General features: G+C 32.8%; 7 protein-coding genes across 8 annotated transcripts in view; 4 read left to right on the top strand and 3 right to left on the bottom strand.

The window, feature by feature from the left end:
• Positions 1–5,369, top strand: part of FAM21 (Family with sequence similarity 21) — a 6,624-nt gene extending 1,255 nt beyond the window's left edge. Inside the window, exons 4-5 of the mRNA XM_070638590.1 lie at positions 1–3,240; positions 4,060–5,369. The exon at positions 1–3,240 is cut by the window's left edge and continues 655 nt beyond it. Coding sequence (XP_070494691.1) covers positions 1–3,240; positions 4,060–4,193 — 3,374 coding nt within the window. The 3' untranslated portion in view covers positions 4,194–5,369. The remainder of the gene's footprint in view (positions 3,241–4,059) is intronic.
• A 40-nt stretch (positions 5,370–5,409) lies between these two features.
• On the bottom strand, positions 5,410–7,294 carry CREG (Cellular Repressor of E1A-stimulated Genes). Its single transcript, XM_070638554.1, has 3 exons — positions 7,180–7,294; positions 6,717–6,956; positions 5,410–6,110 (listed from the first exon to the last, which is right to left on the bottom strand). Exons 2-3 carry the CDS (start codon positions 6,877–6,879, stop codon positions 5,590–5,592), a joined length of 684 nt encoding a protein of 227 aa, XP_070494655.1. The 5' UTR covers positions 6,880–6,956; positions 7,180–7,294; the 3' UTR covers positions 5,410–5,589.
• Positions 7,295–8,386: 1,092 nt separating this feature from the next.
• Positions 8,387–24,757, bottom strand: LOC139089153 (uncharacterized). Of its 2 annotated transcripts, none has more exons than XM_070638598.1 (8): positions 24,632–24,757; positions 17,830–18,302; positions 17,514–17,661; positions 16,551–16,626; positions 16,271–16,415; positions 16,049–16,171; positions 12,649–12,834; positions 8,387–12,456 (listed from the first exon to the last, which is right to left on the bottom strand). In XM_070638598.1, exons 2-8 carry the CDS (start codon positions 17,957–17,959, stop codon positions 12,206–12,208), a joined length of 1,059 nt encoding a protein of 352 aa, XP_070494699.1. In that variant the 5' UTR covers positions 17,960–18,302; positions 24,632–24,757; the 3' UTR covers positions 8,387–12,205. The 2 variants fall into 2 exon arrangements, with proteins under 2 accessions (XP_070494699.1, XP_070494700.1); XM_070638599.1 differs by lacking the exon at positions 24,632–24,757 and adding an exon at positions 23,507–23,581.
• A 1,371-nt stretch (positions 24,758–26,128) lies between these two features.
• Positions 26,129–27,377, bottom strand: c12.1 (spliceosome-associated protein CWC15). The gene is made up of 2 exons (XM_070638552.1): positions 27,009–27,377; positions 26,129–26,738 (listed from the first exon to the last, which is right to left on the bottom strand). The coding sequence occupies exons 1-2, from the start codon at positions 27,137–27,139 to the stop codon at positions 26,204–26,206; spliced, it is 666 nt and encodes a 221-aa protein (XP_070494653.1). The 5' UTR covers positions 27,140–27,377; the 3' UTR covers positions 26,129–26,203.
• Positions 27,378–58,504: 31,127 nt separating this feature from the next.
• On the top strand, positions 58,505–129,794 carry LOC139089100 (transducin beta-like protein 2). The gene is made up of 4 exons (XM_070638534.1): positions 58,505–59,068; positions 127,445–127,858; positions 127,921–128,106; positions 128,918–129,794. Exons 1-4 carry the CDS (start codon positions 59,035–59,037, stop codon positions 129,319–129,321), a joined length of 1,038 nt encoding a protein of 345 aa, XP_070494635.1. The 5' UTR covers positions 58,505–59,034; the 3' UTR covers positions 129,322–129,794.
• On the top strand, positions 64,936–85,927 carry LOC139089099 (uncharacterized). The gene is made up of 3 exons (XM_070638533.1): positions 64,936–65,546; positions 79,056–79,313; positions 83,609–85,927. The coding sequence occupies exons 1-3, from the start codon at positions 65,444–65,446 to the stop codon at positions 85,150–85,152; spliced, it is 1,905 nt and encodes a 634-aa protein (XP_070494634.1). The 5' UTR covers positions 64,936–65,443; the 3' UTR covers positions 85,153–85,927.
• A 7,779-nt stretch (positions 129,795–137,573) lies between the features above and the next one.
• ppk22 (pickpocket 22) lies at positions 137,574–142,040 on the top strand. The gene is made up of 9 exons (XM_070638567.1): positions 137,574–137,737; positions 137,959–138,165; positions 138,237–138,414; positions 139,070–139,224; positions 139,784–139,895; positions 140,756–141,104; positions 141,178–141,349; positions 141,703–141,782; positions 141,859–142,040. The coding sequence occupies exons 1-9, from the start codon at positions 137,574–137,576 to the stop codon at positions 142,038–142,040; spliced, it is 1,599 nt and encodes a 532-aa protein (XP_070494668.1).
• Positions 142,041–144,179: the final 2,139 nt, after the last annotated feature.

Below are 144,179 nucleotides of genomic sequence, written 5' to 3'. Positions count from 1 at the left end.
TATTCAATGACAATGAATTTGATAGTTTTATTCAAAAAATGGAAAATAATCGACAGAAAGATCAGACTGAAACTCCAAAGAAAGAAGAGATTGTGAAAGACGAGAAGAAAGCTAACGTGCAACGCGATATGAAAAATATTGCAGCTGAGATTAAAAATGTACATTTAAGAAAAATTGAGAATGTAATTCGTGCAGATTCTACAGTTACTAAAACAGTTCATACTCCACAAGCAGATAAAAAAGTTGTTGAACTACAGAAAGTGGATAAAAAAGAAGTAATAAAGACTGAAGTGCGATCAGAGCAAAAAGCTCAAGATACAGTAAGTAAAAAAGTTGATCCAGTGATAAAATCAGAAAGTAAACCAACTCCAGTAGTGAAAGCTCGTCAAAAAATAACGAATCTATTTGATGACGATGATGACGAATCCGAAGACTTTTTCACAGAAATAATAAAGCAAAAATCGCAACAAAACGACTCGAAATTATCTCAAATGAAAAAAGAGGAACCAATCATGCATAAAAGTACGCCTGAAATTAAAAAGAATGTTAATCTATTTGATGATGAAGATGAAGATGAGTTTGAGAGTATTTTTAATAAAAAGCTGTCAATCAATGTGTCAACTCCAAGAGTTGATAAAACCGCATTAACTACCGGAATTGCTAAAGAATCTGAAAAGATTTCACATGACATGCAAAAAGGTTATCAAACTCATCCCTCAATATCGCAAAATGTAGAAAACACGAGCGAAAAAGCAGCTAGCAATGACAAACCGCATACGATTGATAAAATTATCGTAAATAAACGACACAAAAAATTATTCGATGATGACGAAGATGATGGAGATGAAAATGACAATGTAAATAATAATAATAGCTTATTTAAGTCAGAAAAGTTGACAAGCACTAAAATAGGTCAAGAATCGGAGAAAATAATTGTAAAAGAAAGAGAATCGGAACAAGCTATGGGTGGTTACTTATCAACAGTAAAGGAATACATATTTAATCAATTGGATGAAGCCGAGGAAGTCGTTGAGTCATCATCCTCAATTCCAGAAGACAATCTGTCAATTAATAAAAATGATTTATTGGAATCAAATAAATCAGACTTAATTATCGCTAATTGTCCTGATAATGATAATGATGCTGTTCCAGTGCCAAACATAGAAAGTGAAAGAGAAAATCAAAATACGGCAGTGAATAATCAGACGGGAAAAAATATTCAATATGAGACAAGGTCGGACGTTGATGTTTCCTTATCAAAGAAGTTTAATAACCCAGTTTTATTCTTGGACAATGAGCCACCAGATGACGATGATAATTGGGATACAGAGGATAATAATTTTGAAGAATCAGATGATAGAAAAGTGCTGAATCAAAATACATCTAATTATCTTGCTTTTAATGAAATTCCGCCCGATGACGATGATTATATTAATCAGCCAATTGAAAGCGTATCTCAGCTTGAAGATGATGATGATGATGACTTTTTGTCAGCAAAATCAGACATTACATCGCAAAAGACAATCAAAAAGGAATCATTGGATGACATATTCTCTCCTAAATCTCATAAGAAGGATTCTGGAGTTGAAACCTTACCAAAATTATCTCAACTGTTTCCTGATGACTCGAATGATGACTTTTTAGTTCCAAAATTTCCAGTGGATAGTTCTGAAATTAAGGAAAAAGCAAGTTCCTCAAAATTATTTGATGCTAAATCTGATGAGTCATCAGAATCTAATTCTGAAAAACCCAATTATAAATTGCCTGGTCAAAAGACAATAGCTGAATTACTGTCTAAGATAGATTCTAAACCAGCACCTTCGTCTAATGTAGAAGCAAATGCTTCCAAAGTCAAAACTAAAGACCAGCCAACTCCGATCGATCAAAATACTGATTCTGAAAAAATACTAAAATCTGAACCAATTGCTGCCAAAAATGAAGCTCAGTCAACTTTAGTTCCTCAAAATGAACAAAGTCCAGTCAAAAGCAATATTCAAAGTAAGCTGGACTTGTTTACAAAGCCACAAGAACAACCAACTGCTCAACAAGATTCACCACCACGAAAATTACCTGGAAAATTGAACAAGACATTAGCAATTAATGTGAATGCCTTAATGCCTGGAGCAAGAATACCAAGAAAGGCTAAGACAGAAGATAGTTTTGATTCCACACCGTCTGTAGACGATCAAGATTCATCGTCATCATCGACAGATAAATCAATAACTGAGAAATCGACTTCTGTTACTGAAAAGTCCACTTCCATTGCCGAAAAATCATCAATATCAGTAAAATCAACTGATTCTGGTCTACTTAACAATGACTTGACAAAATTAAGAGCTAAAATTCAAGTAAAACGCCGACCATCAACAAGACGAGGCAGACAAGCAATTTACGATCAGACGCTAAGTGCAAAGGCTGTTGCGGAATCAAATGAAAATAATGAAGAAATGACAGATGCTGATAATGCTGTGATGGAAGTCAAACAATCAGACATTATAGAACCAATTATTGCGCAATCGACTTCATTATCAGGTCAAAAATTCGACGATGAAATTACGAAAGCGGCTAAAGCTCAAAGTAATCCTATCGAAACGAGTTCTGGTGTTGAAACCGAGACAAAAGAGGCTAAAAATATTCAAGAACATAAAAAAGTCAATGTCAAATCAAATATTTTGGATTTCTTTGATGACGAGCCACCACCGCTTGATGATCATACTCGTGTTGAGCATGAGATTTTCAAGAAAACAGCAGTAACAAGTAAAAGTCGTATATTTTATGACGATGAAGACGAGACACGCAAAATGTTGGAAGAAGAAAAGAAAAAGTCATCAATTGAAAAGCCTTCATCATCGCTGTTTGCTGATAACGCCAAAAATAATCAAAAGTCAGCTGATGACTCGAAAAAGTCTCTTTTTGATGATGACTCAGACAATGATCTCTTTCCAGCATCAAAGCCTGTTACAGTAAAGCCAAAGAAAAAAATTGAGATTGAAAAGAAAAAGGAAGCACCAAAATCACTGTTTAATGATGACGATGATGATGACTTATTTGGTGCGGTTAAGAAGAAAGTTCCCGAAAAATCGACAAAACTTTTTGACGACGAGGATGACAATAAACTTAAAGGTTCTTTAATTTTCTCCAAATCAACAAGTAGCACTAAACCAAAGAAACAATCGATTTTTGGAGACGATGACGACGATGATGATGATGACTTGTTTGGTTCGAAGCCAAAAAGTGGTGGTAAGTTGATTAATTAGGTTATTTTTTTAGCATGAAGCAACATAAAGTTCGACGGAATGTTAAGCGTTTAGGGCAGTGTTGTCTAAACTTTTTTGTGGCATGGCACAATTTGGTGGTAAAATCGCACGCGGCGTGCGGTCTAGGGCGTTATTAAAAAAACTTTGGAGTCACATTTGTGTACCGCGGCACAAAGTTTAACCAACACTGCTTTAAAGCTTAAATTGTATGACATTATCTGAATTTTCTTACTATGGACGGTGCTAATCCTTTTCCATTGCGCTAATTTTCATGTACGTGTGAAAATTTGATCGCTAATTTAATGAAAGAAGCTTAAACAGCAATAATTGCCGGCTTGCTAATTACAAATCTTCAGGTTTCAATGATAACAAACTATTTATATTATTTCATTGTTCTGTCTGGAAGTTATGAACAAATCAAAACAAATCCAAATTGAAGATTAATTTTTATTTATTTCCAAAAGTTGACCATTATTATTAATAGGTTCAATGCTTCTCATTTGTATCATTAAATTAATCTGAAGAATTAAAACACGAGTATTGATTATTTATAGAACCTTATCTCTTTGCTTAGCAACCTTAAAATAGCTTTAATATTATTTCGCATTGCAAATTTCGGAACATTAAGAGATGAAAATATCAAAATTTATTATTAAACATCATTTTGCTGATGTTGAAGCTAAAGGAGGGTTTGAAATGTGTAATGAGATATTAAGAGGCTTGGAAAAGGCTTTGCTGTTCATAATATGATTGAACTGGATTTAAATTTCTGATCTTTTCTAATTCTCGTTTCTCTCATCAGCATCCACAACTGCCCCATCTGTAACCAAACCATCATCATCAACAACTGCATCAAAATCCACACCATCAACAATAGCAAAGAAAACAGCAAGTACAGTTGTTAATGATCCACTAAAAGATTTAATGGGAAATTAACAATCATCAATAAGATTTATTGGATGAATCAGCTTATCTATTAACTTTTTACGAGTGAAAAAATTGTGTTTTGTACCTTTATAATGAAGCGAATTTAGTGCTTTTAGAAGTGATTTAGTGGAGCATTGCCACTAGGAATTATTGAATATCAATTTTAATAGATATCAATTTGTTTTTTGATATACTTTATATGGGATGTCAACTTTAAGTAAGTTCTGGATATTATTTATTAGGAGGATGCAATCTGTTCATGCATGACGGGCAGACATTTGTATACCTCGCAAAATTGAGTTTCTATGGGGATTAATAGTCGCGGAGGTAAAGAAACTTCAACTTCTCCAAATTAACATAAATAAATCAAAATCTTAACTAGAGATTTCAATTTTATCAAAAATAGACGGCGGAATTTAGACTCGAATGGCAGACATATCAAATGCAGTCAGTTTGGGAACGATCTTGTAATTTTATTTGTATGTTGTGATATAGCAAAGATTAGACAGAATTGAATAATCATATTCATCAAGTTTTTGACATAGTTTGCCGATAGACTGCAGGCCGGCATTTTCTAATGTTCTAGATGCGCAGTTTTTTGCATCTATACAGGCCTGTGCATCTGTTTTTGGCAAACCCTAGAATTTGATCATTTTGATCTGTTCCAAATCCCACGGATTTCAAATTTTTCGAATATAGTCTGTGACTAGGTTCTGATTAATTGGAAATTGGCAAGCGGTAGCCAGCGATAGAGCCAGCTTCAAGAACCGACTGAGGGAGGCCATGGATCACACATGATCTGTACGGCCAGCGAAGTAAGTAAGTAAGTAAGGTTCTGATTATCCTAGACTTAGTTTGGACTTAGTTCTGATTATCAAGCTTTTTGGAAATCAATTTAGAAAGTGCAAATGAAGTTGATATTCCCAGAAACTAATGAATATGATGCTGATTTAGTAACGTACATTCCATAAATTAATTAATCAAATTTATTATTTACAATATAAATTTATATTATACCTTTTTTATTTTATGGTTATCAAAAAAATTTGAAGCTAAAATTTGTTGAGAAATTAATTTAATCAGCATGTCTCTTGAACCAATTTCTTATCAAATTTTAGATTCTAAAATAATATAGTGAGATTATCAATTAAAAGTGCCTAGCCCTGTAACGAAAAAAAAATTCTATTTATGATTATCAAAAGGATAAAAAAAAATGTTATCAATATTAATTTTCATTATTTGTTTATTATATGTTAAAAAAATGTTCATTTTATAAAGTGATACCATGATAATAAAAATTAGGAAAGCATATTGAGACATAATTATTTGTTACATGACATCTTATCACGTCTATATAAAATAATCTTTGATATTATTGTTCCCAAAATAGGTAAAAAGTAGCTACTTATTTGAACTTAAATTCGAATGTAGTTTTATGACTTCCTTCGCCGTCTAACTTGGTTCTGAAATAGTCTTCGGGTGTTACAAAATGAGGACCACCGTACCAATCAAGCACAACAATTTGTGAAATGTTCATTTTGCACAAGAAAAAGTCGTGCGTTTCAATCCAATGTGCTGATGCTGGATGATGACTTGTCATTGCTTTTGTTGCAAAATCAAATTCTGCTGTATCCTTCTGTACTCTAAGAGCCTCTCCTGACATCATAATACGAGCGCAAGTTGGTTCCATTGGATCAATATTCTTATTCGTACAATACAGTGACTGATCGAGTGAGAACAAAACTGTCATTTGGTTCTTTTTGGATAGATCTTGAGCGGTAAAGTCCAACATGACTAAATAGAAGTAAATCATGCCGGTACTTTTTGCACCTTTTTCAGAATCAGCCATAGCAATTACATTGACCATAGGAAATCCGTTGATTTGTGGTAAGGTTGAGATTGTTCCTGTTGCCATCCATTCGGAGTCTATAAAATATGGTTAAGGAAGTATTTAATATTATTTCTGGTATATACTTGTATTGCATATATAGTGACTAAAAATGATTCAGAGATTATAGTTTAATTTAAGACAGTGCTGGACAACCTATGTGCCGCGGCACACTAGTATGAAATTTTTCGAAATGTCATGAACCAAATCCCTAGGCTTAGTAACATAGTATGCCAAAAATAAAAGGTTGCCTTGCCTAAGGATGATCTAAGGATTTTAATACCGGACATTGAAAACCCTAGTTTAATCCAACTTTAATACAAATTTGGACTTTGAATTAAAAAAAAATATTATTACTAGTGATATGTATTAAAATTGTCTTAAATGAGATTCGAACTCTTGAATAATCCTTGACTTCAACGTCTGTCACAACTCATAATCTAAACCAGTAAATTTATGTGACTTAAATACAATTAAATTAAGCTAATCATAAACAAATCAACAGTCGTTTGTGAACTTTAGTTTATAAAGCTTACTGTATGTATAATCAGAACTTTAAAAGAAATCTATAATCACAAGTAAACCACAAAATAATTTATTCACCCTTACGACAATGAGTAACAAAAAGAAAAAAAAAAACTTACTGTGCACAAGCCATCTTGCCATTTTTGCATAGTCAGTATGCGGTGGTGGATCATTATTCACGTGACTAACTTCATTATCCTCTCCACTATAGAAGTTAACTATCAATGTCTTTGGTGCAATGAACGGTATTAATGCAACTAAAATTATAGCTTTCTTCCACATGATGAATGGCAAGTTTCTTTTTAATTAAAAATATTACAGTTCACTGTCTTATCTTCACTTATATAGCGTTGATGAAACTATGTGAGACATATATAAAAAAATTAAGAAATTGCAGCTATTATCCAGTAAAAATGTTTAGATTACGATAAACAATGTACACAAAAAAATCTGTGAATATAAATCTTGAAATAAAAGTCGAAATAATTCGGCGCAAATTGCTTTATTTTTGTATCTACCGAAGATTTATATCCACATTGTTTGTATGACAACAAATACCGAATTTATATTAATAATTCATACTTTAGTTTTAAAATAGAATACTTGAATATATTTATTGGAAAGAAAGTCTCGACACTTTGCCTTCTGGCATACGATTGCGACAAAAATGAAACAGAGAAAAGAATAAATGCAAGAGAGACACATGAAAAAAATAAGTCGAATCGGTAGAAACAGCTGATTTTTTTTTGTATTTTTTTATAAAAGAACGAAATACACACGAACATTAATTGACGATGCGATGAAACATCAGAACATTTATATTGTGTACATGCCTGGGTTAGAAGTTGATTCACAAACCGTTAGTCGGTTATAGAGAGAATCTTCTGATTGGAATCTCTTGATCTCATAGTTTGAAATGTTGAAATATTGATCTGATTTCTCATAAATGTAGATAATAGACATATTTAGAATATAATTTGATTTTAGCAAAATTTATCAATGGGATTTGTGTATCAACGATGCAAAAGTGTTTAGAATCTCAGAAGTTGCATTCGACAGATTTATTGAGATTTTGCGGCAATAGATCCTTGCATAACTTCCAAAAGGAAGTAATTAACTATTAAGACGGAATAACTCATTTTATACATATAATTAGCGTTGTATCTCATCAATTAATGTCCTCAATCTCGAGAAGTAATACATTTCAATACCGAGATTAGAATCTCATCTTATGATAAGGGATTAAGAACACAAAACTATTTTTCGAATCAATTAGGGATATTATTTCAATCTTCAACCAGTACAGCACAATATGTTTGCTAGGGCACTTATACGTCATCGGTTTAACGTGGTAAAATGCAAAGGTGTCTGGTAGTGTGAAGGCTGATTTCAACCTATTTTTGTGGCGAAAAACTAGGTATGCCGCGTATTATCGCTCAGGTAATTGGCATACAGTGATACTTATATCAATATTCCAATCTTAAAGCAATTTTGTAGCTCTTATTCAAATTTCTTCCACAACTCTTCATGCTCCTGATCCGTTCCTTAATCTATACTTGTCTAGAGACCCAATTTCATCTTAATCTCAAAGTGCAGTCAAAGTATCTAAACTTTCTAGTCATCTGCATTACCGATTACTTCAAAGAGGTTTTTAACAGATTCTTATAAGAATTCTATAAATGGTATTATAAATGATTCATTCCTTTCACGAGCCTTGCCCTTCTAATTCTATAAAAAGATAAAAAAAAAAGTAAATTTATAACAGAATTTTACATTTTTCACCCACTTTTATTCAAATATTTTCATTTTTTTTTTTCAATTTTTTATTACAAATTTTCTTTCTTTACTTAAAATCGCTTCATTCTGTCTTTTTATAGTTATAAATGAATTCATTTCTTACATGATAAATTTTGGTAAACAATAAACATAATAGATATAAAAATTATAATTTTTTTCTCTTTTTTTCACCAATTTTTCGCTAAAATAAAATTATTTAAATTTTTAATATAATGTAAAGCAGGTTCTGAAGTTGATTTTGAATGGATGATTCAAGTTCGAGGAAATGCGATTTAAATTTTTAATGATTTCATCACTCATGAGCTGTCTTCTAATGCATTACTAGCATGGATGTAAGCAGAATAATAATTGACAGTAAAAAATTACTGCATGCATTAATGTATGTTTCATTACTAATGTCTTACTCATCTGATGGAGAATTCATGTTCCAATTTAGAATATGTATTGGATTTAATAAGGTTGATGTGTGGGAATTAGAATAATACCTTTGTTTCTACTTTGCTGAATAGCATAAGTCAGTTTATGGATCTAAAATCCTGAACAAAGACTGCGCGACTGTGGCATAAATACCAAATCCAACACCAAGTCTGAATCCGACACCAAATTTAAATTCGGTATCAAATTCGAATCCGAATCCGGTATCAAGTCCGAATCCGACAAATAGTCTGAATCCGTCATCTAGTCCGAATTCGGAACCAATTCCGAATCTGACATCTAGTCCGAATTCGGCACCAAGTCTGCATCTGGCATCTTATCAGAATCCGGTATCAAATTCGAGTCTGGCATCTAGTCCAAAACGGCATTTAAACCGAATCTGGCACCAAGTCTGAATCCAGAATCCGGATTCGGCATCTGGTTCGATTCCGGAATCAAGTCCGAATTTGGAATTGAGTTCGAATCTGGCATCTAGACCAAATCCGACACCAAGTCTAAATCCGACTTCTTGTCCGAATCCGACAGATCAAGTCTGAATCTTGTATCTAATCCGAATCAGGCACCAAGTCCGGATCTGGCATCAAGTTCGAATTCGACATCTAGTCCGAATCAAGTACTAAATTAGAGCCAAGCAAGTCTATGTCAGTGCATTTTAATGTATATGTCATGTTTATATACTGACAAGAACATTAGCAATGCTAAAAGACGATTGTTCTGAATACTTTCATCTAGATTACATCCATTAACTCAAATAATTCATTCTTAATCAATTTCAGCTTCTGAATATAAATATTTCTTTTTTTTTGTGTGAGACCGCCAATAAGAATTGTCTCACAAAAAGGATGCTCAATTGAAAAATTGTCTTATCTATCCTCAATTTTTTTATTTTATTTTATCGCACGTTTCACGAATTTTTTTTATGAATAAATTTTTGCATTCACTAGACAATTGATATAATTTTTCACATTTCCATTTTCGTATATGATATTATTTTTTTTGTTATGATGGTTTGTATCTTTGATAAAAATCAGAATGTCGACGTCGATATTGTTATTTTTAACTATAGATATATTTTTATTTTTTTCTTAAATGCACTATTTTTTTTTTAATGAATTTGAGTATATGAAGGTTAAAAAGGTTAATGACTTCCGAGAGAAAAAAACTAAAATGAAATTTTTTTATTTGCGATGCTTTTTGAAAGAGCTTAATTTAGTTGCTATAAAAAAAATCTCATACTACGGACATGTCGAAAATTCCGTTAATTTTGTTGTTCATATTTTCAAAAACCGTTAAAAAATTTGAATTTTTAAATACCGTTAAACTATTTGAATTTTTAAAATACGTTACAAGCACACAAACTAAAGTTTAACAGATATTAAAAATTTAAATTTTTTAACGGTTTTTGAAAATTTGAATGACAAAATTAACGGAAATTTTGACGTGTCCATAGCATGATCCGTAGCACGAAAAAACTAATTTAAAGTCTTTCAACTTTGAAAGCTTTTTTTTTCTTATAAATTTTCATAGAATTGATGATGAATGTCATGTCGTCTTCGACAGTTGTTTTTAGTTTTAAAAAGTAATAATTTTTTTTTTCATTCAACAATTTGTTAAAATGTAAAAAGTACAAAGGTATGCAATTTTATGGTAATATCAGTGTTTTGGTCATTTTTTTTTTGTTTTTCTTCGGAAATTGAATTAGTAATGTGTTAAACGTCTCAACGATATTTTCGCTAATAATTTATTTAAAATTGATTATCAGGTTCTTGATAGTAAAAGTTTTTTTTTTCTTAAATTTCATTTGGTTTAAAGAAGAAAATGGCAAAAGTTGATCCAAATGTCCAATTTTATGAACCATTTATGGAGATTCGGAGTCAACTTTTAGCTTTGGAATGATTGAGAGTGAGTGTGTTTTGGTGAGCAGCTTGTGGAAGACGGTAATATGCATCCCAAATACTTATTCCCAATTCAAGATTCATGATTTTCGTTTTATACAGTTAAGTTAAAAAAAATATCATATATGACTCGTGGCTAACACGGATTTTTAATGGCAAAGTCGGCTCAAGTCGACTTGACTGTATATGAAATTCGAGTTGGCTTAAAGCTCTGATTTAATTAGGACAGCCCGAATGCTAAATAAAAAAGCACAAATGTCTGGACAAGAGTGCAAGTTTTGAACTTCAAACCTAGGTTGAAGGACTTTTCTCTTCATAGACTAAAGGATAACTGGCTTTTGAGTTACAACCAGGGTTACAGCACAGAAATCTGTTGACTAAAGATGGTATAGACTGGTTTTTCTGATTTGCTCTAACCTCAAAAAGCCTCTTTTAGCCTCTCGAGATTTGAAATTTCAGATATCAAAAAAATGTAAAATTTCACTTGTCAAATTCGAAAAATTTCAAAAAGTCGTTTATTTTAGGTTTTTTGTAACAAGTTAGCGGAAATCCTGAGATTTTTCATGACACGCCATTGTTCGCACAGGCTTCCAGCCACTTAACTACCTTAACAACTTGAAAATCTTCAATCTAAGTTGTATAATGGAGCGTAATAGAAATGTTTCTGGTTAATATAAGATGCGTTGGCCTAACAAATTATCATCCTTAAATGTAAGGACAGAGACTTAAATAAATGCTACAGATCAAGTACAGCATGCGAAGTGAGCAAGTAATAATCAAAAGCTGTCTTTTAACAATCTTCAATATTCGCAATAATTTTGATTAGAATATTTTTTATTATTAAACTTTTCCAAAAAAAGTCTAATATACAGCCTTAGCAAAAAAACATCATCAAAACGTTCTAAAATGTCAAAATAAAATTGTCCTTTAAGAAATATAAAAGATCATAAATTTCTCGTTTATTTTGGATGATATTTGCTAAAGTTACACATTGGATGATGTGTAAATGCCAAATAAATCAAACGTGGGCAGTATTTAAACTTTTCATATTTTTTTCCCAAGCTTCTTTCATCAGAAAGAAATGTTCTGTTGACTAGCTCATAAAGTATTCAAGTATAATCCAAAATCTCCCACAAGCTTCCAAAAAATGCAATCACTCCCAACACGTTTTTGTGTCAAGTCTCAAATTGATCTAAAAGATTTTTTTTATACCCTTTTTTTTAAAAAATAAATAAAAAATAAAAAAAAGTATATTTTATAAAACATTTGGATTATCATTACAGTACGGCTGAATATCATCATTTTTGCTAATCAAATAATTATTTTATATTTATATAATCTACAAAGAGAGTAAAAAGGAGACTGTTAAAGCCTAATTAAATATAACCTAAAAAATCTAACATTCTATCCATACCGAAAATGATAAAAAAAAAATTAAAAATATAGAACAGCTCATTATTTATATTCCTTTATTTGATGTCTTACACAAACCACTCATCTTTGGTTGCTGGATTATTTTGTGTTGATGATAAAAGATCTTGTCCCATAAGCGATTTAAGATTAACACTTGCACCATCAATTTGTGTCGTCTCAAAGCACATATTAAAATTTCTTGGTATTGTGTGACTTCCGTTCATTCCATTACCATTTTCACCGGGCAGTCGTGTTGTTTGATCACGTGGCAATGTCGAATGTTTTGAGCCATTTGTTGCATTGATGTTAGTTTGATAGACTATATAGTAATAATAGTCAGTTATTCAATCATTTTCAAGGCAAGCAGAGAGAGGGACGATAGCAACAAAAGAATGGGAAATTGACATGAAAAGGAAAAAGGAAGACATTCATTAAATTCCAATTATGTTAAAATGTCAATTCATAGAGAAAATTGTAGAAAAAAAAAATAAGAAATAGAAGAGAAACTCACGTGGAACTTGATTAAAGTTTCCGTTATTATTCTGAATATTTCCATTATTACCATTATTATTTGGATTACGACGACAAATACATATTGTGACTCCTACTAAGCATGCGAAAATTAAAAGCATGCTACACACTGATATCAGCACAATCCAGGTGAGACCAACACCAAATATTTGACCCTCTGCTGGATCTGTAAATAGATAAAAGAAGGGAAATTAGCATCATTTATGGTATTGTGTTGTTGTGACTGGATATATAATTTAGTTTATGGAATGTTCAGAAATTACGTAACACTTGGGGGTGAGTCCAAATTTTGGTTCGAGATTTTGTTACATGGTCTCCTAAAGATGATGACCGCGCAATATGTGCAGTTCAATGCTGCACCTAGCTTAACATCGTCATGCACCAACTTGGCACCAACCTCACTTTCTTGCGGTGGAGGCTGTCAATTCAAGCCGCATAATTGGTCAGAATCTAATGAAATTCTGGTTTTAATAAGGTGCGCTGGTCTAGCAAGCTGTCATCATTAACTACAACCTAGGAAGACCATGTATCACAATTGATATAGGCGACCAGTCAAGTAAGTAAGTCAGATATTGTTACAAAGCGTTACGATGCGTGAGAAAGGATGAGTTTAAATAGCGCTACGTAATTTCCGAACGATCCCTTATTATAAATAGTTGATGAATGGTTGTTCATCTTTAGAATGGAGCGAGGATCCAAAGAGATTTTGATTTAATTGAATGAGCTGATAAAGCAGTGGTGGACAATCTGTATACCGTGACAAACTTGTGTTTCGTGACGTGTCTGGTTTGGATAGTGGCTTATCACTAAGGTGTTCCGTACTATGCGTTTCCAAAATTCCGATCCGAGAAGATTTACAGGATAGAGAACATGATTTGCTAGTCCCGCCATCGAGAAAACATGGTTCCGTGCCACAAAAAGGTTCAGTACCGCTTCGATGAAAGATAATGAGAAACTGGTCCTTGAATTGATTCTATAGGATGGTCTTCTAAAAATAGATTACAGTTCCATCCTTCGTAGAATATAATTAATTTTGCTAGTAAGTTAGCAGAAGGGAACACACCCCTAGAAGTAGCATCTGCATGATAATTTTTCCTTCAACTAATTAGTTTTCCATCCTTCAACAAGTAATTTAAATTACTAATTTGCATTAAAAGCAAACACTTGATGAGTCATTCTCTCAAAAAAGCCAATATTTAATGAACTCCTTTGATGACAAGAGCAAATATCTTAATTTATTTACATGCTCCTTTTAAATTTTTGATAGCAATTTTGTCCATTACAGTTGCATCATCCAACCTCTCATGTAGTTTTACAACAATAATATTTCCAAAATAAATTTATTTACATGCTAACGAGATTGTCGAAACTCGTGTATTTTGGTAACAAATTGCGGTATGTTGTTAAGTAAATATGCAGCATCATTAGTATCCTTATAAATTTTCTTACCCATAGAGACCAATTTGTCTGATTTTTTTTTGTCTTTTATTTATTGAAATGAACAAATTTTTGACAAAGTCCCACGTGCAATTTTTTGTTATTTACCGTACATTAGTCTGGTGTATTGACCTTGATACCTAAAATCTAACTACTTGGTTGATAGTCAATGTACTGATAATGTAATTTAGCAGATGGGGTATAAGACATCTTTAGTTCAACACCAGCTTTCGCAAATTATTTGTGTGGATTGTTATGACAATGGATATCCATAAATTTTCTCTTATTTTTTTGTTCATTGCACCAATGAAGTGTTTTGACTCTGGGTGCCATGTACATTAGCAATATTTGGGTATTCAGATTTTTTACACATGATTTAGATTTAAATCTCAAAAAATAATCTGTAAAGTTGTATCAGTTCTTCTAGAATATATTTTAAAAGGATTTATCCGTTGCTAAGTTGTACATTGACTTGATTGTTTTGTAAAGTATTGAAGGTTGATGGTATCCAGGTGATGATGTTCTGGCATTTTCCAATTTGCAGTTCATATACAAAAAGGACTCTTTGAATCAAGAAATCTCTAATTGATTGTTTGTATCAGGATTGCTGTGAATTTAGTTTAATCATATTGCTGAGCATTTAGTGCTTTTCTATACAAAATTCGAGTTGACTTCGAGCTTCTAGCCAACTTTTTCATACAAAATTCGAGTTGACTTCGAGCTTCGAGTCAACATTTCCATCCAAAAACCGAGTCGAATTGAGCTTTGAGTCAGTCTTTCCATCCAAAATCCGAGTCGACTTCAAGCTTCGAGTCAACTTTTCCATACAAAATCCGAGTTAATTTCGAGCTTCGAATCGACTTTTCCATCCAAAATCCTTGTTTCCAAAGTTTCCTTCGAACTTTGGTACTTTCCAGATCATCTTATTACTTGCGCCCTTACCAATCATGTTTATTACTCTTGTCTATATCAGTATATTAGATATTTCACATATAAAGTCAAAATACTCCCTCTCCAAGTCTATAAAATGTCTTATCCAACGCAATTTTCTCCTTGAAAAGCAAACTTCTTTTACTTCAACTCTTGTCTCTGTCTTCGTTTCAATATTTGCTTATCAGATTGGATGTCAATGACTTTTTTTTTTGCTCCTTAGCTCTAAGTGATGATTTTTTAAGGCATTGAAGTTTTTTTTCTTTCTCTTTTCATCGGGATTCTCAATTTTTTTTGGAGTGGGGTTTTTCAACCTCCGTCACTCTCCGTTACTCTTTTATTTTGTGCACAGCTCGTGTCGTCTCAATTTCATCCTTACGTTTTTACACATTCATAGAAACGGTTCAATAATAAAGGTCGATACGTTTCGGGATGAATCATAAGCGATGGGATAAGCATGAAATTTGATAAATAAAGGTACAACTTCCGCTTATGAACCCTACTCAAATTATTTTGGATTCTCATAGTTACTCTTTCGTTGTGTATTTTGTTTGTCTTTTGGAAAATGCGAAGAGCAACATAAATTGTGATGGACAAAGAAGAAGTTAGTAGAAAATTGCTCATAGCTTGCTACTTTCTATCTCCAACAAACCATAATTAATTAAATTCCTTAGCAATTTGTCTTGAGTTTAAAGAAAATGCCAATCTATCTACCCGAACGACACAAATGATAGAATGGAGCTTATAGAGTTTCGTTAAGGCTCTTTATGTGCAGCCATATGGAAGGCATCTCCTTTTTGACAGACAAATAAAAGCTTCAAGAAGTGTTCTTCCAATTGGTGATAATAAAAGAGCTTAAGCAAAGCCTTGAAAGCTCCGTGACTGAGTCATCTTCACTTGCGTCGCTCGGGCTGACAACCACAACATTTTAAGATATTTCCACTTCTTACAACGACCTGTCATTCCAATCTTTTTTAAAAGAAAAAAATCAGAAATTAAAAGCACAATCTTACTTTGACAATTTGCTGCTGTGGACTCATCTGAAGCATCAGAACAGTGATTGACGCCATCACATAATAAATCAGGATGAATGCAAAATTCTTTCGCATGACATCTAAAGTCTCTACAAGCATGTTCTAGAAAAGAAAAAACGTGACAAATGAAGTAAAGAATTAATTAGTAAATAACAAACAATTCAAGTCAATAATTAATCAGGCACAGTGTCTTTAACTCACTTGGATCTTTTATGGCTGTAATCACAAGTTTGAATCCATTGGAATCAGTACCCCAATTGTCCGTAACATACTTAAGTGTGATATGATTTGTGTTTGTGAACAATACGCCCACCGATTGCTTTGTATTTCGACAAGAGATGTCAATCTACAACGAGTAGATAAATTGCATGATAAACATAGAAATAAAGACAAAAAAAAAATAAATGTATTTTTATTTTTTTGACACGACAACGTTTAGGAATGAGAGAAACAAAAAAGAAGTTAAAGTACAACAAAATACCTTGGCGTGTCCGGCAGCATGGCCGCCATCGTACACATAAAGATGATCATTACAGTCTAATGAAAGCGTGTCAAATCTACAATAATAATAATAATGGTTGAAAAAAAAATGAAAAGGAATCATTAGTTAGCTATTGAAGACAGGTAAATTATTCGTTTGGATGATAAGTAGGAAAGGAGCAATTTAAGTTCTGCAGTGGAAATTTTTTCCAAGGATAATTTAAAAGCCATACATTTTATATTCACTATAAATGATACAATAATGGTTACAGTGTATACAGCGCTACTTAATGCTTAAATGATCGAAATTGCTTCATTTTGAATCAACATTCGTGAAGCTTTCAGAAGATTGTATCATTTTATATATAATTTTATGGAAAACGTGGTTGTTTTGGATATACCTCAAGAATTTATCCTTAATATTCTCGATTGGAACACTAGTCGAGCATAAATCGAGTTTATAACTTGATATTAACCCAAAAAACAAGATCCAGCTCTGAATTTCAAAGAATCTTCCTCTATTTTGAATATAATAACTCTAAACTCATGTGTAACTATCCATGCAATTTACATCTCAATTTATGCCAATTACAATAAAATATTCTCATCAAACTACTGTTGATCTTCTTCCTCAATTTGATCCTAAACATTTACCACAATTATTTATTACGTGATATACTCAATATAACAATAATTATATTAATTAAAGTCAAAGATCCAACTATCAAGATGCTATATCAGAACCATAATCATTCTGAACTTTACTATCTACACTGAGTAAATCCTTTCACGTAATTGTTCCACTGCAGAATACTTAAAGCTTCTCTATCCTTTTGGAAACATTATTTTTTGGTTTTTTTTAAAGATCCATATACAAAAAATCTTTATGCTGAAACATCGCATATGGAACCTTCTGCTCTGAAATACAGTAATCATATAGATTGTATGAAATGTTATGGTATACCTTAACATAAATCTTTGCAATATCGAATGAGTTTGAAACGTGATTTCGCAGTCGAGATTGCGCTCATTCTGACTCATCAGTGTTGCACCATCTACTTTCCTATAGAGTTGCCTTAGAAATGTATTTTTACACAATTGATTTATATGATCTGCTCGATAACGCAATGTTTTTTTTTATATATATTTCGTAAAAGGATTATTGTTGTGAAATGCATGAAAGACACCGGGTACGATAAAAAATAAAAAATATGAAAGCATTAATGCTATGGTCGATAAATTACTTCAGCATGTATAACAGAAAAATTCAATTCACTTACAATTCTTATTTAATTCACAACATACATCCGATATTGATATGAAGAGTATAAAGATGATGAATAAAAATTTACAGGATGATGACCACCATTCTTTCCATGAGAGTATTCCACCCGCTGAAGTCGGTGACATTATTACTAATTGAATTGAGTTTGATGAAATTTTTTCTTTTCTTCTTTATTCTACTTTTCTATCGTCTTTTAAGTATGCTCTTATCACTGATACTTGCAACTATATCACTCTATATCCTCGATTCAAAGTTTCTTTTTCGTTCTTATCTTCTTTATCCTTAATAATATAATATAAATTGAGTTCAATTTTCTTTACTTATGACGCTGCAACCGATATATGACTCTATTGCTGCACTCATTAAATCTAGCTTCATTTTAACTCCGTTTTTCGTTCAGACATTTTATATTTTGTTCTCCAGTCTTATCATGTACCATTAAATTTTTTGATTTCTCTTACTAACTTACTGTAGATGTTTTTGAACATAAGTATTATGTTGTTGAAAGATTGAAATGAGAATGTAAAATGAGTAAATAAAGGTTTAAATCATGTAAATGTTATAAAACGCAGAATCTTTAGTGATATTGAAAATATTTGTGGAATTCCGATGATTTATTGTTGTCTTCTTTGTTTTTAAAGTCTAACATACTTGTCGTACAGATCAATAGTGATAAATGGTTTTCTCAAGTCTAATAATTAAGTTAGAGTAAGATTTTTCTACAAATTTTCTTTGAAACGGAAATAAAAATCAAAATAAAACCTCGCGGGGTATGCAACTAGTTGTTGACAATTTTGATTCAGAATTATTTCGCAAATTATTATCCAGAATGGACAATAGTCATCAACTAGTCAGTTCACATTTTTGTCCATTCTGGTTTATAAATGTTGAATATTTATAAAGCTCTTTTCTCTGTAATTGATGTATCCATCAAGCATTAAGCATTCTCCATAATCGTACTTAAAATTTCCAAACGTTTAAATCATTCAGCTTTTATTCAAAAACCTGTCATTCATTATTTTTCATGCCAAAAAAAGGGCTTGAAATTCCCTCTTCCATATTTTCCGATGAATTAAATTCGATTCTAACAGATGTAGAAGATAGTACAATTTATACCATTCAGGAAGACAACAATTTTGGATATTTAATCTTTCTATTCATACACAAAAACCGATTCATGCGAGGATATTGTACGGAATTGACACACAGACAATATTCATAAAAGTGAAAAATTTTACATATTTCGAAATTTTGTGAATGGAAATCCTCTCAAGTTGAGACGAAATAAAAAAAAAGCTACAATGATACTTGTGTAGGAGTGATTTTAAGCTTCCGAAATAAATTAATATAATATGAGATGGAATTTTTTTTGTTGAGTCGATTGATTTCGAAGTAAATCCGATTTGAGACAAGTTACATGCTTACTGTTTCTAATATTTGTAGGATGTTGGACATTTTATATATAACTAAACATATAGAAGAGATTCCAATCAAAGGTCAAGAAAAAATGCTACTTATTATTTGAGAAGCTTATTTCATTCACGTTGAGCTTTATACATTTGTAAATACTTAAGAGGAAAAAATCTCAAGCAATGAATAGACGTGAAAATCTTTTATATTATGGATATCACAAGAAGTCTAAATGGAGGGAGAAATCTGATAGATAAACAGTAGGCTTATGGCAACATCGTTTAGTAACAAGCAGCAAAAAAATGGTTAAAAAGGTAGAGATTAGAGGTTCTTTTCACATGTCTCTTCCACAGCACAACTCTTAGTCAAATGAATAGCTTTTCACGGAATTATCTGCGTTCTTTTGCTCATCCCCTCCCCATTCCCCACTTTTCACGTACTTTATGTCTATTCCTTTGATAAATCTAACATGAAGATGTACACACGTACACTTATACATGTTGAATGTACAACCATCCTTCCTTTAACAGGTGAGGAAAAAGTTTCACAAACAGCAAATTTAAAAACTATTTCGCTGATTGCCTTCACATAATAAGTAACATCTGGCGTTTTAACTTCTTTTATATGCCATTATCTCTTAGTGGAACATCTTGAACTCTGTTATTTTGTTTTTGGCGTGTGTATTAAAAAGGCTGATGGTTTTCTGTGAATTGATCTCAATATTTTTATGATTTTGATGTTTAGAACGCGTAATATACAGTTTTTAATATATTTAGGAGTTGGAAGAGGAGTCGAGTTGGGGTTGTCTTGGGGTGATTTGGTTGACTTGACACGTGCACAGCGTGCGTTCTTAGTTTGATCTTTAAAGAAACGAAATAGAAGTGAATAAGTCTATTTAGACAGTTCCGACGTATCCAGGTCGATTCCAGTGAAATCCTTACATGGCAAATTTACGCCTCTTGGGTCCTTTCTGGTTTATTAAGCACATCATTCATGATCTATTCCAAAATCTCATGTTGCTCAATTCTTAGTTTACGTAGTAACAGGGAAAGTTCCCTCCCGGTTCCGAAAATCATCCACGACCTCGATTTCGGGAAAGAATAATTGGCGGATGGACTTGAACCTGAGAATTCAAATTCAATACCAACTTTCCTAACCCCCACCATGTCAACTAAAGTATCAACGTACTACAGCTTCTCAGCATGGTTCAGCTTATAATTAAGCATAAAGCTCATAAAAATGTGCGTTCTAAAATCTCATTTCAGACGATTCTTTCTTATTATTCCTCTCACCCCCAACATCGCCAATTGAAAACTGTTTCATTACTCAATTTATTTTCATATCGCGACAAAATTACTGCATATGCTTCAAGTATGTTAGCACATATACAACTCATCATCATATCATCATTCAACCAATGTTTTCATAGCAAAAAAAAAATGTCTCAATTTTACCCAAACTCTTATCTCAAATCATACGAAAGTAATAATAATGATAATAATTTTTCTTTTTATGTCCTTGAACTCATCATAAAGCTACCTGACTGACTGATACGATACTCATGATGATGATTATTATTATTATATGTGTGTATATATTTAAAAACGGTCTCGGGAATGGAATAAAATCTGAATCAGATTTTTTAGTAGAGCAAAAAAAAAGCACTTTTAAGTATATCGCATCATTAACACAAAACTCATTCACTTCATTTACAGTCTAAAGGAGAAAATTCCTTATTTTAATTTAGCTACCTTTACATCTCGCACTAGCACTCTTACTCAGTCAATTCTCTCTTTTTCGTATCACATCTCTTGCCATTCTCATACATATAAATTTTCAAAAAAAAAAACCTTCACTGAGATTGTTTTTGTCATGATTTGATGGAGAAAAAAGAAGAGCGATTGTGAAAATTGGAGTGGGAGGTATGGCTTGATAAGAGGGAGATTTTGCGAAGGAGAGGGATGGGGGAGGAGGGGGATGCGATGAGAACGTAAATGAAGAAACACATCATGATAATATTGTGTACGTGAATATACTTATGTGTATACATTGGAGTAAATTTTTTAGCGATTTTTATGGGAACTATACGTGGTGTAATGTTCATTTTGATTAAGATATTTTGATTCTTTGAACATTTTGGAAATATTAGGGGTAGGGGTATAGTGCTTGAGGGGTATTCAGATCCAGAGCTGCGCTAGAGAGCCAGACCTTTGATCTCAGCAGATCTACAGTTTATAGTAAGATCAGAGCCTCTCATTTGATGATATTACTGTATGTAGCTTACTATGGGAGGCTGTGAGCTCCTTTTCCACTACATGTGATTTGAAATAGGGCAGTTAAGGAGTTTCAGTATTGCAGGGTCGGTATCATAATAATTGGTTACCTAAGTACTAAAATATTTCTGCACCGAGCCTCCTCGACTCACATAAAGTCCACTTGAGTTTGCTATAAAACTGATTAAAATTTGAAATATTTTTTTCTTCTACTGACACTTGTGAAGTATAACATTTCATGCAAATTTCAATCTGTTCTAAGTAACTTGTGGCGAACTCAATTTTTCTTCGACCTCGAATGAAGCCAATTGAAGGACACACCCAGATAACCTGTCCTTGGATACCTCAACTCAATTTCATCGCTTCTAAGAGCCCTAAACCAAATTCATCAAGATTTAATCTGAATATTTTGCATCACTAATAAATCGATCAAAAAATGCAAAACAAATAATCACCAGGAGGCAATAGGCTGCTTGAGCTAGCTCTCAAACATAATGATATAGCTGTCAACTCAAGAATCTCAAGCATACACAAACATATTCAAAAAAGTATCTAGATTTTCATAAAACAATATCTAGAAAAATCCACGACCTATCCAACAGTTTAACTCCTACAAGCAATCAGTCTTTATAAAAGCGCTTCCCACATTCGAATTCGAAATAACATTCAATTTTACCACTTGCCATTCCACTTGTTTTTGCTCCTTTAGATAAACCCTTTCTTAGTTTCCCGCTGATTTTTTTTTGCTTCTTTTACTCTTTTTTACGCTCTGTTCCTTTTGGCCAATTCTTATTATATTCCTTTTTATTTTCATGCTTTTTTTTTGACTTCTTGACTTTTCTTCATGTCTTGTGCAATTTAATACTATTATACCGGGAGTTAAAGAATATGGTAGGGGAGGAGTGTATGGGAGAAGAAGAATGAAAATACAGAATTGAAGAGGACTTGAATTAAAAGCAAAAGCGGATCAATATTTTTTTTTTGTTTTGTTTTCTCTACTTTTTTTTAGCTTTTTCGCGTCATTAAATATATTTCTTAAGAATTATTTATAAGACAAGAGATGAAAATTATTATGATTATTCGAAATAAAGAATGGGGTTGAAAGGAGAAGAGACGTTTGGAAAATTCTTGTGGATGAATGGTAAGAACGCAATTTCATTTTCATGGATGCATGAACTATTTGATGAACTATGGCATTTTTGTTTAATTCTATTCTATCCTATCAGAAGATCTCGTTCATCTGAAGTCAAACATGTTATTTTTATCTTTGATTCTCAAAAGTGAACGTCATTGAATGCATATTGAACTATTAATTAACTGGTTTCAAACGTTCGTATATTAGAGAATTGGCAAATATTGATAAATACAGCTAGATTTAAAAATTTCATCATTGACATTCAGATACTAGCTTAGAGCAATATCGACATTACAATCGATAAAATGTTGCACCATCCCAAAGCCTCCACAGAATGCTCAAATCCTGAATAAAGACCACGATGTCCAAATAGCGCTGTTTGCAAATACCTTCAGCAATCACAACGTCCAGTTCAAAATGTTTGAATTGAGAGATAAATTTGTTTATTTTTGTTCCAAAACACTAGAAAATTGAAGAATTTTGCTAAAATAAGAAATTTTTTAGCATCAAAACCCTCCTTAGTCACGTCCCTAAGTGTTGGGATATTCTACAACTGTATGAACTATCATTGATGAATTTCACCTAAAACTAGCTTTATTTCTAATACCAAGTTCAAACCTATCAACAGATTCCTAACATAAGTTCTGTTTGCACATGAATTATCTTGTCAGACTTCAAACTTGAAAACCAAACTTTCAATGGAGCTTCCATAACATGTCCAATCCATCAAAGCCTTTTAACTTCATCTAACAGAATGTAGTTGATAGAAGCAATAAGTTTTGGTTCCTTTTAACATTATAAGCAAACCAAGAAATCTCAATTCAAGGCTAAAATTTGTTATATCTATTAGATACCTAGATAGATGACTCAAACTTCAACTTGTAATGCGCACTATCTTCACTTCATTTATCACATTACTCTATAGTAATGTTGCCCCTTAAACTAGATCTTGCACTTACATTTGCACTATTAAGGACTTATCCTTGAATTTACCCAGACAACCCTGAAACTTTAGCTCTATATATAGATTCACTTGCTACAACTTCTCAAAAATTTGCTAACTTAAATAATCAGTCAAATAATTTGAACTATTCACCTACTGCATTATCTTATCAGACTCAGACTCTCACCACACAAAGCACTCAAAAATTAATCCACAATTCCCACTCATTTTGTCAAAATTCATGCTAAACCAGTAAAAGGTGGAAGTAAGGAGGGTGGGGGTGAGTAAAAATTATGAATTGTGAGTCATGACACAACTATTGAAGGGAGAATAAAAAGTTCAAATCCATTGATTACGGTCATTGCCATTTTAAACTTACTTTATCTGTTTACTTTTATGCAAAATATTTTTTTGGGAGGTAGATATGAAAAATAGATTAAATAAAGAATGGAATATAAATTAAATTATAGAAATGAGGGGTTAAGGGTGGGTGGAAGGGTAACAATGAATAAAATATGCTACGTAAAGCACCAAAAGAATGAGTCAATGAATAGTAAAAATTATTGTAAAATGAGATATTTGATAATAAAATATTTTCTTTTTTCCCACACACATTCACATCCAGCCGTCCATAGAAATTAATTTGAATTCATTCTATACATATTTATATATATTCTTATTGCATATTCAATATACACGAGAAAGAGAGCACAACAACAAAAAAAAAAATCACAATTGTCCACAAATTTTCGGATACTATATGTTCTGATTCTGAATCATCCTGAATGGCACTTTTTCACTTGTATTGGTGTGTGTCCATTTGTAAAACTTCTTCTCACCAGCACAATAAAAAAAAAACTTTTTTCACGGCTACAAAAAGGAAAATTTTTCTTTTAAATTCAAATTTTTTTTCGGAATTGGAGATTTATTGGATTGACTTTAAAGTTTCTTCTTCTTAATTAAATTATCCACAAATATTTTCAAATTCACAAAGACTTAATATTCACAATTTATTGACAGTATTTTTGCATCTTACCACACTCACTCCGCGGATATTCTTCAAAACTGAATTAAAATATATATTTTTTCTCCAGAATAAAATTTTTTCTTGTCTACGATTCGATTGAGTCGTAAAAACTGTTATGCTCACTCTCTTTCCGAAAAAAGAATCCAAGTAACTTCTTTTTTATATTAAAAAAAAAAATAACATGATATAAATACTACATGTACGTCTCTCTCTCACGGTTTCCTGAGTGAGGGTGGTTGACTTGACTCGCTGTATATTTTTGTTTCGGGTAGCGTGGATGGAAAAAAAAATGTCTACGGTGTGTAGTGGATGGATGATAAATAATATGTTGAGGGTGAATGTTACGCTCTCTCGACACAGTCAAATGAAAATTTCCTTTTCTCTCTCTCTCTCGGGTTCCTTTTTCTCAATTTTTATTCTGATATGAAAATTCGGTTAATGGCTGAGATATCAAATTTCATGTGTATGTGTGTTTATATCCATGAGTTTATTGTTTTACATCCAGAAACACAAAAGCCTCTTTTTTTAATTTTTATAAGTCTAAATTTTAGGCGCGCGAAATAATTTCAATAAATTCATTTCCTGACTTTTATGTTAATTAATTTAAAACGAATGGGATATGGAAGGATGTACTGTTATCACATCAATCGATTGACTGTAATAAATTCACTTATATGGGGCATTTTCTTTTATGAAATGATGAGATAAGATATTTTCCTTTTTTTTCAAATTTCCGTTTCAGCATGTTTAGGAATTAAATGCGCATGTCTGTGCGAATTCTCGTCTTTTTTTGTTGCTTTCGAAAAATCGATATTGATTTTTCTGTACGATGAATGTACTCACGATTTTTTAATATTATTGGACTTCCAATGAGAAATTTCTTTCGGATTATGATGGACTGGAAGTTTGAATTTTTGCTGTTGGATGATAAATGCTTGAAGTTGTTGAAGTGTACAGCAATTTGATTTTCAATTGTGACATGATCCAGCTTTACTGCTTGTTTAATTATGCTGAAAGATGATTTAATTTCAAATTCTAAGATTTTTATCAATGTTTACCTTGCTTTCAAAAATTCTAAAACAAAAACATTGAGTCAAAATTTTCAGTTCAAATTTTTGAAAACCGTTAATTTTTAAATTTTTATTAACCGTTGAAATTGAAACCCTTAAATATCGTCAAATTTTAATTTCATCCACAAAAAGCCTCAAAAACAATTTTAAATCCACAAATGCAGTCAACATGCCAATTGTAATCAACAAGTTTCATTTTCATATTTATAACAGCTTACAATGTAAATTTCACACTTCCTTATCAATTACACTATATTCGTAACTGCTATGCACTTAATTGCCACTTGCGTCGATCTTATCGCTTTCAAATGCGTCTCGGTTGACAAGATTGCACCGTGTATGCAAAATAATGCATTTTACTAATTAATCAGCTTATGATCGTGCTTGCCTTCGAGACCTTTTGAAAGTTTTAGGATGTGCCAATAAAATATGCAAATTAGATGTCCAAATGTTAAATTTTTTATTTCTTTTTTTTAATGTTTACAAAAAAATTAATTTTAATTATAGCAAATTACTTAATATATTTATCCATGAATTTTTTGTGGAATTCGGAACGTAGAGAATCATTGATAAAGCTACCGTCCTTTTCAACTTCTGATCTAGCGCAGTTCTTAAACACAACATCATCATTCCAACGTCTTCTCACTTTTGCACTTCCTTTTGGTGCTGATGCATAATTCAATAAAGGATTTCCACTAAGAATATTTTCCATGCGAATTCGTTCTTCTTCTTGTACCTTTTCAGCTTCCTTTTTTGCATTGTCTATTGCTCTTTCACGTTTAATTTTACTCAATTCTGCAAGAAGTGCTGCTGTGTCATCGTCAGAGTCTGAATCATCATCTGAATTATCACTTTCAACTGGATCATCTGCGTCTGGATTTTGTTCCAATTTTTGACGTTTATTATTTGCTTCTAATGCTCTGCGAATAACTGTTGCTTGTTTGGATGAGGATGATGATGACGATTTTCCGGATGTTTCACGTTCTTCCAATTCTTTGCGGAGGTCACGGCTGCGGTTTTCATCAATGGTTCCTTGTCCAGTTTCTCTAAAATTGCGAATAGAATTTGTATTAGATGTAAGTCAAGAAGTAATGGAAATCTGAAGTTTTGACACTTGAATAATCCGTATGTACCAAGAAATATGGAAAATTAAAAGATCCAGTAGAGCAAATAAAATTGTTCAAAGATCCAGAATATCAGATTTAAATAACTTATCTCAATAAGCTTATTCAATCACAAAATGACACTACTTTAATGTATTCCAACATGATCCAGTAAAGCCAAACACTCTGAAATCAATTAAATATGATATTTACCTGTATTTAAGTTTAGTATGGGATGGCAAATCACGAGAAGAGTATTGTTTTGATAAAGCTGAAAGATCCTTTTCTCCTCTATTGGATCCTCCTTTTGCTGTATCGAATGTTGGACGAGCTGCTGTTGTCATTGTTATTCGATTTTTTATAAACTATTGCCTCGTTTGTAGATGAATTAATATGATTTGTGAAATTATGTTATTTTTGTAATTTTCTGTTTAATTCACAGGATTTTGGAGATTCTTTTGTAATCCTTCGATGGATAACGTCTTTATATATCCTAATCCAAAGAGATACTGTGATTCTAAGCAGGTAAGCCACGAGAAAATGTGAATTAAACTATTGTTTACCAAAAATTACAAAGAAAACTGAGCAAACTTTTGTTGCTCACAATTTTAAGCAACGTTTTACGTAAACTTTACGTAAACATTTGAATTTTTAAAATCCGTTATTTTCATCGAAGATTCAAAAATTTAAATAAATGTTTCTAAACATCACGATCATGGATTCACAAGACATTGTATAATTGAAATTAACTGCTAATTTGTGTTAAAATATGGCAAACATTTTATTGATTTCATTTATTGGCATATTGATAAATTATTCATGTCTCAGTAGGAATAAATTGAGAAATAACAAGAATGGTTGATGCATGCAAATTTCAATTTAAGTTTGTACATACTCAACAGACACTTTACATAGTCATATATGCATCTGACATAATAAAAAATAATAATATTAATTTATTAATGGACTGTGATTTGCCGTAATTCTCGTGATCATAGACTATGTAATTTTATTTTTGCAACATTGTAGACGATTTGAACAAAATTAATTTAAATTAAATTTCGTGTCTTAATATTATGTGTGATTTCTCTCGCAAGTTAATCAACAAGTCAATAGATTTATGAGTTATTTGTGGGCAATATTGACATCGAGTGTGGTTTTGAGATTTATTAATTAAAAGTTAATTACCGCGGGCTATTGAGTAGACCAGATTAGATGAAATGTAGGAATTCCAATAAATTGTAATTATTCGTAATTTTTGAATTTATAAATTCATCAAGTGTGAATCACACTGTGTGATAGATATTTCAAATTTTAAAAGTCCGTTAAACTATGAATTCTTTTAAAATTGTTAAATTTTGAAACTTACAAAACCGTTAACTTCAAAGATGATTAAATCGTTTTAATTCAAATCTTACAAAACCGTTATCTTCCAAACTGATAAAATCGTTTTAGGCAATTCAAATCTTACAAAACCGTTAAACTTCAAATCTTACAAAACCGTTAAACTTCAAAGCTAATAATATCTTTTAAATTCAAATTTTACAAAACCGTTAAACTTTAAGTCCAGTAAAATTCTTTAAATTAAATCTTACAAAACCGTTAAAATTTAAATCTTGCACTGTCGTTAATTTTCAATTCTTAATATGTTGCAGATCCATCATTTTTCTGGGAATTTGTACATTCTTTAAGATTTAATATTTCTTCTCTTAGTTCCTATCGCCCAATCATCGCTCAATCACTCAAAGAAAATCACACATCAGCTATTCAATCATGTGCACTTTTAAACTACATTTTAATTATTTGACCTTTTTACAGTCTTGATAGCTGTACTGAATCCTCATAATCCATAACTCCCAATTACTCTATCACGATTCCATTACCAAGTCCAGCAAATAAAGTTGTAAATTCGAGAACTAGTTCACATGTTTTGATTCCAATTCAATATTTACTGTGGATGTGGAACAAATTAAAGTCCTTTCAATAGCTTCTTGCTGAATGCTTTATACAAATTGATTGAGAAATGAATAAACAAAACAGAAAATTAGCAACTTGTTGACACTTTTTTATTCTCGCTTTTCAATCGAAAACAAGAACTTCTTTACATCACGTTTTTCATTGACGAAGACTTTTTCTTTCACAAAAAAATCACGTACAAATCATGAATATTTATGAGACATTTGTCACCAAACATGTGAAGTGTGTTCGCTCTCAATAAAAAATAAAGTTTAATTGATTTTGACATGAAAATTAATAACCAATAAAGAATTTGTAGTAAAATGAGTTATGTATATGGCTTGTAATACACAAAAGGGAACATGCTTTATATGCTTGTGGATAATTAAACTAAATGATTAGATCAGATTGATTTTTTCAATTAATTTACAGAAAAAAAAAAATAGTAGAATGATATGTGATTGATACCTTCACACGGCGCACTATGCTAGGTAGGGTTCCGATTCGCCGCCGTATTAACAGTAAGATGCGATGTTGTCCTGATGGCAGATGCCGATTGTCGCATTGTGCCGCTCACGACCTGAATGAAGAAGGTTTTTTCACGGAGTTTATCAGCCTGCATATCTAGAAATTTTCTCAATTTTGTGACCATTTGCTTTCCTATGGTGAGTCCCTGTCTAATATTTCCATCGAGTTGACAAAAATGAACGTTATAAATAGTTGATGGCAAGTTGAAGTCTAACTCGAACGTATTTTGTTCAACTTGAGAATTGAAGACTTTCCAGTCTACGTTTTCAAGATTCGTAGGAACCGAGACTTGGGGAAACCCTGTTGACAGCTTTGGTTGTTTACTCCGAATATGTTTGCCAATCGAGCTAGCTTTATGTTCTAAATCGAATAAAATTCTCATTTCAATTCTGAAAACTCAAACGCGATCGATTCTGAAAACAATTAAGTAATACATTTCCAGAAAAAGCACTTAAAACTATTAGAAACAACTTATGTAATACTTGAAAAGAATCTCTTTAGTTAATTTACTAATGAACAGTTTATGATTGTAATACAATCAACTAGGTCAACTCCAAAAGGTCTTAATTTTCACTAGAAACAATAAACTTAATAATGTTTAAGTATAGTCCACAACATAGCATGATAAAAGCTGTAATGAAAATCTGCAATCCAAGGAAATCCGATACTTCCTTAAAATAGACACTCATAGCTTATAATTCAGCCAAAGGTGTCATGAAAGTCATGATATAATAAGTCTTAGATTATGTTGGCCAAATGGATATGAATCGTGTTACTTATTCAACAGTTACTCAACAATCAGCACCAAAATTCTAATTTAGATATACACAATAATTGAATTGAACACGTATCCTCATTATATCGATAACCTTAATCACATGCACACGATTGTTAATAATTTATGTGATTTCATGTGATAAGGAATGCATATGAATGATTATTCTCACGTTACTAAAAACGTTATCAAAAGCAATAACTGTTAATTGAGATATATATTTCTGATGTGAAAATGAATAATTACATTAATTGAAGCACCGACGTCCCGAGAGACACAAATGCTTTTAAGACTCCACTAAGGATGGAAACCAGATCCAAATGGCTGCAAATTGACACTTGAGCCTTCAAGGCTCTTTGACCAAGCCTTCACCTATTCCTGTGTCGCTCGGGACTAAAAACAATCGTTCACTGCTATAGCAATCGATTCCAATTAACTGTTATGATTTCAATGTTAAAAGAAAAAATTTTGTATTATTTAAATGTGTATGATGCTATGCTGCAATGCAATTAGCATTAAAATATGATGGAAATATGACAATCGAGGTATTATTTCATTTGTGGGAGGGTAAAATTTAAATAGGATTTTTTAAATTTTTAAAAGAATTGAAGATTTTTACAGCTAAACATAAAGCAGGGGAAGAAAAACAGATGATTAAGACAGCTGCCTGGGTAGAAGCTTGATTCATTTAATAACTTTATAGGAAGGAGGGTTAAACATTAAAAAAGATTGAATATTCAAAAAGATGTAAAAACCAAATTGAAGGATTATTGAATTTTATTAGAATTAATAATTTTAAGATTCGAACTCGTTTCTTGAGATCTTTAACAATACTTAGTATATATCAATTGTTTACTAATTTGTACACTAAGGGTATCTAACAAAATGTCAATCAAAATTGATGCAGTTTTACACAGAATTCATCAAAATAGAATCTGAATTACTGCAATAATACTGAATATAATTTTTGAAAAATTATGAAATGTGCAATTCTCAGAAGTAAAGCAAATCCTAAGTCAATCCTGATGCCGGTGATAACATAGTACGGTACGGAATGTTACGACACAATACGGTATGGTATGGTATATGGATACCACTGGTTGGATACAATTCTACATCTGCAAAATGGTTTACCTATACCGGCCTATACCTTACCAATGGTAAACTAGTGGCACTGTAGCGTACCGTACGTTTTTGTAAATGGCAAAAGAGCATGAGGGATAATAAAGAACTCTTTGTGAGAAGTTGTTGATAGAGATAGTAATGAATTTGGTATCGTCAATCCAGCGATAGAACCAGTTTTAGATACCATCTGAGGGATTTGATTGATATGTACGGACAGCGAAGTAAGTAATTAAATAAGTAGGTAGAAAGCATGAAATACAATGAACAAGAATGAATCTACATGAGATTACGTCTTGATCAAATTCTATATCACAATTTCAAGCCTTCCATTTCACTGACACAATAATCCTCTTCATTCTTACTTCATCATTTCACATTTACATCTACGATCATCTTTCTTAACTTAATTATCAAGTAGGAATATCTAATATAAATAATCAAACATGATTCCTTTATTAGCAGCCTACATTGCATGCAGTTAATGACTTATGTATACAGTCAATTATTTAGCATATAAATTATTCATAAAAATTTAATTTAAAATGAAAAAAATTGAAATAAATTCACATATCATTGCCTTTAGTTGCATAATCGACTACTCTTTTTAACATTATCGACGACAATTCCACTACATATGGTAGTGTAAAAATATTTACAACTTGGTTAATATACAAATTCCATGTTAAGTATGCTGTATTTGGGCAGGTCATGAAAAAATAAATCGCAAAATTTCCAATTGTGGCTGAATGTAATTACTAAAAATGTGAATGACATCTTTTTCGTCTGTGTTGTTGTTGTTGCTTATTCGCATAATGATGTGAGTAATAAATCATTAGTAAGGCTAGCATCTTCAATGGCAGACGAGTAGAGGGAGAGATAATTGTTACATTGATCTTACAATAAATTAAACATGCATACATGAATAAGATATTTTTAAAAAAGTCTTGTAAAAATGGACATCGTGATACGAATATGTATGACACAGATTTTTATTGGAATTAGTGACATTTACACAATTAGTAAGATGCGATAAATTGCAGTTGACAAATTGCTTTACGGTTGAATAATGACAGGGGCGTCTAGTGGATGGAATGTATGAGTTATTGTGGCTGAAATGATTTTTTTACATCAAATTGACAGGCCTAAATGCGCTTAAAATTACATAAACTTGTTCAAAAAAATAACGGTCAATTTATTTTTGAAAATTAACGATATAAAAAATTTCAAATTTCCGAGGAGACAAATTTCTCGGTTTTTCAGAATATAATTTAAAAATCATTAATTTAAGCATTTAGTCATGTATTTAAACTACGAAATCAATTGATATGCTTTTAAACTGATTGTACGAAGCTAATGCTTCTAAAACAAGCTCTCTTCGATGTGTAATTGCTTAGATCTCGCGACTCAGTCTGCCAGCTTTAAAAGTCAATTGATTGATGTCATTTCCCAATTTTTGACTATTTTTCTAACCTTTAATCCTTAAATAATTTTTGACTTCGATCCTGTTCTTTATGACTCACACTATATTGGTACTCTTGCAGTAGTTTAGTGTGGTATCTCAACAAGAATCTTGGGTATCGAGCTCAAATATAGGGGAATTGACCAGTGTGAGAGTAAGACCTTTGGCAGGCAAAGACTGGAAATATGTATTACTCTCGATATGATAAGGAATTGTACAATGCCCACGACATTCCACATAGTCAGTCACACTAATTTAATTTTTGACCAGAAAATCTCAATTTCCAAACACATCTTTTAAAATGTAATTCTTAAGACGATTATTTTGTACTGAACAAAAATTATCTCAATCAATTTGTGCATGTAAAGTCTTAATGCGTGTCCATTAAAATTCATTAATTCCATTTACGCATTTAATTGCATTAAGTAGGAGAGTAAAAATTAAATTGCAAATATTTTTCGTGTTATATAATTTTTATTTATTTGAATGCAGTAACGGTTAATCGATACCGAGCGACACAAATAAAGATGGATGGAGCTCTGTTACGGAGCTTTTAGGGGTTCGGTATTGCTCTTTTGACAGTAAAGGGAAGCAACATCCGTTAGCCATCAATATGACAGGCAAATAGAAGCGATTTCCGATTGGTGTTGGTACTCGAGCGACATGAATGAAGAAGGCACAGCAATGGAGCTTTTTGCTGATCTCTTGATATAATAGAGCTTTGGCGGAACCCTAAAAGCTCCGTAGCTACACCCACTTCATTTGTGTCTCTCGGGCATCGCTTCTATTTCATCACATATTTACTAATTTGGCTGTGTCTGAGCAAATGTTTGTTACTTGTTGTTGTATCCGAATAAATAAATAGAACAAAAATTATTTATTTCAGGAAAGATGATCGTAACATTGAAAATATAAAATAAGTCATATTATATAGAGCACATGTGTATAGCAATCACATAATCTATGAGTTCATCATGTACTAAATTATTTATTTTGTGTGTTTTCATCTGATGAGGAAAAAAAAGAGTGATTCGCGTGCTTCTCATTATTTTGACTTTGATAAATCGTCAAGTTAACTATTTCAAGTATGCGGAATCAAAATGAGTTGTGGAAATAGAAAAAAAATTCAATTATTTGATCGTTTTTCTGATAAAATGATAAATAAATAAATATGGTATTTAATTGCACAGATTCTAAAGGTTATGTGATGTTATGTGTTTTGAGAGATCGTATTAGATATTAAGTAATACTTTAATAATGATGACAGTTGTTTTTGAGCTTGTTTTGAATGTTTTTAGAATCTAATCAGATTACAAATCTGTCGTAGTTAGTCACAATGCCTCGGATGTGTAGTAGATTCGCTCATCGGGATATATTCATTGCATACCGACTCAGCGATCATGAGTTCGAAACTCGCAATGAAAAACACAACTTTAATCCTTTTACGAATCATATGGACTGGAATCGCGGCTTATAGCCTTGTTTTGTAAGCAATAATATCATCAATGCAGAGCTCGAATTCAACTCGGATTATGGATGGAAATTTCGACTTGAATCGATTCGACTCCTTCCAAATTTAGAGTCAACTTCGAGCTTTGCATCAAAGGAATTGTTCGGATATCAGTTATTACTCAGGAATTTCACTGTAGTATCTAGATCTAAGTTTTAGCGATATATCTGGTGTCACTCACTCGTTAAACTGCATATTTTAGGAAGCCCTAAGTCTAAAGATACTTACTTGCTTACTTCCTTGGCTGGGGCGTACGAGGGCCAATTGCCTTGAAACCTCTAAAGATCAAAACATCTAAAATTTGCTAAATTTGCTTATTTTTAAATCAATAAATCTAGACAATTTTTCTGAAATACCTAGATGACATTTTAAATGCTTCCAAATGTTTCTACAGAACACGTATATCACAATAATAATTATTCCCGTGTGTTTATCCCAGCACCAATGAATAACACAAAATTTTTGAGAATATATAAAACAGAAGTTGGAATTTCCCATCGGAACGAAACCAAAATGTGGAAGCAAACATCTGAAAAACATATTTTTCAGTACAATTGTCAACAAGATATTCATTGAGTGCTCATCATTAACAAGAGAAGTTTTACATTCCATCCAGAACTGCGCATTGCACTTGTTATGTGATAAAATGTAATTAAAACTGCAATTTACTATATCTATTGAAATTTCACTCCATTCAAATGAGCTTTTTTATCGGGAAGAATTCCAAAGACGTAATAGAAACTCATTATTATTCAAGACTAGCTGAATACAACGTAGAATGATAAGAAATATTTAAATACTTGCTCATGACTTGTAAAATTTTGTGAAAAAATATTTTGTCAATAAAGTCCTCAGCTAAAATGGCAATAAATTGTTTAAAAAATTGCAATAGTTAGACTTATAATGGCCTAGACATGAATTTGATGAAATTATTAATAGGCTTGTGTGAATTTTATTTTATTGCAAGTAATTTGGGTGTCATTATATCATTAAGAGGGTACTTGGAGGTCATTTTTGGACTAGTCCAAGACTAACCTGAATTGTAGACAGTGTGAAGAAGTCGGTGTCTTCTGGCCAGAGTCTCAAGGTTAGCTCTAGCGTAAAGCCGAATTGTTTTGTCGAATTTGAGTAGAATGCATAGTCAAACCAACCTAAGGACACTACTTTCTGACATTTTTTTCGTTGTGTACCTTACGAGTAATAAGACATCTTGAGACATGGGACACCCAATTCTTTGAGAATGTAGTAGGACAAGGGGTGGTAATTTTTTATGTGGATCGCAAAAATGCAGGTGACGGTTTTGGGTAATTAAGAGCACGAAGATAGTCAACAAATTTGGAAAAAGGCTATTGTAACAGTGTAGCATTTCGTAATTTTGGAAAGTGTAGCCAGACAAAGAACCAGATTCAGAAGCCAACTAAGTGAGGTGGAGTGCATCACAGTTGATCAGTATGGCCAGCGAAGAAGGAAGGTAAGTAAATTTGGGTATTTTCATGAAAAAATTGTCATATTGAAGAGCATCCTTCTGCTCATGAAAACGCCTCTGCCATGTGAAACCCACGGCCTTTTCTCAAGCCACGGTGGACTCAATGACTTCTTCGTTGTGCATTAAGTAGCGCAAAATTTATTAAAATTGTCAAAATATCCATAATTCATAAAGATATTTCCAAAAAGTTTATTAAACCTAATTAATTACTTTTCTCTGAAGGTAAAAAATTGCTCATAAAGCTATAAAAATATACGCTTATCTAATGCTATTTATAAAACAAACAATTAACCGTATAACAATATGGATATAATGATAACACAAAACCACACCATGCAAAATCTTATCAAACTAGAACTATAAATTACATAAATGAATTTTTTCAACAAAATAAACTCAGACGTGATACTGGCAACGGGTGAAAATTAGATCATGACCATGAAACATGTCATTCGTGTAATTATTTAAATTATGGAAGCAATGAAGCTCATTAATTATGAGACGGTAGTTGCAAAAGAAGTATTTCTGGTTGTTGACATATGCAAGCTTTTTCTCGCATATAATGCGCAGGTTGTAATACGCGTTCTTTAAATTGTTGTAAGTTGCACCTGATGTTGTATAATTGGATGTGCTGTTGGGGGACAGTTGAGATGTTTGTTGGTCAGTCTGAAGGCAATTTGTATTTATTTTTAAGAATATAGCATCAATATAATTAGTCGTTCCTTCCTAAAAATCACCTTAACCTTCAAATTCGAACTCATTGACATTTACAGTAAATCGCAATTAATATTTAAAAAAGTCAATCGCAATAAGTTAATGATAAGAATTCGTCTTAGTTTCAAGTTTTTGCACTTGAAATGTCGCGACTTTCATTTAACTAATTTTCATGACTTAATATCGCGCAATTTGCCGGCATATCATAATCGAAACTACAAAATAGTATTTTGTTGCACTAAAAGGTGGCGAAATTTTCATGACAAAACATTTTGAACTTGACGTCAGTTTTATTATGATGCAAAGAACTGTTTTCATGACATCGAGATGTAGTAACGATCATGATGTTTTTTAAAGTTTTATTTCCTTTTATAATATGAGTCACAATGAGGATTTTCTGATGAAACTTAATCGTTGTTACGTCCGTTAATTGACTCAACACTTAAAACGTGATGATACGATGAAATTGATCAAGCTTTTTTTTTTTTATTATTTATGGGTAATTCGATCATGAGGTTGATTGATCCATAGACAATATTTTACGAGACTTAATATGGAAATTGAGAGCTTAGTCATTGACATTTGATGAGATTCTCTTTTAATTTATGGTGTGAAAAATTTGTGATTTTGGTCAATTAAGTAAATTGATGCTACTTTTGGATGAATTTTAGGGTCATTGGTTATTTATGGAACTTTCTAAGCATGATGGTCAGTGATCTGAGATTGATTAATCGATTTTATGGTAAAGTGATGCACCTGTACGGTACCCGAGATACACAAATAAAGAAGCATCCGTATGACTACCATTTGGGATCCAAATCTAGTCCAGTTTCATTTGATGTTAATAATAGAGCTTTAGCGGAGCCTAACTGGATTTGAGTTGCTCGGAGTATCATACCATTACTGGAGAAATAGGCCCCAGAGTAGGATTTGAAAGGGTTTGTAATGAAATGAGGAAAAGTATTGACTTAAACCAGTGTTTTGCAAGTATACCACGGCCAACTACTTTACAGCCGAAATATTTTGGAAATGACATGAATCACATGCCGTGTTCGGTTTCGATCGTAGCTTACCACCAAGAAGTACCGGGTTACAAACATTTTGGACAACACTACTTTATCCATTGAACCTAAAACAATACTTGCCAATAAATCAACTAACCATTAACACCAAACAATTATAAAATTAAATCAATAAATTGAATTACCTGATCGCAGCAATAAAAACACAAAGGAATTTTTAATCTACAGATGCTCCTATAAATAACTTTATTAATTCTGTTTCCTTTAAATATAATGAAAATTTTCTTGTTTATTTCCTCTTCGCATTGGATTAATCAGCAACAAATGGCGATGTTTTAATTCCATCCATATGCAATAAATGATGATATCACCTTTATGAGGAAATAAGTATTGTAATGCCTCATTTATCAAGTACTATTTTTTATATTCACACCGTTTTCACGTGTGAATGTATTGAATTTGTTCAGATTGAAAATTCAGTTTTTTGGATTTTTCAGCAAAACTAAGCACAACGGCAAGGTTTGTTATATCGCAAAAAGTTTGTGCCTGGAATTCCTCACCATAATCAAAAAACAGATTTGAAATTGGTAGAGGCATTGCTGAGAAAATCGAAAAATTCGCTTTCTGTAAGCAAGCAAACAAGCAAACAAACAAACAAACAAACAAGTTAATCAGCAAGAAATCTCAATAACGAGACATCGTAGAGACTTCTAGTTTTTTGCAATCGATCCGTGCTGCTCTATAGAAGAGCTGATTAGATTTTGTGCATGGCAGGAACAGCCGTTGCTTCTAAAAAAGCAAAAAACTTTCGTTTTCATACAAAATTTCAAAATCAATGTTTATTACGATTTTTGAAACATTGAACATTGTATGAAAATTACCAAACATGTGCCAAGCGAAGCTTGGCTTATCCGCTGGAGCTTGATCCCTCAAACATTTGCCAAGCGAAGCTTGGCCAACCCGCTGGAGCTTGATCCCTCAAACATTTGCCAAGCGAAGCTTGGCCTACCCGCTGGAGCTTGATCCCTCAAACATTTGCCAAGCGAAGCTTGGCCTATCCGCTGGAGCCTGATCCCTCAAACATTTGCCAAGCGAAGCTTGGCCTACCCGCTGGAGTCTGATTCCTCAAACATTTGCCAAGCGAAGCTTGGCCTATCCGCTGGAGCCTGATCCCTCAAACATTTGCCAAGCGAAGCTTGGCCTACCCGCTGGAGCTTGATCCTTCAAACATGTGCCAAGCGAAGCTTGGCCTACCCGCTGGAGCTTGATCCCTCAAACATTTGCCAAGCGAAGCTTGGCCTACCCGCTGGAGCCTGATCCCTCAAACATTTGCCAAGCGAAGCTTGGCCTACCCGCTGATGCTTGATCCCTCAAACATTTGCCAAGCGAAGCTTGGCCTACTCGCTGGAGCCTGATCCCTCAAACATTTGCCAAGCGAAGCTTGGCCTACCCGCTGGAGCCTGATCCCTCAAACATTTGCCAAGCGAAGCTTGGCCTACCCGCTGGAGCCTGATCCCTCAAACATTTGCCAAGCGAAGCTTGGCCAACCCGCTGGAGCCTGATCCCTCAAACATTTGCCAAGCGAAGCTTGGCCTACCCGCTGGAGCCTGATCCCTCAAACATTTGCCAAGCGAAGCTTCCTATCCGCTGGAGCCTGATCCCTCAAACATTTGCCAAGCGAAGTGGCCTACCCGCTGGAGCCTGATTCCTCAAACATTTGCCAAGCGAAGCTTGGCCTACCCGCTGGAGTCTGATTCCTCAAACATTTGCCAAGCGAAGCTTGGCCTATCCGCTGGAGCCTGATCCCTCAAACATTTGCCAAGCGAAGCTTGGCCTACCCGCTGGAGCCTGATCCCTCAAACATTCGCCAAGCGAAGCTTGGCCTACCCGCTGGAGTCTGATTCCTCAAACATTTGCCAAGCGAAGCTTGGCCTACCCGCTGGAGCCTGATCCCTCAAACATTTGCCAAGCGAAGCTTGGCCTACCCGCTGGAGCTTGATCCCTCAAACATTTGCCAAGCGAAGCTTGGCCTATCCGCTGGAGCTTGATCCCTCAAACATTTGCCAAGCGAAGCTTGGCCCCGCTGGAGCTTGATCCTTCAAACATGTGTCAAGCGAAGCTTGGCCTACCCGCTGGAGCTTGATCCCTCAAACATTTGCCAAGCGAAGCTTGGCCTATCCGCTGGAGCCTGATCCCTCAAACATTTGCCAAGCGAAGCTTGGCCTACCCGCTGGAGCTTGATCCCTCAAACATTTGCCAAGCGAAGCTTGGCCTATTCGCTGGAGCCTGATCCCTCAAACATTTGCCAAGCGAAGCTTGGCCTACCCGCTGGAGCCTGATCCCTCAAACATTTGCCAAGCGAAGCTTGGCCTACCCGCTGGAGCCTGATCCCTCAAACATTTGCCAAGCGAAGCACCAACCCACTGGAGCCTGATCCCTCAAACATTTGCCAAGCGAAGCTTGGCCTACCCGCTGGAGCTTGATTCCTCAAACATTAGCCAAGCAAAGCTTGGCTTACCCTGGAGCCTGATCCCTCAAACATTTGCCAAGCGAAGCTTGGCCAACCTAGCCTGATCCCTCAAACATTTGCCAAGCGAAGCTTGGCCTACCCGCTGGAGCTTGATTCCTCAAACATTTGCCAAGCGAAGCTTGGCCTACCCGCTGGAGCCTGATCCCTCAAACATTTGCCAAGCGAAGCTTGGCCAACCCGCTGGAGCCTGATCCCTCAAACATTTGCCAAGCGAAGCTTGGCCTACCCGCTGGAGCCTGATTCCTCAAACATTAGCCAAGCAAAGCTTGGCTTACCCGCTGGAGCCTACTCCCTCAAACATTTGCCAAGCGAAGCTTGGCCTACCCGCGAGACTTTTTATTGGACGGTGTGAATATATCCGCATTGGGTTTCTACCCGATACACTAGTTTCCATTGTCTTAGGTTGTGCTCATTGCCAGTTCCTTTATGTTGCGGTAATGAATTTTTCTACTTGATAAAATAAAACTATGAAAATCCTTCAGAATTAAGACACATTTTATTGAGCATAAATGAGCAATCAATCAGTAAGCAGAGCACGCATTGCTGGCTAGAGAATCTTTATTTTCTCGTATTAACGGGCAAGTCACGTTTGGTGAAGAAACGCTGGCATGCATTTCTTTAATTTAATATGCGCAGGCCTTCAGTTTTTGGATGTACCTAATAATTCGTCCGAGGCTGCAGTTTTGCAGTTTTGGATGAGCCCTAATGATAAGACGTAATTTTGCCTTGATCACATTGAAGCAGCTCGAGTAGTGAACGTTTGAAAATTACGTAACGTTAAAAATAGATTAAATACAAACTTAAAAACCCCTTACCTCCCTACTCTAAAAGACAAGAACCATGTTTCCATAATCTAACAGACAAGAACTTCCGCATACTCATGAGCTCGGTCATTTTGGTGAGAATTCTCATTCCTTGTTAGGACTAAGTACTACGTAATTTCCTAATGCACCCCAATGATCATACTTAGTTACTTAATTTTGTGATTTATTGTCGTTTTTAGAACATAGCTGAAGAATATATATTTTCAGTATCTAAATTTATTCTAATGCATAAAAACTCCTTCCCTGATTTATATCCAGTAATTTTAGATAATAAAATTAAATTTATTAGATTATAATTAATGATAAAGTCTCACATGACTAAGACCAGTTTAAATCTTATCTCCTTACTTAATCTACAAATTAATGCATTTAAATGAATTTTGTTTGTTTTTTTTATGCAGAAACAAGCTTAACTTGATGCCTATTTAACTTATTAATTATTTTTTTAAAAAACTTGGCACACACATTGTAGAATAAAATGCAATTTACTGTCCAAACTTCTATTTTTTGCTAGTTTGAGTTAGAATTTATTGATTGAAGTAGAATGCTTTTAATATTCAAGGATGAGAAGCTAGACTCATAATTTAGGAGTTAAATGTCATTTAGAAAAACCTTAATCTATTCAGATCAATGTGATCCAGAACTGTACTAGTGCGTTTTATTGTTAATGAATAAATAATAAGTGTGAGTGGGCCAGGTCACTGTAATCAGCAGACGTACACTTGACGAAATAGAACATAATTTAGTGTAAGCTTATAGCAACACGATCTATTGTACCATCCCAAAGTCTCTACTGAATGTCTTTGTCCTTGATAAACTTGACAATGTCCAAAAAGCAAAGATGTTGTATTAAGATTCAGAACCACTCATTTGATGACATTACTGCCTGTAACTCTACAAATTAAGGCTGCGAGCCGCGATTTTAGAGCATATGATTCGAAAAAGGACATGTGAAAAGCTCTCCATACCGAGTTTAGGACCCATGATCACAATGTCGGTGTTGCAATATTTAAGTACTGAATTACTTAACAATCTGTCCACCTAGACACTTCTACTCACTTATATTCAAAAGTTAATTGATATATATGAGGTTATCTGAGAATATCTGATGAAATGTCAGATTTATCACATCGAAATTGAGTCCTATAGCACCATAATACAGATTCTATAAAGTCTAACATTTTGTTCTATTTTTAAAAAAATAATCTAATCCGTTAATTGATTTAAATGAATTTTTAATTTATTTTGCAGTCATAAAAGCCATCATCTTAATTGCAATGTGCTATTTAACATCGCCAATCTCAAAATTTATTTTTGGAATTCTTGAATTCGATTAGCAAATAAAATTCCTTATTAACAGTTTGTTGACTTTTTTTTCGAGCTACGTGATTCTTTATTTGAAATAAATTTAAATCCAGTTTTGGACTTAGAGATGCTTGCTGTATGTGTTTTATTGTAGTCTTAAACTTTTGTGATTCTAGAATAAATAACTTGATTAAATTTCCAAATTAGTTCATTTATTCTTGAAAAATCAACATCAAGACTTTATTTACTGTTACAATGTCTCACATGAAGCATCAATGGAATTTGAAATTCTTAAAGATATCGTCCTATAAATAGTCATATCATATAAGTTTTTTACAGCTTTTAACTGTATTTCACATTCTAATAAACAGCGGTCATTAACTTGGATTCTTGTGTTGTGGGATTGATACTTTATGGAATGACAGGGTGAAATTTGTGCTTCTTGATATAGTTATTGGAATTGGATTCTTGTAATGGGCTTTCAATTGTGTATCATTGGGAGTGCAGTAGTAAAATGTATAATCTATAGCCATTAAGTCATAAAATGTATCTTTGTCATAGTCAAGCAATCCTCAATAGCTCAGTAATAGAAGCATGCGACCGTAAATTGTAGGATGTGGGTTCGATTCCCACTCGGGATATTTAGCTTCTTTTAATAAAAAATTATGAGAAACTGCATCTGGAATCTGTCAGAGAAGTCAATAAAAATCCTTAATTCTGGATCAGCTTTATGAACTTGGGACACTGCGATTAATAGAAGGATCTGGAACCACTTACAATAGTTGCACCTGAAGAACCCCGCAATAAAGCTCCAGAAACACAATACGTTCCAAATACCCACAAAACTGCATTCTACACACGAACCAAGCTTCTTAACTAGAGTCAGAGTTGTAAAACAGGTGCCTGTTTTGATCAAAAACCCGTTTTGAGACAAAAACCGTACAAATTCTTGATAATTTGTAAAGTTTTTCTTACACAACCATATAAAATTATCAAGAATTTGGACGGTTTTTGTCTGTCACAGTTGCCTGTTTTGCAACTCTGACTAGAACGATGAAATGGGAAAAGAGCTTACAAAATCGGACATTACTTGGGATTGAACCCAGGACCTTTAGACCGTAAAGCCAACGCTCTACAATTTGACCACTGATGCCATATCACTGTTATAAATTAATCCACACCGACGTCTAAGCGTGGCAACAAAGTAAAATTAAATATTCATATCTAACTGTATTTAATTCGCGTTAATGTATTTCATCTCTAATTAACACCATTTACTCAAAATTGTCACTCTAAAAAGCAAGCTTTATTATTCAAATGACGCGGAAGTAAGTGCTAATGGTTAAATTGATACAATTAAGTAAATCTCAAATTTTATAGTCGATAATTATCAAATCATATTCTGTGCATTTTGTAGATTCTCAAATGACTGCACACAATAATCGTGTTAATTTTGTTGTGCTCACTCAAGTCATATTTCAATGTCAAAAAATGAATCAACCAGATGCACACAATTTCGTGAGGAAAAAAAAACAAAATTTCAAGTTCAATGGCTTCTTATTACTGTGTGAGTGAGATAGACGAAAATGTATGCGAATGTGTAGTAGCTGCAAAAAATGCACAAAAACAACAATGGCAAAAAGAAAATTTTCTGGTCTTTAAATACTTTCGTTTTCCTGAAATTAATAAACATAAATTAGCTTGAAAGAGGCAAATTTTTTGTGTGGCTTTAAGAGATTTAAATAAAATTGTTGTAAATTTCATGAATATTGTGAAATTTTTCGTTACTTTTTGTAGTAAATTTATTACTATGACGAATAGTAAATGGCTTGAGAGTGACACAAATTTTGGATTGAATGGCTGAGAATGGCTGAGACTATGCTCGGTTCAAAGGACTCTCTCGTTAGTGGTTAAGATTGAAGAATTTTTAAACCCTGAGAGACATAAACGAAGAACGCACTACCATGAAGCTTTTTAGACTTATGCAAAGCTCTTTTGTTATCTCCAAATGGAAGTAGTTTCTATCTGGCAGTCATATGAATGTTACACGGAACCTCATTCCATTTGGTGCTAATAAAAGAGCTTTAACAGAGTCCTGGCGTGCAATCTGAAATTTTTGAAGAGGTGGGTGGGGAAAGGGGGCGAGGGAAGAGTGTGTGTGGGATTAATAGATGGATTTTAAACATTTTAGAAGGGTTGGTAGTTTCGTGATTATTTCCTAAAAAAATCCTGGAAAATAGAACTTTTTCAAAACAGATTGACCCCCCAACTACAACCTACTCCCTTCCCCAGAAGCGTAATCAAAGAGAAGCGCACAGGGGCTTGCATAGATTCACAATGCTTAGCTTAAAATATATTTCATTATCCTTTTTTCTTTAAAATCCTGAAAAAATTTTAAATCAAAATTTTTTGAGCCTTTTTCAAAAATCTTTCTGATCTCCCATCTCCCATCCCCGTCCCTACTTGAATACTTCCTCGGTCGCATACACATGTGTCGCTGGAAAGTAAACTTTGAAATTGAATCAGTAGCAATTATCATTTAGGTTCAATCTGGTGAAATTTGTCATTCGTTCTAATTTAAGCTCCACATAGGAACATTATTATAGTGATAATGCAAGTAATACCACAAGTACTCCTTAATCTAATCTAACCAAAGAATTATAAACTTAATACTTTTTTTAGAACACATAAATTCCCCAAACAGCATCAACAAAACTTTTTGTCTGAGGTCATTTCAATATTTTTCCTCAAAAACAAAAAATAAAAAAACCGGAAATTTTCAGAATAATTTCAAATCCCAAAAAAACACGAAACACAAAAACTACGTAAAAGCCACACATACGTAGGAATTTCAATAATTTTTTATTTTCCCGCCATTCGAGCCTCTTCTCATTCTCATCTCATTTCCATAAACAAAATGCTAATCGCCGATAAATTCCGTTTTCTTTTTTCTACATCCAAAAAGAGTAATATTTACACTTCTGCAGTTCTCTTTTGCGTCGCAGAAAAGAATTTCACTTATGAGAATTTTTATCACAACGTCTGTGGGCTAATAAATGAGAATCAACATCATCGGCATATTATTTCTGGAGGTCAATGCTTTTTTTTTTCGAAATAAAAAAGATGAAGATTCTCTCTCGGACTAACACAGGCAAACAATGAGATTATAAAGTAAAGGCAATAAATGGGATTATTATTATTATTGTTGTCGCCACCATTGAGATATGTACGCGAAAAAAAAGAGAACATCGTCTTATCGATAATGAGTCAAAAACACGTCTGTGCCTTTAAATGTCTGCGGATTTTTTTTAATAGAAGTTGTTCCTTAGTTCATTGATACCAGAATATAAATTCATACTTTTTGCATATATGTGGGTTAGCAAAAAGTTCACGACGAGTCATTGAACAGTCGTATTGAACTTCTTTTTCAAGTTTCAAGTTTTTTTCTTATCAAAAAAAATTTATTTGTAAATTAAAAAAGCTGAATGAATGCGTAAAATATTCTGCTTGGAGATTCTTGTTCCATACGCGATTTCCTTTATACATAAATACATTTTTTTATGGGACAAATTTTTTTATTATTTCTTTTGAATTGATTATACTGGATTATACATACATGGAGATGAGTTCAGCTGTCCTAGAAATCTATGAGTGGATGGACGGGACGAGAGGATAAATGAATAAATTTTCATTTATTTAACTTTAGAATTGTCAATGAATATCCAACGGTAGAACGTCTGACTTAGTAACACTACTTATAAAGTGATATCATTGACATCCATATATCCATATATCCACATCTCCATATCCATATCCACATATGTATGGAGTTGGTACGGGGACATCGATTGGTTTTCTTGACGTCTATTAAGCCTCGATGTGACGTGCTTGACTGGATACAAGAAGATTTCATGTGCTGTTTCGATCAAGACTTATCACCAATGTATGCCGCAAAAAATCGAAGGTTGCTCACCAATACTCCAAATGACACAAACCTTGACACACCTTACTTTGATACAGTGTACACTTAGTAATTGGTCACGCACAGATACATGGCCCAGGATATACCAATACAATGTACCTGACCACAATTTGTGTGTCACGAATACACAAACCGAGTGTGACTAGAACAGCGAAAAAGCATCCAAGTCCATCGAGATTTTCGCTGGGTTTGAGTCCGGGTCATTAGAACGGTAGTGCGATGCTCTAACCACTTGACCATTGCCGCTTTTTGCTGCTGTAGATCGCAGAGTCTCTTTGACTCTGACGGGCCCTAATCTTTATTCTACCTATGTATTCCTTCAAATTGGGGCATTTGATACCAAAAAATTACAAAAATATCCCTCAAGAATCCAGACAATAGACTCTTTGTCTAGTTACGTTCCTGGTTACTTATAAAATCTTACAATAATCCTCAAGAAAATTGACAGTAAACGTCTCAAATGTCATATATGGCAAAGAATCATCACATATTGCAAAATGGGTCAAGATTGACTAAGATTAACATAATAATAATCCAATATAATTTTTAGCGCATTTTTGAAACTTGTTTTCAAAAAGGTAGATTAATAATGCACTTTGTTCGTTCGTTCGGCTGTTCGGCTGGAACGCGAGATCTCGAAAATTAGACAACGTAGAGAGCTCTAGTTTGGTTTAATAGCTTAGTTCTATCGAGTTATTGGGTTATCGGTCATTTAGAAGTTTCAAATCAACGCATAAATACTATAATTAACAGTTTTTCATTTTCATTTACAACAACAACAAAAACAACAACACGTTTTTTCATTGTTTTACAGTGTTTTTCAATGTTTACCGATGTTTTTACAGTGTTTACTAAACAATGTTTGAATTTTTTTGATCGTTATGAGGTTTGAATTATGAAAATCCGTTAAATGATGATGTTCTTAAATTTTGGAAGTTTTATATGGATCTTGTTTTTAAGATCTGGAAGTGACCTGGACTTTACTGGATTTTGGTTTTTAGGTCTGGAATTGACCTGGATCTTACTGGATCTTGTGTTTTAGGTCTGGAAGTGACTTGTTAATCAATTACTGATTGCTGGGACAAAATGCGCTTAAGTCCCTCGATCAATAACACGAGGACTTTTGTAATTTTTTATAGTCACCCACATCCGCCGTAAAAAGAAGAAAAGCAATAAATTATTAAATCCTTGAAATACATGACAATATCTTTAATATCAATGAAATGAATCCTAAATCGGCATGTGGATCACCTTAAAATTTACAATTTTGTTGCGTATAGAATAGTCGTTAAATCTATTAGGAATCTGATGATTACATTTTATGGCGAAATACTTTAGAGGATATGCTGGCAAAATGATTAAATTTTGAATTTATTTCCTGATAATAATTTTATTGCTGAAATTCAGAAATTTGATGAAATTTTCAAGGTTATTTCAGTCAATGGAATGCCAATCTTGAATATTAAGCCACGACGATCTTTAGAACTAAAGAAAACGGTAATTTCTGTATTTTTATACGACTATATTTTTTAGTGATTTTATTGGCACACATTCGTTAATGCATGGAATAGAAAGCAGAAATTCAGATATTTTTTTTGAGGTTTTCTAAATATTTAATGTTTTAAAATTGAATAAACGTAAAAAGTCGCGCTTATTGACATTTTATATGAAAGTCATGGAATTGCGATTTAAAAGCTTTAAAATTTAATGCATTCGAATGTTTTGTTTATTAACTAAATGAAGAGACGGATTTGTTTAGATTGGGGACTTGATCAGCAAATTTGATTTTTTGTTCGGAACCTTGCTACTTTCTAAGGTTCTTTAGAATAAATCTCAGTTCCTCATAATATAGCCCGAATACTATTTGAACCCATGCCCTCAAGATTACATATCAAGTGCTCTTATCTACTGAGTTACAAAGGATTGTCAGACAGTGTGGCACAAAGTATACTTAAGCCTTCTCCTTTCTATTGCTCATTGTGCAGCTCTTATCGTTGTATTGGCTGTGGTTCAATACTTAACAGAATAAATTTCTCATTTTTATGATCAAAATTTCACAAAGTTATTATTAAGTAAAATTAAAGCCTAAGCTTAACTCTTCATAGCATTAGTTAGCATTCTCAGAATAATCAAACTAAATTGTGAAATTTAAAAGATTTCTTTTTCAGAATTTTTCTAAATGAATTCCAAGAATTTTGATATTTTCATTCAATATTGCAGACTAGTCATCAAATATTTAATTAACAATTCCGATGAAAAATATTCAAAAATATAAAATTTATTCAAATTCTGAATTCAGAAATAAATCTTTCGAAATAGACATTAAGCATATCAATTGATGATGTCAGCGTAAATTGACATACATAAATTTAGAATACTCTGAATTCCAATCTGTGCAATAAAGATTTGTGAGTTGATGTGACTCGGTGGAGGCATCGCTTAGTACTTTGCTACCTATAATTCAGTAGGATCTCAAGATACTCAGGCCTGCAGTTTCTATTGTTCTGGATGTGCATACAGATGCGCAGGCTTGCAGTTTTTGCATCTTTGCAAGCCTATGTATCTACTTTTGGCGAACCATATAACTTAGTCTTTCTTTGTAGGCTACAAGCAGTAATGTCATAAAATGAGTGGTTTTGATCCCAGCCACGAGTCGTTCTAGTGCAGCTTTGGATCTCAACCATCTGAATAGCTTGAGGGTTTTTTAAGTAGAGCTCGAAATTGACTCAGATTTTGTAAAGAAACTCAGGTCGACACGAATTAATACTTACTTACTTCCTTCCTTTGCTGGGGCACTCGAGGGTCTATTGCCGCGCGTAAGGAATGTCTAAAGACAGCACTATACTTCGAAATCTTCGAAACTCGACAATGTAAAATTCAAGTCGACTTCGAGCTCTGATATTAGGTTTAATAATTGCGGTGGGGTAATTGAGTTTTAAAACTCTATATTAAGCATTTCGTAAGTTCAAAACGTTCCCTTACATATTATAAACTCAAAAAATCTTTCTCAATAATTTTAGCTAAATAAAAGGAAAATTCAACACAAAAATGATCAATAATTTTCAAGCATCCACTTCATCTCCTTCAAATGACTGTTCATTTGACACATACAGCATGTAAACATCGAAATACATTTGCTTAAAAAAATTTATTTAAAATAATTTCAAATCTCTTTTTTTCTTTTGTTCAGATTTTCTCGTTTACCATAACAAATAAAGCAAAGTCAACGAGATCTTTTGCAATTGTGTATATGCTAAATAATTTATTAGTTTGATGCATCTTTACTTAGCACTCGATTTGCATATTGAATGTATAAATGAAACTTTATTGTTTAGTACTATTTGATTTGTTTATGCAATAAACAGTAATGGAACTCAATTTAATCATTCTTGTTGATTTGAATCAAATTTCAATATTTTTGCTTTTTAAATTTATGCCAAATCGGATTTGCTTTAAAATCCAAATTAGATGCAAAAAGTATAAAAATGGATTAAGAAAGTTTGGAATTAATTTATTTCAACAGGATTAAAATGCATGGGGGAAGTGTAGATTTTCTAAAGTAGGTTGACCATTTTTACTACTTTTTGATTACATTTTCAAAATGACAGTCATGAAAGTTACTAAATTTGGGTAAACAAAATAAGCCTGAAAATAAGTTAATAGGTCGCTAATTAATTACTTTGTAAGTAGGGTAGTTAATTATTTTCAAAATATAACGTGATAAACAAAGCTAATGTGCAGCTTGTTATCAAGAAAAGGAACTATAAATGACTTACTAACTTATTTCCTTGACTGAAGTGCACGAGGGCCCATTGCAGCGCATGGGGAATGTTTAAAAACAAGCTCTATCCTTCGAAATCTTCTGCCAGTTCGGGATATTAAGGACTCTAGTGTCCTTCTCAACCAATTCAATCCAGGTTTTCTTCGTTCTTCTTTGAGTTAAATGACTTAAACTTTTAAAAATATTATTGAATCCAAGGCACTAGGTATTTCCTTGCCTAAACATTGTCAAGGTCTAGGTGATGCCTTAACCTTGACAGTGGCTTTGCTTGGCCAGATTTCTTTGCCTAGACATGCATAGATAAATGTAAAAATTGCTGTCTATGGATGAATTGTTGCTTTTAATACCAAATTAATCATACTTACTTACTGAATAAATGGTTCTATGTGGAACTTAGGTTACAAAAATGTTTTCAATCTGACTCTGTTGCTTGTCCTATCACCTTTTTCTTAGTAATTCTCTGTTTGCAAGTTCAGCTGACATTCGTCATTGTTCTGCGTCATGTAGCTTTAAGACCTCCAAGACGTCAGGATATGCACAGTCCCTCTTGTTTAGTGGTGGGGAACATGTGATTTTCTGCGGCAAACCTGATAAGGCTCGATTGACCCCTTACACGTTATACTGTTCAAAGAGTATTCAAAGCATGCCGCGGCACACAAGTTACCCATCATTCCTATAGTTAATCTCAATTTAAGAAACTTAAATGAATCCTCAATTTAACACCATATTTCATCAGAAAATAGAACAAATTTACACGTTTCTTCTTAATTATCAGCACATCAAAAGCCCCGTCAAAATGATATTCCACAGTGTGTAATGTAACATCTCACACATCTTATATATTTTATTAACAGCCGACATTTAGTATTGCTAAATAATTGACAGTATCCATGCAAACACAATTTTAATTTTTTTTAATTAGCACTTTTTACAGTCGGTTACAGCCTTTTAATAAATCTCATATTCAACCATCAGTCTGCCTTTGTTTGATCACTTCTTTATCCTCGCATTGACAATTTTTTTTCTACATTCGTAAATGGAAAGACACACACAAAAGCGAACGCATTCGTTTGTTTTGATGAAAATGTATGAAGAGGCTTTGTGTGATGATACACAATAAATAATGGCATCAACTGGCTGTTTTAATAATATTTTACTGTTTCATTATTGTACTATTTTCACTTCCCACATATTTTACATTTTTATAATCATCATTTCTCCGCTTCCTTGTGTACATTTTGCATTTGTAAAGTCCTTTGGCCTCGAGTCTAGGTCATTAGTAGCTTGAGATTTACGGATATACAATGATGATTATTACTAAAATTTAATTAGTCGTTGTGGGTGTCGATTTTGACTTAAGGCGCATATATTAAAACTATTTGAATGAACTCATTTTTCCATTTTATTTATAAAAGTGATGAAAATAGGGCAGTAGTTTACTTCCGATTAAAATGAATGTTTAAATTGAATGTCAGAAATCAATTGATCTGAATTTTATTATTGAAATGTTTTTTGATGAAAATAAATTGGAAATTTTTGGAGTTTATGGAGGGCATCAAAAGTCTTTTTGTGAATCATATCTTAAGTAGCAGAATGTAGACGAAAGGGTGCTGCAATGCAGTCGTGTTGACGACTAGATGCAAAGGTGAAATTTGCCACATTTGCTTGTCATACAATTTTAAAAAATTGTCGAGTCAAGATGGGTTAATTCAAATCGACTCGAGATAAGCAAAGTTGATCTGAGCCGAGCTGAGTTGAGTCGAGACGAGCTGAGCTAAACGTGGTCGATTCAAGTCGAGCCGAGCTGAGTTGAGTTGAGTCAAGTTGAATCAAATCTTAAGTCGAGTAGAGTCGAGTCTCAAGTCGAGTCGAGTCTCAAGTCGAGTCGAGTCTCAAGTCGAGTCGAGTCTCAAGTCGAATCGAGTCGAGTCTCAAGTCAAGTCAAATCGACTTTTGTGTACAATATTCGAGTCGACTTCAAGACTTACTTAAAATTTTAATTGTCCTTGACATTACAAAATTTATTTCATAACCCATGAAATGACCCAAATTCGAATAGTTTACGTCATCAGCCTAATTCATATCTTCAAGGACCATCTCTGACTAATACCAACAGATTACAGCAGACAATGTGAAGTTTGCAAACTTATTCATAGAAACTATCAACATTACAAAATGTGTCTCATCACTATTACGCATCTAGTCTGTATGTATTTAGTCATACTAAAAAAAATTATAGATAAGAATGTAAATACTGTTCACATTGTTTTGGATTATATCAGACAACGCTCAATGCTAATGACTCATTAGTGAGGCAGACAGTTAAAAAGAAGTTTCAATTCTCTTTCCTCTATTGACTCTCACATACTTCTAAAAAAAATGTCAAATTACATTCTCTTTTTATTATTGTTTTACAGTCTCAAACATAAATTTTGATGAGACCTCAATTTCAGGCACTTAATACCAACACATTGATGCAGTTTAATATAGGAAGAATGAAATCGGAACAATGCGATTGTTTTGTATTGATTTCATATTGCTATATATTGATGTACGATAGTAATTCTGGGTCATTATTATTATTATTTCCTTTTGTTCTATGTGATCTTAAATGTCAATAGCGTGCCTACCTTCATCCAATCTTTCCTTTGTTGCTTGCTCTCTGATAAGCATGCAATGTCACTGGCCTATAGTCTAGATGACACAGAAATAAAGAAAAAAAAAATTATTAAATTGAACGTAAAAGTTATTAAAGCAGAAAGAGGTTCACATTTAATGATGTTGATGAAGTCCATGGACTGCGGCGTAATATGTGCTGTACTATTGATAATTAAAATGTATGATGATACGTGTCTGTTACTTATTACTTAAGAACTTTGTTTGTAATGTGGTGAAATAAATATTTTGACAGTTGGGATGGAACTTTTTTCTTCCATGGCTTAATTAAGTGTTCCACAATTTGGGTATAGTGACTATACTATAATCATCATACGTAGACTAAATACTCTGAAGAAGATTAAGGGAACTCTAGATTAGCTTAATATCAACCTAATATTCGAGTAGCAAGACGACTGAGAGGATAAAAATACGTTAGAACTAGTCATTAACCTGCCATAATCTAGATACATCGTATCTTTGTCTACACAGAATGGGCTCACAAGGACTACGTTGTGTTGTCCTGATGACATCGCAAAGTCAGATTTGAACCCATTTTTACGTCAAAAATCGCAATTCCCTTCAAATTTGCCACTCGAAATAGTCAACAACTTTTCCACAAAAAACAGGCACAATATCAATATTTGCCGTTAGACACATAACACTACATATTTTGCATATAAATACTAGCCTATCAAGTTTGATCTTTTGGTCATCTAACTGTTGTATCAGAGATGAAAGTGTTAGACAGCAATATTATTGTTTATTTTGAATCAACGACTGTTTCATTGAAATGAGAATTGAGCTATTTTGTAAACATACTGTTCATGCACGGACGGTAAGCTTGACCTGTGGTGATTGAAGTGCAGCTAATTTAATTTCGGATTGTTCTGATTTTAATTTAACCTAATAAATTCTTATGGAACGGTTCGGAAGTTACGTAATGGTAAGTTACATTATGTAGAGACCACCCTTAGCAGAATCATGAGCCGTAAGGAAATCCCAACCCACTCAGTGTCGTAGCCAGATTTTGCTTTAGACAAATTGATGAATGCTTCCCTCAGTGCTTAGGCTTCCAAATAGCGGCCTGCCAACTCTGATTAAGTCTAAAAAAGAGGAGAGGCCCAAAAAGGACAGAACCCTCAAAAACTACTCCTGCCCGCTAAATCTCTAAGCGTTACATAATCTCCAAACACTCTCTAATTCAATCGAAAGTAGCACCAACAGTATTAGCCTACTTGTAATAAAATCTCCGTAATAATCATCATTACAATTGACCTTCTTCATGATAATTTACACTATACTTGATGTTCTACTGAGAACTGTATTTTGTGTTTATTTTGAGACGATACTTCAGTACATGTTCACATCTTGAAATATAATGCAGGGCTATAAAAATAGATTTATTATTAAGGTACTTGAAGATCGTCAATATTTAGCACACACATTGGATGGACACAGATGTAACACTTTAGAATTGTTTATATTTCACAGATCGTTGCGAGAATCCGCATTTATCTGCTGTTATTCTGGTTTACACTAGTTGGATTCTAGAGAAACTGTTAGGAATATGATTGTAGATGTTGTGTAGCAGATGATCTTGTCGTCGCTATCTCTATAGGCAGTTTTGTCGAAATTGTCTGCAGCAGAATTGCAATTCGCGTTCGATTTCGGTCGTTGCGTATCACTAGGATGTGCTGTAGCGCATTAAAGCTTAAATAACTCTGCTTTATATCAATTCACAGAATTTTTCTACAAAACGACACAGCACTGACCTTTCTGATCAATTCCAACACAAATATCTTTCATTATTAAAACTCACTCAATTTCCCGGCATGCACTCAATACAAATTTATCGTAGACATTAAGTAAACAATAAAAAAAAGCCGAAAGTTCAAGCTATGAACAGATGAGAACGACTTCGTATACACAAAACTTGAAGGTTGAATATAATTTTAGAGTCCATAAGTCAACGATCTCGTTCACATTTCATTTATTTAAGAAAGCTCATCTTCATTTTTTTTATATTCTCCTCTTATTTCGTCTTCCTTTCGCGATTTCATGCAAGACGAAGAGAATAAAATAAACCTGTAATGAGATACAGTATAAGAGTTTATTAAACTGAGTGTCCACATTTACATATCGCTGTTTTTTTTATCGTACAGAAAAGAGGAAACGTATGAGTTATTTAAATATTTTTTGGATGATTTACATGTGGAGTATAAAGACTGGGGTTGGTGAATTTTGTGGTTTCATGGTATATGTTGTCTGGTTAAAATTAGATACATGCTGGCGGATGGGTTAGACAGTTTGGCGGATTTGTGGTATTTTTTGAGAGAGGATCATTGTTCGGCATTTTTTTAGCTTGTTGCCAATTGACGAATTTTCCCGTGTTATTGAGTAATGTAATGACTAAGGTTTTTGGGGATCGGAATTAGATATAAGCAGCAATTGCTTTGGAGACCCTAATAAAAGAGGAGCACGTTTTCTTAGTGTCACTGTATTACGTCATCATGGGACAATATGAGCGTCCTTATTGTTCCAAAGTTTAGGACAACACGGATGTGTCATTACTTTACGGTACATGCTGTTGCAATGATCAAAAATCCCACCTCAGTCCAACGTGACTCATGCCATCTTTGATGAATTTTAGACTCAAAACAACGTGAATCCGGGCATATTTTGTCACCGTGTGAATTTTGGGACAGTTGAACATCGTTAATAGTTGGCAGGAGTTTTGAGTTTCAGTAGAAATATATCTACATTGGAGTCCTGCCAATTCAGACCAGGGGTCAAGAATCGGATTCCTTTTTGTTTTAAATCGGAGCTTAAAGTCGATTCGAATTTTGTATGGAGTCGAGTCGAATCAAGTCGAGTCGACTATTCCATACAAAATTGAGTCGATTTCGAGCTCTGATAAACTCAACCTCAATGATCTTGAATAAAAAAAGCTTGTTTCATTAGGCTCCAATTGACAGTCATTATGATGCTACATGGAGTTTTGAGTCCACTTGGACTTAATATTGGTTCCATACTCATGGGATTAATGTGTAAGCAACGATGCAAAACTAATGGGAATTAGAAACTGGCAGAAGTTGATGCATATCTTGATCATTTGATCCAAATACATATCTAGCTTCCGACGAACTCTAAATGAGGCAATGGACCCTTGTGCGCCTTTGCCAAGGAAGTAAGCAAGTATCGGCTTCATATGGACTCGTATGGTCGGGTACGTTGTTTAGGTCGGGAGCTGACGTATTTCCAGCAATACTAATCTTCTGCGCTGACGCAGTTGATTTATTTCCGCTTCCATCCAAATATTAGCACATCCCAAAATTAAATTCTCATTGAAAACTCTTTTTCCTATCAAATTAGGATAGTTCTGTATGCTCAGCACATACTAACATTCTTTTTTTAGTTCTATATCACAAAACAAACATTTTATTTGACTTCAAATATTAGACGAAAGAAATAAAAAATTAATTAATTTTTCTAGGCTTTATTTTTTTCAATGAAGAAACACAAAGTGCTTCTTTTGTAAATAGGAACAGCACGAGTACTCACATTTGTATATAAAAACTAACGTTACAATTTTTTTTTTCATTGAGAAACTTGTTGAGCTTGTCACAATAAGAAAATCGACAAACTATTAGTTCTAGCAGCAACAACAACAAAATTTTCACTAGAAAAATAAAATAAAGTCACAGAAATGAAGAGAAGTGTGCAATTACTTTCGATGATTTGAACTGTATAATGTCGCAAGTCGTGTATCTTTTATTTATAGACCATACAAATGAAAATCGCGTGTCTGACCTTAAATAAAAGTGAAGTGTCATGACGCACTTTTAATTTTTTTTTTTCTTTCTTTCGTTTTTCATTTTAACACACGGGGTAATGAGGGATGGTAAATGAGAGAAAATGAGTTAGACGTGATGGGAAAAATGTGCTTTGTCTTGTTTGACATTTTAGTTTCAAGTTTATGGATCGGTTTTGTTGGGCAGTTTTTTTGTTATATGAGTTACGTGTGGACAGTTTGTCTTGAAATCCTAACAGGCATAGAACATGTTCTCGAGTGCTACCTCACCAAAAATAAACTGAATGAGCATGCTCATGAACATTGCACTCAAATTTCTCTGATCTTTGCCTGCTTGGAAAAATCATTTAATTGCATAAGTGTTCCCTTCAAGCACACAAAGCTCCAAGTGCCGATCAATTAGCAAAAACAATTAAATTTGTCTCGGTGCCTGGGTGGTCGACATTTGAATGAATGTAAATATAAATTGATTGCCTAAATTAATTTTTTACAATATTGGGTAAACTTCTCATATCCTGATAACCGTGTCATAAATTTACATTATTACAAAGAGCCGATTACTTATTACGTAACTTAATAGTTGAAAATAGGCGGGAATAGGTCAATTATTGTTAATCATTTTGCTTTGCGTAATATGCGAACAATCTCTAAGATAAGTAGGTTGAGATCTAACATTTCTTATTTTGGCTTATTTACACTCTCTTTTAAGTTCATGAGTACCACTGCCAAGGCACACAAATCAGCAAAGTGATTCATAATTCAGCGACAATATCAACTAAATTTGCTTAAATTTCTTAAAAGTTGACTATTTAAAGTGCTTCAAGAGAACAACACATCTAAAATTTTGTAACAATTCCTCCTACATATATGCTGATAAAATGCACGTTTATCAAAACATGTGAGTACAGCATCAATTATGAGAGCAAAACAATCTATTAATATTAATAATTGGAAAAATATAGAAAAAAGTCTTTTACACAATTCCATATCAGAATCCTCATTTCTCAGCACGATACTAAATCACACTATCCGTATATGTCCGTCTTATTGAGCAATATCCATGTGATCACAAACAAAAAAGACGTCCATGACCATGAGATTGAAAATGTGACAATATGCAATGTGTGTATCGAGGATACACGATTCAGACAATCATAATATCCAACCCATTTGTAACAAAATTGAGCACACATCATATGGTATTATGAAGAGTATATCCATTGTGATTCAAACAATGGAAATCATGAAGTTACTCAAATTTCGTCGATTAAAGTGCATTAACATTTCATTATTTTGAAATCTGAGAAATTTACTTTAAGTCACGACGGAAACATGAAGCAAGTTAAGTTCAATAGGGATTGTATCATGCAATGAGTCCGCTTTTGGGTACCGCAGTGGTCTTACTGTGCCATGAAGACAGACTATTTGCCTGCTAGAGGATCAAGCTGTCAATTTCAATCCTAACAGGCAAAAAGTCCACTTTTGGGTACCGTAGTGATTTTTCTGTACCATTAAGGCATACTCATTGCTTGCTAGGGAATCAAGCTGCTAATTTCATAATGCGCCTCAATTCCGTCAAGCACAAAAGTTTCCGTAGAGTTTCTTCACATTATTTCGCGATAATTTTTTGTCGTTCTTTCACTTCTGAGAAAAAGAAAAAAAAAAAAAAGACTCGCTGGTTCTTCTTTTTTGCTACAAACTCGTCTGATCTTGTTACTACACGTCACTCCTATAACCCGATACTTTCTCTTTGTACTTAGGCATAACTTAAATTAAATGACAATATGGATCAGTTTTATGTCGAAACACGACTAAGTCATTCGATTTCTCGTTTTTTGCTTGCCATTGCCTCATGACAAATAAAAAATAATCAAAAAACAGTCTATATGAATTAGAAAATTGCATTTGTATAGCTCATTACACTTTAGAGACCATGCTGATGACTCAAATAATTTTGTATTACAAATTCATGTCAAATACTATAACAGCTGTAGTGAGTGTAGTTGAGCCTCAAGTTTACATTTTTTTTTTGTTTACAGTTTCAATTTCTTTAGTGTGCGAGCAAGAAGCTCAACTAAAAAAAAGAGAATCGAGAGAAACGTAAAAAGTCAAACAAATACGAGCATAAAGAAATATGAAAATGAAAATGTTGGATATATTGTTTCCACTACAAGCAAAGGAAATATTGTGTTGTTGTTATTATTTTGCGGGAGTGCGATTAAGACACATTTGACTCAGTCGTTTCGGACAAGCAGGCAGCAAAAACAAAAAGTTCTGGTGTCTCACGAAAAAGAAACGTAGAAAAAAAATAAGAAAATAAAAAATATTTTACTTTCTGCTCGTTCTCGGAACAAGAGGATGATTCTGTTTGAGACGAATAAATAGAATATTGTGAAATTTATACCGAAATATACCGTTAATCAAGAGTTAATGATGAGATATTATCGTTTATCAGTTTTTATGGATCAGTAGAACAAAGTGGATGTGATTTATGACAAATTATTGTGTACGCATATAATCCATAAATTATATTATTAAGCTAAGGCAATTTTACATGAGAATTAGGCAATAAGCTCATGAAGGAAAAAAAAAGTGAAAATTGAAACTTGAACTAAATTTTTTTGAAGGTTTCTGTGTTACTTACAGTAAAAAAGATTGTGCAAATCTGCTCTGGATTATTACAAATATTTTTTTCTCACATACACAAATTGAATAATTTTTTTATTGAGGAAGTTCAGTGCTTTATTTTCGTTTGTTTGATGCACTTTTGTGAATGACGATCAAAGTGAAGTGGCCGTTAAAAATAGGTAAGTCAGTCACACATGATAATTGACTATGATTTGCGATCTTACGGATTGACGATGTGAGAAATGCGTCAGAATTTCAAAATTCTGATGAAAAATTCTTCGACTGTGGAAAGTTTTTTTGACATTTACTGTTGTGTACAAGCATGTGAGCGATATTAGTGACTTATGGGAGCTAGTGAGGATGCTTATTGGTACTGTCGGGTCCATTGGTACTGCTGGGACCATTGGGACTGTTGGTACCATTGGGACTGTTGGTACCATTGGGACTGTTGGTACCATTGGGACTGTTGGTAATCTTGGTCTTGTTGGTAATCTTGGTCTTGTTGGCTCAATTGGGACTGTTGGGACCATTGATACTGTTGGGACCATTGGTACTATTGGGACCATTGGTACTATCGGGACCATTGGTACTATTGGGACCATTGGTACTGTAGGGACCATTGGTACTGTAGGGACCATTGGTACTGTAGGGACCATTGGTACTGAAGGGACCATTGGTACTGTAGCGACCATTGGTACTGTAGGGACCATTGGTACTGTAGGGACCATTGGTACTGTAGCGACCATTGGTACTGTAGGGACCATTGGGACTGTTGGGACCATTGATACTGTTGGGACCATGCATACATGCTCAATAGGTACCCTAAGATGCTCATTTGCTCATATGCTTGTGGGTCAGAATTACACATGAATTTTTGAGTCTTAAAAGACATCAGGAAATATATTTAAGTCACATCTTCTCAAGGGAACTTCCACTGATATTCACAATATTAATTTTAATGGGTCATGTCAATTTGATCTATAAGATTCATTTTCCGTATTAATATATTCACTTTTGCGTTTCTCTCATTCTCAATTAAATCTCATTGAAGCTGTAGTCATTTAATTTTTAAAAATTCAAATTACGATGTAAATAAGATAAATTTTATTAAATACAGAGAGGCCAGCCTGTTTTTTTTTGCTCAATGCAATGCAATGTGAGAGATAATCCAACACACAGCATCGTCTCATTTCTCTCACTTGTCTATCTATCTCAACAACAAACAATAATCAAGTATTTTGCCATACGCGTTTTCTTTTCTGTTTAAAAAATAGCGCGTCAAATTAAAAAGAAACAAAAATATGAGAAAAAAATTAAAAACTCGCAAAAAAAAATCCCATGCCACGCGCGACGTCATCGATACGTCATCGGAATATACTCTCGCGGTCGGTCAAGTTTCTTCGATTGTCATACAAACTCAGCTGATTCACTAATTTTTCCAACTAAACTCAATACATATTTGAGTGAATGTGCGCGCCTCTACGGAAATGAAAGGTTGAGTCATTGCTAATTAATCCTCCTGATATCATTCGTTTTCACTTTTAATTTTTTATTTTATTTTTATTATGTTTATTTTTGACATCGTATGATTTTTGTGGATTTTTGAATGAGTGCTTTGGATGGGCGGGAAAGAAATTGTGAAATTTAAATAAATAAGAAGATTTTGAATAATTTATTTTTAATGTAAATTAAAATATACCATATTAAAATTGAAATATATTTCAAATTAATGTTTTGTTTTGAAACTTAAATAAATTTTTTGAAAATAAAAACAAAACAAATTTAAATTAATTTTAATTTAAAGTTTGAATTAAATTGTTTCATTTTTAAATTCGCATTTTTTAAAAATTTAGCTTATAAATTAAAATAAACTTAACTTTTTAAATTTTTTTATTTTTCAAATTTAAATGTTTTAAAATTTAAAAATTTTGGTTTTCTTAAAATTTCAAATTTAAGTTTTAAAATTTTTCAATTTTCAAAAATTTAAAGTTTCAATTTTTAAACTTTCATTTTTTGAAGTTTTCAATTTTAATTTTAAATTTTAACTATCAAGTTTCAATTTTTAATATTTCATTTTTAAAAATTTTTAATTTTAATTTTGAAATGTTGAAAGTGTAACCTTCAAATCTAAATTTTTAGAATTTTCAAATTTAAATTTTAAAACATTTTCAAATTTAAATTTTGATTTTTAAATTGTCAAAAATTTTGATTTTTAAAATTTCAAAAACATTTTGAGTTTTAATTTTTAAAAGTTAAAATCTTGATTTTAAAAAATTTCAAATTTTAAATTTTTAATTATTAAACAATTTTTATGTTCATATTATTTAAAATTTAAAATAAAATAATGAACCATTTTCAATTAATCAGTAAAAAGTCAAAACTAATTAGGATTACTGACCTCAAAATAAAATAAATAAATAAACAAAAAAACAATAAGTTTAACCCGAAAATCCAAATACTTCCCCATTTCATTATCTTATACACCTACAAAGATAAACGGATATAAAATTATGAGAACTGTCTTAACCAAAAGTATAATAATAAGTCTGTCACTCTTACCTTATTCACATGAATATAATTAACAATCTGTTTTCATCATTGTTCGTGACTTAAATAATTAAAAATATTATTTTTAAGGAGAAAACTATTAGAAATTTATTAGTAAAATATGTTCCAAAAGCTCACAGCTGCATCTTTGTCTATCGACCTCAATAAACATTTTTTAATATTAAAGCGTCCCCCACAAAATTCACATTAATACATGTGATTTTCATATGCTTTCATGACTCGTGTGCAAAATACACAAATGACACAATAACTTTTTTCAGTCAGCAATCGTCGAGCTCTTTGCTGTATGACAAAAATACAAGGTCATAATTAATTTCAAAGAACTTCTGGTTGATAATTTTTTGTGTGTTTTTTAGCATGAGGGGAAATTGTGTTTATGTAATCACTATGGGTTGTTGACTGGATGAATAAATAGATTGACTCATGCAATTGTATACATTGCAAAATTATTTTTATATTTAAACAGATGGTCGATCAATGACTTTTTATTGAATGATGGATGAATTGATGCTTTTGGAATTAAAGTTTCAGTTGTGTAAAGAAATCTGGAGTAAGCCTGCAGTTGATGAAGGCTGGGATTTGTAGGTTTAGTGAATTATGGTGAAATTGGATTGACGATAGGAAATGTTAGGTGGTGAAAATGGGCTTATTTGTGATGGTCATACGGATAAATTGTGACTTATGGGTATGGATCTTCCATAGATGACATCAGAAGCTGACTTTATAGTTAGCTATCAGGTACAATAATCCACATGAAATACCAAAGCTCAAGCATTAATGCTAAAAATCCCTGATCCGGAACTCATAGTGTCTACACGTTCCAACTATTAAGCTTCAATAAAATTACAAGCACGTTTTTATTTGTAGCCTTGGTCGTCATTGTTTCTGGAGGTTCGACTCTTTTGTTTGGCCTCTTAGTTAGAAATGAAGGATAACGGATTGCTAGACCAACCCATTCATTATTATTCAGGGGCTCGTTCAACTCCAACTCAGTTTGAGGCTACGATTGACGGCTTTCTTTTTAAGGAACTGATTAAATTGGTAACACCTATTAAAGGTCATAGGTGCTAATATAGTGAAATATATTACTTACTTACTTGAACCATGCTCCGACATGAAGCCTAGGTTATTACAAAAGGCCTTCCATCTGACTCTGTGACTGGCTAAATCACAAAGCTTGTAGTGCTATATATTACTTATTTACCTATAGAAGGAAAGTTTTAGACTTAGAATCGGTCATCTTGACCTTGATACTTGAAAACGTTCAGGAAGTTTCTCAAATTAAAGAACAATATACCGAGGTAATGTAGAAGGGTTTTCGAAGTCTCCAGGTTTTTCCTGTTTAGTTCTCGACAAATCTTAAGATGTGTTTGTCTTCGAAGAATTCCCTTGTAGTCTTGGATTTGATCTTGATTCCATAAATTCGTCAAAAACCGAGACTTCCGGAAATATTAGAAACTTAGAGGTGTCCTTAATTGTGTCTGTATATTTCCCATAAATCTACTCATTCTTGACATTAAATTCTAGACATTACAAAGTAAATGCACTTCATACCCTCCCTTAATCCTCATTTTATGCCTCATAAACTTCACAAACCATGATTACATTGTTAGATTTCATTCGAATATATGTTTAGTCTCCGTCTCATGAATTAAATATAAAGTGTTGTTTTTTTCTACTGATCAATAATCACAAAAGAATTGAATTGCGACAATGTAGTATGCAGCGTGTGTATGGAGTTGACGGTAAACGATTTAGTTTTTTTGCATAAAACACTTCCTGCTTTTTAATTAAGAATTTTTTATATAAATTATATATATTTTTTAGTAATAAAATTGTCACAATTGGCTAAAAAACTCTCAAGTTGTTGTGAACGTGCCTGGAAAGTCTAAATATGCTGATATAACTATAATGAGCCCATATTTGTATAACTAAGATATCACGTAAATGAGTTTTGTTGAAATTCTCTTCCTCAATGTGATACAAACAAAAAAGTTAATTGACCTGCGACACTTGTCAAGTTTCTCCCGTTGGTTACGGAAACATAAGATTTATTTTTACATCAGAACAGGTTGTTGCTTTCTTATGCAAAGCATGATGGGTGATGTAAAATATTTTTTTGGGGCGAATTTGATGATTACGAAGAGGAATCGCAATTATTAAAAACTGTCACGAAGCTTTTTAGGTATTTTACAAGTGACTTAGAACAAAAAAGAGTTTGCGACAGCCAAGAAGCTTCCTTAAAAGAATCACGGTTGGAATACATAAAATACTTGTTCATTGTCTACATAAGTGGTGGGCAACAGTTGTGTCGCGGCACTCCTGGGTGGTAAGCCACTATTAAAAATGCATACGGCATTTGGCAGATCACGGTTAGAATCCATAAGTAACAACCTTATTGTCTACATCAGTGTTGTACAAACTACATGTCGCGACACACCTTGGTGGCAGATCTCGACGTTGAGACGACTTTATCCATACAAAATCAGAATCGACTTCAAGCTCACCTTGGAGGAAAGCCACGACTAAAACTACTCACGACATGCGGTTCATGCGACTGTGACGGCTACATAATTGCTGTGACGGCTACATAATTGCAGTGATGACTACATAGAAGCTGTGTCGGCTGCGTTGTTGATGTTACAGCACACTAGACTTCATACAGCTTAGACATCCCTAGTCTACATCAATAATCGCAAAATGCAAGTGCAAAAAGTTCCACGTTGCATGTTTTTCCATGTTGCACAACAATACCTAATTAAAAGTCATCAACTTTGATTCAATATTCTGATCAATTTTGATAAAAAAATCATATAATTCATGAGGATGTTTATGGCACACAAAAAAAGTCTCACAAAACTGTTAAGCACATGTGAGTCTAATTAAAAGTTATCGAGTAATGTGATTTATTGAGCTTTTATGAATGCTTTTTGAATTTTGCTTGTAACGGCTGTACTAAAATTTGAATTAAGTTTGCTTGTATTTGTGAGCATTTGAATGTATTTGTGTGAATTATTACATGGTATATTGATTGTTGTTGTATACATTTCATGTGCATTCACATTATGAATCACATCCTTTACACAAAAAAAAAAATAACGTGCAATGAATGCCGGCAGAATATATCGCAAATTATCGTGTTGCATGGACATGAATTTTTAATTTTTTCAAGTCATGCGATTTTCTAGCTGCGGAAATTTTAATTAAAAAATTGTAAAATTTCTTAAAAATTCATTCTGTAACACCACGTGGTTTTCACGTTTTGTAACAAAGGAACCACTTATAGTCATGAGGATTAATATGACAGCTGAAAACCCACATGTGATCATTCAATACTCCAAAAATGAATTTTTACGTGCTTTCTGAGTTAATTTCCCTCTCATCTACACAATTGCATCACTAACACCATCAAGTTTAGTACATTTTCAGTGCTAATGTACTAAACAGTCTACTCGCGAGTTTTTTTTTATGATTTTCTTAATTCTCATCGTGAATTCAAGCGATCAAGACGTGCATTACCGCGCTCACTCGGTGAATTTTCTTATTTTTTTTTCTCATATCCTACAAATATATAAAAAAAGGTGAAGAAGAAAAGTCACAAAAAAAAGAAAGAAAAATTAACAAAACGAAAGAGTTTCATAATAATTTCTAGAATATGAAAATAAATTGTAAAATAAATGATTCCAAAAAGTGTTTTGATTATCGAGTGATGGATATAAATTTGAATTTCAAAATTATTTTCTAAATGAAAAATTGCATAAAAAATTTTTTTATGCGAATGTGAAAAAAAGTAAAATAAAAAAAAAAAAAATTCAAGTGTGGAAATATTTATTGATAATGATAAATAGAGTAAATAACTAAGCAACATCGCAAGGAATACAGCATAATTCAACTTAATAAAAAAGTATGAAAGTGCATTGAATATTTTTTCGAGAGAAATTTAAAAAGAATATAAAAGAAAAAAGAAAAAAAAAATACATTGAACCATGTTGGATACAATAATAATTGGATTAATCATTTTATCAGCATTAGTCTACGGATTTTGGCAGTATTTTGCCGAGCCTGATGATGCTCATAGAAAAAAGAAAAGTAAGTTTAAGATTTATATTAATATTTGGAATTTCCATGCTTAGCATCACCACGTGTTTCCATATAAAGGAATTTAAGCGGCAAAAATAACGTTTTTTTTTCTGAATGAATCATTCCTTTTTGGTTATATTCTGTGTCTGTTCTCTCATCAAACTCCAACACAGTCTTAAGAATCATTGTTCAATGTGTTAATGTCCCGGTCCGTAGCGTATGCAGCCTTACATGATTATCATTTTTTTTTATTTTGTGGAACACAGGAACGATGATGAATCAGATTCAGTTCCGACTAACGGTTATGCTGATTTCTGCGTATTTATGATGCAATTTCTGTGCTTAGTATTGAGTTTATTAATAAAATGATCAGTCAATGGATGATTAAATTGTAAATATTAGTGATTTTATACCTGGAAAAACTTGTATGATGAGCTAGAAATGAGATTTTTGTTGAGTAGGTTAGGGTTGTGTAAAAGGAACAAGATGTGTACCTGAAGATGTTTTTGATATTTTTTTGGATATTTAAGGATTTTATGACAGGAAAAGGGAGTGACAAATTGAATAAATTTCAAAGATTTTTGTATTTTTAAATAAATTAAAAATTTAAGGTTTAAAATTTGAAATATTTGAAAATGTTAAAAATATTAAAATAAAACTTTGAAATTCAAAACTCGTTTTTGAAATTTATTGGAAATTTGAAATTTATCATTTTTAATAAATTTGGAATTCGTTATTTTAAATCAATTTTTAAAACAGTTTGAAGACATTTTTGATATAAAAAAATTTTAAGAATTCAAAAACCAAATCATAATATAATATTAAAATATTCTTGAATTAAAATTGAAGCAAATTTAAAACATAAAAGTTTAAAACTTAAAGTGAAATTCCATTTTGAATTAAAAATTGAACAAACTAAAATTTTCAAAATTCAAAAATCAAACTAAAAAGTAAATCTGAAAAAATGTTGAAACGAAAATATTAAAAATTAAAAATTTGGAATTTTTAAAATAAATAAAAACAAAAATGCGCTTAAAAAGTTCAAAATTCAAAAACCTCGACAAAAACTTTCAAATGAATTAAAAATTTCAAATAAATTTTATTATTACCCGCACATGCTTTAAAATATACCAAAAATTGACTGTCACCCCTTAAAACTTCCTGAAACAGTAAACATTTTTTTTTTCGACAGTCAGGAAGTAATCCATTGAAAATAATTAAACCACCTCGTTTTTTTTTTGTCGGAAGAAATTTTGTCAAATAAGATCGCAGATAGAATTGCAAATCATTTATATAATTATACCGGTAAAATAAGCTTTTTTGGAACTGAAAAAATTAAAAAAATTAAGATTTCGTGAATTTTTAACCGCAACATTTATTTTAATTAAATTATAGTTTTTTGAAGCAATAATAAAAAATATTTAAGAACTTTAAAAACATTTCTCAAATAAAAATAAACAAATAAAACGTAAAAATTTTACGAGAATCAGCTATAGTGAATGGACACGAGAAGTTGTAAACTGAGACGAAACTACAAATATTGCAAAAAATATTAAAGAAGTCGCAAAAGTATAAAATATCAGAAATTGACTCAAATTTCATGAATTTAACATTAATTTAGCCATAATATCGACCGGAAGTTGTATCTTGATGATACCAAAAAAATTCCGTATAATTTTGAGATCGTGGATTAAAATTGAGTCATACCAAAATATTTCAAAAAATTGTGGCATCGTGCTGAGTCAGAGTAGAATTTCGCGTGGTTATTCTTGGTACTTAAAGATTCATAAAAATTCAAAGCTTCACGATTTCGTCTTTAAAACTCAACTTAAGTATGAAATTTTTGTATTTCCTTAAATTTATTTATTTACTTTTGTTCTTTATTGCAAATAAGTCGTGAAAATTTATTGACTGTGAAATGTTTCGCAATTCTTCTTAAAAAATATTTCAAAAAATCATCCAAATTCCACTAGAATTTTTGCATGCTCTTAAAACATCACCAGCTGCACAATTTTTCCTACCGCCAGAAAAATTTACACAAATTTAAAAAAAATTCTCCATTTTCATCTGAATTTAAATCCAATTCAAAGTAGAATTACAATAAAATCTGTTAATTTCCATACAAAGCAATCCGATTGAATCGTTCCCGACTGACTGGCTGAATATAGCATACAATGACTCACATCTAATCTTTTTTCAAATTTTTTATACCCTTCGTTGTTGCAAATAAAGTAAATTATAGTACGAAAGTCATGTCCTATTTCTTAAATAATGCCATACAAAAAAAAAAAAGACATAAAAAATCTAGTTACCAATTTTTATGGTCAAGTAATAAAAACTGTCTTTCACTATAAAGCAATGAAAAATGGCAAAAACTTGAATGATGACATGTTAAATAGAAGAATCAACAGTATTGATGCGCACTATACACGTGAAAAAAAATTATGTGTGCCGGAGTTCTGTTATATATAAATCTTTTTTTTTACTCGTTTCGCTTCATGGCCATTCTTTCGCCATAGTGCAATAAAATGGCATCATCTTTAAAGAATTTAAAATATCTGAGTAGATTACATTAAGTATGGAAAGGAAAAGCTAGCCAGATGCAGATGGATGTAAAGCAAACTGGTTTAATAATTTTGCAATTCTTTTTGCCTCTTTCATTCCACATTTCTCATGTACCGTATAAAAAGAATGCAGAAATAATAAAGTTTTTTTTTCTTGATCGCATTAGATATGATGGTGGGTCTTGTGCTTACTGTTGTTTTACTTCTTATTGCTCTCGACACGGCAAAAGTGGGGAAAAATTCTTTATTTTTTTTTACATTAAAAAACTGTTTGGAATTTCAATATTATTTTGAAAGTTTTTAACACGATGAGTGTAAAATTTATTTAAATTCTTTGAGAAAATTTTTCCTTATTGGCTTGAATTATTTGCTTATAAACACCAGCTGTAAATTCATGTAGTCTTGATCACGATCGTTCAATGCTCACGATAAAATGGAAAATTAAATTATTATTGTTTTTGGCTCGATCGTTGTGTCTATTATTGCCTTTTTTGAATATAATACAAATTTACGAGTAATTTGTCATGCAATTGAGTCACAAAATAGAATAATTTTGTAATAAGGGGGATGATTAATGAGGATTTTAGAGTTTTGAAAGTTTATTTTTAAGATTTTGATGGGAAAAGCCATTCAAATTGTTTAAAAAATAATTTTAAAAATTTAACGGTTTTCAAAAATTTGAATTTTTTCAAAAAAATTGAAAATTTCTCAGCAATTCGATCATTTTTCTCATAAAATTTGTCTAAAAGATTAAAAATTAATTTTTAAAAATGTTAACGGTTTTCAAAAATTCAAAAATATTTTTCTCACCTCAAAAAGTATTTCTTAATTATTTCTCTAATAAAACCATTAAAAATGTTCATTTCCACAAAATAAAACGCAAAAAAGTGGTAAGAAATTATCTATAATATTCATTTTCTGTTTATTATTAATTAAATTGTTTAAAAGAATCTTAGAAAAAATATCTCGATAAACATCTCAAGTACTTCCATACAGATAATTTGCTAATATTTACATTATAATATTCCAGACATACAGAAAATTTCTCTTAAATATATCATTAACCCGACCACCCAAACTGTGTACACAATCGCAATTCTCACAAACAATTGCAACTAAAGTTACAAAACAGGCAGCATAGCAATTTCATATTGAATGATAACAATAAGTGCTCCAAAAAATCATTCAATCTTGAGACATGAAACATGAAAATATAACTAAAAAAAAAAAATTAGCAGCACAATGAAAATTGAGTTGGGGAGTTATGTAATTAATCTCAAACCATGTGATTGCGATATCACAACAACAAAGATAATAATAAATAAATATACACATTTATTTTATTTTTTCGTGCGTTTGTCGTCGAGTCTACATTCATTGTCGTTACGATGATGACGAATATTTAATGCTTGTCAAAAATATAACTTTTTTACGTATTTTAAAATTCAAACTTATTAAAGTAAACAAAAAAAAAAAAAATGTCTATAGAATTCACCTTGAGCGGCGTATTTTTTTCAGTTGTGTGTATACTTGAGCAGTAACAATAGAGTACATACAGTATCTAAAAATTTATGAGAAAACGTTGGAGTACAGTGGATGCTTCATTTTTCATATCATGACAAAAAGGTTGCAAATAGGCCAACGGAATGCTATGCTTTCACATCTTTTAGCTATTTAAAAATGCAATTCTGGTGATTTGCAGACTTGGGAGATGTTGAGTTGTTAAGAGATTGTCTTTGTATGGGAGGATTTTGAGATGGATGTCTCCTTTAGGTATGATGTGTCTGAGCAGGGTGGAATCTGGAGAATTAAGCATTACTTACTTACTGGAACCACTCCTACTTGGAGCCTAGGTTGCTACAAAGAATTAAGCATTATATAAGCAAAACTGCCAGTTCGACAATAAAGCCTCTGTGACCGAGTGGTTAGGCAACATAGCGGATATGTGAATCACTCTTTTGTGAGTCCATGGGTTCGATTCTCACCAGAGACGGAACTCTTAATAATTATATCAGAGTGTTGTCGATATGACACGGCCTTGCACAATCCTCACGATATTACAATATAGGTGATTCTGGATGCTGGAAAGACAAAGTTTGAAGAAAGCGAATTTGATTCAATTTGAGCTACTCTCAGTAGTTTTAAGTCACAAGCCAAACCCTCATGTATTGTGTGATTGCATAATCTGTGATGTCCCTTGTGTTGAAAGATGCATGATCCATGATGGTTCTAGCCTGAATGATGATTGTCTTATGTATGGTCCATGATATCACTTGCCATGATGTCACTTGCCCGATGCATGATCTATGATGCCAATTGTCTGCTTGATCCATGATTCATGATCCATGATGACCCCTTGCGTCACCTGATTCATGATCCAACATGACCCCCCTTAAAGCTAAAACTCTCCAACCTAACACAAAATTTTATCATATTTTCTATTGTTGAAATAATATTAAATAATCTTTTGTGATTCATCTCCTCTCTCATGGTAAACAAAACACGAGCTGCAGTAGGAGATGAGTTTTGTGAAATAATAATTTATGTTGCAATTTTTTTTTTATTATTATTTTTCACTTTGTTGTTCAACAAAAGAATTGTTAAGCAGTTTTTCATTCAAACGCGAAACATTTGTTTTCCTATATTTTCTTCTTATTATATCTCATCTTTTCATTCATACAATAGGATGAGACAATTTTCACTATTATAATCCGTACAATAAGAGATTCACTTATAAAAACAATGCATTTCTATGTGGATCATCATCACAAGACAATGAAAATTGAGACAACAAAAACAAATTAAGTTCACGTTTCAAAGAACGAGAGTAAAATGACAAATTAAATATTTTTCGAAAAAAAGCCATCACAGACGTTTGAGAATGATATTTTAATAGGGCGTATAGAATGAAAACAAATTGAAAATTTTTTGTTATTTTTATATTTAAATGATTTTTTTTTGCTTCATGTTGATTTTTTGAAAATTTTCTGTAGGTGAAAGATGAGGTTTGAATTTAAATGAGGAAATTCATGAATTATATACTGAATTTTTTTAAAATATGTAGACTTAAATGAATGACTTATTTGAATTGCAAATATTTACTGAATACATTTGAGATGCAAAATAGTTACTGAATACACTTGAGATGCGAAAAAGTTACTGAATACACTTGAGATGCGAAAAAGTTACTGAATACACTTAAGATGCGAAAAAGTTACTGAATACACTTGAGATGCAAAAAAGTTACCTGCTTAAAATCACTGAATACACTTAAAATGCAAAAAAGTCACTGAATACACTTAATATGGTAAAAAAGTTACTGAATGCACTTAAGATGCGAAAAATCACTGAATATATTTAAGATGCAAAAGTTACTGAATACATTGGAGATGCAAAAAAGTTACTGAATACACTCAAAATGCAGAATTTTACTGAATACACTTGAGATGCAAAGAAATTACTGAATACACATGAGACGCGAAAAAATTATTAAATACACTTGAGATGCAAACATTTAAAAAATATTTTTATACAAATTCGATGATCAATTCTCATTTCATCCAATATACCATTCCACAAATCATCATTTTACATAAGAAAGTGTGAAAAATTCAATAAATATGTTAAATTTTTGACATAAATTATAAATTAATCTTCATTTTTGTTAATAACTCAATAAATTTATAAAAAATTAGAAATAACCAAAAAAACATGCGCAACATCTTCCATCCGAATCTCGTGACTAGCTCACAACAGAAAAAGCTTCGCAAAATTTCATAATCCGGCAACTTTCATTCGAATCAAAAAATTGTCTGATGTAATGAATAATTCAGACTGTGAAAACTGAGTGTCGAAATCCTTCGACACTGAATGTCGAAGGATTCAAAAAACGTCGAAAGTTTAATTTTAGCTATTAATTTTGACCGTTAGAAAATCGATATTAAAATCTGTAAATTTTTGACTTAAACTGTCACATGAAGCTTGATTTGTTATTACACGACCTAAATATGATTCATAGTTTAAGAAATAATGAATTTCGTAATAATTTTTTGGTTTTATTAATAATAAAAATTTTGGAAGCTTTATAACGGTCATTCAAAATTCAAAAATAAACGGCCATTTATATTTTTGAAAATAAAAATAACGGCCATCTTCGACATTTCCACAGTCTGGAAAAATTGAATAAAATTAGACATTTTTACAAAATCAACAATCGAATCATGCATGTCATTTTAGCTAACTGCATACACGTACAACTGTGTAATCAGTTGATGTGATCACTTGGCCGTAAATCAAGTCAATCTTTTTGTTTTTTGTAATGATGTATACGATAAGTAGCAAAGCTAATTATTTAGCAAACAAACTTTTGTAAGGTCACTATCCCATCTAACTATATTACAAATTACTTAATTATCTCAAAAGTGCTTCATACTTGGAAATTAAGTAAGTAAGATCTGTACAAATTAATTTTTATGCATATTCATACAAAAGTGAAATAAAACGTCGCGTGGAATTGAGAATTGAAAAGTCATAAACACAAAACCTCGTCAAGTGGTTTTTAATTTTTTTTTGTCTATGAACATTGTAGCACGTTTAAGATTTTAAGCGATATGGTGGAACTCAATTTTTTATTTTTTTTACTTAACTTCTTATACGAGACTTTTGTGAAAAAAAAAACGCATTTGTGGTGATTTTTGATTTTGATCAGCTGCAGATGAGATATTTGCCGTTGAGTTGCTGAAGATCAGATTTGGAATTGACGTAAATGTGAGCCGTTGTGCATAGGACCTTAATTGCTTGTCAAATTATGATAAAGTTTTGAATCATCTTGTGTGGCATTGAAAAAAATCGAGATGCAAAATAGTTACTGAATACACTTGAGATGTGAAAAAGTTACTGAATACTCTTGCGATGCGTGAAAGTCATTGAATACACTTAAGATGCCAAATGTCACTAAACGCACCAAGTAGCTACTAATATCGTGCAGCTCACATTTTTCCATACTAATTCTTACAAAATATTTCGTTACACATAACCTCAAACAATCCAGCGGCCTCCTAACCTAAATTCTAACCACAAATTCCATTTCCAATTCCTAAAGACCACTCCACTCACAAAAATTTTCATTCTCAATGCTTCAATTACTTGGCAGGTGATTTCAATTGACATTTATTTCTTCTTTTCACTCACTCTCATTTCTGTTGTTGACGTTATCGGGTCAGTTACTGAATATTGAGCGAGCATGCTGCGCAGTGAGAAAATAAAAAAAGTTTATTTTTAAAACCAATCTTATTTAATTTTAGCTTCTCTTCGACTGAAAAAAGAAGGAAAAAAAGTTTTGTTTATGAAAAACTGAAAAATTTCTCGTGTTTGAGAATTTTTCAGTGTAATTTAAATGAATGATTATAAATCCATTTCAAGTGGCAATGTTCCCATGAATGAAATGATTTCGAATTAATTAAATGGAATTAAAAATGAGAGCGAAATTGCGTGTCAGAACTTGAAAGGAGGAAAAGAAACACGTTAGGGAATCGATAAAGTAACAATATTTTTTTATTGGAACCTTGAAAATTTCTTATGGAAATTTATTTTGAGTAGTTAATGCAATCGTATTGATATTGAAATGACAATTCAACGTATAGTCACAACTACTTACAAGTGTCATGAACAATTAGGAAGCTTTGTGAATGACATCGGCTGATTCGATTGAACATTTGTAATAGAAGTGGGAGTTGCAAGAGTGAATTTGAGGATAAAGAACGCATTTAGATTTATAGTCAAAAATTCAAAAAAATTTTAACGGATTTTTGATATTTGAAATCTCAAATTTTGAAAAAAATCACAGTTTCAAGCCCCTTCTTCACTTCAAGCTTTATTTCTTGATTTATTCAGTAAATATTAAGTATTTTGAAGGTCTTACTCGCTTGTTTGCTTCTTTGCCATAGCAAAATGTGTGCCGTAATAGTTTAAAATGACTTAATAGTAAAGAACTTTGAAATTCTAACAAAAATTCACTCGTCACACAACTATTAAGTCAGAAAATTTTTGAACAATATAAACACAATATTGCAAATTTATTTTCAATGTCAATTATGAATTCTTATATATGATTCTTTTGTAAAGATTTATCTTTACAAATAATGAGCATTTTTTTTCATATCGTACGATCATTTGATGTATCAATTAATGTATCATCACTAATTATACGGCCTGAGTGATATATCTGGCAAGTCTTATTTTTGATGTCTTTAATTAACACCTTTTTGATTTTCATTGTTGTCTGGGGTAGAAGTACCAAAGTCACTGAATTGTGGATGATTTGATAGCACTTGCAATGATATTATCAATGTGTTCATTTTAAAGTACTTAAGGTGAGAGATTTGATAAAATAAACAGTCATAATTGAGGTCAATGAATTGAAAATTTCCAAGGAAATGGTTTTTCCTTTGTCAATGAATTGGGACACGTTGTCTAGGCTAGGACATGGTAATAAGTCATATCTTATTTAACCTTAAGTCAATGAAGTCTTTATTGCTTGGTATAGAATACAATTGAAATTTATCAAGCATTAATTAGTTGGACTTCTGTGGCTGTTTCATGATCAAATTAGTTACAATACATACGAAAACTGACCGCAGACTTTAAAACAATAACTTCACACAGGCAATGAGAAAAAATATTAAATAATTCACAAAAAACCACTTTTAACCACTTTTTCATTATCTTAGATAAAGAGCTTGAAAAATAAAAAAATAACAAAATTTTATAGCGTAAACCACAACTTGAAATGCTAATCTAAAGGTTTACTTTATGTTATCAATTTAAAAACAGTCAAATGAGGGGGAAAGTGAGGAAGATGGAAATGTAAATATTACAAAATGCGCAAGTTGAACTTTCACTATGCATGCCGTGGGCTCGTTTTTGCTTATTTTAACAGTATTGAATTATATTTCTCTCATATTTCATATCTACATATAATCAGATATACTGTCATCAGTTTGAATACATGTGAATATGAATAAATTATCATGGGAATAATAATAAAAAAAAGTTTTAAAAATAACATAAATATATTTAACGAGGCTTAAATGGCAATGTGCGGGGAGTTTTGGGGAGGTGGTTGGTCAATCGAGTTTGGTTGGGTTCAAGTGCTGTGGATTGGTCGATTTGTGTTACATAATCGTTAATCCATTACAGTTAAACAAGTTAATTTATCCATTTAAATGAAATAAAATAATCTTTAAGCTATTCAGATCTTAAAGATCTCACAGTTCAGCATTATAAGCATCTTGGAGCTAATCTACAGGGCACTCAAGCCTGGATTTAGATTTTAAAGTTGAATTTGAATCACTTTTCGAATGACACTCCTGCCTAGAGCCTCTAAAGGGAGGTTGTTTGAAATTTCAAGCGCATTTGCTTCAAAATGTCACATGTGATAAGTTTTTCATACCGAGATTCGAACCCATGATCACTGGGTCGATGTGCAATGAGTAAGTCCCGAAGGACGAAACGACTAAGCTACCGAGCAGCTTTGACTCATTCAAGCAAATCCTAGCATACAAGCATATTATCATTGAGCATTTTACGGTACCAATGAGCATGCTCTTTAGGTACCTTAAGATGCTCATTGAGCATATGCTTGTATGTTAAGGAAAAATTGAACTTGAATTGGATTCACATGATTAAATCCCCATACAATCCTACATTCAATACTACTTCTCTATCTAATAGCAATCCGATCAACCTCCAGCCCACTCATCCATACCTTCCCCATCCAACTCCCACACAAAAAATCATTTTTATTTTATTTGCAATCACATAAACGTATATGCAATCTGCTGATATAATTCACGATATATATTTATATATATTTTTTTTATATTGAATGTGAGAAACAGTGTCACATGTACCTGTGAAATACACATGCAGCACATTATTGGATACTTAATTGAATTCAACCGGTCAAATAAAAAATAAAAAAAAATAAATAATAAATTACTGAACTCATTCTGCCTTTATGTTTTGTTTTTATTCTATTTCTCTTCTATGTTTTATTCGCATAAATACAATTGCTTGTGCTTTTTTGTCATTGTAGTTGAGAAATTGGTCACAGAGTGAATGAGAACATAATATATAGTCGCGCGTGTTTATATTGGAAAAATGGAATATGTTACTAGTTGCCAATTGAGAATAATTTACAATAATGTTTATCAGGGCTAAGGTTTTTTACTCGACATTATACAGCAACATACACTTCATGGCACGAGGAAATAAAATGCGCGACTATAAATCTTTTTTTGAAAAAAATTATGACTAAGCATCATTCAAGATAAGAATTTGAAGGTCGTCAACCTATGCTTAAGACTTATTGTTGCATTTTGAATAATTCTTAATGAAGGTGAATGAATCTTCAAATTCAACGTCCTTGATTGAGATTCTTGAATTGTGTGAGAGGTGTGAATGCATAAAAGAAGCAAGCAGCACAGTATGAGATAATTTATTGATAATTTGCGGGATTGTTGTCATCTGGAAATACAAACAGACAACGACGAGTCTTAAAATCGACTTTGAACTTTGATTGTAAATTGTGATGATTAAAAATGGCTATGAGTGGATTTTGTGAATATTAATGTGGAGTTGAATAATTATTTAGGTGAATTTTAAAAGCTATTTGAGTTGATTTTGGGGATTATCTGTAAATGATGTAAAGTTTTAAATGTGGAAAAATGAAGGATGATGCTCTTTGGAGTAAGAGGGGTGAAGGATGGGGTTTTGGGGGTCTATCCTAGTACTTAGTCCTCGATGTCGACTTCAATATTGTATGGAATAGACAAATTGACTTTATTCAAGTCAATTAAGAGCTCTGCATTCAAATTATAATAAGGAACCTTTAAGTGTAAGAAGGGATTAGTGATGGGGTTTTGGGGTCAATCCTACCCCGTAGTCATCCAAGTCCACTTGGATTATGCATAAAATAGTCGCCTCGACTTAATTCATCTCAATTAAGAGCTCTGCATTCAAATTATAATAAGGAAGCTATTAGGAGTAAGAGGGAGTTAAGGATGGGGTCTGGGGGTCCATCTTACCATTTAGTCCTCAAAGTCAACTTGAATATTGTGTAAAAAAGCCGACTAGACCTCATTAAACTCAATTTGGAGCCCCACATTCAAATTCAGTGACTTTTAATCCCAAACCACTCAAAAATCCAAACAATCCCACACCCAAAACATGTCCATAGCTTTATCAATTGTTTTGAAAACTCAATCATAAACCACCAATATTACACGTTACGATAACATTATCAAAAAACCTCTAGCAACTCGAAAATACCCTTTAAAGTTATTTATCATCGGTTTTTAATTCGTCATAGCTATTTTATCTGATCCACATGGATCCACATTAAAGTAACTAAGTCTCACACAAATGATGATTATCTCATCCACACATAGTAAAATTCATATTATAAATAAAGATGAGAACTACATGTATATATGCGTCATTTTATTATCTGAGTTAGACAAGCATTTTTACGCTAACATTCTACATAATGGATTGTTGATAACTTTGTACACACATTTTGTGTAGTATTTGCTATCACAAAATATTACTACGAATATAATCAAATAGAAAAAAATCATTTTTGTGCCAAAAAGCACGAAATAAGCTTGAAATTAAAAATGTATTAATCAAATTCTACGACTATCAAGCAACAAAATATTCGATGGACCGAGAATTACATGGTCATGTTTGGGGGGCTTGAATTAGGCATTCAAGGTTGTTCTGATTTTTGTATTGATTTTTTTTTTTATGTGAAGTAGAACTAAGTTATGACCTTGGAGTTGTCGCGATGTGACTTGATAGAAATATGATCAGGTGATAAGACGCTTTGTTATTGAGGCACACTGCGGAGAACAATTTTTTTTTGTTGCGATTTAATGTTAATTTTCATGGGCAAGATGTAGTGTGATTGACTTTTTTGAGGGTTTTATGGTAATGAATTAGGTATATCAAGGAGGACAAAAGTGTGTTAGAGGGGATCGGTGGCGGAATGAGTTAGTAATTCGATATCTTATATTTGAAATACCCGACTCTGAAGTTTTGGGTTCGAGATTCGGCAGGAGCAATTTCAATTGTCCTTTTTCGAATCATATCTAGTTAAAGTCTTCCTTTGGAGGTCATAGGCAGTAATGCCATAAAAAGAGTAGCTTTAATTTCAGTATGAACTATGTAAGTCTACAGCAATGGGTGGGGACAACCTTTTAATTTTTCAATCTAGATCGAATCCGCACATGACATGGAATTTCCTAATATTTTTGGCAGCACATTTGTGGATCGCGGCACACCGGTTGCGCAGTGGTCGCTCATTGCTCAGTTGGTCAACTGAGTGTAGCAGAGGTCTGGCCAATAAAAACAAACACCCCAAAATTTCCCAACAACCCAGGATAATTTACAACCATAAAATCATAAATTTATCGAAATCCCATAAACAAAATATTCATTAAAGCTAAAAACCTCAAAAACCACTTAAGCTGGTGATGAAAATAAAATTTTAAAAATTCATATCGTGAAATAAAATGTTTTTTTCTAAAATGAAATAAATATTATTTTCACGCGTAGAAAAATCATTGAATTCGCGATGGAGATGATCAAGCGAAATCAACAAATAAAAAGTCGTCATTTGACGTCATGGAGGCACGACTTGAAATAAAAAAAAATATATTTTTTTTTTCTTTGAACAGAAGCACATGTGACACTAAAAAATGACATCAAATGCTATGTTCGACATTTAATCTCACAACAAATTTGTTCATCATTGCTTGTTGTCTATGAGGAACTAAAACTTTTTTCGCCATGATAATATTTACTGATAATTCTTATCAATTCTGTTCTGATTATTTTTTTTACATTGTCTTGCCTTATTATTCATGAATTTCCTTATTTCCTATCATTCTAGATGAGGCAAACAAAAGAAATGACGATTACGTACCGAAGGATAATAAATCATCAACAGCAAAAAAGTTATCAGAAACGACAAATACCAACAATAAGACAAGCATTAACAATAACTCAAAACGCTCAAATTTGAAAAAGCGAACGGATAAGACAAATTATTCACACAAGTGGCTATTGACCACATTAAAGGGACATACAGGCTCCGTTATGGATATGAGTTTCTCAGCGAACGGAAAATATCTTGCGACATGTGCTGATGGTGAGTTTCATTGAAATATTATTTCATATTTATTTTTATTTCCTTCCGTCTTTCTCATATATACACTAACATGGTCTGACTAATGTGACTAGTTTTGATTTATATATATACATTTTATATTGAGGTGTTTTCACATATTATCGACTGGAATGTGGATACGATTTCACATTCACTTTTGGTGGCTGGTTATATAGGAAATTGAGTGTGTGGGTTGATTATTGTCTGGGAAGTTTAATGACTTTGTTAGATGTTTTTTATTGGAGATGGAAGCGAATCTAGTGAGAGTTAATGGAGTTTTCAATTAGCTTGGAAAATCAGGAGGATGTGAGGCTGTGATTGCTATAAGTTCAAAGTTTGGGCATTTGTGTATTCTAGTCTGATCACAGTCCTCTCTCCAGAATACCACAAGTTGGTTAATCGATCAAAAATCCGATCATAAGCAAGTATAACCAAGTGCCCGATTTATTGAATCAGACGTCATGTCAGAGTTACGACGTCCTGGTTTCGAATTATTGATCCAATAATCTGACTTCATACCAAAATTGAGATGGACTGACATGGCACCATGTCAGAGTCAATTTGACATGGTGTATGGATCGATCAACTGATTTCTGCTTTTCGAGTCAACACAATGGTCAATCACAGTTTTGATCATTTCTCGATCAATTTCGACCATTTTTATCAGATTCACATCCTTAACTTTGGATAATGATTTTGATTTGCAGACTCTTGCTTGTCCATTCGATTACCGAGCTTTTATTCTGTTACACTGGTAGTTCGACTTCATTTTTATCGATACCTCAGATTCTGCTATGCTCTTAAGCCAAGTTCTAATACTAAGATGAAGGATTGATGAGAATAAGTATATCATGGCAGCCAAATGGCGCCCACATATTATTGAAATGGCAATTTTCATATTTACTACCATATGGTTTAATACCATATGGCAACCACTTGTCTTCCATGTGTGTAGATTCGGTAACAAATTAAAAATTGTCCAAAAAATTATCTTAAAAGCTACCTAAAAAAGTTATCAAAAAACAAGCAATAAGCAGCTTCATACATATCATGCTTGTCAACTTATACAATTACATATGTCTTGTTTCTCCAACTTTTTTTTATCACATTCACTTCATCTCAGTCTAACTATGGTAAAGTCATGTCATATGAATATTTTTTTTCAACCGATCAATCGACATCGATTGTCAGACATGTTTGACTCCCCCTTATCATAGCTGCGCAAAAAATAAAAAAACAATTATTGTTTTTTTTGCATGCATCGTCGAGTACTTGTTGCGCATTTCTGAACAATTGTCTATTTTTTTACTGCCGCAAATGCAATTTGCAATAAATAATAATTGCAGTATATTTTTCCTGAACAGAACCTCCTCGTCAAGTTCATTGTATTGTTTAATAGATTCAATTAAGTATGATTTTTTTGATAGTAAATTCATTCAACCTTAAGACTCTTCAAGTCATCAATCACGTGTGGCTTCTTCAGTTTCCTTCTTTTTTGCGAACAACTTAATTTACGCTTTTGTTGTTGTAATTTCTGACGTTAAAGCAGTGGTAGGTAAAATGGTTAATGCACTTTCTTATCGATTAATTTTCGAAAAAAATTGTTGAACCTTGTTTTGAAAACAAACAAGATATCAATCATATTATAAGCCAAAAAAGCTGACTGTGAATGAACGGTTCAATTAGAGAAGACATATGGTTGATGGCTCATGCTTTTATTTTGGTAATTTCACGTGATTTTGTTTGCTTCTTAGAATTTGCGGTGGTTAGGAAGGCTTTGTATTGTTTGTTGGTGGTTTGTGCTGAACTTGATAGACATTTAATGTAAATAACTCGAATGACACAACGTGTGCGCTAGGGCTGTAATAACGGTAAGACACGAAGTTATCGTGACGACTGATTTCGACCCATTTTCTCACTGCCTTGTGCTACTTGAGTGATTTAATTGGATTCAATAAGCGAAACCTAGAGCTCGAATTTGAGTCGGATTTTGCATATAAGAGACTGCTTAGCTCAATATAAACACGAGCGACATAAATGAAGAAGATACCGTCATGGACCAATTATGGCTCCACTAAAACCGGAAAGGACAGGACTTAAAAATGGCCAAAAATCCAGATTCAAGCCGACTTCTTTCTGATTTAAGGACGGATTTCATCGAATCAGATTTTCCGCAATTTCTATTTCGTGTGGGTTTCGAAAATATCGTTTATTACGGAAGCCGCTTTCATTTGGAGTCTAAATTGCTGTCATATAGCAAAAGTGCTTTAGCGAAGCCTTAAAAGTCGACTTTGATTTCTGGTGAAACTTGTTAAAAAAGAATCAAAACTTTGCGAATTTGAAACTTCATTTGATACTGATTAGCTGAACCTTCATCTAAATTTTAGTCGAGAATACGATCCCAGACTTGATAAATAATTCCTATCAGACAAAAAAGACCGCTTTTGCGTCCCGAAGTGGCATTTCTGTGCCATAAAAGCATGTTATTTGTCTATTAAGTAGTCTTACAAAGTTACGAAAACTTTCAACAAAGTTTAAAGTGCAATTGAATTAATTAAATAGAAAGTTGATTTGTGTATTTAAAGTTTGAGTTGCTAAGATGAAGATTTGCTACAAATATTGAGGCTATGTTAGTTCAAAGTTCATCCATAGCAATTTTAATGAAAAAATTCTTCTTAGTGATGACCTAAAAATTGATATTAAGGTTAGACTTTAGTGATTACTTGCTGATTTTCGTGAAACCAAGATGATTTCATCAGCATGAAATTTCTCCTGAAAGTTGAACAGCTGTTCCATCTACAGAAATCTAATCAACCAGCAAGATCATCTTAAAAAACCAATTAATCTTTACTGCATGACACTAATCTCAAGATATAACCAAAACAATTTACTTCATGACTTTCTACGGACAATAATAACTGTATGGTGGATTTAATAGGAAGTTATAGACATAGTATTTACAATATAACACCTTCTTGTTCTTCATAATTATCTCTTTCTATCTCATTTATTGGGGAAATGGCACTTGAATATGGTGATGATGTACTTGGCACGTGTTTGCCTACTTTTTAATTAATCTTGATTTTTATTACATTGTAAATATCATTTTCATCTTTCTAATTAAGCTATTTTCTGCTTTTTTGTGATCTTTTTCTGTTAAGTAGTTTAGAATGACAGTCTTTAATGGATATAATTAATTTTGATGGTGTGATGTGATGATCTTTAGGAGATTTTAGTTAATTTTGAGTGAAATAAATGAAGAGGAGTCTGATTTTAAGAAGCAAACTCTAATAGAGGTACCTTAAGTAGGCAAAGAGTATGCTTACATGTTGCAAAAAGATCACCACGGTACCTAAAAAATGTCTCTTTCCAAAACAGTCAAAGAGACCGCTTTGAGGACCCTTTGACCACTTTTAGGTCCATTTGACCGGTTTCTTTGACCGTTAGGGAAAGTTACATCTTTTAGGTACCATAATGATCATTCTGTACCATGGAAGGATGATATTTGCCTGTTAGGGTGAAATTAAGGTTTAAAGGTTCTGCTAAAGCACTTTTATTGACCATAAATGGTTGTTGCTTCTATTTGGTATTCATTTTAAAGCCATACAGAGGCGATACGCATTTAGTATTAATAAAAGAGCTGAAGTTCGGTCGTTAAGTCTTTCTCATTTGTATAGCTCAGTTAAACATTCAATTTTGAACTATTTTACCGTTCAAAAGCTATTTCTATCGCAGTAAACATTTTAAAATTCAAATTTTGTCAATCAAAATTGTTTTAAAATTTTAGAAAAACATGAAAATTTTGATTGAATTTAAAGTTTAAAATCAATTTTAGAGCCTTTTTACCGCATTTAGAGTATATAATATAATATCAAAACTTCCAACTGAAGATCATCACAGAAAAAAATTTGCAAATCACTAAACAAACTTATCCAAGGGTACAAAAATAACACCAACTATATTAATAAAAAGGGTTAAGGTGATAAAACTGCTGATGAAGCTTTATTTTGCAAATAGTAAACGCTCTTATGTTAATTACACTTTTTTTTTATTGCTTCATCAATGCCATGAAGTAGACGCAATTACTAAGTTACATTACATTATTACCTTCACATACATAAACACACACACACACACACACAAACAAAATTTTACTTACACACACTTAAAAAAAAATTAAATAATTTTAAAAAGATTCACAAAGCATTTTTTTTTGTTGTAAAAAAAAGAAAGAAAAACTCAAATTTAGTTTATTTTTTGTGTTATTTTCTTTAAAGATCCATCATCAATGGTTCAATCGATTGATGGCGAATCAGATGTGACAAATGAAACATCAACAAGTAGTGAAGACTCACCAAAGCAAAAGCGTACCCAAAATAAGCGTAAGGTGAATCATCATTACGTAAAACAGCGTACAACACGCAATCAAAATGGCAAATCATCGACATTAACATCATCATCATCTTCAAATGCCCATAATAATCATAATCAAATAATGAAAAGTTATGAGAGATGTGAAGAACAGAGATATCGTGCACTCGAGCCACCATTACGACAACATACAAAATTAAATTTAACGGAAGCACAATTGGTACATTATTTACGTAATTATCTATTGGATGAAATGTTAATGCGACTTCTCGGCTTTCCAATTGAGTATGATGTTGCACCAAGTATGGCAATAATCTACAAATATCCACCATACGAGTTTATTTCACAACGTAAATTGGCAATGGCATCAACAACTGCATATTATAGTGGCAGTCCAATTATAGTAAATCAAAATGATGGCTTAGTACCAACAAAAGAGAATTTCGGATGTGAAATTAATGATAGTGATAGTGGTCAAGGATCGGGATCATCATCACCATCCGATGATTATGAATTGAGACAATCACCAAGCATTAAAACTGTACCACGACAATATACGTCTATGGTGAGTTCACAAAAGGAATGCTCGAGATGCGGTAAAGGATTTTTCGTCACTAACGATGGCGATTATGTTACAACCGAGCCATGCCTTTATCATTGGGGTAAATTGAATCAATTTTATGATGGACAACAAATGCGTCGAGTTCATTCATGTTGCGGACGAGATTATGATTCAAATTATATTAATGGATGTACAGCAAATAGAGTCCACGTATGGACTGGTGTATCAGCTGGTCTGAATGGTCCATATGAAGGCTTTGTTCGCACAAAACGTCGTCCAGGACCACCGCCAGAAGATGGTAATACAGGTGTTTTTGCAGTTGACTGTGAAATGTGTTTTACTGGCTGTGGATTGGAACTAACAAAAGTTACATTTGTTAGATCTGATGGAAATATGTTTTATGAAAGCTTTGTGCGTCCGGAACGAGACATTGTTGATTATAATACACGATTCTCGGGTATAACAGAAAAAGATCTGAATATTGGCACAAATAATGGTATGAGACGTGCCTCAACAGCATCAAATTCAAGTTCGAGTTCGACAAGCTCAAACGGTTATTATAGAACCGTTAAAACATTACAAGAAGTACAAAAAGATCTTCTAAAGTTTATATTTGAAGATACAATTCTGATCGGACATTCGATCGAAAATGATCTCAAAGCCTTAAAGCTGATACACAAGTCAATTATTGATACGGCGATTATATTTCCCCATTATTATGGACTACCATATCGACGCTCATTAAAATCACTTACAAATTGCATTCTCAAGCGTGATATACAAACAGCCGAGAATGGTCATTGTAGTTTTGAAGATTCCCGTGCATGTTTAGAGCTGATACTATGGAAAGTACGAAAAGATTTTCGTGAAGTACTGGAGCAACATTAAGATGCGATTGATGTGCAGACAGAAGTGATTTAAACATAATTAATTAATTTTATATTAAATGAAAAAAAAAAAAAAACTAATTAGATAGGATGATAAAAATTTTTAATGTGATGTTCATAAACTTTATACACAAACTACTATTTTTGGCGATGGGAATTGAAGAGGATTATGGGTTTTTGGTAGGCTTATTACAATCTTTAAAGGCATTGTGTCAAACATCAGGAAATTCCCAAAAAATATCGTTTGAAATAACCAAAAAACCCATAATCATTGTCAATTCCCATCCCCAAAAAAAGACAACAAAATTATGCAAAATTTATTTTTGGAATCAAAAAAAAAATTTTTTTGAGTGAATTTTTCTCACAAGTACAAAACAAAAAAAAAAAATAAGAAGAAGTTTGTATGCGGAATCAATTTTTACACAAAAAAATAAATATTAAACACACATTTAGAGCGAGATAAATAAAATTTGCATAATCTTATGACATCAGCAGAACGAATGTCACCTCGATAGAGATCATGATGATGTCGATGGGTATAATGCCCTATAAATGTGTACACAAAAATAAAACTCATTATTATGGAGATTGCTGAAAAAGACGTGCAAATTTTGTGTGATGAAAATGGGATGAATTTTGTCAGAAATTATTTTGGGAGGTGGTTGTGAGGAGGTTTGGGTTAATATTCTGGACTGTAGGACAAGTTGCCCGAAAGGTACAGGGTGTAGAAATTGACCGAAAATCCAGCCTAGAGCTCGAATCAACTCGGGTATTGTATGGAACAGTCAACTCGACTCCATATAAAATTTGAGTCGAATTCGAGCTCTCATCCAATCTCAGTCTGACATGATTCTGTCTTAAAGTCGGATTTCATTGAATCTGACCTGAAACCAGAGTTATGTTGGCCTGGTGTCTGATTTTCAGCCATTTCTACGTCGTATGCTTTCCAGGTCAATTAATTGATTCAAAATTTGGCATTTAGCTGGTGCTACTCTGATTTGATACCAGATTCTATCCGAATCCGTTACCAAGTCAGTGTCACACCAATTTGGAACCAGATTTTTGATCAATCAACCGATTTGTCTTATTCAAATACTCCCCAATCCTCACAAAACTACCCAAAAAAATTTCTGACAAAATTCACCCCAAGGGATCCATTTAATCTGCTGTCATGTCATAAGCCAAAAAATTTAAGAGAAAAAAAAAGTCGCAAAGTATTTTTTTTTTATTATTTTTATTTTAGTTACTTAAGAAATTTTCTATAGATTTTAAGAAAGATTTTTAAGTATACGCTAAGATTTTTCCTTAGCGTGAATTTCGATTAAAACAAAAAAAGCTGAATTTAGTTATACTAAAATGTATTGTTTTAGCACAACTAAATTCAGTCATTTGCTAGTGATAATGTATTAAGAAATTTTTAATTGTAAATAAATGTGATTTTGTGACACGAAATGTGTAAAAAAATAATAATATATTTATGTAAGGTTAGTGGATGTGTAGAAATTTCTTTTCAGAATCAGATCAAATTTTAAGACCTTTAAAATTAGGCTAATTTTACAATTTCTCCATCCTAGTTGAGAATTTATCGTTTTCATAATAAATGTCTCAAATAGCACAATTCGGATTAGGCGGTAACCGATCAATAATCCGACCACTGGCTGGTTGACTCTTGTCTGGTGCAAATAGGTTTAGGTCCGTCCAAATACCGGAATCACACTGACTTGGTGTCAGATTCGACTGAAATTCAGAGTTATGCCTGGATTATGGCGGCTTGGTGCCAGATTTTGGTCACCATGACTCTGATTTGGTAAAAACTGATTCAAATCCGAAGCCATGACAGAATTATTGCAACCTGGTACTAGATTATGTCGACCGTGACTCTGACTTGATGCAATTTGGTTTAAATCCAGCACCATGCCAGAGTTTTGGCGGATTGATGCCAGATTATAGTCGCTGTGACTTTGATTTGGGGCAAATTGGTTCAAATCCGATGCTATGCCAGAATTTTGGTGGTCTGGTGACAGATCATGATCGCTGTGACTCTGACTTGGTGTAAATTGATTCAGATTCTGCTTAAATTCAGCACCATGCCAGAATCAAGCCAACTTGATGCCAGATTATCGATCAACTAACCGACCTGTGCTATTTGGGTGTGTTCCTAATAGTAATCAATAAATCAATTTGGATAGTCAATTTTAGTACTCGAATAATATCATCAGAATCGTAAGCAAATTAAACAAAATTTTAGATAGGTAAAATAAGTAGGAAAAAAATGATTCAAAGTGCCTGTAAAAAACCCAGAAATAATTAAGGATGGAAAAAAGTATCATTTAGTGTACATATTTAACGTATAGATAAAGAACACACACAAAAAATTCAATTGGAATAATTGCTCTCGAAAAGAAATTTTTAACGAGTTATTTCGTTAAATAAGCAAAAGCTCTAATGATGCTAATTAAATGTGTTTCGAATGATAATTATTCATATGTTGTAGAGATGGAAGAAAAAAAAAATAAAATTAAAATTTATCACATTCGTTTCCCATAAACTTATGTGGTAGATGTCATGTTTTACATAAAAAATCATTATTTTTTATTTCATTCACTGTAAAAGTAAGACTATAGATCATTGTAAATATGTTTGCTTTATGAAAATTGAGGCAGAGTTGGGGGGATGGGTTGTTTCTGAATTAGAATGGTGACCAAAGGGTCCATTGATATTTGACTGAGATGCTTGAAATTGAGCAAAATCAATGCATTTGTTAGGGTACATTTTTGCATTCTATACAATCTACGTCGCTCTCCTCTAATCTCCTCTAAGACCCTAATTTAAGAAATTTTCAAATATCCCAGAACTACCCCGCTGTTTTGACAACAAGACGTCCAGGTACCCTGACGACTCCATGAAGACTAATTACGCAAATTTTTAAAAATTTCAGGAATTTTGCAACTTTTGATTTTTTTGCTGGGATTACCAAGCTTTTTGATTTGGTTCGTCATTTTTTTCAGACTACAATGCCCATTGATCACCATCTCAATATCCATTGACTATAATCTTTTTTCTAAAAAGCACAAATTTGCTATCTGATCCAAAATCAGGCATCAAGCCGACGTGACTCTGACATGGTGTTGAATTTAAATTAAATCCTATATCAAGTCAGAGTCGCACTAGTTTGAGGACGGATTTCTTATCGATTAACTCGAGATTTCGGGATTTATCTTCAATTGAAAATTTTCTATTTTTCCAGATTATTTTCTAAATCAACATTTTTAGAATTTATCAATTTTTCACTCAGAATTGATCAATTTCCAAATCTTACCCAAATCCCCAACTCTGCCCGTTAAACACAATATTTTTTTTTTTTATATATTGTGGAAAAAAGACTGTAAATAATTATTTTTTTTAAGAAAAAAAAAAGTTAGTTGTATAAAATAAAAATCTGTGCTAAATTTGAAGTCAATGTGAATAACTGAAAACAAAATACTTAAATGATAGTTAGAACATGAGAGCAATTTCATTTGTCTATTCAATTCAACTAAGTCACCCCGGCCAAGGGCAAGAAATTACTGTTGCAAAAATTAAATACAAATGTATTTCGTGTTTTGTTGGAAATAAGAAGTATTTTTTGAAATGGAATTGTGGAATTGAGTAATGAAGATTTTGAGAGGATGGGAGGGGGTATGCTGAAGGGGTTAAAATTGGAGGTTGCAGATTTTTTGGGACACTAATGTTGTGATTTTGCAGATTCAACCAAATTTCATGCCAATTTTCAAATTTTTTGGAACTTTTCTGAGTAACATATTGCGGCAACTTGCACTTTTTGTCGTAAAGTGGCTCAAAAATGATCGCCAGGCGTAGCCTGACGATGTTCGACAACTTCGAGTTTCACATCGAATATGGTGACGGAATCGTGTCCAGGCAAACATTTCAAAATTTAAATTGAACGATTCAGTCGCTAATAATCTATAAATTGGGACTGACAGGAGTTTAGGGGGTCCAACAATCCATTTATAAAGGGTGTCGATTTTCAAAATTAGTATTCAATTCAGAAATTTTTAATGGAATTTTTAAGTTCATGAAACAAAACAAAAATGTTATTAACGAATAGGTTAAGTCGGCTAATTGCTTCAAAATCCGACGAGACACTGGTTTGGAGCTAGATTTAAACTGAATCCAGCCCCAAGACAGAGTCTCGCAAACCTAATATTGAATTTGGATCAATTAACCGATTTAAGCAATTCAGGATAGTAAAAGATTAAAGAAATAATTCTCGTCAATTTTTAAGATGTAAGTTAGGAAAAATTATCAAAATTTTAAAGCTAGGAAAAGATGGAATTAGCACGTAACATAGCAAAACTTATGATAGTTTTATTGTGTCGTTGTCACAAAATTCACCCAAAAAACTGTGTTTTATTGTTGTGCATACATAATTTTTTCATTTCAAACAAGTACAGCAAAACTATTTACAATTAATTCAAGTTGGCAAGTCAATTGTCGATTGTATAGAGAATAGCTCTATCATAAATTTTCAGCTAGTTTTTTTTGTTCTCAAATAGAGCAGAGCTCATGAAAATGAAATAAATAAGCGAAAAAAAAAAATTCATGAGAGCAGAAAACTTATTGACATTCGACATAAATTAGCCGTAAATTTACTGCCAACATTGAATAATAAGAAAAATAAAAAAAATGAAGCAAATCTCGAGAATAATGTGAGGGAAAGGGAGAGGTATCTATAATTGTCTACACTCTGTCTTACTTCACATCATCATCATCATCATCGTTATTGCAACTGTACAAGATGAAAAATTTATGTACACAACATGATAATTTGTATTGATGTATGTCAAACGAATTTGTTATTTTTTGTGGATTTAGACTTTTTAAGAATCAAAGACATTCAGCATAGAAATAGCTGAAGCTGAATAAAACACAAAATTCTATTTAAATTTATGATAAATTTATTTTCGCATGAAAATTCAACAATTTTCAGAATAATTGAATCAATTACTTTCAGATAATTTAATTGCCATAGCTAAGATGTCCATGGGATAGACAACATTATTTTATTGTTCTGACCATGAATGTTTTAATTTTGTGCAAATGTGCAAAGTGGTTAGTTAGAAATGACGTCTATCAAAACTCGAGATTTAACTATCTAACTACTCATTATATTCAGTTGAATGTAAATCCAGACATCCCACTGATGTCAACATTAGATCAAGGCTCAGGCACTTATTTAAAAATTGATCATGAAAAAATTGTAAAATTACAATTTTCGCAAGTTTCATTAAGATTTTGTAATAAACGTAAGGCAGTTCATTTATTACGTAACGTGAAAAACTCGACTTTTTGTTCCCCTCGCTCCGTTGCATTGTGATGTTTTGATGCGTAACAAAATTTCAACCTTCCATCAAAGAGCGTTACAAAATAAGTGAAGGAATCTTAAAAGAATATGACAGTAACTCAGATGAGTATCTAAGCCTTGCATTCACCGGCTTAAGTCCCGAGCGACACAAATTATGAAGGCTTGGTTACAGAGCTTTGAAGACTTCGCTTAAGCTCTTTCATTAACTTCAATTCGAAGTCGTTTCTATTTGGGATTCATGTGGAAGCCGCATGAATCGGAAGTAGCTTCTATTTGATGTTAATAAGAGAGCTTTACTTAATTTACTGTCCTGTAAACCTTAAGTTGCTTTCTTTGATCAAGTTGATTTCAGAAATGGTCGGTTGTAAGCCTTGCCATCTTTACCCTGTAATAACTTCTGCCAATTTGGTATATTAAGAACTCTAGATAGTCTTTTACTCTAAACTTTAATGCACTTATCCTGGCACAAAGCTTGGTCACCAGCGATATCAGAGAATACCAAAAGAAGCTATACACTTTGCATCTGATTGGCTTTGGAGCCGGTTTCCCCAATCCTCAATTCCCCAAAAAGAGCTTTAACAAACCCCTAAAACTTCCATGACTTCATCATCTGCATCGCTCGGTTAGACATCATTAAATGCTGACCTCCAAATGATCTTCTTGGTTTAATAAGTGTTTGTGAATGAATTAGTCACTGCAAATTGCATGAGGGTTAGCTGCGCCTCTATTCAAAATTTTTAATGGTTTTGAATAGAATCTTGAGAATATTTTTTTATGCTTAAATACTGAATGTGCTAGAACATGAACATTTTGGGGGCATTTAATAGCCTTCAACAGTCATTAATTGGTAATTGACATTTCGAATGATTTCAATACCGACAATAAAATGCCGGTTTTTTTAAAGTTCAACTGTAATCTAAATGTTACTCGGTCATACTTTCTATTTGCAGTCGAGAAATGCTTCATTTATTGGTATTAAGCTACTCGTGACATTTCCTTGTTCAAATAGAATCGAAAGAGTTCTTTGGTCACAAAACCATTTTCATTCACAAAAGTTTATAGCTCCTTGCATGGGCAGATGAATCACTCAACGATAAAGGTGAGCAAACTTTAGACACGTGGAGGCTGATTAGCTCGCCCAATATACATTGTGAAGTAATAAAATAATTTAGCCGGTGGCTAAAACTCTAAAAGGTTAACAATTTCATTTCTTCTTCGTTTTGTGGTTTAATTGTTCAGAATGTTCAGAGCTTTTTATAGATTCTGTGGATTTTAAAGTGAATATCAAGTGAATATAATTGAGCACGTAAAGAAGTTGAAGATTTGAGAATGATTTGTATGGAATGAATTAATTGAAGATTTTGGTGTGATGCTTGAAATTCCCATTCTTAACAAGTTTTATAGAGGACAATGATCGAGATACTGTTTGTGCTTTAAAGAGGCAGGGTTGTGTTGAGCATATGAAGTTAAGCTTGTCTTATTTTGTGTTGGGGTTTTTACTATTTATTTTGTAATTGATGCAACATTGTCGATAAGTATTGTTGCTGAACCTTGAAGTATTTAATCTCTCTGTCATTTTTGTGGTCAATATTTTTTTATGCTTAAAAACTGAATGTGCTAGAACATGAACATTTTGGGGGCATTTAATAGCCTTCACACAGTCATTAATTGGTAAATGACATTTCGAATGATTTCAATACCGACAATAAAATGCCGGTTTTTTTAAAGTTCAACTGTAATCTAAATGTTACTCGGTCATACTTTCTATTTGCAGTCGAGAAATGCTTCAATTCAAACGATTATTGGTATTAAGCTACTCATGACATTTCCTTGTTCAAATAGAATCGAAAGAGTTCTTTGCTCACAAAACCATTTTCATTCACAAAAGTTTATATGTAGCTCCTTGCATGGGCAGATGAATCACTCAACGATAAAGGTGAGCAAACTTTAGACACATGGAGGCTGACTAGCTCGCCCAATATACTCTGTGAAATAATAAAATTAATGGAAGTTAGAAAAAAAAATGATCCGGTGGCTAAAAACTCTAAAAGGTTAACAATTTCATTTCTTCTTCGTTTTGTGGTTTAATTGTTCAGAATGTTCAGAGCTTTTTATAGATTCTGTGGATTTTAAAGTGAATATCAAGTGAATATAATTGAGCACGTAAAGAAGTTGAAGATTTGAGAATGATTTGTATGGAATGAATTAATTGAAGATTTTGGTGTGAATGCGAAGATCGCTGAAATAATAATACCATTCGTCCACAACCATCAAAATTCAGTAATAATGCTGAATGTTCATCAAATATTGTTAATCCGCAATCGAACAATCCATTGTTTGTTAGTTCCCCATCCGCTCATGTTAGAATGTGTGATGTTTATAAAGGCTAGGCATGCGTTTGTGTGTAAAGGATGTAAGTTAAGATTTGTCATCCAATTCTGTTTGAAAGATGAAGAGGAGTCATCAGTTGAATGTGAAACTTTTCATATGTAGTGAATTGCATGCAGCATGAATATAAATGAAACCCCTAAAATCGATAATTCCAGAAATATTCTTTCGTTTCAAACACAATTCGCAAGAATCCTTATGGTACTAAGGAAGAAGAAGAAATTATCTCAACAGCAAAATACTCAGGAAGAAATGATATGAGATATACATCAAATGGTAGTAATTGTCCAGCAATTCTGATTCATCTTTTTCGCATGTCTATCCTATTATTGTTAAATTACAATATAACAAACTACCCACTTTATTTTCCGATTTGTCATGGTCTGTCTTCTATGCCGCTTTCACTCGAACTAAGACACTATTTGATCCAGATGAGAATATAAGAGTCCAATGCTTGATCAAAGGCTGAGGAAGTGAAAAGAATTGGTGGAAAAGGTCTTTTCAACCCAAAGACTTTTGAAAGGATGCACTGAGGATGTAAATAAACGTTTAAAACACAGTTATTTTTTGAACACTGAAGCAACAGACTTAGAAAGTCACAAACGAATTAAACCTGAGGTTATTGCAAAAATTAGTTCAATGTTATTGACCGAGTAAATGTCTCCACTCTATCTGAAGCATATTCCTTCATTTCTGATTCCTAGTCATCTGATGTGTTACCTTTAGTTCGGAATAAATGGGAATCTAAACAGGGATATTTAGAAGAAAGTCGCATCATTCCATCCATCATCTCATATTCTGAAAACCCACACATTATTCCACACTTATTATACATTCTGATTTGATAAAAAATTCACACAACTTACTATCACACTCAAAATATTAATAATCCTTTGACTAGCGATGATGAATCCCATTTTGCTGTGTTGGTAATAAGAAGAACGACCACATTGCTTTAAAGAATTGTGGAAACTTGATTTTCAGACATAGCTAAGAAAGCTACTAGTCCGCACGTGTTGTGGAAATTTGATGTCCCTCAAGGGAATATCTACAAGTTCGTGTAATCTAATATCCTCTCTTTTTTGTTTCAGTAAGGTCACAACTTATCAAAATTATGAAGTCAAACCTGAAGATGTCAATTTATATTTCTAACGAAGATTTATCACTAAACCGTAATACCTAAACACGTGTAGACACCAAAATATTGATAGCAATGTGACCAGTAATTTAATTCAATAACTGAGTTCTTCACCCAATGTACACGGAATCATTACGTCTGTTGTTATCAAAAATCACAAAGATCGACTTATATGGCTAATTACAGCAGTGAATCAAATTGTGAAAGTAATGTCTTTAAATGTTATATAGACACAGGAAGTCAAACATCCATAATAGATAAAATTGTAAAGACTTATGTAGATGCATCGACACAGACGTCAAATGAATTCGTTAAAGATCCAAAGAATGAATCTACTAATATTGAGAATAATATTATCACTCATGACATTTTGTATAGCGACAGACAAAATGAATTCGATTCTAACAAATTAATATTAATGAACTCATTTTCTGTCTTTTTCAATCCTTCTTAATTGAACAAATACGGATTGCTTGTTATTTCATTGATTTCAATAATTCTAATAAATAAGCTTCTTCTCCTACTTAGTTCTTGTTATTCCTATACTCAATAAAGCATCCTTTTTCCAATAAATCAAACGATTAGTTTTCTTTTTTCAAAGGAATTTGTCCTCAATTTGCTCATTTTACATCAATCGACTCAATAAACTTGTAAAACACACATTAATTCTACCCGAAAACCAATAAACATTATCATGGAAATAACTCTGGCATATGATTGACATCCAAGAAGAATATTCAATCAAAATTATCCGCTTGAATAATCATCAATTAGATTCCCATTATGCATAATATGTGAATATAGAAAACGAGAGGAGCAGAAAAAATTGAGATCAACTGCGAGTTAACAAGTTTCTATTAATTTCCATTTCTGTGATGTCGAGTCTGTATGCAGCAACAAACTCTTTTTAATCAATTTACATATTCGTCAACAGCTGACGATTCTCACCTTTACCAATAAACATTCAACTTATTACAGCTCATTTAAGACGATATCCATAGTGTGAATAGCTTGGCTGTAAGTCTTCATTGTGCAAAAAGGAAAATCATCAAGATGTATATAATTGACCGGGATTTATTTAAGATATGCTGAATGCTATGAAGATTTGACAACAGCAGAAATCAGATAGTTTATAATATTTTATTATTGTCATAATTGTTACAGTTCATTTAGTTTATGCAATATTTGAGAAACTGATGTCAATTTTTTTGATAACTACATATTTGCCAACAATTCAGCATAAGCATATTTAGACTCAAAATTATAGCTAATTGAGTATCATTAATAGCGCTTAGCTACTTAGACGTAGAGTAATAGTAATAACTAATCAAATTGTATTTCATGACAATACTAAATAATGGCAATATACTTAACTTAAACAATTTCTCAATGGAAACATTTTCAAACCATCCATCCTTTTCCTGTGGTGGATTGTAAAACAATTTACATTGTTTTTTGTTATATTCTAATAATTCAATTGAAATTCAAGGAAAAGTAACGTATTTTTTGAATTCAAATATTTAGAAATATATTCAAAAGTTGCTATAAAAATTTTGTATGCTATAAAAAAAAATGAGACTGATGAAAAGAAGATTTAAACGTGAAATTAATTAAATAAGTCTTTAGTAAAAATTAATCGAGTTTAAGATTATATTTAAGATTATGAATTAAGAAAATTAATGAAATTGTTAGGATTAAAAGGACTGTAAACTAATGGAGACAGTTGAAATGTCATGAACAAACAATTGAATAAATTAATGAGAGCATTACATGTGGTAAGGACATATGTCCTTATTAATCTCAAAGTTCAAATTATTACTAAAGGTTGACTTTAGAGTCTGATTTGAGTGAAAAAAATTTGTCTTAAAAGTTTTTTATGATTCTTTAATAACTACTAATGTTATGAACTTATATTATGTATTATTGTAATATTTAACCACAATAATAACAGAATTCACTACAAAGAGGCATATAACCTGAAAAACTAAACTTAATCGGTTAGACTTTTCGAAAAATTCTAAATTTTCAATTGTCACTATTTCCTTAAATAAATTTTCGTGTGATAAAATTACACAAAATACATTTGAAAACGCCTTTTATGATTATATCTTATTTGTGCCTGTAACTACTGTAATGAAAGAAAATTGAAGAAAACACAACGTCGGTTAGACCGATTATTGCAAAACACAAAACACATTTTTAGCCATAATTAAGCTATGTTAAGATCTTTAAACACTAAAAACACATTTAAAATAGAAAAACAATTTATATGTGTTTCAAAAATTAACTAAAAATGCATAACTAAAGAGAAAAATGAATACAAAGTTTTGTACTAAAATTTTTTCAGTTCCGTTTACTCATGGAATCGCTCTTTAACAAAACTGTAAAACCACATTACTTCTACCCGAAAACCAATAAACATTATCATGGAAATAACTCTGGCATATGATTACATCCAAGAAGAATATTCAATCAAAATTATCCGCTTGAATAATCATCAATTAGATTCCCATTATGCATAATATGTGAATATAGAAAACGAGAGGAGCAGAAAAAATTGAGATCAACTGCGAGTTAACAAGTTTCTATTAATTTCCATTTCTGTGATGTCGAGTCTGTATGCAGCAATAAACTCTTTTTCTTTACATATTCGTCAACAGCGACGATTCTCACCTTTACCAATAAACATTCAACTTATTACAGCTCATTTACGGACGATTCCATGGTGTGAATAGCTTGGCTGTAAGTCTTCATTGTGCAAAAATTCAATTCGTATGTATGCTTTTGGATTTCCACCTCAGTCAGTCTATATGTGCTATATAGCGACTTTCTACTTTCACTTTACTAAGCAAATGCTTCGCTTTTTTGCGCTGCTACTTGACTGGAATCGTGTGGGTATATGCAAAAAATTTATATATATAAAATGAAAATATGATCTCGACCGCTGTTTTACTCAAAATGTGCATAAAATAAATTTGCCTTTTACTTTTTTTTATATAAACTTTTTTTTTTATTTGCTTTCATCGGTTTGTAAACTTGAAAAGTTGAAATGTCATTGACTGTGAATGGTGTGGTGAGAGCGCATGTGGTAAGGAATGTGTGATTCAGGTAAAGGTTTATGATCTGAATTAAGATGATTCATAATAATTTTGAGGTAGAATTTAAAAATATTACCTGAAAAGCAATTTAGAGGGAAACATTAATTATTTCGGTGAATTTCAAAAATTAAGGCATTTTCTGAAACACGTAGATAGATATCCTTCAAAAATATGAATATTGTGGGAATTATAGTTTTGGGGGAAGGGGGTGACAAGGCCTGGAAACTCCGGAATAAAGGGAACATTTCATACAAATTTGAGAAGAACCCTTACCCATTACATGTCCATACACAGAAAAACAGACTCCACTCGAGATGGATTCATTTTGTTGCCAGTTTAATTATAAATTTACACCAGAGCTCCAAGTCGATATGGTTGAAGTCAACTGGACTCAAATGTAGTCGACTTCGAGTTTGTTTTTTTGAGACGATTATAGTCAACTCGACTCGACTTTGGGCCCTGATTCACAAATCTTTACAATTAGATTGAGGGCTTGGTAGTAAAACAGAATAGAGCAGGTATACATCCCCCAAAAAAGTTAAGAAAAGGAGGAATTATAATTCTTTTCACGAAAAATCATGACAAATTGAAGATTATTTCCAAAAAAATAGGAGGGGTTCTTTGTTACATTCTCTGAATACACCCCTGTAACACAGATTTCTTCTTAGTCACGTAATCAAAAACCGACTAATTACCTTCTCAGAAAGACTATTTAAATCTACAAAATATGCAGAAACTTCACACTCTACATTATCATAGGTCAGTTTCTGTCAATCAGCCAACAAAAACACCAACAAAATTTCATTAAATTAAGCTAAAAACACGCATAAAATTGAAGCAATCGAACGACTTTTTCCTTTTTTTCCACCAAGAAGCATAGCAGTAGGTGTGTTCAAAAAACAATTATAATTTTATTTAATGCATACTGTCCGATGTACGATTATGGAATCGTCGATAAAAAAAAATTCACTTTAATTGATTCAATAAATAATATATTAAATTACCTGCTGTATCAGAGAGATGATCAGTACCGTACCTACATGTGTGTGTATGTTGGACTTTATAAAGTATTACAAGAGAGTCGTGCAACTCATAAACTTACATTTATTCTATTGATTGTGTCACATGTAGCCACAGCCTTATTATATAATATTCATCGTTTACACATTGTCTGTAACTTTTTTTATTTTTATTACACTGCGAAAAAGGCCAGTTAATGAGCAATTTGAATCCACAAACAAAACAATCTCATCAGCATATGAAGTGGAATTGCAATGTACATTATGGAATGAAGCCATTATTGGATGAGCTATCGTTTAAGGTTGGATTTTTTTTTTTAATTCCATGATATTCTGTTTTATGACTATTTTGAATGTCAATATAGGGACAATGGATTTGTGTCATGAGTAAAAATATTAATTTTTACCGCTGGGTAAATGCGGTGCTTTTGATAATGAAGTTGATGTTTCTTTGTTGGATATGAATAGTATTGACAATTTCTGCGTGGCTTTTTGAATTTAGGAATTGAAAATTTATGATTTTTTTTCAACGTTTCTATTTGTGGTCGTCTAATTGCTCTATGCCTGGAAAGCACTTTAGGTAGAATTGACCGAAAATCCGACTTAGATCGACTTGACTCTGCCCTGAGTCTGCAGGTCATCCAATCTGGCTTTGAATTAGAGTGAAATGGCCTCAAATCCAGCTCAGATCAAATAGACTCTGGCCTGGGATCAGAGTTGATTTGACTCTGATTTGAATTCGGATTCCATCGAATCTGGCAATCTAGGATTAGAGTGAAATGGCCTAAAATCTAACTTAGACCATCTTAACTCTGGCCTGAGGTTAGGTTTCATCGAATCCAGCCTGAGATCAGAATCAAACGGCCTAAAATCTAGCTCAGATCATTTTGACTCTGGCCTGAGGTTGGGTTTCATCGAATCTGGCCTAGAATCAGATTCTTGCTAGCCTCATGGATTTCCAGATTTTCAATCATTTTTACTCCTTTTGCTTTTCGGGAATTAACTCAAAATTCCCTTAAATTATTCAAAATTTTACTCTATTTTGATCCAAAAACGAAGTTCCCATCATTAAAAATGTACTTAATGTTATTAACCCAATGTCCGATATTATTAAAGCATTGACTTAATAAGAACTAAATTATTCAGCATGCCATATGACAATTTTTCCATTTTTTTTCAATTTTGTTTTAATTTTTAATGAGTTTTTTGCCATCGATTTTCATCGGAAAAAATCCTTTCGTTCTTCAAAGTACTGAAAATTTTAAATTTACTGACGTGTCTAAAATGGCTCTTGACGATAAAAATATTTTTTTTTTGTCTACCTGATAATTTTGCCACTATTAGAGATGCAAATTACAGGTCTGATAAATTGTTATTGAGATATGCTCATGATATTGACGTAATTTATGTTAAATTGATGCAAGATTGTTCCTTAGGATAATTTGTGGTGAGCTGAATGTAAAGTCGAAGAAGATGGAAGCTCTAAATTTGAACAGTCAAGTGGCATGCTCACTAAATAAGAGTATGCTCAATTAAATTGACTGCTCTCATGATTATGCTTATTCATATGTCTGTTGGAACTAAAATTTCTAAGAAAGTAATTTGGATCTATCCAAATCCATCAGCTACACTTCAGGTAGCCAGACCCGTGCAACACAGAATTCCCTCAAGCTCTGTGACGAATACATTTATTAATACAAATTAGATTCCGCTTCCACAAGTCATCCATATGGTTGCCACATGTAGTCAGAGACCATTTCCGTTAATAATCATGTCCAAAACCAAGGGCGTACCCAGAGGGCTCGACCGTTTTGTTTTTAAAATATTGAATCCTCTGACCTTCGCCTTGGCTACTTCCCTGACCGAGATGGAGCTTTCAAAAAATCGTGATGGAGCCTTACTTGTAATTATTTGTGCCATACTGAATGAAAGTTAGGTAACAAAGCTATGTTAAGTACATAGAACAAGATTTCATGGAATGGAATGGAAGAGAGGGAGAGGGGGGGGAGTTAGGGTGGAGGGGTGGTGGGTATCTATGATATTGTTACGTAGTCCAAATACTGGTTTATGATTATGTTATGAAAAATTTATTATGGTCTGAAATAAAATTGAAGGAACTTTACAATTCTGTTCTTTAAAAATTTATTTGAAAAAACCATTTGATGGAAAAATAATATTTTTTCAAACTTCAGAACTAGTCGAAGTTGTCAAGACGCTATCTGTCTACTGAATGCTGCATGCTCCTGTGTTGTCGCTTTCAGTCTTTTGGATGCTGGATGCTTCTGCGTTGTTGCTTTCAGTCTTCTGGATGCTAGATGCTTCTGTGTTGTCGCTTTCAGTCTTCTGGATGCTGGATGCTTCTGCTTTGACGCTTTCAGTCTGCTGGATGCTAGATGCTTCTGCGTTGACGCTTTCAGTCTGCTGGATGCTAGATGCTTCTGCATTGACATTTTCAGTCTTCTGGATGTTAGATGCTTCTGCGCTAACGCTTTCAGTCTTCTGGATGCTGGATGCTTCAGAGTTGACGCTGTCTGTCATTAGATGCTTCTGCATTGACATTTTCAGTCTTCTGGATGTTAGATGCTTCTGCGCTAACGCTTTCAGTCTTCTGGATGCTGGATGCTTCTGGATTGACCGCCTTTAAAGCCTTGTGTTTTTTGCGGTTTCGCTGATTTTTTTTGGATTCGATGCTCTTCTTGTCTTTCGTGGAACAATAGAAGAGATAAGCTTGACATTGGCGATCAGAAGCAGGGTGCCTTTCACGACAGTTACAGCATATTGGAGTATCAATAAACATACACTCCTGTCGACCATGTTTTAGTGCACATGTGCCACATCTATATTGGAATCCACAGTTATAGTAAAAGTGTCCCCATCGGTGACATCTCACGCAGTGCGAGATTTTCTTCTCGGGTTTTTCCCAACTGACTAAGATGCCATCAATCATCTTGTGTTTATAATTGAGGCTGCGAATATTCATTTTCGGGATCTTGAAGCCCACGTTATACGTTATACATTCTTCAAGCTGTTCCATGATAGTGACTTTAAAAGCAGGGACATTGGAATCCTTTAGAAATTTGAGTACTTCATTGCACGTTAATTCCTTAAATCCTTTGAGCAAAAAATACGATGGCTTTTTGGCAGGCTCGGTGTATGTGTAGTAGGCAATTTTATTTTTTTTCAAAATCTTCATTAACTTTTTTTTATCAGCAATGTTATCGACAAGAACTTCCGTAAAATGTCGTGAAACTGACTTCGTGAGTGGTGTCTTCTGGAGTTCTACATTTTTAAGCATATCTATGACATGTTTGTGTCTTAATTCGATGTATATTGGCTTAACAGCATTTTTGTCATTAGGTTTCCTTTCTGGAGACTCCTTGACGGGCTTAATTGAGCTGGCATCCGATGAATTTTTTACAGAATCTTCAATATTTTTCTCATCTTGAACACTTTCTGCATTTGAGCTAGCTGGCTGGGATATTTCTTCCATTCTTGATAATTTGAGGTCTTTTACGTCCTTTTACTTTAAATTCACTGCTGAATATGCATATTTTTTCACTTTTTGTTTACGCGGGGGCGGGTAAATCAGCTGTTGAGAATAACTTGAACCGATTGGAAAAACTTGTAAGATTCTAATAAGGAGCTACTCTGCAGTTACTCTACATGATGTTCTAAAATGTTCTAAAAAATATTTAAATAAGCTTATCTAGTCGTTTTTACTTTTAATTTACTTTGAAATGAAATTATCAACACAGTTTTTAGTATTGTACCTGAGCAGAGGGATCGTGCAAAAATAACTAAGTGCAGTAACGTCCCATAAATTGTCGAGTAAAGTTTAAAAGTTATTAGTTGACAATATTATCATTAAAATCGGACTTACTTCACAAATAAAATGAATATTCTTGAAATAATTCTCAGAATTTTCAATTTTTTGGGTATCAATGACCTTGAATATCAGCATGTCCAACCAGGAGTGTTGGTGGAAAATTACGGAAAAGTTGGAATGATTGATGACTATTTTCATATCGCATTCAGAGTTAATATTACTGGACATCATTTTGAATCAATTTCTGATCTTGAAAATTCAGTGATGGAATTATGCTCGGAAATAAAATGGAAATTAAAGGATGAACATCACATCTGCAAGGATAGGATTGCCAACTTCCATCAAAATTTTATCGATAAATCTGAAGAATTGCTGAAATCTTTAAATCCAAATGATCAAATCCATTGGAATTCCTATAAAATACCAAATTTGAATGTATTAAAGGATGGAGATCAGCTTCAAGATGGTGAAAATAAGCTGTCAAACTTAGTTGTTGTGGATTTCACAGATGACATTTTACCAAACATTAATGAAGATGCTGCTGCTTTAGCCAATTCATTTGACACGTTGAGAGCAGTAATGGAAACAATGGAAAATGACATTGAGCCTGTCGATGAGAAAATTGATCAATTTTTTGAAATATTAGAGAAATTTATGGAAATTTGTAATGGATATTTATCGGAATTAGAAATGATCATTGGTCATGCACAGAAGCACATAGTTGATCCAAGACTTCTTAAAAACATTTCACTTAAGGATGTTTTGGATGGGAAAGTGATCAATGGTGATGTTCATCATATTGTTGATTTAAAGGATATACATGCTGAGAATGTTGGAGCTTCCGTTGGATCAACAACAGCTCAATCTTTAATCAAGACTGCTGTCTACAAGGAAGATGACATACCTTACATAATAATATCCTTACCACTATCTAAAGATGCAAAACTCGATAAATTTGAATTAATTCAGCTTAAACCGATACCAAAATTAGAAAATAATATTTTGACATTTTTAAAAGTCGAGACAAATTTTTATATCCACAATATTGAACTAGATAGACCAAATTACATCATTCATGACCTCAACTGCTGTTACAGCTATAATGATAAATATTTTTGTGATTATTTTAATAATTTTGAAAAATCTTGTGTCTCTGATATCCTTAAACATAGTCATAAAGACTTTTGTGGCTACTATGGATGTAAGCTGTCATATCTAGAGAACTTTAGTGCCAATATCATCGAGTTGCATGAGAATTATTCATACTTTACCTTATTAGAGACAGCACTTGATACAATTTATACAGGAGCATCATTTAAGGATATGAAGCTAACAATTTCTGACGGTACTTCATTGCTTCAAAGTAAATTTCCAATTACAATTAAGATAAAGGATCTCGAATTGAAGTTTGATAAGGAAAGTGAAAAGGCAATGCTTCCATATGACTTTGATTTTCATTTCTACGATTTAACAACTCCAAAAATCAACAAGAATGAAAAAGTGAGTTCAATTGATGCACACAGTCCCTTATCAGCTGATATAGTAACATTAGAGGCAATTTACAAACTTTCATCAGATGTTGTGGATCCGGAAGAAGAAGCCACTAATAAAAATGACATGAAATCTGATCCGGAGCCTGAAAATAACCTAAAGGAGAAACTACTTGATGCGGCACTTAATATTGTTTTTGGTAAAATTTCACTAATTACTGACTGTCTTAGTATTTTGCTCTTATTTTTCTTTAAATATGTTTTGAAATACAAATTTGTAATTAACTTAAAATTCATAGATGAAATAGAACTATTACAACAGGATGACAAGCAATGAAATTTTTGTAATAAATTTGAAAATTGTAATTAGGGGCCGTTCACATATTACGTTCGCTTTTTAGGGGGGAGGGGGGGTCTAGGATTTTGTAACAGCCTCAACCAAAAAATTTTTTTTGTAACGACATTTTGTAATGAGGGGGGGGGGGGAGGGGGGTCTAGAAATTCGTTTTTTTGCGTAACGTAATAAGTGAACGGCCCCTTAAAGGATCGTTAAAATTTGACTTTTTAAAAGTTGGTACATCATGTAAAATAAACAAATTATATAAAATAAAAATTTAATTAAAATTATTTGATATTTTACTGGTATTTCTCAAATGTTTTATACTAAATCAACTACAAAAACGCGATTTGTTAATTGACTCTGATTTGTTAATTGATTCTTTAGTCTGCTGATTTTTCGATATAAAATGCAGAATTTTCATCATCCACATGTGTATATAGGGTTCAACCAAAAGACCTGCATTCTCTGCATTTTAAATGCCTAGGCCTGCAATTTTCGACTGTGTAGGTCACCTATGTGTAGGAATGTGTAGGACTGCCTATGTCTATTACAACTTTAAATTATAGTATATCGATGGATGAGACCTAAATATTTTGACAAAGCCTAAATTGAACTCTGCTTTATTATTTTCTCCGAATTTTAATAATTTATATTATATCGTGAAACTCAGTTTAAGGCAAAATTTTATACATATCTAGGGTAGCCAGAGAATTTTCAAAAATATTTGAACACTTTTAGAAAAAAATCGGGACACTTCGGGAAGTTTGGCACAATTAAGGTTCTTTTGGACTATCTTGAGACTTAATACTCAACGATCTAGTTAAATTGGGTTATAAACTTGCAAAAAAGTGGATAAAATAGTTGAAATTCCGAAAAAAAATATTTTTGGTACTGGAATTCGGATCTTCAAAAAGAAAATGATCAAAATTTGTCAAAAATTTCAATATTTGTATGGAGTTTTCGACTTGTTGAAAAATTGGGACAATTTTAGGTTATGTCGGGACACCACAGCAAGACAGAAAAGTACAGCAGCGTCCCGGCAAACATACATCAGATGGCCGCCCTAACATATCTTAATTCATTTTAAATCAAATTCAAAATTAGCTTGGAAATAGCATGAGATAAAAATGGCCAAATATCTGCTACCAGGAATTGCAGAAAACTGTTTCCAGGCCTGGTTTGAAATCTGATCTCGGGCTAGAGTCAAGTAGGCATGAGATTAGATTGTCGATCAATTTTACACCGAGTGCTGTCCGCATAGATGTTTGAGATACGCGGATCTGTTATAACTTATTTTCGATTCTTAGGTAAAATTCAAATAAATGAAACTTAACGAAAGAAACTTTAAAGAAAAACAATAATATTAGAAAAGTTACAAAGTTTCTAACAAGGAATAAATTTACCTGAAAATTCTGTATAAAACGCCACAAATTTAATATTTTGTACTCAGTATCTAATTTGAGATTCTAACAAAATCATTGTTTAACAAAACATTTAGTGCAAAATTCAGAAAAAAACTATTACAAAACTCATCAACTATTCGTGAAAATTTAAGCATCGCTACTTAACAAAAAAGTTTAAAATGGTTACCAAATCAATCTTTTTGATCATCTTCAACATCTTGCTTGCTTATGGATTGCAAATCAATCCATTAGAACCTGGAATATTGATGGAAAATTACGGAAAAGCAGTACCGATAGCTAAGTATCTTCATGTGGCTATAAAATTCAATTTTTCGGCCCTTTACATTGATGAACTTAATGGAATCATGTCAAAAATGGACAAACTATGCAGCTTAATCAATGGAGAATTCGAGAACGAACATCCACTTTGCAAGGACCTAATTCAGAACAATGAAGCATTTTTAAATGAAATTAATGAGAAGCATAAAGTTTTTCAAAATTTCGGTGAGTCAACCGGTGATGTTGAAATTAATGAATGCACTACTTACGGATTTAATGAAGATTCAAACGGTTTAGCCAAGAAAATCGATCATATATCTGAATACTTAAATACAGTATTAGAAGAAGTCACAAATCCTTCAAACTATCGCTTAAAAAAGGCAATGAAATTCAACGAAAGGATCTTATCCCTAACATACAAATTTGAGGATCTTCGAAACAATTTCAAGAATAAACTTGATGATATTGAGAAAATTTTCGAAGATGCAGCAATAAAGGAGATTAACATGTTGCTGTTGAATGCAGGATTTAAGGACTTGCTCATGTCTATTAAATATTCATTGCATCGTCACGTCATTGACATAAATAAGATGGATTTAGCTGAATTTAAATTATTTAGCAGCATTGATGTATTTAATCATGAAAAAATAGTCTATATAGTCATGGCATTGCCGTTAGTTCGAAAATTTGATGATAGCTATGAACTAGTTAAAGTCAGGCCAATTCCTAAACTGGAAGACAACATCTTGACATTCATAAATTTAGACACAAAATTCATAATTTGGAGTGAAAAAGAGGATGGAGTTTTTGAACAGTTAGAAAACCTTAACGACTGCAAATATTACGAAAATAAATACTATTGTGAATATTTGAATTTCGACCGTAAATCTTTAAATAATTGCACCGCTCAGATCCTTGAGAATTATCGCAATCCTGTTACCTCAAGCTTGTCAAATCTGGATTCATGTAAGCGGTCAGCTGTGGCTCTTTCCGCCCACATTTTCATCAAACTACAAGCTAAGAATTCATATTTGGCCATCATCACGAAGGAATTCGAGTTAACATACCACACAAAGTTAAAAAAGACTTATGTCCAAAAATTCAAGGAAGGCGTTTACTATATGCATGAAAATCTAGATGAAACTTTATATATTGAAGGAGTCAAACTTGAATTTGTAAAAGACGCTCAAGATACAGCAGTTGATGAAGTCATGTTAGCACTTCAAGCTTATTCCTATTCATCACTAACAGATTCATTCTTCGATGATTATCAAATGGATTTACGCAAGATAAAATCAACAAAAATGTCATCATTTGAAGAACTTTATGACTTATCGGATGTTGAGGACATGGATAGAAAGTTTACAAAGATAAAATATTTACTTATGTTTACTTATATGCTGTTTTGTTGCTTCATGATAACTATCCTCTGCATTTTTCGAGTTCAAATAGCTTTAGTAAAGGGTTTTATAGAAATGAAGAAAAAGCTTACATATTTAGGTGTAGTGGACGATAAATTTAATAACAATAATCCTTAATATGCTTACTATTTTACTATAGTTAGCTATAAGACCTATGGGTCTTATGACGTACTAGTGTGCTTTCAAGTGGTTCGGATTCCACTATAAACTGTAGGTCTAAAGGATGTGATACAAGAGATTAATAACCTCAGTGCCTCCAGCTCATAAGGTTTTTTCTAGATGATCAACTTCACCATCATTAAAGACATGTTGATTGAGATAGTAGTTGAAATTATAATAATTGAAAGAAAATAAAAGAAATAAATAAAATTATATTATGATTGGGGTGAGCCTTATTGTGAGCCTAAAAACAAAACTCAAGCTTGTTTGTTCTTTATCAGAGGTCGAAATTGACTTGGATTTTAAATGGAAAAGTCAATTTGACATCGAGTTCTCCTTTGTATTTTAGAATTCTTTACAGCTATCTATGTAAGTTCCTAAGAGTTTCTGAGTTTCCTGAGACCGAGAGCAAGACTCGAGACTTTTAAGAATTCACTTAGAGTCTCGGTCTTGTTCTCATTCTCTTTCACGATCTCGATCTCGATCTCCTAAGTCCTCAGTCCTCAATTCTCAGTCCTCAGTTCTCAGTCCTCAGTCCTCAGTCATCTGTCCTCAGTCCTCAGTCCTCAGTCCTCAGTCCTCAGTCCTCAGTCCTCAGTCCTCAGTCCTCAGTCCTCAGTCCTCAGTCCTCAGTCCTCAGTCCTCAGTCCTCAGTCCTCAGTCCTCAGTCCTCAGTCCTCAGTCTCTCAGTCTCGGTCTTGGTCTTGATCTTGATCTTAGTCTGAGTCCCTTTGAAGAATCTACTTTGAGTCTGGGTCACTGTCACAGTTTCGGTATCGGTTTCGAAAATTTGACATAACCGCGACTGAGGTGAATTCTATAAGAGCATGAGAGACATGAGAAAGACTTCACCACAAACACAAAATGTAAGACGTCTCTATTTAACTATCCGACCATTTGGCTAAGCCACGGAATATATTCGTAGAAGAGATTCAAAGCTCAGAGTCATCTTAATTATGTGCCGCTTTAGGCAAAACATCCCAGACTCTTTCAAACCTCTCTACATTCCTTAATTGCAGTCCATGACAGCAGATAGAAAGTGTTTCTAAGAGACTGTCTGCAATTACTTCATCAATCTTCATCAGACGCCACAAATCTCTCAAAGTTTCTCTAAGGGTCAGCCATTCAGTCTTTATAACAACTAAATTGTTATGACACTTATACAATCACCATCGTTGTTTTAAGCGCGCCATAAGTTGATAAAGCTGTAATTGATTTATAGTTGATAAACCATTAGCGATCATAAAGTATAAAATAATCTTGTTATCTCTCATACACTTTCGCCATTTTTCTGTACGCTTGTACCTCAATTAATATTATGTATATAACCCATCGCAATAATCCAAGAAAAAAAAACTTGGTGCTGTTATCAGCATACAATTTATAATTCCATCGAATCGATGCTATGTAATATGAAAAAAATAATAAATATGATATTCAGCCACGCAGCAAGGCGAAACGTAATTGTTGAGTAATAATTTCATGCATAATTCGCATACTATGATGCTTTTATACGCACCGATTACGATTCGGTTACTGATACCATAAACAGCAGCCAGTATTTTATTTACATTTTGCTTTATTTTTGTTTTTTGTTGTTGTTTTGTTTTGGGCGTTGGATTGCGAACTGGCGCGTAGAATTGAATGAAAATTATTGAAAGAAATTGATATTGATGGGTTTATAGCACGAAGCGCATTTGCCAAAAGCACAGGTAATCGTTCCAAAATCCGGTGCCAGTCTGGCAACTTCAATAACTTTGGCTTAGTGCACTTGATTTGTTTGATCCAAAATCTGGGACTATGTTGGCATGACTCGGAAATCGAACCGAATCTGGTACCAAGTCAGAGTTATGCTAACCTGAGGCTGAATTTTTGATCGATTAACCTATTTGTGTTATTCGGTGGTTTTAGTCGATGAGATTCAAACCCTAAGGAAATGCTAGGCAACCTTTTTTGTGTCATGACGTACCTTGGTCCATGGCCTTCCATAGATGTCGCCTTAAACCAGTTCTATCGCTAACTACTGCTTGCCAATTCCTGATTCCAAGTGCAATACTATCTTTGTTGACAGCATCCTTGGTGGTAAGCCACGACCAAAACCATCCATGTCATGCTTTTCATGGTATTTCCAAGGTATTTCCAATACCTCGACTCAAAAGTTGCCCACCATTGCTCTAAAGTGTCAGCTCAAATCTGATTGAGGGTATCTATCTAGACTAAAAGGTGTCTAAGTAGTCACACCTCTCCTTTAGAGAATTAAATAATTTTTTTGCACATTTCTTATCAAAAATCAAATCCATAAAAATTTTCAATTCCAATTTTGTTCCAATGACTTCATTTTATGGCAGGCATTTGTATTAATTGAAAAAAAAAGCTTCATTATAATTAGAAATTCTAATTTAATACGATTGTAAAATACACGTAATAAAAATCCAAAAAAAAAGTAAATTAAACATTAACGGTTTTATTGCGAAAAACTTTTGTTATTGCTTTGCAACTTCTTATTGTTTTCTCATTTCTCATCTTTTATTTCTTTCTGATTATTTAATCGAAAATTATAACAATAATTATTTTACATTTTTTTTTCTTTTTCATTACTTTTCCCTTCATTGAACATTATATTTGTGTAGCTTCATTGAAAATCTGATGATGCGAGACATGCAAATGGGAGGAGAATTTAAGTAGCGAAAAATCGCATTTAGCTTGTTGCGGTGGTTATGGATTGAGGTGTTGAAAGCAGTTTGACTTTGGAATTTCTTTGATTTGAATAGCACAAGTTAGCTAATCGATCCAAAATCCGACACCTGTCCGTGACTCTAGAATCAAATCACATCCAGTACCAGATCTGGTACTGTTGTCATCGATCGATTAATAATTAATCAATTATTGATCGAAGGGATCTAAATTGAAGGAAATTTCATGCTCTAATTCAAAATGTGACAAGTTCATGGCAATCAATCCCATTCATTCCACTAACTAACTTATTTTACTTGTTCTAAAGATCAATTGTGATTATTAGCCTTTCTTGGATGTTTTCTTTATCGTTGTCCACTACCTTCCAATTTTCAATTCCAAATGCAATCCTCTTTAATATATTGACAGCTTCCTTTCTTGAGTTCATGGATCAATACCTAAATTATTTGGTTACTTCGGTGGTCGTACAGATCAATTGTGATCCAAGACTTCCTACAGGTTCGCCAGAAGTTGGCTCTATCGCTGACTTCCACATGCCAATTTCCAATACCAAAATCAATACAGTCTATGGGATCAATCCCGCAGTCTTTACAATTTTTGTAAATCTTAAAAAACTTACAGATTCTCAAGCAACAAGCGATTCAGGCCGACTTGACTTTGAATTGGTGCCGGATTTAAACCGAATCCGAGTATGAATGCAAATGTGATGTCGGCTTTTGGCAGGATTATGGATAGATTAACTGACTTATAATATTCGGGTTTTCACTTAACACCAAGGTGTGGAGACTTGGCGGAGACTTACCAAAAACTCCCAAAAATTTCCCAAAATTTCAGCATTTTTGAAGTATTTTTGGATACCCTTAAACTGATCATAAACTGATTCCTAGTACAGATCTTAAAATAATTTCAAAAATCATGCCTGAGATTGATTTTGAATTTTTTAAGTTCCCACACCTTGCCTAACACTTTACCTCCTGCCAATTAATTAATGTATTTACTTTATTTTCTGGGACAATTTAATTAAAAGCTTTTTATTTAACCCCATCAAAAACCACTTGCGGCAATGTTAATTACAACAAACATTTCGATGACTCCATTACTTGTTATGCATAACACGACTTAATGCACATTAGTTGAAATTGCTGTTATGAATCACTCTTCTTATCGGCTGTAATAATATCCGAAATAATGATTTTTTTTTTTCACGAACATTTTGAAAGTAAAATTATGAACAGCATCAGATATTTATAAATTATGTATTTATAATGCAATCATGTTTACAGTTAGTGATGATGAAGAAGAGATTGTTGAGGTTGATTTAAGAAAACTTAATGTTGGTTTAAATGCAAAATATGTTATCTGAGATTTAGTATCTGACCTTACCGAGCAGTTTGCTGCTTACTTACTGTAACTATGTTTCTATGAGCTTAGATTACAGTAACAGGCGGTACATCCGACTCTGTTGTTAGACCTGTCACATTTTTTATAAAAATTCTCTATCCATACGTTAAGCTGATCCTAGCATGTAAAGAGCTTGCTCTCAAGAGCAGAGAAAGGTGAGAGCAACGCTCACGAGCATACTCATCTAGTTTGTTTAAAGAGAGTAAGCTCTCGAGAGCATGGTCCGTGTCTCTTAAGGTGATATTCAGCATATCGTGTTCGATAAGGCCATAGGAGTATTCAGGGAGGATGGCGGCAATTATAATAAGGTGTCATCCTCTCTTTTTGTAGATAAAATCTTCAATTGGATAAATTTGTACATGAAAAAATTTATAACAATGTCCGTCACTTGCTAGGGTACCACTACGTCTCCATATTACCGTTATGACGCGAAACTGTCTTAACATCAAAGTGATGGCTGACTTTGACCCATTTTTACGACGAAAAGTCTGGTTGTCCAGATTTATTGTGCCGCTCGGGCTCATATATCCAAAAACATCGCAATTTACTTAAAATCAAGCACTTAATTGTGATAATTAGTTCCTATTGATCCGCTGTGAATCGTAGGGCGTTAATAAAGCGATTGGAAATGCTTCTGTTGCTGGCCAGAACAGCTACTTCTGTTGGTTTCTTGTGCTGTTGCTCTGTCTCTTTCTGTACGGTTGTAGCCCTAATTGTCCTTTCCATTATTTCCAAAAATTTAAAAATTTCCAAAAAAATTCTCATTAAAATATCTCAAAACCACCAACAAAAACCCATAAAATATTCACTGTCAATTCACAATCAAGCTTCCAAACCTTGAAGTCACAACAAAACTTAATGATTGTAGCAAAGTTGCGTGCATTTTTTTACGCAACAATTGATGACCTTAAGACTTCTTCAAGTCTACAAATGTATGTATATTTTGTCGGTAATGTTCATTGGTATTAAGTCATAAGAACTTGCTATAGTTCCCCCATCATGAGTCATCAATGAATAAAAAATTTTTTTTTACCATTTTAACCTCTACGTAAAAATTTTTATACTCAAAGTTCAACACGATTTACTCGCGTAATTGATTAACAATTCTAATTGTTGCTGAAAACTGGATATGATTTGTGGTTTCAGCAATTAAAAGGCATTAAATCTTTTAAAAAATACACCACGCATTCACAGCATGAATTTAATGAAAGTTCCACACATCGGATGTTGTTTTGGGTTACATAAGCAGTTCCAATTTTTGTCTCTCTTTTGCTCTCTTCATTACTAAATTAATTTTTGTCTGTGTTTTGTTTTGTCCATAACAAAAAAGCAGCCACTGTTGACCGACTTTCTTTTGTAATTTAATGATCAGCACATTAGCTCATATCTTACCATATAATTTAATTTTTTATTCAGAACATCATTCTATTCAGTTCTTGCTAAAACTAGAAATAAATTAATATGATTTTAATGTGATAAATACTGTTAGGTAATCAGCTTTTGACGAAACGTGATTCTATCATTTATTGTATAATTTTTTTGTATTGTTAGATTTATTTCTGTTGCTAGCTTTCGGTTAATGGAATGCTTGTGAATTATTATCAATTTGTATGCTTTGCATGATAAACATTTGAATGTTTGTGTTTGCAAATTGTTTATTCAGAAAAACTGTTCTTTTTTTTCAAGATGACGCGATTTTAGACTTTTGAGAATTGGTGATGTGAAAAAAAATTGTGCAAACGGAATAATAGATTACGTATGTATGCGAATTTGGGTTTATTGATAGAACAATAATTGGTCAAGGCTTTTGTGGCGGAGCCTTCTATATCTGTATTGCTTTGGGAGTATTTTAGACCCCAAAAATACTCACTTGACTCATAATGTCGACTAGGTTGACCTACAATTTGCCCACACTTTGCGTTCATTTTTAATTGAAATATAACAATTAGAGGTAGATGCTGCAAAAGCAATGTGACTTCAATAAGCAAAACTTGAATCAGTGGGAGGGATGATGTAACGCATCATTCAGGCTTTGAAAAGATAGATTGACACTTTCTGTTGGTCTGAAGCATGTCTAAAGCTAAACGTTGAAAGCATTATTCTGCGTAGGAGCGTAGTCAAGTGTGTTTAAGTGTGTTACTGTCATTTAAGGAGGTCTAATTATCCATTTATAGCGTTATGTAATTTCCGAATGTCTCCGGAGGGTATTGAAATTTGTTTTGTATAGAAAGCATAAAATTAGGATTTAATTAAATAAATTCCATACTCTCTACCAACAACCCCTCTGCATCGAGATTCGGAATACATCCCTGCTGCTCCGTTGGTAAGCTAATGCACACAACTTCTATGATTGATACGTTACTTACTTACTTACTTCTTTGGGAATCTCTAAAGGCAGCTGTATCCTTTGAAGCCTTCTGCCAATTCGGGGTCACAAGGACTGTAGCATCCTTTTTACCACATTCAATTCAGGAATTCTTCGGTCTGAGTGATACATTAGAATTAGAAATTAACAGGCCATCAACCAGTTATAATGTGTTTTTGCCCAAACAGTACTGATCAAATTTTGAGTTACCATTATCACTATTTTCACTACTTTCTTAAATTTTCAATACTTTCAAAGTCTTTGATCTCTAAAACATCACAATTTCCGTGCCATATTCCAAATGTTTTATGCAAAAAGGTGTCAAATATGCCATAAGTTTGCGAATTCTTCACGTGAACATATTTAAATGAATAGTTATGAACAGGTAGTGAATATCAAACAATAAATCTCATTTACTAAACATTTTTACCTTGAACAACGCACAAACGCACCAGTTTTTACACAATGAAGCTGTTAACTTGCTAAATTTTTCGTTTAATTCATCAAACGACACATTTTGTTATAGTCCAAAAAACTTCAAAATACTCCATAAAATAAACATACTCATCAACCTTCCATCAACTGTGTTAATTACCTATTCAAATCACTAATTTATGCACATTTACAAGCGGCACATACAATTCGACTGCTCATTTTATTTTGTGCATATATGTATGATTTGATCTGACCGGAATAAATGATGATGACAATAAAAATTAAAATTTTCAAAAATTCAAGCTAAATTGCTTAAAGGATGAACTTGTTATGCTGAATAAAATTTATTGAAAGTTATGAATTAATTGGTTATGCAAATGAGAATGCATGTCGATTTTTTATTACGAAAGCTTTGATTGAACATGTGAGATTTACTTCTCACGAGGCGCCTTGAAACGTCGAAGTTTAGTCGCTTCTAAAAAGTGAGACTTTTGTGTTTGATTGGAGTGAGTTTTTAAGTGTGTTTGAAGTGGGATTTTTAGGATAATTTTGTCGGTATTTGAAGATGATGTGCATGATTTGAGGATTTGGGTTTGAATTGTTAGTTTTGTGAAAGCTCAAGCTCTTATCATAATGGCAAATTTGATAAGTATCGAACCTGTATTCTCAAAAACAGAAGTTGTCAGACTTCCGGTATGCTGTTTTACAGTTCAACCATGATACTTGATATTAACTTAATATTTCTATAGTATATTCGGTACTGCAAGGTGTAACAAGTTGCCATAAACAGCACATAGTGTTTGCAGCATCGCCATGTCGCCGTTTTAATGGTAAGACGTGAAGTTGCTCTGACAGCTTCTTGATGACTTATAATGACCGATTTTTAAGGCAAAAAACGTGGCTTGCTGAATTTTGTGATTATGAACCATAGATAGATTATTTTGACATATTTTGAAAATCTGGGAATGATCCAATAATTGACAGGACTCCAATGTGGACTCCCATATACTGGAGTTCGGACTCACAAAATCCTGTCAACTTTAAATGCTTCGAATACAAACGTTTAGTCCAAAACTCAAAAGACCCTTTATTGTAGGAATAGGATTCCTGTAATGAGCTATAAACGGTATATAATCGGAAGTTCAGTAGTAAGGGAGATACAGAAGATGCATAATATATATGGAACCCTAGATGGCTCACTATTGACTATTGGGACATGAGTCCAAAAATCGAAAGAAGTAGATTCGAGTCCAACTCAAGATCTGTTATACAAAATTATACTTCTTCTGTTAGATCAACACATATGGACAACCAGCACTTACTTGAATTAAAACATGTGCAAAATATAATAAAAAAAGAACCACAGCTTGTGGGTAAGAAAAAGAAGGAGAAAAAAAACGTTTCCTGCACTTTCTGTAGCCAAATGTGCAGCAGATGTTAGTGAATTTAATATGGTAATCATTTTTTATTGCACTTTTATTCCCGAGTCTGATGCAGTTTTGCATTGCATTGCATTGTCGTTGTATGACTGAAAAATTAAAGATTTTTGAAGATTGAGTTCAAAATTTTGAAACTGAGCCATGATTTCAGAATGTTTGAGACTTTATTGCTAGCAACAAAATACATGATTCCTTCAATAATCATAAAAATGCGCATCAATCTTAATATTCTCTCAAAACACTTCCATACCAATTATTTTTATGTTCTGGTGAAGTCTTGCAAAATTAAAATTGAAAGACTCATTGGAAGAAACTTGCCATGTGTCAGCTGTCGCTTTCTTATAAAAATGCATTATTACTTGCAATTTACTTTTCACATGCCTCACAAGCGTTAGGCTTTAAAACAGCAGTCAGACTTAGTTCCAATTACTTTTTATTTCTCTCTCTCACAATTTATTCAACTTTCATTTCGAAAAACGACTTTTACATTTGTTGCATTTCAACTTCGCCTTTTACCAATCGATTAAGAATGACATTAAACTCTTTTTTTTTTCAAGCTGTTGGATTAAATTGCAGTTATATTGAAAGGGAAATTGCCGGGTTGAATAATAATTGTGGAGAAATTCTGTCAGACGTTGTAGGATCATGAAATTGATTGCAATATAAAGTTTAATTGATGATTATTTAAAGCTTTTATGAGATCATTTATATCAAGTTATAAGCCATATGGTTTGTTGAGGTTTTAGAAGTAAAAGTTAGGCTTGTTAGACAGTCAATTGATTTGTTGGTGTTTTGATTTGTTTGTTAACTTTTATGATTGTCAGTTTATGGCCCGAGTGACACAATTGAAGGAGGTTCTGTCACGGATCAGTCACGGAAACATATAAAATACCAAATGAAATTCAGCTATATTTGGTGACTATTTGGCTTACTAATGAAGTCATCTTCCATTTGGTATTGATAAATGAATTTGTCATTTATGATGGAGCCTTAAACCTGACCGGTACAAATTATCAATGGCATCCAAATGACTGCTATATGGCATCTAAGTGGTTCTTGATTACTGCCATGAAAATTACGACCTGAATGCCATATAGTTGCTTTTTGGCTATCACGAAGAGCTTGTGCCGATCGGGAAAGGATCCATGACGGAGCCTTCTTCATTTGTGCCGCTCGTGAATTACGTACTTAGGAGCACAATGTGATGAATCACATATTTTGCCATTAAAATGTGTCTGAATTACCCGTCACGTTGTCGTTAGAGCAACTTCGCATGTTTTTGTCAATGTGGCGACGTAGCGATGCTTTAGCGAACACGATGTTTTGTTCGGGTTTCCAACTTGGCAGTTTATCTGTAAATCTTTGATTTTTAGCATCAAAAAGTCAATGTTTATGGTAAAAACCGCCCACCATCATCTTCTAAAGACTTCTTCTTTCAATAAACTATCATTATTTGATGCCAAAACAGTTGATCCCCAAAAAAACAGCACCAAAATATTTCTGACCTCACCACAAAAACTCAACAATTTCAAAATTTTTCTTCTTATCGTCCTCAATTAATTTGAAATCAGGATAAACTTATAATTTTTTTATAGTCAGAGAAAGTTATGACATGAGTCAGTTGATGAAATTAAATTTGAAACGGATTAATGTCCGATGAAAAGGTTACGATGCATGTGTATGGACTTTGCACCTACATGAAATTGAGAACAAAAGCTGAATCTGAAATTCGATCAAAATGGTATTTTTGGAATGAGAGAAGCTATAGAAATGTGAAAAGTCACATTTGGTCAGCATGTGGACTTCAATTAACATCACAAACATAATCACATTGACAGCTTTTCATCTGCATTTGATTCCGATAAAATTTCTTTTTAAATGAAAAATTCATTAACATTGATTTCCCTAAAAACGGAAGTATGGTCTGTTTTGTTGCTAATTTTTTATGTGTGAAAGAAATTTCGTCACTAAAAGCAGACATTGTACTGTTCAGAAATTTAAAAAGGAACTTTCTATTGAATAAAATTTTCATCTTTCGCATCCAAATGTCACATTGGAAAAGAAAACAACGCGATGTGATTAATCACTCAGATTAGAGTTCATAAGGGGATTCGGAAGTTACGCAACCCTATAAATTGCATTTTGGACCCACCCACTACTATAACACTTATTACAAAATCCTCAAAACTTGAAGTCGATCTAGATTTTGTTCGAAGAAGTTGTCTGGACGTCATATAAAATTCGAGCCGACTTCAAGCTCTGGAAATCGTGAGCCAACATATTTAATTCCTATTAAAATTCATCATTAACCAGTGGTGGGCAACTTGGTGCCGTGGGACACTAGAATGCCACAAACACTATGCCGTATCCGGTTCCGGTCGAAGCTTACTGCTAAAGGTAGCATACCAACTGAAGCACAATAACGATTCCTCACCACTGTCCTAAACAGTATGTAATTTCTAAATGCTCCCTAACTCTTTCGATTCATAATCATGGAAGTACTAATTGATTTGATTAAACTTGATGACTTTCTTCAATAATCACATGCTTTGAAAATAATCGTGGAGATTTTTTTTTTTTGCTTGTTGTTTGGATTTCTAAGCTGCAGGGTTGGAAAATAGATATGGTTGAGATATGGTGAGTTATTGAGATACCCCAATAGCACTTCGTGTTCGTTAGGACTGCAACAATGTCTTCTTAATAGGAAGATGGAAAGTTGTCATAATAGCATCGTGACGACGAGTTTCGATCATTTTTAGATGCAGAAAAATGCAGTTTTTTAAATTTTGTCCCACTCGATATGTAGAAATTTGGACTGGTTTTAGTAAAGCAGTAAAGAAGGGGGGACTGAAGCAGAGAAATACGATGACTGAAAGTCTCCAGAATACAAAGAGTGAGGAGATTCTGATTATTGTCATAATTCGTTTTTTTGACAATTTTCTGACTGGAACAAGTCAATCAGACAAGTTAAGCTTACAATTTATACCTACCATCGCATATACAACCCTGCAAATAAAAGCCAAAAACCTCTTTAACCGCTAATACTCATTCCAAACGCGAAATCTAAACCATATAATTTTCTGCTGCAACGCATCATAATTCAATGATCGTTTCCAGCATTTTTTTTGTGTGCTTCTTTCCTTTCCTTTAATTTGATTAGCTAATCACGATGCAAAAACACAACATTATGATTTAAAAATAGCTAAATAATCCAAAGAAGAAAGATATCCAACAAAAAAAAAAGAAGTTCGCGTTAAAGAAAAGAGAAAGTCTCCTGAAGCGATAATTTACAAAGACGACATTAAAAATAGAAACGATCCAGCTGAATGCAGATTTTTTTTGTCGTCACTTTGTTTTTGCATGAGGTGAATGAATTTTTTTTTTTATATTCTTCTTTTGAAACAAAAAAATTGCAATGTAGGAGATGATAGCATGAGACAAAATATTGTAAAAATAAATAAAGAAGCAGCACTTGGGGGTTGTTTGTTGTTACGTCTGTGATTTGCGAGGGATTCAGATTATGGTAATAATAACCAATTCACATATGGGCTATCCTGGACCTATTTACGAGCACCACAAATGTAGAAAGCTCCACTATAATTCATTCCACCAAATGGAATCCGTCACAGTGTGGAATTCATTTGGCAGCTATACCACTCGGAATTCGATTGGTCCATGTTGCCACCACGAAGACAAGTCGAAAGTAAAATTAACTGCTAATTTGTGTATTTTGACGTCACCAAATTGACGATCATGTTCGCCAACTAGCCGCCACTTAACGCTTATTATACTGCCATCTCAGTGTCTTGGCTGCAACAAACACGAGCAGCACAAATCGTTAAATCGGTCCAAATCAGATATGGCACCAAGTCAGAGTCGCCTAACCCTGCAATTTTTGCTATTCAGGATGAATTTTGTTCTAAATGTTGTCATTATGACCGTGAAATTACCAACATATAAGTGCTTTACGTCAAAGAATCTGACACGTGAAAAGATCCAATATTTTAAAAAAGAGAAAATTCATCATTCATGATCGACCCTTTTGAAACCTCCGACAGAGACTATTGATCTTTTAAATATGAATTATGTCTTGAATCTCGATACTGAAGGTTATACTTGATACTCATCCTTCAATGTGCAATAATTTTCTTATCATCCAGACTTATTTATGGATGTTAAGTTCATCGATCGAATTCCACACACAATATTCGTGTGTTGTACATCTGCTTGAAAAAGATTCATTCCTTCATACTTTATAATTTCATTTTATTACCTTGTAGTCTGATCAGATTCAAAGAGCATAAAAAATATGCTTTTAAAGCATAAATTTTCATTGTCTTGTTCCACATTATTGCAATGGAAGCATCATTGAGGAATTTCCATGAATAAACATGATCGGTCACCTTACAATTTATAGTTGTGGCAGCTAAATTATCGCGCCATTGTGATAATTGCTTATGCTTTCAAATGAAGACATTCTTTGCCTACAAAGAGATGTTTTCACATTTTAATTAAATTTTGAGGACTATTTGGAGCAGTTTTAAAATTAGAGTTGTAAGACTTTTTGTCACATTATTCATCAAACACTCCTACTTAAACTCAAAAGAGAGTTTATGATTTTTTAGTTCATCAATTCCAGGTGACAAATTTATATTAATTAAAGCTGTTGAGGAGAGAAAACAAAAGAAAGTTTGTGACATTTTGTAACTTTTATAGTTATTTAGATTGTGGACTTTATAGCATTAATTTAGTGGGTGTATGTTATAATTTACACTGAGATATCTGATTTTCAGGGTATTGATTAAATTTTCCTTCTATGGTACATCATTAGGGATCATTTGGAAATTACTTAGCTCTAGCCTCTTGCCTCTCGTTGACCCTACTCTCATGTAGCCTTCTTCTTCTCCCAGATGCAACGTTTTGTAGCAAAATCACGAATTAAAATGTTTACTCCGTAATAAAATTGAAAATCAATCGATCCAACCTCTCTAAGGGGTATCATATAGTTTTCGAACATTTCGTTAGTTCCATCACTAGAAATTTCATTCTTACGATGTCTGTAAAAATGTAGAACACAACGCATGTTTAGTTGAGATGCGTTAAGTGTTGTTCAAAACTTGAGCAGACACGTTTTTATGTAACTAGTTTTATGTCTTGGAAGGAAGCTGTTGATAGAGTTTGTATTTCGCTTGGTATGGAAAATTGGCAAGTGGAAGCTAGCGACAGAGCCAGCTTCAGGCGACTCTTGTGTGAGGTCATGTATCACAACTGAGAAGAAGTTGCCCTGACGTCATCGTGACGCTAATTTCAAAAATGTGATTGTGCTGTTAGGGATAATGACGGCTAATTTCATCATGATGTGATTTCTCATCCTAAAATAGATTTTTAGCATAACCCGTGCACTTCAAAATGTCAAGGATACCTCAAGAATATCCAAACTTACCATTTAATCAATCTAAGTATAGAATAAATCTTAAAAATAATTTTTGCTGAAGTGCATCACTAAAATAGCAATAATAACCGGGTCCAAAGATTACAACCAGCAGCTTAGCTGGAAAGAAGATTCTCATCCATAAATATTTAATCCGAGTATCTCATTAATCTAACTATGTCGGAAACTGTGATTCTAAAAAATTAAATATCTAGCAACATTACCGAAAATTGAATATAATTATCATTCAACCAGACATCCAGTCAAAACAACAAAAATGCCAAATCCGTTACTTAAACAAAAAAAGAAATAGAATTAAATAATTGAATTTACTAAAAAAAGAGTCCATCATAAAGTAAATAAATTAAAAAAATGTTAATGAAGATGAAAAATCAGGTCACAAAATCGTGAGCATGCCATTGTCGCTAAAAAAGAGAGAAATTAAAATTTCTGTCAATGTACAAATCGACTTTGAATAAATGAAATTTAATTATATATGTGAATTGTAAAAATCTCTTCATGTAGACATCACCATAATGTTAATTTGACTATTTTGTGTTGGACACGATCATTTTTTGTAAACTTTCTTTTCATCTACTTGCATTTCTTTTTTTTGTACAAATTGTGTTAAAATCCACTCTATTATTGATGATCCTTCACATTATTTTGTTAAATTATAATAAATAGTTTCCATTCATTTCGGATGTGCAGGGTGGCCATCTGCTATATTTTGACTGGGATGATGCTGTCCTTTTCTAATTTGCTGCTATTTCCCAACAAAGCCTCAAAATGTCCCGATTTTTCCATACAAAATTGTGAAAATCCGATTTTTTGCGAAAATCCTCTGGTCACCCTATGTATCTATGTGATGACTTCTTGTTATTGATTTGTTAATGATACACACGTTTTAAAAATGAGACAAATGAGCGGTTGAGTGATGAAAGCTAATACATCGTTAAATTTGTTGTTACGGACAATTTGAAAATATTTTAGACTGTGTTATTTTAAAGTGATTTTAATGATTATTTTGGGTAGTCAAGGTCACTGTCATGTTAAAGGTTATGATTGATTACTGTATGGGAAATTGATATCTGGTGAATATTTAATTTAGGGGTCATTTACCTATCAGCATGAGATCTATTAAGATTAAAGGACAAGTGTGAAGTGCCTGTCTGTTGGAGTATACTCAATTACATTGATATGTATACTCATGAACACGCTGACACCTGAAGCTATCTTTATCGATGACTATCTCCTACCGATTATCAATACCAAACGCAATCTCTATCTACAACTTCCTTTCATTAATTATTTGGCCGACGAAGACGGTACCTGACATGCAATAATAATGAAGAAGGTTTTCAGCAAAAATTCCAAACATTTGAATATATTTCCGAATAAGACAAATCAGTTGTTCAATCTGAAATAACTTAGCAGGTTAGCATGACTGTCACTAAGTTAGTTTCACGCTAGTCTGGAACTAAATTTTTGATTGATTAACCGATTCATGTTATTCTGGATTTGAAGCTAAAAACTTCAATAAAAGGTTCCGACATGGAACACTCAATGCTCAGTAATGGATAGATATAATACATGATCATATGGATTTCACACGAAGGCGGCTTCCATTCGGTGTTAAACAATTTACCAACAGAGTATCCAAAATACCATATGTATTACATTAACGTGTATATTACATTCCATTGGTATTACATTTGATTCCATGGGTAGTCTTTATCAGTCGTGCCACTCAGGAAATACATTCAAAAATCTTGCATTTACATTCAAGGTCAAATTTATTTTCGAACATTATCACAGAAGCATATGATCAGCATATGCAAAAAATATTTTTCGCCAAAAAATTCAAAATTGCCTAAAATTAATGATTCAGAGCTTCAAATTACAACATGATACATTTTATCTTTAAATTCAAAATTCTATGAATATGAATCACTAAAACTGTTCAGTTGCTCATTTTTGATTACGTGGAGAAAATACAAACAATTCTCATCATTACGAAGACATTGAGAATATTTCATCATTCATATGCTCCACTGGTGTCAAGAGTAAACAAATCAAATTTAATTTAATTAATATTTTCTTCTTAAACGTTCACAAAGGAAAAAGTGCCGATAATGTTTCGCTTGATCTAATTAGCATGTTTTTGATGAAGTGAGAGTTTTTAAGGCAGAATTGTTTTGAAATATATTGATTTATGATGAAATTTGATCAAAATCATGACTGATTTTGATTTCCATTTTGTGAGGTATTTGCTGATTTATAAGGATTTGCGTCAATCTTAATCTTTAGGCAAAGGTCGAAGTTGTCTCGAGTCGATTAGACTTCATGTGAAATTTGTGTTTTGAAATTAGGTAATTGATGCATTCTTAACTGTGTGCTTATAAATCATCTACATGCTCTAATGCAAACCTGTGCAAATGCTAACCAAATTCTATCGATGAGGCTCTAAAGATTGAAATTTGTTTTGCTTAATCATTAGCTTCTCATTATATGCGTCTCAGAGCCAGAGCTTGAAGTTGATATGGTTAAAGTCGAATCAATGTCTTACTCGGTCTTTTCTGATCGAATCGAATCGAATCGACTTCGAGCTCTGCTCAGAGCTAATGAGAATTGAATGAGTAAGGGATCGTAAAACCATCGCCCTCAAAACTAGACCTACAGATTTTAATGTGCTCTGAAGCAATTCTTGGACAACATTACTGCCTGGAACTTACAAAGACAGACTGTTTGCTGCGTTTCCAGTACTTATTATTCAAAGAAGGACATTTAAAATGCTCTTCCAAATGATTTGCATACTGAGTCTCGAAACCGAACCCATAATTGCTAGGTCAGTGAACAATAATTAAGAAACTAAGCATCAACGCCACCGAGCCACTTCGACTCACAACAAAACCTTTCGAAAACCTAAAACCCCTTAAGATGCGAAAAAAAATTATTCCCATCTAAATGCGTTTAATTCAATTCACCTTCAAAACATTCAGTACTCATTTTTTTCATTATCAAATCTCACGAGAAACGAGAGACTTTCGAATGCTATGTAGCATCAGGTCAAGGAGATCACTTTTTGTGACTGCGATTTTTTTTATTTATATTTTTTTATTTTGTCTCGTCTTTATTTTCTATTAGGTACTGAAATGAATCACTTAATTTTTATTTGAGTCTTAACTGTTTCGTATCATATTTTTGGCACCCGTCAAGCTGAATGCTCACACTTATCATCATGTTATGTTTATTAAAAAAAAATGATAAGAATATTTTCCATTAAATCTATTTACGTTAATCATGATATAAGATTCCTTTAAATAAGAAATCCATCTACTATAAAAAATGAGTAAAGCCAACTAAAAACGAAAATCTTCAGCGATAAGATAAGAATTATTCATCAGTTTTAAGCAGAAATAACAATCTACATTATGAGATATGAAAGATATAATAATTGCACTTGTGTACACGCTTATAATTTTGCCTGAAAATTGTAAAAAACGATGATGAGATGGAAAAATAAACATAATAAAATGCGAAGGCAAGTTTACATTATTTTTTTTCTGAGGCACGGAACAAATTTATTTTTGGAAGTAATGCGGTTTTTTCATTGAAAAAATTTATTTAACCTAAAAAAGTAAAAAATCGCAAATAAAATTTAGAGTACTATAAACAAGCTGTTTTAGTAGTTATACAAATTGTAATAGAGTAGGACATTGTTTTATTGATGTCAAATGCGCATTATTTTGGACTAAATATCTAATATTTAAGATCTAACTTACTTACTTCCTTGGATAGGGCGCAAGAAGGTTCATTGCCGCGTAGAGAGATGTCAAAAGCCGACTCTATACTTCGAGTACTTCCAATTGGAAAAGTTAATGACCTTAGTGCCCTTTGCTTCACACATTCAATCCAGGAATTTTTTGGTCTACCTCGAGATCTCTTACCATCCATAAAATTTAATATTGTAATCCTAAATACTGGTGCATCCTATGGGCGTCTATATAAATGACCAGCCCATCTCAAACGAATTACTTGGAGAACTGAAATAATATCAGCGTTATAGAAGAGCTGATATGATTCGTGGTATAAGATTTAAACAGGAACATATTCAGGGGAAGGGGAATTGAGGGTCACACTTCAGCCATTTTGGAAAAATTCTCAATTTTCTAAGACTTTTCGCAATGGCACAAGTACGCTTGGAGGGTGTTAGAGGCGCCTGAAGGTATAAGACACCTGGGGGGACTAAAAGACCTGAATGTATCCTAAAATGTGATAATATTTTTATCAAATATTTTTATAAAATATGATAATAATTAATAAAGCGATTGCAATGTAACATAGTCACAAATTGTGCGCGCAAAATTCCGCATAAAAAATGCTGATAGTAGTATATCCTGGTCGATATAGCCAACAATGAAGATATATTGTGTGCCAAATACCTCAAAACAGCATCGAAAACACGAACCGAGCTTCCTAACTAAAATGATGCAATGAAAATATCTTCAAAAATCAGACATGATCTACTATTGAACTCTTAACCTGTAAGACGCAAAAGTAACGCTCTGTCATTTTAATCACTGTTGTCATTTCATCGCTCATTCATAAAAACTCTTAAAATCTAGATTAGTTGAACATGCATCTACGTAAACACAAGTGCTCTAAAAAAAACTACAAAAATCAGCAAAATCTTATCATTGCTCTAGTTACTAGTTTTATTTCCTAAAAACACATTGATAACCTACTTCAATTAAAAGTCTCTCAAATTATAAACAAACGTCTACCTGGCGGACAGATAAAAAATTCGTAAAACAAGCATCTTTTATTTCCGAAATTGTAAACTGAGAAATTTATTTGACAAGATGTTTTTTTTTTCCTGTGTGCTGCTATTTGGAGGTCAAAATTCCTTACTATAGATGTTTTCGAATTCCAAAACAAAAAAAAATTGTTTTCATTTCGAAAATAGATCTAAACATTTAGGACTTACATGACAAAATTTCCATGAGCAGCACTAAAATTTTCATTCTAATTCACACCTGACCCTAAATTTCTTTTGTCCACAAAAACAAATGTTTTCACTTTTAAAAAAATATAGAAATCACGGATATGAAATCACACCTTTAATAATCAGTCAAACACATGTGCTTATGAATTGTTATTGAAAAAAATTACCTAACAAGAGGAACATCAATCAATTTTTGCAGAATATTGTTGAACTAACTTGACATATTTTTTGAATTGTTAACACAAAAAAGCAGCTTTTCCTTGTCATTGATGTAAAGAATCAAAGATGAGTCATTGATATCGACAGTTATAAATAGTTCATGACGAGGAATTGTTCTAATTTACTTTTTATTCAATCATATCAAATATTGTAATGTCGTGACCGAAGTTTTCTTTTTGTATTAGGTACCTTAACTTATTCATTGAGTTTTATGAATGTCGTGATTAAGGAGCTTACCCTAGGTGGAATTGTAACTAGGTAAAGGCTACTTGTCCATCAATGACTCTAATTACTTGTCAATTAACTATCCATAGCCTTTGGAATTTGTCTTATGGACGACTAATGACACTTTTGGAACGTTCCATACTATTAGTCAGTGATTAGCCAGAAAATTTTTAGCGGGAGCAACTTTTGGGAATTATTTTAAAGAAGCAAACAAAAACCAAAACAAAAATCGTTACATAAACAACTTTCCGATTCTCGGAGGGGGACTGGTGCCTCAATTGCTCCCCTGGCTGCACTTTCTAGTAGTCCAGGGCCTGGATCGAAAACACACGGCATTTGGTTCATGGCTTTTTTAAAAACTTTGGCAGCACAAAAGTGAACTGAGACACACAGGTTCCACATTACTATATTAGACATACAGTACAATATGTCTAGTTAATGTCTACTTAATCGTAAACGGAAATGCACCATAATGACTTGAATAGCACAAATCGGCTAATCCGGTTAATTGATAAAAATCAGGTGCCACGTCAGCCTGTCACCAGATTTCGGCTCGATTACTCAACATGTACAGTGGTTCGGTTATCACTGTAAAGTGTAGGTCTATTGAGAGCAGAGGTCTGGTGCACCCTCACTCATTAAACAATCATTAGCCGCGAAACGCCCAATCGCACCTCTGGATCTCAATGATCTGAATAGCTATTGGTTTTTTTACCCGACATGTGTTATTTGACTTTTAAGTGTCTCGTATCATAATACATTCTAAACAATTGAAGCTAATCAGATCAAGCTTGATGTAATACAAAATAATACGAAATTTATGAACAAGATCAAACTAGTTAATATCAAATGAAAACATTCTTATCAGCTGCTATGCACATATGTGTATTAAACCATAATTCTCTTATCAAGTCGTCCATAAATGGCCACACAATAAAAAACCACAAATATTATATTAAGTACAATAATTTTTAATTAAATCGCACAATAATGTGCACCACAAAAACCAGAAATATTATTTTAATTAATCCAATTATACTGACAAAAGTCCCACACATATGTCAGCTGACAACTTCCATATCAATAATTCAATATTTTACATACTTTTTTTGAACAATAAAAAAAATTAATATTTCATTCACATTTTCAGATCGTACAATATTAATATGGTATATGCGAGATTTAAATAACGCAAAAGACAGGAAGACATTTAGAATTAATGTCGAATACGATCATGTCTACAAGCTTGTATGGAGTCCCGACTCAAAGGCCATTTTAGGATTTAAAGCAACGGATAACAGCATTGAAGTTTATCGACTTGAGCGTAAGGATGGCAGTTTTACAAGTTATGGACGTAGTATCACATTTCCTAGAGCACACGAGAATGACGACGTAATTAGCTTAGATATTGCTTGTAATGGACGATTTATAATGTCAGCAAGCAATAAAACTGAATTAATTATATGGGATATACGAGGAAATGTTTTGGAACAGTTGAATACTTTCACAATGTCTAATTATTGTGCCAAAATAACGCCATGTGGAAGATTTGTTGGAGTGTCTGGTAAGTTAGATGCTGGCTATAAAAAAACAATGATTTATTAAAGTTTTATTTCCTTAATTTAGGCTATGCACCTGATGTCAAATTTTGGGAGGTGAAATTCGGAAAGACTGGAAACTACGAAAAGACTGTTAAAGCATTTGATTTAGTTGGACATAATGCTGGCGTTTGGGATTTTGCATTTGATCAGGATGCATCACATTGTGTTACGGTGTGTAAGGATGGATATTGGAGATTGTTTGATATTAATAGTAAGTATTATGTTAGGTTGTACAGTTTATTATGCAATTATGAAGTCATTGAGGGCTACGCTGGGTGACTACAAGGTCATTGGGGCTGGGTGTATTCAGGGAGAAGAAGTGGGCTTTTTGGGAAAAGCCTGTGAGGAAGGCTATTTAGACACAACGCAGAGGCACATTAAGGAGAGGGAATCGACGTTCACTCATTTTTGGACAAAACTCTTTAAGAAACCGGTCATTTATTAAGTATTGATTTTAGGGAGATGGAAATAGGTAAGATTTCGGTACCCTTCAAACAATGGCTTTCCATGTAGATTTTGCCACGCGAGGACGGAAGGAGGAAAGTCATATAGTCAACGACGATTGAGTTCCTTGTGTTCCAAGCATGGAACTCATGGTTTCATGGAGTTCAGAGCTCAATTCTAATCCTAATTTGATTCTAATGGATGATCTTGTCTTTTTTGCAGATTTCGAAGTAGAATCAAATTTTCTTTGAAGTCGAGTCGACATTTCCATACAAAATTAAAGTCAACTTCGAGCTCTGCTTATTTGTGTCTCTTGGGTTCCTTTGGCTTATTCATTTTTTATACCCAGCAAAAACTAAAATTTCAATTATCTTGATGACTACTTAACAACAAAAACTAATTAATTCAGTTCATTGCACTTGAGCTATTCACTTTTTTATAACATTTCAAATCACTTTTTAACTAATCGGCTCTTAAAAAAAAAACTTTAATGACTTTCAGCAACAACAAGTGAGCGAGCAAAAAAGCACAAAAAATTCTAACTGTTTAAAAACAAAATCTTCTTTTTTTATTCACAGTCGATTATGCCCGAGGAGAATCCCCACGATGTCTTTTAACGGGAGAATATGAAAGTAAAGCTGTTTCACCTCTCATTGCCTTATCAAATTCAGCACATGTTATCGCCATCGCTTGTGGAAGTAACATTCATTTCTTCTCGGGATTGGATGGAAAACTCGATATGACAATTGAGAATGTCTTTGTTGATCACACAATGTCGATTGCATTTGACTCATTAGGCCTTCAATTGTACGTTGCTGGAGATCGTCAAGTTAGAGTCTTTCACAATATAACTGGCTATATAGTTGGAATTAAGGTTGCAAATGAAAAATTGAAGGATAAGAAAACTACTGCAGCGACTCAGGAACGATTGAAGAAGCAAATTAAGGAATATGAGAGCTTTATTGCTCAAATTTATTTTTAAATTTTCATAATATTTCTTCTTTTCTCAAGCTATGGTCAGAGTTGTGAATTGAGAATGTATTAAGCGCATTTTTAGTTTAAGTGTTTTCATCGAGCTTCCGATTGGCAGTTGTCAATAATTCATGTTTTTTAATCCTTTTTGATTTTTTTCACAAACGTTTGCTTATACAACGCAATAATACAGTAAAGATGCAATAATAATCATAGTATTGACTTTAGAACTTTATTCACAATTCATGCAATTTTGGAATTTTGTAATTTAATTTTCAAACTGAAAACTTTAACAATATCCGACATAAGTCTCAAAATCCACTTATTAGAACCAACCTAATTCCTCCCTCCACTTCTCATAAACATTCACAACCCTGACGATTAATTCATAGCTCATTATTATTTTTCTTTGATGAATCTTTTTTTTTATATTTTTTCTAAACTGAATACAATAAAGACTTGAATGAATAATTAAAATTGTTTTTAACTTTGTTTTAATCACAAATTCTGAATCTAGTGTTTGTGGGTAGACTTAAAAGATTTTGAGGTTAGAATTATTCATTTTAGCAAATTTGAGAAAAAGTATTATTAATCAGATTTATGATTAATTTGTTTAAAAGTATTAGAATGAATCACAATTTGATAATTTGGAAAAAATTTGGATAGAGTGACTCAAATGCGATATTTTGGTGAGCATATGGTTTTGGATGAACACATGGAGATGGATACCATTTGGTATTGATAAATCTGAAAGACACAATATGTTAAATCGTGTTTTTTTGATGAAATATTGGATCTAAATTAATTGTCACAGAGCCGTCAGGACAATTTCGTGCCTTAACGTTAATATTTCGATGTAACGCTGCTCTAGCGAACATGCTGTGTGTTCGGAAGATCCGAGAGGTTCGAAATGCGTTAGAACTAGTCATCAACTGGACATCAACTTGCTAATAAGATGAGAGATATCTATGACGGAGCCCTAATCGATTCTTGACAGAGCTTTTCACATTTATGTCTTTCAGGTCGGTGGTCGTACATTTTTCGGCTGCTGTACCCACTCCATAGCTATGTTTCGTATTACAAACAATGATTTTTTAAAAAGAAATGCAAGCAAGGTTAACTATCTCCAACTCAAATATTTAAACACATTTTTAATCATTTCTCCATGAAACACGTGTATCGAAACAAAAGCCAGGCTCTCTTTTAATAAAGCTTTCACATAAAATTCTTTAACGGTTTTTAAACATTTGAATTCCAAAAAAGGGCCATCTATTGAGAAGTAGATGAATTTCAAGTGGAAAGCTATTCCAAAGCTTAATACTAATAATCATGTCCATTCAGCATGAGACACATAATAATTTTGCTTAAGGCACAAGAGATAAATTAACTTTTAACAACTTTGCCTTATTTATAATTATAATAGCTTATTCAATTTCATATTTTATATTGTTATAGTCAAAATGTCTTTCAAATGTTTCAAGGTCTAAATATTTCTTTTTTAGGGTATCATATCATAAAGTAGCTTACTGTCTTTACGTGAAATGTATGTTTGATGAAATTGGTTTAAATCTTGAATTATTAAATAATTGACATTTAAGGGAATTATATTGTATTTATAATGACTTTTTTGTTAAATGGAATGTGAATGTGTCATAAATTTTTATTGGGGAATGCATTGAAGTAGAATGTGTTTTGATACCTGAAGCAATTAAAATTTGACGAATAATTAAGTGACATTTGTGTGCGTTTTAAGTTAAGCTGAGAATATGCATTATAATTTCGATCATTTGTCATTCCTTCATTCCGTTTTTAAGCCCATTCTCTTTTTCAGGCAGAAAGCTTTTAGGTACCAAAGTGGTCTTTCTGTATCATGAAAGCATGCTCTTTGACTGTTAAGGGAATCGTTATATTAAAATCTTACGACCATGCTTAGGACGTTACTTACTTACTTACTTAACTGGGGAGCACGAGGGCCCATTGCCGCGTTTAAAAAACGTCTGTAGACAGCTCTATTTTTCGATAACTTCTTTCAATTTGGGATATTGAGAGCTCTAGCGTCCTTATCAACACAACCAATCCAGGACATTTTCGGTCTGCTTAGGGCGTTATTTTAGTTTATATCCATAAGGTTCGTTTTGAACTGTGTGTCTGCAAATATAAAACTCAGGCCTGTAGCCATGCACGAGTTAAAAGGTACAGCAAAAAACTGGAGATTTGCGTACCTAAAATGCAGGTTCTTGAAAATTTTCTTCTTCGTTGATTAAATCAACCACCCTGAACTAATTTAAAAATTTACATCTGTTCATTATATTTAATTGAATTTTTATACTAGAGTATCGGGAACGCCTGTGGCGCCCATCTTGAGAATTTTCAGCTTCACACAGCTTCAAAAAATGGATTCACATTACACCCCCAAGTCCCCCTGATACCCCTCAGTTTTCAGCTTCACAAAATGGCTACACATGGCTTCCGTTCTTGTATCAGCAACGAAATGGGGATTTTCATAAAATAGATGAAATAATACCCATCGTAATAGCAAATGAACCACGATTCATTACTCAGAATTCATAGAAAACAGACTTGATTCTTAAAGCATAAAGCAAGCTTTCTTTATTCCTTCGCAACTAAATATTAATTGATTTTGAGAGTTCAAAAGTTCAAAGTTTGTTTTAATGTATGACAAATGAATTACATCATTATCCATATCCAAACATAAACGTCAATATATTCAATAACTCCTCATAACTCAACAGATGATAAAGCTAAAAATTAGCATAAAAACAATTATTAATTTAATTTATGAAAGAATTAAAGATAAAAGTGTAAATAATTGATTATTTCTTTACATAATTAAGTTACCTTGGTTGTTTGCACATTTGCATGAAATTGATATCAGCTGAGAGTTATCTAATTCCTTCTCCATACGACATGCAAATTGCAGTTCATTAAAACAATTAGTGGAAGGAGAGTTGAGATTGTCTATGCAAAAAAATAAAACTGAGAAGCAAAAGCGTTTAATTGGATTTTGCAATTTCATTGGACATTGTCAATCTGTACTATCTATGGGTATTTAAAATCATTTTTGTATGCACTGCTTCCGCATTTTGACGAATAAGTCAACAGTCGCTTATGACGCTTGACCAAGCTCGCAATATATACATATTGGCGCGAATCAAATTGGATCAAATTATAGGCCTTTTGTGCCATTTATCTTACTTATTGTATAAGTCGTCGTCAATACAGGCAGCCAATGTACAACAATACAGACAATCTATAACTCTCACTCTCGATTCCTGTTCAGGTTCTGTTGAAAAAATTAATTTTTCTTTATTTCTCTCTTTCGCAATAACAATTTTTTTTTATCGCATCAACATGGAAAATGCACGCCTGTAGGTTTTATTTTTAAACATAGCCGTGTTGCTAAAAATAAACTCTTTACCTTCCAATTTCAGGTTCTTCGTCCAATTTCTCTTTCTATCTCACCTTTTGAGCGATGTTTTTTAATGATTGGAGATGTTTTAGAGTTCAGTTTGTCTGGAGGAATTATTTGGGTGAGATTGTTGAGGTAGGACTGAGTATGAAGTTGATTATTTGGAAGTATTACGACAGTATGTGAGGAAATTTGATTAAAAGTCATCTCAAGTGCACACAATTACGGTTTTACTATTCAATGACTAGTAAATGCCCAGTTGATGTCCTACATACTTACTGTAACCATGCTTCGATTTGGAGCCTACGTTGCTACAAAAGGGCTTCCATCTGACTCTATTGCTAGTCGAATCACAAAGCTTACAAAAATACTCAGTTTTGAAATTTAAATGGCATTCCTTTACTACCGTCTTACGTCATGTTGTCAGTTGATGTCCACTCGAGCAAAAATCCGAGTTGACATCCAGCTCTCTAAGTGTATCTATATAACTACGCATAGGGGTGTAGCCAGTTATTGAGAATGTGAGGGTTGATGGGGACGGATTGAAAGTTTTGTAAAAAAAAATCAGAAATTATCACGAAAAACTAGCATTTAGAAAAGAACCGGAGGTCTGCATTTTCTGCACTTTTGATGCAAAGGACTGCAGTTTTGAGCTGTACTTAATGTTCCGTCCAAATCTGCAGTCCTGCAATATTGAACGAGCCTTACGAAAACTCAAGTAAATTGGTGAACCTACTGAATACATCCATGTCTAAGCTCTCATAACCAAAGTGAAATTTCCATTTCACAACACCAAAATTTTCCTTTTGTCTTTCCTTTTGTCAACATGCAAAAAAAGCAAAAACTGCGCCTCAATTCACATTAATTAATTTCTTTTCACAGCATTTTTGTTTCGTTTTTTAATTCGATTGCATTGGCAACTTCCTTAACTTTCTTCTGTACACTCTCGATTATACTCGAGCATGCATTTCGTTTCAGTTATATATATTTCTTTTACAGATGTTTTGATCGCAAGGCATGCCTACTTATAAAATACGCATTCACTATCATTTCGACTTGGCGCCATAATTTGTCGATGCTTTATGATCTTTTATTTTTCATTTTCATTTACTTTACTTTACTCGCTTAAGTATCTTGTTGTATTAAAAGTGTGCCATTGAGCATAAAATACTATCAAATGCAGACTTTATGATCGATTATTGTAAAAACAATAATTTTTTTTCGAGTTTATAAGAGCTACTTAGTGGTTTATGGCTAGTGAAAAATTGGCAGGTTTTTGGTACTTTTATGAGGTAAGGATGATGTCATGACGATTGGCTGTAGGCTTATTTACGAAATCTTATTGTGGAATTCCCAAAAGTTTATTGTTGAGGTGTTTAATTGATAAATTTGCTACTTTTTGATGACCTAGTTGCGAAATTGAGAAATTTTGGATTGTTAATTTTTGTTAAGGACTGTGAATTTTTGGATTATTGACATCATTCGTGAGACTAGGATGGTGATTGGGGCTTTAGTTTTGAATGTCTTGTATTATACCTGAGGATTATCAATAGTAAGATCCTTAATGGTTCTGTCACGTTTATATTTATTTTCGCTAAATGAGAGTCATAAACGACCGGGAAATGAAGGTGTTTGCCATTTGGTGTTAAAAAGCATAACGGTGCTTGAAAAAAAATGACCCTAGATTAACGTGACTCTAGCCTGAGACCGGACTTCATTTTATCTCTTCTGGAGTCTCGCTGACCTGGATCCAGAGTCACTCCGACTTGCATTCAAAGTCACTCCGACTTACATTCAAAGTCATTCTGACCTGCATCCAGAGTCACTCTGACCTGCAGCCAGAGTCACGCTTACTTGAATCCAGATTCACGCTGACCTGTATCCACAGTCACATAGACCTGCATCTAGAGTCACTCTGATCTGCATTTAGAGGCACTCTATTCTTGGTCCAGATTTTTGACAATTTCTATGTCGTGTCCCTTCCTGGAGTATTTTTCGTGTGATCAAAATATTCATTTTATTAGGAACTGATCAAACTCTTCCGAGAGACACGATAAATAGAAGACGCCTCCGACGTCCATTTGACGATTAAGAGATCCATATGGAGCCTTCCTCAATTGTGTCCATTCGGGATCTAAACTCATTTTCTAACTCTAAATATTCTTTCACCTCTACCATTTCCAAATCACATTCCAAATTCACTTGCCAAAACATTTTAAATTCCATTCCATCAACAGCACTTGAATAAGACTCTCGCTTGCATTCAATCCATTCAAATAAAACTCTATTATCATTATTATTTGCAACTCTATTCTCAATTTTCAAACACAAAAAAAAAGTAAAGAAAAGATTAAAGCACAATGTTTTGTGAAAAATATATAAAAATACCACAAAAGCATTTTACGATGCCTTGAGCATTAAGTCGTTATGGCATTTTTTTTCTACATTGTTCACATTACGTAATTATCATAAAAGTTTTTTGTTTTGCTTAAAGATCATTGCAGAATTTCAAAAAAAAAAAAAAGCCAGTAAGAGACATAGAAAAATTGAGAGATATTATATAGAAAGAAGCATCGGATTAATGTCACAGATTTTTTTTTAACGATCGATTGATTTCATTAGTTTTTCTATCGCGCCATGTCTGCTTATGCATTTATACACAATATTTATGTTCGTTTTCACAATGCTTCATATTTATTATTTTTTTTTCTTTCTTAAGCATTAAATAAAAGTTGTTGATGCAATGTGTCTGATTTATACGTTTCGGGATGTTGAGCTTGTGAGGGGTTCAACTTGATACTTGAGAATTTTATTAGCGTGGATTTTGTAATAACTACAATTTTTTATGCAATTTTGATTTATTAAGGTAGTGGTGCTTCCAATATTCTGAGCTAGGTGAAAGTGATTGAGCAACTAAGGCAAGTAAGGCAAGTAAATCAAGTAAGTCACGTAAGTCAAGTAAGTCAAGTAAGTCAAGTAAGTCAAGTAAGTCAAGTAAGTCAAGTAAGGCAAGTAAGGCAAGTAAGGCAAGTAAGGCATGTAAGGCAAGTAAGTATCTTCAAGTTTAAAGACGTATGCAGCTTGTCGCTCGCAAGTTGCTCCCTAGAGACATACTATGACGTCTTCTGTTAGGACTAGTGGCTGTTCATTGACCTTCTGTCTCAGGCGGGCAGTGTCCTCAACTAGTTCAACGGTAACTATACCGGCATGCCAACTCTGATTTGAACTACACAAAACTGACACAAATTGAAGTTTAAATCCAATAATCCAAAAAATGCGCCTTGTTCCTCACAAAATCCAACAACAATCAAAATTATCCACAACTTACTTCTTTTTGCATTTCTTCTGAAGAAATCAGATTTATTATGGGAAAAAATCGTCACTTTTAAAGTATTAACTATGCTTATGTTTTATAAACTTGTTTTCCTTCCATAAAAGAGACATGCTTGCTTATTTATTATTTTATCATGTCGCATTTTTGATAAATGTCAACATTAAATTGTCAGCAACTGGAATAATAAAAACAAATTTATGCCATTGATTCCATATGATTTTTCCAGTACATATTGAATGTGGGTCAAGCTGCTGATTTGAAAAGACGATGAAAAATGATGGAAAAAAAATATTAAATCTTGTAAATCTGTTGACATTTTTATGGAGTATGTCTTGATTGGAACAAACCTTTCATGAACGAGTCAAATTTGGCGATGGGAATTATAGGAAATATTTTGTATGGAAAGGTCACAAACTTGTGATATTATGTCCATAAGTAAGTTAAATTGATGATTTCTCTATTGTTCAGTATGGAATGTCATGTGTGCTATTGATGGGAAAGGTGCATGCTTACTATTAGACTTGAAGTTGACTTTGAGTTCTGTTATTAAAAAGAAAAATTACTCAAGACCATTCTGAGATTTTGACGAATTTTTAAACGAGTATCTCTAAGTGTGCTGAGTACAATATGTGTTTGCTGATTAACACATCTGTCTTCAATTGAGTGTGAAATGTAAGAGCAAATATTTTAAAAATTGAATTTTAGTTCATAGACATGCTTCTGAAGTTGTAATGCCATGAGAGAATTTTCATATCGATAAGACTTTATAATATCATTGAGTGATCAAGTCTAAGGTGGGAATCGAACTCACAATGTACTCATGTCCAGTCTATTGTCTAATCACTTGGTCACAGATGAATTACTCTCGAACTGCGAGATTCGTCATATATAGCTTGATATCTCAGACATCACATTGAACTGAGAACCACAGAAGAGCAATTAATTCTATGTGGTTGTAAATGTCTTTCAGCATAGATGGCAAATCAGACAGCACTATAAGATTCAAACGCTGATTCGTCCAAAACTGCAGATATACAGATCTAAAAATTCAATTTAAGTTAAAGCCAAAAACTACAGTCGGCATCTAAAATGCAGGCCTTACGAATCCTAGTGTAAAAATATGTATAGCAGAACAACATTAATCTTTCTATGTAAAGCCAGACAGAATGCCTTTTGTTTTAACTTAACTCCATATAGAAACAAGGTTTCGGTTACAGAGTGAGTAGCTTGCTGCCTATGTTGTCTTTTTATTTGCTCCCTACATGGCGGCCCGTGCCCTTGATGGGGTCAATGGCTGTCGTTTTTGTGCTGGTCATTGAATTTTCCCAATAATTATCATCCCTTGCTTCATTTACTCATCGTTTGATGAACCCATTAAATCAAATCACCTCACTTTGCAACTAATTCCTCATAACTAATATGTCTTGAATAATATATGACCCATATTCAGTATAAAAGTTCGAGCAGTTGAGGTGATTCCCCTTAATCGTGTTAAAGTATGTTCACTAGAGGTAGTCAGAATGTTTGGTTGAAGAACAACGATATAAAGGATGAAAAGAAAAAGGAGTTTAGTTTCCGGGACGATCTTTATGATTTTCTCAACAGCACTATTTGTCATTGTTATCGTCATTTGGCGCAGTCGGACAGGAGCAATGCTGAAAGGTATTTATTGGTGATTTAAAGTTTGTAAATCTTGCCAGGTGTCAGTGAAGCAATTTCCCACAAAACTCAATGAACCCATAAAAATAATTTTCATTGCAAAATTACCCTAAAATATCTGGCAAATATTTATACATCTTTGAATAGCTTCCGATGCAATAAATTTTCATCTTCAGTCATAAACCTCAATAAGCAATTTCTCATTTTCTTAATTTCATTTACAGATTTATGTGGTTTTGTATTCACATATTCAATGCATGTGCTCTAATTTATTTTACACTCAACATATGGGATGACTTTACCTCAAATCCCTTGGTCACGACTTTACACGATACCGTCTATCCGATTAAAAACATTCCATTTCCTGCCGTTTCGATTTGCTCTAATAACCGAATTTCGAAGAAAGAAGCTGAAGCATTTGCAAAGGAATTGTAATAAAAATATTTTAAAATTATTACATATGTTTTAATGCAATTACGTCTGTATAATTTCATTAATATAGAAGTATGAAGGAAGGCGCAACAAAAGATGAGGAAGGTTATTTAAAAGATTTATACTTTCTGGGTAGAGTTTATGACAATGAGGTTGAAAATGAGCACCTTATGACAGCATTTCAGCAATTTCTTGATCAAAGCTCTAATGACACAAAGTCATTTAATTTTACTAGCATTATTTCAAAGGTATGGCCTGAAGTGAACTCTTTATTTGGAGTCATTTACAGATTGTGTCTTGTTTTTGATGGAGTAAAGCTGTGTCGTGCAGATGAAATGATGGTTCCTGATTAGATTTTAAGTGCAACTCGAACAATGTCACACTTGAGACATGGGTGTTGCTAGAAATATTTTAGGGGGGTCTGTTAGGGTGTTTTTAGATTTTTGTAAGGAACGGGTTAGGATTCTTGCTTCTTAGAAAATTGAAGAAATTTGTCCAATAGGGAGTGGGTCATGAGCCATAATTGGACCCCTTTAGATATACCTCTACTTGAGATTAGAATCAAAGAAGCCCCCAAATCCCCCTCTTCCCTAAATCTCCTACACCATTTCCAAATGAACCCCGAAAGTAAATTTTTGAAGGAAAAAGATCAAGGTTGAGCTATTGAGTTTGATACATATTATTTAGTTCGGAATGATTGAAATGGTTCAATTTTTGGTAGAGGCATCGAGGTCAAATTTTAAGGAATGGGATTGGTGGATGTGATTGATAGTCACGAGTCTTATGATTTTTTTGAATAATTCGAGGATATATGATGATGTTTTAATGGGTTTAGAAACACAATTTAATGGCTTTTGAACTTTAAATTTAAAAATTCTAGAAAATTTATTTTTAACTTCCTAGTTGACCCCAAAATGTGAAGACATATTAGTCAAATGTATCTTCAAATCAAGACCATTTAAGTGCATGCTTCAATATGAAATGATGGAGACTCGTAAGACAGCAAGTGGATTTTGTTGTTCATTTAATTATATTCAGTATAATGACAACAATGAAAAGTAAGTTAAATATTTAATGTCAGTTAATAATATTGTTAACATTATTATGAGTTAATTAATCTGAAGAGAAAATTGGAAATTTTTTTTTTTTTTGAAACAAGTTAATCGGCTGTTTAAAAACAATCAATTTAAAAAGAAGATTGACAGTTATTTTGTAGATTTTGAGTTGTGTGATGTTCAACAACAATTTATCTTAATAGCACAAGTCGATTAATCGATCAAAAATCCGGCATCAGGACTACGTAACACTTGCATGGTGCCAGTCCCAGTTGACAAGATGCCGTTAGAACTAATTATTAACTAGCCTTTAACTGGTTATAGTATCAGGAGTATTGAGCCATATATTATCGAATCTGTCAGGGCGAGAGTAAGGTCTCTGAGGTCGTTTGATCATCCAACAGACCGGATTTCTGATGTTCGATTCCTGTGTATGGATGTTCGATTCCTGCCAGAGACTGTTCTCTCATTCATTATATATATTGCTGTCGATATGACAAGGATTCCCACAATACTCACTGCATTACACAGGATAAGTTAACTTTCTCGATTTCAATTGCAGAAATTACCCGTATCATAATGATATAACTGGACCTGATATGGGATTGATAGTCGTTCTGAACAGCTTGACTGATGATTATTTCTATAGCATTAAGAATACGATGGGATTTCATGTAAGTAAAAGTGCATTGCTGAGTGAGGTGCAAAGCATTGTTATATATAAGCTTAGTAAGGGATTTTGTTTAGTTATCTTGCTTGAACAGACATGGATCATGCTAAAGAGTATTCTCACAAACTTGAGCTTGCTCTAATATATTGATTGACATACTCATGAGCACGATCATTTAGCGAAGTATGCTCTTTGTCTCTGAAGGTTGTTCACAGATCCTATCCATTGTACATTTAACAAATTGCCAAAATACTTCAAAAATAATTATAATCACTTAAAAAGCTACTGTGTGAAAGTTTGCACAATGCTCATAACTCCAAGATGAGATATTTAGACAATTTTATGCTCTATTTGAAGCTATGAAAATTCATTGGTTCCGATTTTATTTTTCGACACTCAAAATTCACTTAATATCTCGTTAATTACAAAGTAAAAATTTTTCAAAAAGAGCTTATTTTTTGAGGAGGAGAAGTCATAACTTAAAATATGACATAATTAAGACATAAATTAGACAATGTCTCTGTGCAGTCACAGCGCAGACAAATTTTATGACACAAACAAGTTCAATGAAATTTTGTAAGGCTTTAAAATACAAAAGCGAGGCGTTAATTAACTTAAAATTAAGTGGATATTCAAAATTTTATTAAATATTTGATTATTGGATATAATTCGATAACTTTTGTGTCTATAAATGGCATGCAGGGATTTTAAACTGTCATTAGACCAGAGTTGGAAGGACTTGATTCGAGTCTTGGTTTCAAAAGTCCAAAAAATTGAGTGCGGACCTCATAGAGTCCTCCCAAATTGGCGCCCTGCCAATTCAGCATCAGACCAAACTATTCTGTACCTTGTCTCCCTTTTCAGATCCTAATCCACAGTCCAAATGAATATCCAGACACGCAAACAGGAACAGCAATCGAACGCCTTGTCCTTCCAGGACAAGAAATTTTCATTCGAGTTGACGCGAGTAGTATAACATCAACAAAAGACATTTTGGGATATAAGGCGGAAAAACGTCAATGCCTTTTTGCCGATGAAAAGAAAGCATATAATGGAAAATATACACGCAGTGAATGTCTCTTAAATTGTAAAATACGAAGTGTAAAAGCACTATGCGATTGCGTTCCGTTTCAATTCCCAGTGCTGGTAAAATCATCGACTCAAAATAAAATTTGTACATTGCAGCATGTGTCATGCCTGAATAAGTATGAAAGTGAGTTGTTTGTAATAATTTTTTTTGGGGTAATTAGTGTCATAATTATTATTGGTAATTTATACGCATTTAGTTAAATGGAGCACAATTATGTCAGAGATTATAGAAATTGAGGGACTGGAGAGAGAAAGGGAGGAATCATTGATTTGTTCGGAATGTTTTCCGTCATGCTCTGCATCTAAATATAAAGTGATGACATCAAGGTTACCGTTGGTGCCATCATTGAGACGTGGATTTGGAATAACGTAAGTATTTTGGGATTAAATAATTCATAAACCGTTAAATTTTTGAATTTTACATAACGAGCGACACAAGTGAAGATGGCACCGTTTTGGAATTTTAGCAGATTTATTCAAGCCTCCAATATTCAATGCCGAAGACTTCTTCATTTGCACACGCTATGAAATGGGTGACAAGTTGTGTTCCCAGGGGCAACTCTGGATTTTTATCGGATTTGAAAATTAAAAATTTTGGCAACCGTTAGAGTCACGCTAGCCTAGGGACACCATTTTCCGACCCTGTGTATCTTTCGGCAATAAATCAAAAATACTCAAATCTGAAGAATAATTTCAAAATTTTTAAAATAAAATAATTACAGAAATGACATCGCAAACGTCTCCGATAATGTCGTTGTCCGTGTTTATTTTGGTCAGAGTGAAACGTGGCAGTACAAACAAGGTATGTACAACAGAATACCAATCATCAGATTTTATTAATCAATTAATTCAATTTTAATATTCTCTTGATTCATAAGATGTCTCATTTTATTGGTTTGAAATATTCTCAAATATCGGTGGACTGTGTGGAGTTACGGGTGGAGTGTCTTTAATTGGCTTTACAGAAATCTTCTATTTCGTATTCAAGCAACTATTTTTACTCATCATGAGAAAGTTAAAAGTCACATTCAAATCGAGAAATTTAATTATTTATCCTTAAATGGATGCAGAATAAATTTCATAATGATGAACAATCATGCAATAATAATGTAGCACAAAGACAATGAATAATGCATCTTATTATGCAATATAAATTTATCTTGTTCAAGTCATAATAAAGGAAAATTTGAGATTTTAAAAATAACACGAGAATTATAATTTTTTATTTAAAGTCCCAATTATTCAGCTTTGTTTTCTTCTATTCATCATTCAACGTTGAGGATTGTTGTTATTATTATTTTGAAACTAGCAGATAGGAATCAAGCAATAGAAGAGTGTGAGTTTGATTTAAGAACATCATAAATGACATAAAAAGGTGGTTTTAGGGGTGTCGGATGCAAATCATAAATACTTGGGATTTGGTGTATTTTGAAAGAATTGGGATACCCTAAGTACTAAAGTTTTTGACCGAGAACGGAAATGGAAATAGTTATGATTACATTTCAGAACTTGGAAATATTGAAACTTGAATCTTGAAGTCCTTGGGGTAATGAAATTTAAGAGTCATGCAAATCTCCCAGGAGCCTTCTTCGTTTATGTCACTTGAGATAGTCAAAATCGCATAATCTGGAGTTAATCTGGATGTTGATCAGACGGGTGTTATTCGACTGCATGATAGTGTGCAATAAACATTTTCTGTATCAATCTTACGCTTGGACCCCAAATGATACATCGTTGAAAGGCCACAAATTCAACACTAAATATAAAAATTTGATTAAATTATCATAAATCATTTTCAAACAACATTTTTTTTTAAAAAATTGGGTAAGCGCCGCACTTCTGCACACAAGGCAGCCAAAACAACATGCAGTTTCTTGTTTATTCCTGCACATTCCTAATTTAAAGTTGTGACTCAGAGGTATTTAAATGCTATCAATATATTCAGGCAATCCACATCATTGAGAGAGGTCAAATATGCAAAATAATCGTAAACTTTGTCGAATATTTCTTTTATTACCCTCGTGCTGTTTTCTCAGCTTCGGTGTCTTTAAAAAACATTTTTATTTGCATTTTGTCGCTTAATGTTTATTGTTTACTAGAGAAGGAATTGGGATCTTTGAAACGGAACTATACTTGGGGTCGAATTTAAGTAGATTAGTCGATATGGTTCATTTTAGGGTTCATTGGACTGAGAGGTGTTTTAAGTTGAATTGTTGAAATTTCAGGAACTGCCTACAAATGAATTCTGCTAAAAATAACAGTTTTTCTAAGATTATCAAGCAACTTGAACACAATTATATATAAAATGTTAGACATTTTAACACAAAAGACTTTACAAATTCAGCAATCATCATTCTTTGTTAAATTCCTATGAAACTTCACAACAACAGACTAACAATGCAAATTATACAACAAAAACAATTACAATGAATTCGTCTCATTTTGCTAAGTAATTCAAAACTAGTTGCTATTATTATTGAAAGCTATCCTTCAACTTAACATTCAATAACAACAATTCTTTATGACATTGGACATTCACAAAATAAAGCGACTTGATGACACCATAAGATGGCAAGTTTCAATACAATCGTAAGCCTATTTGGATTTCTTCATTCATCCATTTAGTTCTTCCTTTCATAAGTAATAAAAATTTAAACCTTTTTGTATGATTTATAGCTCACAATTGTTCAATCAAATGTCGTAGTCGGTAATTCACACAAAGTAATTTTTTATACATAATTTAATTAATATACACCGCGATATTCGCGTACGTAAATCGATCAAACAAAATGAAAAGAGAATCAAGCTGAAACCTACACATAATTTTTATAAATATTCAATTTGTTGTAAAGTAAGATAATCTCTTGCTCTCCTAAAAACTACAGTTTTTGAGGCTAATTTCTTGACAACACCGATTTGCATAAAGAGTCATGTAAGTATATCTGTTGATTTGAAACCACATTAAGTCATAACACTAAACTAAAGGTCAAATTCCATACTTTAATTAATGGTTTTAAGACTCAGATTGAAATTTAATCAAACATACTGGCAAGTAGGTAGTCGTGACATGTTGATGGATTAGGACGTTGTTCTGTGTTTTGTAGATTGACAATTTATTAGTAATTGGAATGATTCAAGACTTGGCAGCTAATGCGAAGTATTTATGTGATTTTAAATGATCAGTAATGTAATTTAAGAT

The sequence above is a fragment of the Chironomus tepperi genome, unplaced genomic scaffold, assembly GCF_022539635.2.
Source record: "Chironomus tepperi strain 1889 unplaced genomic scaffold, CSIRO-AGI_Ctep_v1 contig_175, whole genome shotgun sequence".
Classification (NCBI taxonomy): domain Eukaryota; kingdom Metazoa; phylum Arthropoda; class Insecta; order Diptera; family Chironomidae; genus Chironomus; species Chironomus tepperi.
The sequence above is the reverse complement of the archived record's forward strand: the minus strand, read 5'-3'. Positions and strand labels throughout refer to the sequence as shown.

Excerpts from the sequence above, each read along its gene's own strand:
- LOC139089153 (XM_070638598.1), bottom strand. The coding sequence starts at position 17,959 with ATGTCACCGACTTCAGCGGGTGGAATACTCTCATGGAAAGAATGGTGG. Across the intron at positions 17,662-17,829 it reads TTGTGAATTAAATAAGAATT|ATCATATAAATCAATTGTGT; the intron begins GTAAGTGAATTG and ends GTTATCGAGCAG. Across the intron at positions 16,416-16,550 it reads ATGCTGCCGGACACGCCAAG|ATTGACATCTCTTGTCGAAA; the intron begins GTATTTTGTTGT and ends TACTCGTTGTAG.
- LOC139089099 (XM_070638533.1), top strand. The coding sequence starts at position 65,444 with ATGTTGGATACAATAATAATTGGATTAATCATTTTATCAGCATTAGTC. Across the intron at positions 65,547-79,055 it reads TGCTCATAGAAAAAAGAAAA|ATGAGGCAAACAAAAGAAAT; the intron begins GTAAGTTTAAGA and ends CTATCATTCTAG. Across the intron at positions 79,314-83,608 it reads TCTTGCGACATGTGCTGATG|ATCCATCATCAATGGTTCAA; the intron begins GTGAGTTTCATT and ends TTTTCTTTAAAG.
- c12.1 (XM_070638552.1), bottom strand. The coding sequence starts at position 27,139 with ATGACAACAGCAGCTCGTCCAACATTCGATACAGCAAAAGGAGGATCC. Across the intron at positions 26,739-27,008 it reads CATACTAAACTTAAATACAG|AGAAACTGGACAAGGAACCA; the intron begins GTAAATATCATA and ends TCGCAATTTTAG.
- ppk22 (XM_070638567.1), top strand. The coding sequence starts at position 137,574 with ATGTTCACTAGAGGTAGTCAGAATGTTTGGTTGAAGAACAACGATATA. Across the intron at positions 139,896-140,755 it reads AGAATACGATGGGATTTCAT|ATCCTAATCCACAGTCCAAA; the intron begins GTAAGTAAAAGT and ends CTCCCTTTTCAG. Across the intron at positions 141,350-141,702 it reads AGACGTGGATTTGGAATAAC|AAATGACATCGCAAACGTCT; the intron begins GTAAGTATTTTG and ends AAATAATTACAG.
- LOC139089100 (XM_070638534.1), top strand. The coding sequence starts at position 59,035 with ATGACGATCAAAGTGAAGTGGCCGTTAAAAATAG. Across the intron at positions 59,069-127,444 it reads GAAGTGGCCGTTAAAAATAG|ATCGTACAATATTAATATGG; the intron begins GTAAGTCAGTCA and ends TCACATTTTCAG. Across the intron at positions 127,859-127,920 it reads AAGATTTGTTGGAGTGTCTG|GCTATGCACCTGATGTCAAA; the intron begins GTAAGTTAGATG and ends TCCTTAATTTAG.
- CREG (XM_070638554.1), bottom strand. The coding sequence starts at position 6,879 with ATGTGGAAGAAAGCTATAATTTTAGTTGCATTAATACCGTTCATTGCA. Across the intron at positions 6,111-6,716 it reads GGCAAGATGGCTTGTGCACA|ACTCCGAATGGATGGCAACA; the intron begins GTAAGTTTTTTT and ends CATATTTTATAG.